The following is a 120,023-nucleotide window of genomic DNA, read 5'->3' as shown; positions in this document are numbered from 1 at the left end:
TGAAGTGTGAAACAGGCCTTACCAGTCATTGGGCAGCAGCTATGACTCTTAGCTATGATCCTTAGCTGTATGACCAAGCATAATGTCCTGTGCACTATTACATTGCTCCAGAGTCTTCTATATTAACTATCTCATTGAAATGCACAGTTGCTTGTGAAAGTATTCACCCCCTTGACATTCATGTTTTGCTACCTCACAACCTGGAATTTCACTGTTTATTTTTAGCAATTTGCATTAGTTCATGTAATGAACAAGCCTACAACTGTGAACATTTGGTTTTCTTTATTTTGTAAAGCAAAAAACATATAGGATAAAAAAACTAAAAACTTCAGTGTGCACTCACCTCACCCATAAAGTCAGTACTTTGTAGAGCCTCCTTTTGCAGCAATTACAGCTGCAAGTCCCTATGAGCTTTCCACATCTTGCCACTGGTATTTTTATCCATTCCTCAAGAAAAACCACTCCAGCACCTTCAAGTTACCGTATTTTTCGGACTATAAGACGCACTTTTTTCCTCCAAAAAAGTGGAGGGAAATGGGGGGTGCGTCTTATAGTCCGGATGCACCTGTTCTGGCCCCCATCCTTATCCTGGTATGATTGGCCCCCCACCCTCATCCCGGTATGTATGGCCTCATTAGAAAAAATAAAAAAAAAAGAAAAACCATTACACTTACCTTCCTGGCACTCCCTCGCAGTGTCCTGCTCCATTGCCAGCAGCAGCTTTATGGTTGTAAGCAGCGCATGGTAGGGACATGTCAGTGGTCGGTCATGGTGCCACTACTTAAGAGAAATGAATATTCACCGCATTCCATGCCCATGGGAGTGTAATGCGGTGAATATTCATTCCCTTTAGTAGCGGTACACGTGACTGCCCGGCAGCTGCAGAAAGGCCCTGGCTGTCACTGCGCGTTACTGAAGAGCAATGAATACTCACTGATCTCCACGCACACAGTCCCGGTGAGCAGAGCAGCGAGTATTCCAGCAGCTGCCCTTTGGCTTGCAAGCAGTGCATGATGTCCCTGTCATGCGCTGCTCACAACCATAAAGCAGCTGCTGGCAACAGAGCAGGACGCTGCGAGGGAGCGCTGGAAAGGTAAGTGTAATGGTTTGCTTTTTTTTAATGCTTTCTGATGGGGCCATGCATACCAGGATGGGGGTTGGGGCCAATCATACAAGGATAAGGATGGGGCCATGCATACCAGAACCAGGATGGGGGCCAATCGTACCAGGTCAAGGATGGGGCCCTGCATACCAGGATAAGGATGAGGAGCCATGTATACCAGGATAGAGATGAGGAGCCATGGATACCAGGATGAGGATGAAAGCCATGCATTCTAGGATAGCGGTAAGTGAGCCATGCACACCAGGATAGGGATGAGGGGGCTATGTGTATCAGGATGGGGATATTAAGTACAGAATTGACCACATTTTTTGCTTCATTTTTTCCTCTAAAACCTATTTCGTCTAAGGGTGTGTGCAGACGCTGCGGAATCCACTGCGGATTAATCCGCACGGATTTTGCAAAAACCGCAGGTCAAAAGACCTGCGGTTTATCTGCGGTTTGGTCCTGCGGTTTCACCATCTCCACAATGGTGGTGATAGGAAACCGCTGCGGATTCCGCAGAAAGAATTGTCATGTCAATTCTTTCTGCGGTTTCAAAACCGCAGGAAAACCGCGCGGATTAATCCGCACCGTCTACACAGCGGTTTTTGGTTACCATTCATTTGAATGGTACTGTACACCGCAGCTAAAACTGCTGCGGGTCCGCAGTGGCCAAAATCGCTGGGGAACCACAGCGGAATCCGCAGCGTGTGCACATACCCTTATGGTCCGATGCGTCCTATAGCCCAAAAAATATGGAAGATAGTTTTCTTTGGTGAACAGCAATCTTCAAGTCAGACCACACATTCTCATTTGGATTAAGGTCTGGGCTTTGACTAGGCCACTCCAAAACATTTACAAGTTTCCTCTTAATCCCTTCACCCTGAAACCTGTTTTCACCTTCCTGAACAGGGCAAATTTTACAATTCTGACCAGTGTCACTGTATAGTAATAACTCGTGGAAACTTCAACTGATCCCACCGATTCTGAGATAGTTTTCTCATGACATATTGTACTACATGAAAGTGGTAAAATTTGTTCAATATGACTTGCATTTATTTGAGAAAATATTGGAAATATGGCAAAAAATTGAAATGTTGCAATTTTCCAACTTTTAATTTTTATGCCCTAAAATCAGTTATGTCACACAAAGTAGTAAATAAATAACATTTCCCACAAGTCTACTTTACATCAGCACAATTTTTGCAACAGTTTTTTTGTTAGGAAGTTATAAAGGTTGAAAATTGACCAGCAATTTCTCAATTTTCCAACAAAAGGTACAAAACCTTTTTTTAGGGACCACATCACATTTGAAGTGACTTTGAGGAGCCTATATGACAGAAAACATCCAAAAGTAACACCATTCTAAAAACTACACCCCTCAAGGTGCTCAAAACCACAAGAAGTTTATTAACCGTTCAGGTGCTTCACAGGAATTAGTGGAATGTGGAAGGAGAAAAAAAAATTAACTTTTTTTCACAAAAATGTTACTTTGGACCCACATATTTTTTTTAACTTTTGCAAGGTTTACAGGAAAAAACAATTTTATTGTACAATTTCTCCTGAGCATGGCAATACCCCATATGTGGGGGAAAACAACTGTTTGGGCACACAGCAGAGCTTAGAAGAGAAGGAGCGTGAGTTGATTTTTTGAATGTAAAATTTGCTGGAACAATTAGTGGACGCCATTTTATGTTTGGAAAGCCTCTAATGTGACTGAACTGTGGAAACCGCTCACAAGTGACACCATGTTGGAAACTAGACCCCTCAGAGAACTTAACTTTTTGTGTGGTGAGCACATTGATCCACCAGGTGCTTCAGAGACGTTTATAACATTGAACAATGAAAATAAAAAAATATTACATTTTTACCACAAAATTATTATTTAGCCCCAACAGAAGAAAATGCAAAATACAATTTGTTGTGCAATTTCTCCTGGGTATTCAGATACCCAATATGTGGGGGAAAACTACTGTTTTGGCGCACAGCAGCATTCGGAAGGGAAGGAACTCTAGTTGACTTTTGGAATGTAAAATTTGCTGGAATCATGTGCCTAAAGAGTGGAAATTCCGCACAAGTGACCCCAGTTAAGAAACTAGACCACTTAAGGAACTTGTCTAGAGGTGTGGTGAGTACCTCCAACCCCCAGGTGCTTCATAGAAGTTCATAACGTTGAGCCATGAAAATTAAAAAAAAAATAATCACTTTCCCAACAAAAATGTTTTTAGTCTCAATTTTTTTTATTTTCACAAGGGTAACAGGAGAAAATGGAACATAAAATTTGTTGTGCAATTTTTCCTGAGTATGCCAATAACCTATATGTGAGGGGGAAACTACTGTTTGGTAGCACGGCAGGCCTCAGAAAGGATAAGTGACAATTTGGAACGCAGGAGTCATGTCGCATTTGGAGAGGCCATGAGCCAAAAAAAAAAATAAATAAATAAAAAAAAAAAAAAATCACATTTTCCCCACAAGAACGTTTTTTTTTTAGCCCCAAATGTTGTATTTTCACAAGGGTAACAAGAGAAAATGGACCCAAATAATTTTGTGCAATTTCTCCTGAGTACACCAATACCCAATATGTGTTTGAAAACAACTTTTGAGACACAGTGCAAAGCTCAGAAGGAAATATGAGCCATATTGGAGTTCATATTTTGCTGGACTGGTTTGAGGGTGCCATATCACATTGGTAGAGCCCGTGACGTGCCAGAACAGCAGAATCTCCCATAAGTGACCATATTTTACAAACTACACCTCTCAATTAATCTAGGGGAGCAGTGATCATATTGATACCACAGGTGTGTCACAGAAATTTATACCATTAGGCAGTGAAGAAAAAATAATTATATTTTTACCACCATAGTTTTGTTTAACCCTACTGTTCAAAAATGACCGAAATTAAAATTTGATATCCTGCAGATTTTTTACTATGCAAATCTGAAACTTATGTAGCATCAATAGTAGAAAGTTGGTCACACTTGTCAATCACTATGGGAAGCTGAACCCCACTCGGAATAGTGAGGTTACTTTTTGCAGTCAAGGGAAGAACTAGATCCAGTAGCAGGCAACATCAATTTGTCATGCTGCCATCTACTGGCCAGAATAATTTGTGACCGCTCTCAAACAGTTTTCTGACAAGGGTCTCATCCTGCTGGACTCCATCACTGCTTGCTGCTGTCCTGATCTGAAGGAGGGAGAAGGTAAAATACTCAGGTAGGCAGAACCTTTGCTTGATGCAGTACTGAGATCGGCACAGTGTGGTCACCTTATGCAGGAGACCAGTAGGCCAATTATGTTAGCAGCCGACTAGGAATCCGCCCGGCAATTTCACACCTCAAAGCTAGAAACTAGTCTGCTAATTATTTGCAGTGTATCATTAGAATTATTACCTGTCTTCTGATTCCTGTATACTGTTGCTGCCTGAAGCATTCACCATCTTGCTTCTTTTCATATAGAAATAAACACCTGAAATAGTAAGAAAGACATATGTGGGATAATACGTACCTGATATAGGTCTATTGGACCAAAAAGCTAAAGAGATGAACTGGAGTATAAGTTGGTATACATGCAATGTGTAGGCGCATGTTCACTCTGGCCACTAAACAGACGTACCCCAAGATAAAAAAAAAATGAGCAAATACCTTGCAATAAATCAACTTTTTTGTTAATTAAGTACTAAGTACCCAATGTTACTTTCATGCACGTGTAGAAATGTGAGCTGACAGCAGGTGGTCCTTATAGCACAAACTCCATGGTTCCCATGCAGTCCCTGGTCCCTTCCCGATGAGCGAAAAAGACCGGAGTCCAGAGCCAGAAGTGCTTCACACAAACGGTTTTATTCTTTTCCAGAACACAGCAACCTTTCGGACTGCTTCCACACACCTGCCTGGGCACCTGTTACATGTTTCCTCCTGCCCTCCTTCGCTTTCCCGGTGTGACGTCGTTTCAGCCTGTTTCACTGCGCCTGCCTAAGTCACCGGCCACAGCGATCACCTACTCGGCCCGTCCACCCACTGCCACACCTACTTCCCTTCAGTGTGCAGATCTCCAACGCTGTGGTACCCCAGGCTCTTCCACTGTAGTCCTTCAATGTGTTAGAGTGCCCGGCTGTCCTGCCGTGGCACCCAGCTTTCCCAGCCGCGTCACTCCCGGTCCAGGGTGGGTCTCTCACCGGCCTCTCCACCCATTTTCCAGCATTCGGTGGATACGGGCACTTGTCAGTTGGCACACACCACTCCTCCCAGGGGCGGACCCCACATAGTTCACAATCTGCTTTAGGTGCCATCCGGACGCTGTCACGCCCCCGAAGTACCCCTTGTTGACATGTGCAGTCCATTTTTGCGCCGATATCCTTAATCCCGCTGGCCGCCATTTTTGTTATTTTGCAAAGTTACTTTCTGGGGTTTCTCGGTCAAATCGGGCAAGTTAAATCACAGTCCATAAATCACACTAGCAGAATCTTCAACCCGCTCCCTGCAGATCCTTTTAGTCTGGCCCACAGCACTTGACTTCTCTTTAGCTTCCGGCGTGGTCTCACTGCCTGTTTTGGGCAGTGATGATCCTGCCGACTACGCCACTTGTAGAATCGTGAGCTGACTGGGGGGTGGTCCTTACAGCACACACTCCATAGTTCCCATGCAGTCCCTGGTCCCTTCCTGATGAGCGAAAAAGACAGGACTCAAAAGCCAGAAGTGTTTCACACAAACGGTTTTATTCTTCTCCAGAACACAGCAACCTTTCGGACAGCTTCCACACACCTGCCTGGGCACCTGTTACATGTTTCCTCCTGCCCTCCTTCGCTTTCCCGGTGCGACGTCGTTTCAGCCTGTTTCACTGCGCCTGCCTAAGTCACCGGCCACAGCGATCACCTACTCGACCCGTCCACCCTCTGCCACACCTACTTCCCTTCAGTGTGCAGCTCTCCAACGCTGTGGTACCCCAGGCTCTTCTGTCCTGTAGGTGTCTTCCAGGGGCCACCTCCTCAGAACTCTCACTCTTCCTCTGTTCTTTCGCTCTCTCACTTCTGGAGCTTTCTCTCCTAGGTCTGGGAACCTCCCCTTTTTATCCCCTATGTCTGGGAAATCCCCTCCTTGCTCTGCCCACCATGACTTGGCTTTTCCTAGACTTTGCTGTTAAGGCCCTTCCCTGTATTTTGTCTCCCCCTAGTTGCCAAAGCCCTAACTACACCTACTAATAAACAATTCCCCTATATTTCTAATAACGAGACACATATATCTAGTTACATATATACCATATTTTTCGCTTTATAAGACACACCTGATTATAAGACGCACCCCAAAATTTGGTGAAGAAAAAGAGAAAAAATGTTTTTTTTTTATGTTAAATGGAGGTGTGTCTTATAATGCCGGTGTCCGTCTTTCAAATCATATACCATATATGTCCCTCATCCTGGTATCTATATAACCCCCATCCTGGCACATCGCCCCCTTGTGCTGGCACGTTGCCGCCCCATCCCATCCTGGATATGCCCCCCCCTACTGGCACTCACATGGACACCCTCGCTCTATATGCCCCCCTGCTGGCACGCACATGGCCCCCCTCTCTATATATGCCTCCCTGCTGGTACACACATGGCCCCCGCGTCCCTATATTCCCTCCCTGCTGGCATTCACACGGTCCCCCGTCCCTATATTCTCCCTGCTGGCACACATTGTCCCCCGTCTATATATTCCCCCCCTGCTGGCACACATTGTCCCCCCGTCCCTATATTTCCCCCCTGCTGTCACACATGGCCCCCCCCGTCCCTATATTCCCCCCTGCTGGCACACATTGTCCCTCCATCTATATATTCCCCCCTGCTGGTACACATTGTCCCCCCCATCCCTATATTCCCCCCTGCTGGCACACATTGTCCCCCCATCCCTATATTTCCCCCCTGCTGGCACACATGGCCCCTCGTTCATATATTCCCCCTGCTGGCACACATGGTCCCCCCCGTCCCTATATTCCCCCCTGCTGGCACATATATTCCCCCCTGCTGGCACACATGGTCCCCCGTCCCTATATTTCCCCCCTGCTGGCAAGCACATGATAAAATAATAAACAGATAACTCACCTTCTGATGATGGCTCCTGCTCCCAGCTCCCCCCGTGGCTTTCCTGTGTCTGCTGAGATCCTCCTCCTGCAGGGCGCGTGCAGCTGCTGCTCATTCAGGCAGCTCATTGTAGCTACAGGACCTTCCATGATGTGACCAATAGGACCTGCTGTCACATGACTTGCAGTTCACACTGGGAGTCACGTGACCGCAGGTCCTATTGGTCACATCATGGAAGGTCCTGAAGCGATGAACTACCTGAATGAGCAGCTGCTGCCGCGCGCCCTGCAGGAGGAGGATGTCATCAGACACAGGAAAGCCACGGGGGGAGCTGGGAGCAGGAGCCATCATCAGAAGGTGACTATAGTAATGGGGCAGGGGGGGGTGAGTGCAGGCACATGTAATATACACCGCTCCCCTGTCTACCACCTCGGCGCTGCTTCAGCACCGAGGTGATGTACAGCGGGTGCAGTAAATATTACATGAGCCTAATGAGCGGGAGCACAGGACCTCCCGCTGTCTCTGCAGCCCGCAGCCAGCCCACCCCTTCCTCCTCACACCAAGCCACCCCCCTACTCTATAGCACAGCAGCACACAGATTCGCATTATAAGACGCACCCCCCACTTTCCCCCAAAATTTGGGGGAACAAAAGTGCGTCTTATAATCCGAAAAATACGGTACATGGCCCATTTTGTACAGTAACAATACATATTAACTATTCACATTTGTCCGAGCCCACGCATTTAGTCCACCCTCCTATACACTATTGCCATTTACTTCAATGTGTCTCCACTGCCGCTTCGGTCTCTGTTGTTTGTCTGCAGCACTGACGTCACTTTGACAGCAATCCAGCCAGTCAGTGAGGCAAGCGGATACGGGCGGAGTAATTGGAGCAGCATAGTGCCCCCGCTATGTTCCTAACCCAAGGGGTCGGTGGTTCACGTCTCTGACCTTGGGGCATCAGGTGTTTGGTAATGCTAGTCAAAGGCAATGAGTATATTTACCTTAGGATATGTTCACACATGGTTTTTGCAAATTTTCTCATGCACGTTTTTTTCCCCCGACTTATGTCAAAAGAGCTGTGTTTTTGCAAAATGAAGCTTGTCACTTCTCTCAGCGTTTTTCATCCATTGAAAGCAATGGTTAATGCCAAAAAAAACCGCAGGTATCAGGTTTGCTGTGTTTTTGGTGCCAAAACCTGATGAAGTTTAAACTTTTTTTTTATGAACTAAGTTTTATTAGCATGTACAAGAGGCAAATGTAGCATGCCAAACCACAGTAAAATAATGCACCTAACACAGCATAAGAAAACCCACAATGTGTGAACACAGCCTTATGCAGGCAGAGCAGCAGCTGGCACCTGTTCACACTTGCTCTCCTCTGTTCATAGGTCCTGCTCATGTTTTCAGCTTTCATTATAAGCTGGGTCGCCCAGGGCTGCAACAGGTGCACATGGCAAAAGAAAACAGCTTCTACGGATATATTTTTCTACAATAGTAATTTGTAGACACGGCTATCTTTACATACTTTCTATAATTAAAGTCACTTTCTGAGGTAAAATATGCGCCGTCCATTACTACTACCACTACTTTCTGCTAGGAGACGCGAAATGTGACCGACTACTACTGAGGTAAACTGAAGACACGTGACTGGCCGGAAAAGACACACCACAGCCACTTCCGCCCTTCTACTACAGCCAACTCACTGCCCTTAATAAGTATGGCCGCCGGACACTTTCTTCACACACCACGTGACGTCGCCAGTCTCCTGTAAAGCAGTGGTCGATGTCTAGCCACTGTCATTCTGAGCCCGCCTCCTCTCACGTGACTCGGCCCCCATCTCTCCTCCCTCTCCTGTTCATCGGTTCGAGTCCGTCCCCTGCCTGGCAGTGTCCGTCTCAGCCATGATGGTGAGTAGCGGGGGAAGGGCGTGAGCCGCATTCCGTTAGCTGAGCCAGAGCGGTCGGTGGTGATGTAATGGCGTCATGGTAACGGTGTATGTCTTGGTTTTTTCTTCTGCAGCAGGAAGGCCTGGATGATGGACCCGACTTCCTGTCAGAGGAGGACAGAGCGGTGAGTGGCCACAGACCCCAGTGACAGGCAGCGGACATTACACAGGGAGCACCTGTCAGCACTCCCACAGGCTGCAGATAGCGGACTTCTGTCCTCTGCCTGGCCGGCATATGGTGACAGTCCCTGCAGAGCGCATGAGACTATTCGCTCCCGTACAGAGCGACATACACCGTCCCATGGTGGATAGATGGCACGACCACGATCGTGCTGTGACTGCCGTTGTCCACCGTCTCCACACCGCCGCTGTCTTCCGTGACTGCCGTTGTCCACGGTCTCCACACCGCGCCGCTGTCTTCCATGACTACTGCTGTCCTCCGTCACCACACCGCCGCTGTCTTCCGTGACTGCCGTTGTCCACCGTCTCCACACCGCCGCTGTCTTCCGTGACTGCCGTTGTCCACCGTCTCCACACCGCCGCTGTCTTCCGTGACTGCCGTTGTCCACCGTCTCCACACCGCCGCTGTCTTCCGTGACTGCCGTTGTCCACCGTCTCCACACCGCCGCTGTCTTCCATGACTGCCGTTGTCCACCGTCTCCACACCGCGCCGCTCTCTTCCATGACTACTACTGTCCACCGTCTCCACACCGCGCCGCTCTCTTCCATGACTACTGCTGTCCTCCGTCTCCACACCGCCGCTGTCTTCCATGACTGCCGTTGTCCACCGTCTCCACACCGCCGCTGTCTTCCGTGACTGCCGTTGTCCACCGTCTCCACACCGCCGCTGTCTTCCATGACTGCCGTTGTCCACCGTCTCCACACCGCGCCGCTGTCTTCCATGACTGCCGTTGTCCACCGTCTCCACACCGCGCCGCTCTCTTCCATGACTACTGCTGTCCTCCGTCTCCACACCGCCGCTGTCTTCCATGACTACTGCTGTCCTCCGTCTCCACACCGCCGCTGTCTTCCATGACTGCCGTTGTCCACCGTCTCCACACCGCCGCTGTCTTCCATGACTGCCGTTGTCCACCGTCTCCACACCGCCGCTGTCTTCCATGACTGCCGTTGTCCACCGTCTCCACACCGCCGCTGTCTTCCATGACTGCCGTTGTCCACCGTCTCCACACCGCCGCTGTCTTCCATGACTACTGCTGTCCTCCGTCGCCACACCGCCGCTGTCATCCATGACTGCCGTTGTCCACCGTCTCCACACCGCGCCGCTGTCTTCCGTGACTGCCGCTATTCTCCGTCACTACCGCCGCCACTGTCTTCCGTGATCGCCGCTGTCCTCCATCATTCCTCCGTTGCCATGCCGCCCCTGTCTTCCGTGACTGCCTCTGTTCTCCATGCCGCCGCTGTCCTCCGTGACTGCCGCTGTCCTCCGTGACTGCCGCTGTCCTCCGTCGCCACGCCGCCACTGTCTTCCGTGACTGCCGCTGTCCTCCGTCGCCATGCCGCCGCTGTCTTCCGTGACTGCTGCTGTCCTTCGTCGCCATGCCGCCGCTGTCTTCCGTGACTGCCGCTGTCCTTCGTCGCCATGCCGCCGCTGTCTTCCGTGACTGCCGCTGTCCTCCGTCGCCATGACGCCGCTGTCTTCCGTGACTGCCGCTGTCCTCTGTCGCCACGCCACCGCTGTTCTCTGTCGCCATGCCGCCGCTGTCTTCCGTGACTGCTGCTGTCCTTCGTCGCCATGCTGCCGCTGTCTTCCGTGACTGCCGCTGTCCTTCGTCGCCATGCCGCCGCTGTCTTCCGTGACTGCCGCTGTCCTCCGTCGCCATGCCGCCGCTGTCTTCCGTGACTGCCGCTGTCCTCTGTCGCCGCGCCGCAGCCGGTTGTCATGTTTCTGTCAGTTCTGGTGTTTTGCATCTTGTGGAGGAAGTGCAGATGTGAGCGGAGTTGTGATGTCAAGCACTGCGGCACCGCTGTCAGTATTATCCGATCACCTGATGTCATCACATTTTATCCTGGCCTGCTCCTGATGCCAAGTTACAGTTAAGGCTACATGTACCCTTACTCACTTGGTATGCTGGCATAAGAAGGAGATGCCCGACGGGCAAACTATAAAGGAATATTCCCAGAATTGAAGGTTATTCATAGGAAATGAGAGAACATAAAGGGTTATTCCCTTCTCCACTGGATAGGTGATCACTTCCTGTCTGCTGGGAATCCTGAGATCTGGGCTTTAAAAAGGTTATAAACCAGAACTTGGGATCACTGGGGGTCCCAGCTGTCAGACTCCCGGTGATCAGCAAGGTATCACCTATCTCTTTATTGATCACTGGAGATCTGACCCCAACAATCTAAAGAACGAGTCCCCTGGATCCTGAAGATGGGGCTCTGCAGAAATGTTCTGACTGGATCAGAGGAACCTATTAGCGACCTCCTCGCCATTCATTGTCTATAGGACCGACGGAGAAAGCCAAGTGCTATAGCTATGACATCCATTAAATGACTAGTACTTCACACAACTACTCTTACAGCCGCACAAGTTTAACCTTTTAAGGATACAGCCTTGAAGGATTGTGTTTGTGGAACAAGTTATATTTTGTAAAGATACCCTTTAAAAGTCAATAAGATGTGTTGAAAAACTTACTTTATTTTGTAAATGGAGTCTCAGCATATTTCACCCACTAAACAATTTAATGTGACTGTTGCTTTTTCAAAGACAACTTCAGCAACACCTTTACTTGGTCATTCCTCCATTTCTGAGAAATCAGCTTTTTAATTCATATGCAAGTAAAACTGAAGAGGTATGGTAAATCTGAAGCCTCTGTCACTCCAACTCTATTCCCTCACTAGTGCTGCTCCTCCTACTTGACTGAAAGCTTCTGTGCTGTGTGACTAAAGTCAAAGGAGCCATCAGTCAAGCAGGACAAGGCAGCGCTGGGTGGGGAATAGAGCTGGAGTGACAGAGGCTTCAGATCTACTATAGCCCTTCAGCTTCATATGCATACCAATTTAAGCACTGATTTCTCAGTATCGGATGAACATGCTGATTTCAAGAAGTACAGCAGTCTGTCTCATTATTACCTGGGAAAAAAAAATGATGGCGGCCACATAATCCATACAAGGAAGAAACTGCTCTCTTCTCTAGAGTGGCGCTTTAAATGTGAGCCCCCTTTCCCTGATCATATACACACCATCTGGCATCTTCACAATTTTTTTGGTGCCACTCCGATCCACCTGTGCCAACGTGTGAGCGCAATGCAAGTCTATGAGAACCAGAACAAGGCTCTCATAGACTTGTATTGTAAAGTGACCTCCGTGCAGCTCCATGAAACACTGGAGCTGTGAGCAGGTCAATTTTCTCCGGAGACCAACAGAAGCAGCGTTGAAAATTGATGAAAACAGTGGATCAGATGGGGGCAAGGAACTTGCATTTAAAGCACCACTCTAGTTGTGCAATAAAAAAAAAAAATAGATGGTGTGGTGCTTTAAAGGGGATCCAGTTTAAACAGGTGATCCCTTTTCACTTGGATAAGTGACAACTGTAAGATCAGCGTGCATTTGACAAGTTGAACAACCACTGATTGCTAGAACAGGGGTCCGCATGCGCACTGCTGCTCAAGTCCCAGTTTTGGCACTGAATGAGTTAGCCGAGTGTAGGACATGTGCAGCCTTGGCACTCCAGTCAGTTCCTCTGGCGTGTCTTATGGTTGGTGGGGTATTGGTGACGTGAAAACTAGTGAGGGTCCGGCTATGGGACCTAGTCGTGGAGAAGGGCTTTCTAACCTGGAATGTTCCTTTTAAGTTTGATGGGCTGACACCTTCTATAGATGTTGAATGGTTGGCGGACTTTGCAGGGGAGCGCAGACTTATTTATATATATATATATATATATATATATATATATATATATATATATATATATATATAAAAATTTTTTTTTCTTCTTCTACAAGCGCATGCATAACCACTAAGCAGAAGACTGCCGTGGTCTAGTCTTGACCTATGTGCCTTTCACATCACTTCTTTGCATGCCTGGAATGCTTACTTCCTAGACGTCTTAGTGTTTGCGGTTAATTAGTTATCCTTTTAGAATTTTATATGTGTAGATTTATTCCTCTTAAACTCAAATTCTTAAGTGATGGAAAATGACAGCTCGGTAATTATCCAAATTGAGTGCTGTAACCAAAATCCAAAATTGCAGCTATAGCCTTTGGTTGATGATGCATCTATTGAATCATGTCTAGAGGGATCCATAAACTGCAAAAACTACTGATAATCACCAGAGGAAATAGTTGGAAAGTATTGAAATAGAGCTTGATGCGTACACATGTGTGTGTGTGTGTGTGCAGAGACTGATTTTATCCTTCATTGGCGGCAGTCTTGTTTATAGGCTCAGGACTTTCAGCCTGTGGCATTATTGCTGAGCCCAGTGATTGACTGCAGCGGTCATACTTTCTTGTAGTGGTAACATAACTGCTTCAGCCAGCCAACAAAAATTGTTGCAGGTCCTGTTGAAGCGCAATGTAAGCGCAAACCGATCGTCGTCTGTACTTGCTCCATGGTTTTATCTGCCTGCTGTTGGTAATTTGATGCCACAATAAAGGATAGTCTTTGCACGGGACGGATTGTGCCTAGCCACTTTCTGTTCTATGGAGTCCATAGCTTCAGTGCCTTCATCTTGCAGGAACTGCTGTCACTCTCCAGCCACATGAGGTCTGACATTGTCCTGCATTAGGAGTAACCCAGGGCCAACCGCACCAGCATATGGTCTCTCAAGGGGTCTGAGGATCTCATCTAGGTACCTAATTGCAGTCAGGCTACCTCAGGCGAGTACATGGAGGAATGTGTGGCCCTCCAAAGAAATGCCACCCCACACCATTACTGACCCACTGCCAAACCGGTCAGGCTAAAGGATGTTGCAGGCAGCAGATCGCTCTCCACGGTGTCTCCAGACTCTGTCACATGTGCTCAGTGTGAACCTGCTTTCATCTGTGAAAAGCTCATGGTGCCAGTGGTGAATTTGCCAATCCTGGTGGTCTGTGGCAAATGCCAAGCATCCTGCACGGTGTTGGGCTGTGAGCACAACCCCCATCTGTTGACGTTGGGCACTCAGGCCATCCTCATGGAGTCGGTCGGTTTCTACTGTAAGGCCAGGGTCACACTGCATTATAGGCAGTTCGTTGACGGACTGCGTTACACAGCGGTGTAACGCAGTCTGTTAACGCCACCATTGAGCCCCATTGTCGGGCGCATCGCGACGCATGCCGTAAAGCGGCACGCGTTCGCGATGTGCCGTCATTCGCTGACGGAGCCTCGGACGCGGCCTGCAGCGTCCGAGGCTCCGTCACCGCTAGCGCAGATGATTCATCTGGGCTAGCGGGTATAGCAAAAGCGATCGTGTTATGCTATACCATTAGCAGCCCATCAACGCTATGCATTTGACGGGCTGCTAAAACGTGATGTGAACCTGGCCTAATCGTTTGTGCAGACACATTCACATTTGTGGCCTGCTGGAGGTCATTTTGCAGGGCTCTGGCAATGCTCCTGTTCCTCCTTGCACAATGGCGGAGGTAGCGGTCCTGCTGCTGGGTTGTTGCCCTCCTACGGCCACCTCCACTTCTCCTGGTAGCGCCTCCAGCCTCTGGACACTATGCTGACAGACACAGTTAAACCTTCTTGCATTGATGTGCCATCCTGGATGAGCTGCACTACCTGAGCCACTTGTGTGGGTTGTAGAGTCCGTCTCATGCTACCACGAGTGTGAAAGCACAACCAACTTTCAAAAGTGACCAAAACATCAGGCAGAAAGCATTGGTACGGAGTTGGGGACCACAGACCACACCTGCAGAACCACTCCTTTATTGAGGATGTCTTGATAATTGCCAATAATTTCCATCTGTTTATTCCATTTGCACAACAGCATGTGAAATTGATTGTCAATCAGTGTTGCTTCCTAAGGCTACTTTCACATTAGCGTTTTTAGCGCTGCGCTTCATGCACAATAGAAACGCATGCAAAAAACGCATCATGCGTCTTGCATGCATTTGCGTTTTTTAGGCGCATGCGGTTTAACCAGTTTCTAGCCATGTTAACTCTTAAAACACATGCGATTTCAAATGCAGGCATGTGCATGCGCACGCCTGCATTCCCATAGACTGCAATGTGTTATTTTTGCTCATTCCGTGCACAAGTGTGCACATGCGGGTTTTTTTTTTTTTTTACGCCATTGGACGGACCCAAAAATGCAACAGGTTGTGTCTGGCGTGCCTAGGCACACACTGCAAGAAAAGTATGCGCACGAAAACGCATACGAACGCGTGCAAACGCTAGACCATGCGCCCACCATGTTAAACATAGGGGCGCATGGACGCGCACGATGCGCTGCGCTAATGTGAAACCAGCCTTAGTGGACAGTTTTATTTCACAGAAGTTTGATTTACTTGGAGTTACATTCTGTTGTTTAAGTGTTCCCTTTATTTTTTTGAGCAGTGTATATAAAAAAACATACATGATTGACTTGTTCAAGCTTCTGATGATCCCCACTGGTCTTTGCTTTTTCTTTTTGAGAGGTGACTTTCTATGCAGACATGTGAGTGCTCCGGTTATCCAGTAGCCTAGGTCATGCATTGTACTTCACCAGTAATTACCTGTTTGAATGAAGAATATCCCTCCAAGTACTGTCCTGGGACCACCGGTGGAGCGCTGGGGGATTTACCAGATGAGTATAAGGTTCTTCCTCATGCCTACCAGTAGCTAGTATAATATCAGACAACCCCCTTTTAAGTAGGTCTATCTTTAGGGAAAAACTAGAGAACATTCATGTGACTATGCAGGCTGCCAATAGAAAATGGGGGAAGATCGGAAGTGCAAAGAAACTAATAAGTGCTTATACAGTGGAGAATAAGAGTGACATTGTCTGCCTGGTTATAAGTGACCTTTTACTAGGTTTTACATATATAATTCTCTTGCATTTTTTTCAATGTCAGTTATCACTGGTTTAGGAATATTCTTTTGATGACTCACATTGTTGCACGCTTTCTAATCCTTTCATTCTTTTCCCTTAAAGCCACGGGCCATTAATGTAGATCTGCAGCCTGACGCCACTCTGCAAGTTGATATATCTGATGCACTAAGCGAGAGAGACAAAGTGAAATTCACTGTGCACACGAAGGTGGGTGCTGTCCATGAGCTGATTTATGAAGCGATTATTACTGTCAGGTAAACATGTGTATGGCCAACTTGTAAGAATCACTCAATACATTGCAGATTTTTTTCTGCAAAACCTCTGCTTATTTTTTTTACTAATAGGTAAAATGCACATGCATTTCTTGTGGATTTGATTTTAGCCTGTGCATTGCAAAGGTTTATATCCACCTCATGCACAAACTAGAATGCGCAGAAATGTTTCCGAGACGTGGATTTGAAGCATCCATTTGTACGATATTGTAAATTACTGCGGCGCAGAATCCGTTGCCTATACTTGCAGTTAAAGGAGTTGACCTACCATTGCTTCCCATCCACTGGGTAAATGAAAAAATAAATATTTGCAATTTACATGACATTACTTTTTATTCACAGTATGTCACCGCCTAATATGCAGATCCATGTAATGAGCGGAGTGCTGCTGATTACTTTCCATACAACCGGATCTTGGCACATTGCTTACAATTCCCTCAGTTTATACAAGAGACCTGTGAGCACTGCAGTCCGTCATTGTCTGTTGATGGGCTGCAGCGTGCACTTGTCATAAATTAACATGAGCATCGGCAGAAAGTGTGCTGATATTGCTGTAACAGCATTGGTCCTGTAGGTGGGTATAGAGTGTTTTTATCTGACATTGGGTTTTATGTAGTGAACATGCTCGGGTGCTGAGTGTCTTCGGCGTGCTCAAAAAATATGTTGTCCTCGCGGCTGCATGTCTCGCTGCTGTTTGACAGCTGCAACACATGCGCGTAATTTTTTTTTTTTTTAGGCAATCCCAGCATGTGTTTCAGCTCTCTAAAAGCCGCGAGACACGCAGCCGCGGGGACTGGTACATATTTTTCGAGCATGCCGAAGACACTCCGTTAGCTTCCAAGCATGCTCAGATAACACCTTATATGATCACGTTTGCTCATCACTAATTTATCGCATGTAAGGAGGGGGTGTCTAAGTAGCAGGCAATCCCTTTAAATAGTTTGAAAAGGTAAAATACATTTTCCTATGCACTTTTTGCCCGTTTTGAAGAGAGTCGTCCTCTAGGAAAAGCAAATCAGCAATATGTAGGACCAGTTCTATCTGTCAATAAAGTCTGAACCTCAGACAACTCCTACTGCCAAAGTCATGCTAGAAAATCTGCAGCAAATGGTTTACTCTGTTAGGATATCGGGCTTGTAGCTGAATGTGGCAAACAAAATGACCCTTTTATTGTATTTTTAATGTTTGTAATTTTCCGTTGACAGAGTTCACTACCAAACTTCAAGCAAAACGAGTTTTCGGTCGTCAGACAACATGAGGAGTTTATATGGCTTCATGATTCCTTTGTGGAGAATGAGGAATATGCTGGATATATTGTAAGTCCAGTTTGTCACTGGTTAATGTTATATTCCAGCGCTGCAGGCGATTAGGTCTCTGTAATTATTGCCATTTCATTTTCAAATTCCTTTGAGCATTAAAAAGAAAAAAAAAAATCGCTGCCAAAACCATCTGTGCTGCGAAAATACCGCTCACAACACGACGGAATCCTAATCAAGCAAGGCGAAAATAACATTTTAATTTGGAAAGGTTGATCTGCCAAGTGGTGAATCTGTGTTGTGTGGTGGGAAGTAAGGTGATGCATAGGAATCTATTCCATGGAGGGTTATTTCTAGCACCAGGCACTTGGCATGTGAGGTTTTCTTTTAATGTGTCTCTCAGATGCTAAAGCTGCTTTCTGCAATATTTTTTTAGCAAAGCATGGCAATCCTTTATGCTTATATGGCCATATTCACACTTTTTAAGGTGTGCCTTGGGGTTAGGCAAGCACTCTTGCAGTTTAAGGCATGGTTATTGTAAATGTAAGGACCTGTTTGTAACTTTTTTTTTTTTAATTGTCTAATATGGCTAGACCTCATTCAGAAGTCCAATTTTCCTGTCCGTGCTCTTTGTTTTTCACGGATACAGTTGAAAGTGTAGACTCCCTTAAAATTGTTCCAGAAAATGAAGCATTTCTCCCAGAAAATTATGGCAATTGCACATGTTTTGTTACACACTTGTTTATTTCCTTTGTGTGTATTGGAACAACACAAAAAAAAAAAAAGAGGGGGGAAAAAAAGAGAAAATTGGACATCATGTCACACACAATCCCAAAAATGGGCTAGACAAAATTGTGGGCATTTTTACAAAGTTGTGGGTAAACTCATTGAAACTCCCCTGTGACAAGTAACAGGCGTGGGCAATATGAATATCACACCTAAAACCAGATAAAAAGAGAAGTTGACTCAATCTTTGCATTTTGTATCCGTGTGTGCCACACTTGGCATGAAGAACAGGAAGAGAAGAGAATTGTCTGAGGACTTGAGATCCAAAATTGTTGAACAATATGAACAATCTCAAGGTTACAAGTCCATTTCCAGAGAGCTCGATTTTCCTTTGTCCACATAATGAGGAAGTTTACATCCCATGGCACTGTAGCTACCGTATTTTTCGGACCATAAGACACACTTTTTTCCTCCAAATTTGGGAGGAAAGTGTGGGTGCGTCTTATGGTCGGAATGTAGCATGTGGGGAGGGGGCAGCGGCGAAGTGGGATCGCACTGGGATTGCAGTAGGCAGGAAAATGTTGCCTGCTCCAGGAATCTGGCGCTGGGGAAACCACTTGGTCCCGATACTTACAGTGAAGTGAATATTTAGCCGCTCCCCCACCCACCTGTCAGCTGAGCGGGGAGCAGCAAATGACAGACCCACGTGGTTTCCCCAGCAGCCGGATTACTGCAGCAGCTGGGGAGATCTGTGTCTGGTAGAGAAGGGGCAGGAGCAGAATGCAGCAGGAGGGATCTCATACCTGACAGGACGGGACTGTGCTGATAATGCTGAATGCTCCTGCGGAGGACCTGTGGTGAGGTCATGAACAGGTCGGGCTGGAGAATCACATGACCGCATAATGCCCTGCCTCTTCATGATGTCACCACAGGTCCTGCAGACACCGCGCTACAGATAGTGCAGCGTCCTCTTACATGACCTGTGGTGAGGTCATAAGAAGGAGGGCACTGTGCGGTCATGTGATGCTGCATTACCTCACCACAGCGTGGCTGGCTGCAGGACCTGCACTGAGCACTGTGAGCAGCAGCCTGTACAACAAAAAATTAATTAAAAGGTTAGGAATTACAGCACATAAAAATCACTCTGACATCCTGGGGTGAACTATAACTCCCAGCATGCCATAAGATCTGCAGGAGATGAGTTATAGTTCTCCCATGGGATTTTAAAGCAGCACTCCAGTACTGAAAAATATCAGCCCTGTGCCCCCATTCTTATACTCACCTTCCAGCGTCTTCATATAGTACTTTACAGACACCACAATAGCACCATCTTCTATCCATAGCTTCCAACATAATAACATATATATAACACCACATATAATAGTATGTTATTAAATATTTTACCACATTTTTTTACTTCAAATATATTTTTCCCTATTTTCCACCTCTAAAACCTGGGTGCATCTTATAGTCTGGTGCTTCTTAGTCCGAAAAATACGGTAATTTCCCTGGATGTGGATGGCAGAGAAAATTGATAAAAAGATGCAACGCAGGATAGTCCAGATGGTGGATAAGCAGCCCCAATCAAGTCCCAAAGAAATTCATGTGTTCCTGCAGGCTCAGGGTTCACCATTGTCGGCGCAAACTATCCGTCAACATTTTAATTAAATGAAATACTATGGCAGGAGATCCTGGAGGACCCCATTGCTGACACAGAGACATAAAAAAGCTAGACTGCAGTTTGCCAAAATGTACATGACTAAGATGAGACCAAGGTAGAGCTTTTTGGTAAAGCAGATGTACTGTTTACCTAAAACAGAATGAGACCTACAAAGATAAGAACACAGTACCTACAGTCAAATATGGTGGAGTTCAAAGATGTTTTCAGGTTGTTTTTGCTACCTCTGAAGCTGAGTGCCTTGGCTGTGTCCAAGGCTTGAAATCTGAAGATTACCAAAGGGATTTTGGGTCACAATGTTGTGCCCAGTGTCAGAATGCTGGGTTTGCATTCTAGATCATGGGTCTTCCTTCAGGACAATGACCCCAAACATGCTTCAAGCAGCCCCTAGGAATACATGGAAACAAAACACTTGAGTATTGAAGTGGCAGCAAGAAGTCTGGATCTAAACCTCATTTAACACCTGTGGACAGATCTTAACCCCTTTCTGACATTGGGTGTACATTTTACACCGATGTCGGACTCCCTCCCTTTGATGTGGGCTCCGGCGGTGAGCCTACATCTTTCCTGGTACATATCAGCTGTTTTGAACAGCTAACATGTGCCCGGAACAGCCGCGAGTGGAATTGCGATCCACCCATGGCTATTAACCCATTAAATGCCGCTGTCAAACTCTTGACAGCGGCATTTAACGTGTACTTCCGGCCATCGGGCCGGAATCCACCCATCGGTGACCACGTCACATGATCGCCGGTCACCAATATTTTGGCATGACAACCAGAGGTCTCCTGGAGACCTCTATGGTTGTCACTGCTGGATTGCTATGAGTGCCACCCGGCACCCAATCGGGTTATGGCATCTTCTTGCCTTCCATAGAGACTATTGAAGCATGCCAAAAGTAAAGAAAAAAAATAGTTTTTAAAAATATAAAAAAAAGTTCAAATCACCCCATTTAAAATAAAACAATTTAAAATAACAAACATGCACATATTTGGTATCGCCACATTCCGAATCGCCCGATCTGTCAATAAAAAGGGATTAACGCAAAAAATTAGCCCTCACCCAACCCCAGATCCCGAAAAATGGCGACGCTACGGGTATCGGAAGATGGCGCAATTTTATTTTTAATAAAGTTTGGAATTTTTTTTCACCACTTAGTTAAAAATGAAACTAGACATGTTTGGAGTCTATGAACATAATGACGTGGAGAATCATAACAGCAGGTCAGTTTTAGCATTTCGTGAACGTGGTGAAAAAAAGAGTGTGGGATTGCACTTTTTTTTGCAATTTATTTCCCATTTTCCAGTACACGATATGTTAAAACCAATGATGTTGTTCAAAACTACAACTCGTCCCCCAAAACACAAGCCCTCACGTGGCCATATTGATGGAAAAATAAAAGAAAGCTATGGTTCTAGGAAGAAGGTGAGCGAAAAACCAAAAAGCGAAAAATGCTCTGGTCAAATATGAGACCTCCAGTAGTTATAAAAGCGTGTTCTTAAATTCCTGTTGAGAGATGTAAGAAACTTGTTCATGGATATAGGAAGCGTTTTACAGCAAACTGCAGCGCTACGGACCCAGCACGTGCTCGCTCCGTCCAAAGCGTTGTCCCCTTTTTTTACGCGCGGTGATTCCTCATGTGTTCATTGAACACAAGCGGAATCAACATTTCCTATACATTCTGTGTTATTTATCTTGCGGAGACTGAGCGCCTCCGCAAGATAGACATGTTGCAGAGTATACAGACGCGCCACATGTCCGGTCATGCAGGGCTGCCACCTACGTCCTTGAACGCATAGTGGAGATGGGATTTCATAAAATCCCCTCCACTATGCTGTAACATCTGGACGCTGCAGCTGTGCGGCAGCATCCAATCTGCAGCAAATACTGAACGTGGAAACATACCCTTTTGGGGGTTTTGTGTGAAATTATTTGCCTTTATTTTGTGTTCCAATACATGCAAAGGAAATTAACGAGTATAACAAAACATGTTGTTGCAATAATTTTCTGGTAGAAATACTTAATTTTCTGGAACAATTTCAAGGGTGCCAAGACTTTTGGCCATGACTGCAGAACATGTGCTGTATATACTCGTGTATAAGCCGAGCTTTTCAGCACTTTTTTTTTTTTTTTGGTGTGTGTGTTCTGAAAGCGCCCCTCGGCTTATACACAAGTCATGGTCCCAGAAAGCCGGAGGGAGTAGCAGCGGGTTACAGGAGGCAGGAGCCGGCGGGGGGAGCGGCAGAGCTGCGGTAATGGCGCTCAGTGCCAGCCGCAGCCGTCAGCTTCCATCACACACTCACCTGTCTGCGCGTCCTCGGTGAGTCGGTGATAATGCATCTCGTTCTGGGCATCGGCACCAGCAGCACTCTTCCAGCCGAGCAGTCATGTGGTACCGCTCATTAAGGTAATGAATATGCATGCATCTCCACTCTCATAGGCGTGGAGCGCATATTCGTTACCTTAATAAGCGGGGCCATTTTTTTTTTTTTTTATATAACAGGAATCATACATGGGTATAAGGCGGAGTTCACACGTGGCGTTTTTTTCGCGTTTCCGTGGCAGTTTTAACCGCGCGATTTTGCCGCGAAAACGCGAAAAATAAGCATCCCATGCATTCCTATGGGATTCCGCAATGCTGTGCTAATGCTGCGGTTTTTACCGCGGTGGAATCGCTTCGCGGTAAAAAACGCAGCATGCTCAATTTGCGGAATCGCGGCGATCCCGCACCCATAGGAATGCATTGTTCCGCTTACTTCCCGCATGTGGCTGTGCACACCATGCGGAAAGTAAGCAGAACAATTGCGGATGGTACCCACGGTCCGGAGGAGAGGAGACTGTCCTCCGGGCATTGGGTACCATATCCCTGTAGAAAATAGAATTTAAAATAAAAAATATTGTTATTCTTACCTTCCGACGTCCCTCGCAGCCTTCCCGCCTCTCTCCACGCATCCGTTCCCAGTAATCCTTTGCGAAAATGCCCGCGATGGCGTCCGTTCTCGCGGGATCGCGAAGTCTCGCGGTCATTCGCGCGACGTCATTGCGAATTACCGCGAGACATCGCGATCCCGCGAGAACTGATGTCATCGCGGGCATTTTCGCAAAGGATTACTGGGAACGGATGCGTGGGACGCCGGAAGGTGAGAATAAGAACATTTTTTATTTTATTTTTTACATTCTTTTACTACTGATGCCGCATAGGTGGCCTCAGTAGTAAAAAGTTGGTCACACTCGTCAAACACTATGTTTGAGTGTGACAACCTGTCAATCAGTTCTCCAAGCGATGCTCCAGATCGCTTGGAGAACGCTAGCATTCTGCAAGCTAATTACGCTTGCAAAATGCTAGTTTTTCCGCGGGAATTTAAAATGCGATTTTCCCGCGGAATGGAATTCCGGAATTCTCGCGGTAATTTCCGCGAGAGTTCCGGTACGTGTGCACTTAGCCTAAGGGGATAAGTAGCCATGCATACCACGAGAGGGAGGACTGGCGAGCCATGCATACCACGAGAGGGAGGACTGGCGAGCCATGCATACCACGAGAGGGAGGACTGGCGAGCCATGCATACCACGAGAGGGAGGACTGGCGAGCCATGCATACCCGGCTCATACGCATGTTAATAAGCTGACAGTTTTTCGTGGCAAATGTATGTGCCTCGGGTTATACTCGGGTCGGTTTATGCTTGAGTATATACGATACCTATTAGTTTATGGAGCTATTCACTTATATTTTCTTTGCACACAGTGTGCCCTGAAAAAACCACAAAGATCTGTCCATTTTTATTTTTTTCCCCTCAGTGTCTGCTGAAAGTTACCCATACAAGTCTATGGGTTTGTGAGAATCACGTACAGAACCCGGATGACACCAGTGTACACTCCACGATTAAAAATGCAATAAATAGAAGAAGCTTTGTAATTTGTTTTTCTCTATTGCTTCATTGGGGGACACAGAAACCATGGGTGTATGCTGCTGCCACTAGGAGGCTGACGCTATGTACAGAAAAAGGTTAGCTCCTCCTCCACAGTATACACCCCACCGACCTGCACTAATTTCCTCAGTTTAGCTTAGTGTCAGTAGGGTCTTTCATTAGACCCATATCTACCTCAGTGTGCGTCGTTTTCTTTTCAGGTACAAAGATCGCAAGAGGGATACAGAGTGATTGGTCACATCTGTAGTCCCACAAAGAGACTATGAGTACGGCATGTACTGCCACCCCGTATCCTCATAGCTCTCCACGGCAGGACCAAGAGCCCGAGCACGGATGCGTGTCAGGCGTTCCAGCTAGTCCTCGCCCCTCAGTCTCCCACCCACTCGCCCACCAGAGCCTGTCGGTCTGGAAGAGACGCGTTCATCCTTCTCTGGACGTTGAGGTACCATCTTCCTCCTCAGGTTTTGCCCTCAGAAGACAGGATCAGGTACAGGGTAAGTATGGTATCCCAGAGTGGCTTTTCCCCCCCCAACGGCTCCTCTCAGCAGCCCCTCCCCTCCCCGGCTGCACTTATCTCATTTCATCACAGTAGCCGGGCTGCAGGCATGGATCCTTGAGGAGCGGTCGCCGCAATTACTCCAGGCCCCGTCTTCAGTTTGGACCTTGCTCGGCGTCGCGGCCACGCCTTCTTCCTTAGGCGGGCTTCTCTCCCGCCCGTTCTCTGTCCGCCCTCCCTCGGCTCTGCGCTCAGCCCCCTAGCCTTCCTATTGGCAGCGGGCGGCGCCATCATTGGCCTTTCTTACTGCGGTTAACCCCGCCCACCCCTCCTCCCTGTCTCCACAAGGAAGCGCGTGCTTTTCTTTCCGGCTCCTCTCAGGCTGCCACCATTTTCCCAGCCTGTCAGCCGGACTCCGTCCCTCCTATCTGTGGCCCTGCAGGTCCAGACGAGCCGTGCAGCATCGCTTGCTGGAAGCATCTACAGGACACCGGACCGTGAGTAGCTCTGCAACTGCAGACTGACACCCTCCTCTGCCTCCTGCCCCCAACCTTCTGGCACTCCTTCAGTGACTGTCCCTCATTATGTCTAACTCTAAGCCTGATCGTGCTCGCCCCCCTGCTTCCTCCACTTGCACTTAGTCAAGTTCTTTGCATGTTCTTCTTGCAATCGCAAACGTCCCTCAGGTCAGGCCACTCCTCTCTGCCTCGACTGCAGCAATCCCATTCAGCCCGCCGCCCAGTAGCCCCCTATTGCTCCACGTGAGAGTGAATCCCCAATTCCTGGGTGGGCTTCTTCTCTATCACAATCAGTGGCAGATCTCACCAGGGTGTCTCAGTCCCTAGTGGCCGTTCTTGATAAGTTGCCCCTGGACACTTCCGCAGGATCCAGCAGGTCACAAGAGGCTCCATCTGAGCCAGCCAGCATGAGCCGTAAAAGACCCAGGCAGGATCTCCGGCCGGAATCCTCCCCTCGCCCCATCTCACCACATAGTCCTTCCCAGCAGCCTCCTTCTCGTGCCTCCTCACCCAAAGTCAGGCGAAGCATTCTCGGATGCGCCATCCAAAGAGATTTTAGAGCTGGATTCGGACCATGCCGCGGACATGAAGGTTACGGTACAGAACCTCATTGCAGCGATTAACCACACTTTTGAGATCAGACTCCCCTGCGAAACCCTCAAATCGGGAGGTTTCGTTTAGGCGGGCAGAAGCACCTTCCAGAGTCTTCGCTTCTCACTCGGAGTTCAACAAGCTCCTTACCAGGGAAAGAGAAAATCCGACCAGGCATTTTCAAAGAGGAAAACGTCTCGGCGTGCTGTATCCGTTTTCTCAACAGCTCATCGACAACTGGTCGACTTCCCCCTCTTTAGACGCTCCTGTGTCCAGGCTATCTAACAACATGGTCCTTCAGATTTCAGGTGTGGCGTCTCTGAAGGATTGTAACGACAGGATCATAGAATCCTTAGCAAAGTCAGCATTCTAAGCTGCTGCTACGGCGCTAAGCCTGGCCTTCGCTTCCACTTGGGTGGCAAAAGCCATAGCTACTTGGGCGGAGGATCTCCGCCAAGGCATTCTTGATGGAGCCCAACCAGAGCGTCTGGCCAACTAGATCTCCCATGCAGGGGAATATTTAGTCTCTGCCTCCTTAGATGCCGCGTCTTGCGCAGCTCAAGCGTCCAGCAACGTAGTTGCAATTCGGCGTACTATTTGGCTCAAGGCTGGGCAGGCGGATTTGTCATCAAAAAAGTCCCTTACCAATCTGCCTTTTCAGGGAGCCCGTCTCTTCGGATCCCAGCTGGACCAGATTATTAAAGATGCCACTGGTGGCACAAGTTCTCTTCTCCCTCAGTCCAAGCCTCGTAGACCTCCTCCAAGGCGTCAGTTTCAGCCCTTTCGGTCCTTCTGCCGCGTTGCGGCGGCAGAACCTTTTTCCAACCAACAAAGGCCACAAGCACGCCAGGATAGGAATAAGGTCTCCTTTAGGCCCACTCCCTCCTGGCGATCTCACTCCTCCCAGGGCAGATGCTCCAGGTCCAGAACTGGACGGTCCACATCGGCATGACTATCAACAAAGTTCCAAGGCGCCTTCCCAACTGGGCGGCCGACTCCTGCTCTTCAGAGACGTCTGGCTTGCCTCGGTGGAAAACGCTTGGGTCAGGGAAGTCGTATCCTCTGGATACAAAATAGAGTTAGTTTCTCGGCCATGGGATCGCTTCTTCGAGTCCCGACCTCCAAAAGACCCCGCCTTAGTTCTGGGTTTCTTTGCATCCATCGCCTCTCTTCTCAGCTCCGGGGTGAATGTGCCCGTTCCTGATACAGAACGATTCACAGGGTTCTACTCAAACCTGTTTGTAGTGCCGAAAAAAGGCGGCGCGGTTCGGCCCATGCTGGACCTCAAACTACTGAACAAAAGGGTCCGCCTGCGGCATTTCAGGATGGAATCCCTTCGTTCAGTAATCGCTTCCATGGAGGCACAGGAATTCATGTGCTCAATGGACATTCAAGATGCCTATCATGCTTATCATGTCATCTTTCCCGGGCATCAAAAATTCCTGCGTTTCGCTATTCATCAGAACCACTACCAGTTTGTCGCTCTGCCGTTCGGTCTCGCCACCGCGCCCAGAGTGTTTACAAAGATCATGGCGGCGTTGATGGCCCTGTTGAGGATCAGAGGTCTCATCCTCTCTCCGTACCTCAACGACATTCTATTCATATCTCCGTCTTTTCACCAGACTCTCAAGTCTTACCATCGTTCTCGACACCCTGTCCAGTTTCGGGTGGCTCGTAAACAAAAGAAAGTCCTGCCTTGTGCCGACTCAACGTCTTGTGTTTCTAGGCTTATTGTTCGACACCTGTCGATCGAGGGTCTTTCTCCCAGAAGACAAGATGATCTCTCTGCGGCGAGATGTACGATTGCTGCAGAGCCTACAGCATCCCTCTTTGCGATCTGCCATGAAAATCTGGGCAAGATGGTGGCGACGGCCGAAGCGATTCCCTTTGCTCAATTTCATTCGAGACCACTTCAACAGGCCATCCTGTCTCGGTGGAACAGGTCTGTCCTTTCCCTGGATCGTCCAATTCATCTTTCATCCTGGGTCAAAGAGTCCCTCAATTGTTGGCTGACATCACCTCTCATTTCCCTAGGCCGGTCATTCCTTCCGATTCACTGGCAGATTGTGACAACGGACGCCAGCCTTCTCGGCTGGGGTGCGGTGTTTCGCAATCAGACTGTTCAGGGTTGGTGGTCGACTCAAGAGACAACTCTGCCGATCAACGCCCTCGAGATACGTGCGATTTTTTTTTTTCTGTCTCTCATTCACTGGGAAAGGCTTCTCGGGTCTGCCGATCCGGTTTCAGACAGACAATGCCACGGCGGTGGCATATGTCAACCACCAAGGGGGGACACGGAGTTCCTCGGCTCTAGCGGAGGTGTCCAAGATTCGCCACTGGGCAGAGGTATCAGTCCCAGCGATATCCGCGGTGCACATTCCCGGAGTGGACAACTGGGCCACTGATTTTCTCAGCCGCGAGGGTGTCACGGCGGGACAATGGTCCTTACATCTGGACATCTTTCATCAACTTTGCCGTAGTTGGGGGACTCTGGACGTAGATCTGTTGGCATCTCGCCTGAACAGGAAAGTCCCACAGTTCGTATCCAGGGCCCGACATCCTGTTCTGACCATCCCCTGGTCTCCGTTCAAGCTCCCCTATCTGTTCCCTCTCCTTCCTCTTCTTCCCAAACTGTTGAAGAAAATCAAGGTGGAAGGGGTACCAGTCATCCTCATTGCTCCGGATTGGCCCAGAAGGTCTTGGTTTGCGGACATCGTCAACCTTCTCGCGGACGCCCCCTGGAAGCTTCCAGACAGAGCAGATCTGCTGTCTCAGGGTCCAATCTGCCACCCCAATTCTCTGCCGCTCAATTTAACGGCGTGGCTGTTGAGACCGCGGTTGTAAAACGGTCAGGTTTTTCGGATCGTGTTATTCTCGCCATGATCCGGGCTAGAAAGCCATCGTCTTCCAGAATTTATTATCGAACGTGGAAGGCCCATTTCACTTGGTTCGAGGCCAATGACATTCCGCCCATGTCCTTTTCACTCCCTTCTATCCTGTCGTTCCTCCAGGCAGGCCTAGATGCGAGCCTTGCCCTCAGCTCTTTAAAGGGTCAAGTCTCGGAGCTTTCCATTCTTTTCCAGAAGACGTTGTCCTCCCGTCCGCAAGTCAAGACTTTTCTTCAGGGAGTGGATCATGCGGCACCTCCGTACCGCACTCCCGTGGATCCATAGGATCTCAATCTGGTCCTGGAGGCTCTACAAGGTTCACCCTTTGAACCTCTCAGGGAAGTTTCTCTTTCCCTTCTTTCCTGGAAAGTAGCTTTTCTGGTGGCCATCACCTTCATCCGGCGCGTGTCTGAATTGGCGGCCCCTTCTTGTCGCCCTCCTTTGTTGGTGCTCCACCAGGATAAAGTGGTCCTGCGGCCCCTGCCTTCCTTCCTTCCTAAGGTGGTGGCCACTTTCCACCTAAATGAGGACATTGTTCTTCCGTCCTTTTGTCCTGGTCCAATCCACCCTCTTGAACAAGCTAGACCTGGTCAAGGCGATGAAGATCTACCTGGCTAGGACGGCTCCCTTGCGGAAGACAGACTCACTTTTTCGTCATTCCATATGGTGCGTGGAAAGGTCAGCCGGCCTCCAACTCTACTATTGCTCACTGGATCAGATTGGCAGTTTTGGAAGCCTACCGGGTCAAGCATCGAGTGCCCCCTCCTGGAATTAGAGCTCACTCTACCCGGGCAGTGGGTGCCTCATGGGCGGTGCGCCACAGAGCCTCCGCACTGCAGCTTTGCAAAGCTGCAACCTGGTCTTCGATCCACACGTTTGCCAAATTTTACAAGGTCCACACCTACGCTTCAGCGGACACCAGCCTAGGTAGAAGGATCTTGCAGGCGGCGGTGGTGAGTTCTCAGACCTAATGGAAGTTTGCTTCTCCCTCCCCAGGGACTGCTTTGGGACGTCCCATGGTTTGTGTCCCCCAATGAAGTGATAGAGAAAACAGGATTTTTGGGTTGCTTATCGTAAAATCTGTTTCTCTGAGCCTTCATTGGGGGACACAGCACCCTCCTATGTTTTGCAACTTCTGTTCTTTGTTGTTTGTTGATTACAGTTGACTTGTCTGTTCTGTTTTCACTCTATTTTGTTACTTCTCCTACTGCTTTCTCACTAACTGAGGAAATTAGTGCGGGTCGGTGGAGTGTATACTGCGGAGGAGGAGCTAACCATTTTCTGTACATAGTGTCAGCCTCCTAGGGGCAGCAGCATACACCCATGGTTTCTGTGTCCCCCAATGAAGGCTCCAAGAAACAGATTTTATGGTAAGCAACCCAAAAATCCTGGTGTTTTTTTTTTTTTTTGTTTTTTTTGTTTTTTTTTTTTCATACTAATGTAACTCCAATAAAAATAACTGATGAAATACAGACAGGTTGTCACTCTATTGTCAGACCAAGGTCAAAAGATTGTCCTGTTAGCCGCTGCCTGACTGGGAGATTACTATATAACACACAGCAAATAAGGTATGAAATTGTGGTGAACTACGCTCTTCTGTACCCTAGACTTCAATAATTCATTAACCCTCCATGATGGCTATGTACAGTACCTACAAGTAGTATTCAACCCCCTGCAGATTTAGCAGGTTTACACATTCGGAATTAACTTGGCATTGTGACATTTGGACTGTAGATCAGCCTGGAAGTGTGAAATGCACTGCAGCAAAAAATGTTATTTCTTTGTTTAATTTTTTTTTAAATTGTGAAAAGTTTATTCTGAGGGTCATTTATTATTCAACCCCTCAAACCACCAGAATTCTGTTTGGTTCCCCTAAAGTATTAAGAAGTATTTCAGGCACAAAGAACAATGAGCTTCACATGTTTGGATTAATTATCTCTTTTTCCAGCATTTTCTGACTATTTAAGACCCTCCCCAAACTTGTGAACAGCACTCATACATGGTCAACATGGGAAAGACAAAGGAGCATTCCAAGGCCATCAGAGACAAGATCGTGGAGGGTCACAAGGCTGGCAAGGGGTACAAAACCCTTTCCAAGGAGTTGGGCCTACCTGTCTCCACTGTTGGGAGCATCATCCGGAAGTGGAAGGCTTATGGAACTACTGTTAGCCTTCCACGGCCTGGACAGCCTTTGAAAGTTTCCTCCCGTGCCGAGGCCAGGCTTGTCCGAAGAGTCAAGGCTAACCCAAGGACAACAAGGAAGGAGCTCCGGGAAGATCTCATGGCAGTGGGGACATTGGTTTCAGTCAATACCATAAGTAACGTACTCCACCGCAATGGTCTCCGTTCCAGACGAGCCCGTAAGGTACCTTTACTTTCAAAGCGTCATGTCAAGGCTCGTCTACAGTTTGCTCATGATCACTTTGAGGACTCTGAGACGGACTGGTTCAAGTTTCTCTGGTCTGATGAGACCAAGATCGAGATCTTTGGTGCCAACCACACACGTGACGTTTGGAGACTGGATGGCACTGCATACGACCCAAAGAATACCATCCCTACAGTCAAGCATGGTGGTGGCAGCATCATGCTGTGGGGCTGTTTCTCAGCCAAGGGGCCTGGCCATCTGGTCCGCATCCATGGGAAGATGGATAGCATGGCCTACCTGGAGATTTTGGCCAAGAACCTCCGCTCCTCCATCAAGGATCTTAAGATGGGTCGTCATTTCATCTTCCAACAAGACAACGACCCAAAGCACACAGCCAAGAAAACCAAGGCCTGGTTCAAGAGGCAAAAAATCAAGGTGTTGGAGTGGCCTAGTCAGTCTCCTGACCTTTAACCCAATTGAAAACTTGTGGAAGGAGCTCAAGATTAAAGTCCACATGAGACACCCAAAGAACCTAGATAACTTGGAGGAGTGGGCCAAGATAACTCCAGAGACCTGTGCCGGCCTGATCAGGTCTTATAAAAGACGATTATTAGCTGTAATTGCAAACAAGGGTTATTCCACAAAATATTAAACCTAGGGGTTGAATAATAATTGACCCACACTTGTATGTTTAAAATTTATTAAAATTTAACTGAGCAACATAACTTTTTGGTTTGTAAGATTTATGCATCTGTTAATAAATCCTGCTCTTGTGTGAAGTTTGAAGGCTCTAACTTATTTGCATCTTATCAAACCTGCTAAATCTGCAGGGGGTTGAATACTACTTGTAGGCACTGTACATCATTGAGTGGGTTTGGGAGCTGAGCCGGCATGGCTAAGGGCATATGCCAGCTTACATAGCTGGCACCTGACGATAACAGCAGTGATTGGCACAAACATTCTTAAAGGGAATCTGTCACCCCTTTTTTGAGATATCATATAATATTATTCAATTGTGTCACATAAAGATTCTCTTAGTACTTTTGCTTCCCCCTGACCCCCACACCTTTCATCATAAATACCTTTACACAAGAAGAAATGCGTAGCGCAAGACAGGGAGGGGGGAGCAGGTGAATAAGCCCCGCCCAGCGGACCAGACATCGGCAGTTTACATACATCTGAACCGATATAAAAAAGGTATTTATGCATGAACGGTGCGGGGTCAGGGGGAAGCAAAAGTACTAAGAGAATCCTTATGTGACACACAATTGAATGATATCATTATATGATATCTCAAAAAAAGGGTGACAGATTTCCCTTTAATCACTGACGGCGGCGGTTTTCCCCTCCAGGGCGTTTTTCAGTTTAGGACTGTTTCACACTTCAGTTGTTTGACGTCAGTCAAAATCCGCCGTTTTGCCAAAAAAACAGATCCGACATTTTTTTTTGGCGGCGGATTTTGACGGATGGTCATCCGTTGGAACTGTTTTGTGACGGATGCGCCAAAATTTTGTCGTCCGCTGACTTCAGTGGACGGACAATGAAACGCTTTTTGTCCGCATCAAAATAGCGGATAGCAACGGATCCGTCGCCAACCGTTTTTTTATGGAATCTGGCAACGAATCCACTTTTTGTCCTGGAGCATGCCCGGAAGAATTTCCTTGTCAGAAATTTAGCCCCAAATTCCGTTCTGGCGGCAGAAAAATTCTTTGTCTCTCTCTCTCTGTGTGTGTCTCTCTCTGTGTGTCTCTTTCTCTCTCTGTGTGTGGCTCTCTCTGTGTGTGTGTGTGTGTGTGTGTGTGTGTGTGTGTGTGTGTGTGTGGCTCTCTGTGTGTGTGTGTGTGTGGCTCTCTGTGTGTGTGTGTGTGTGTGTGTGGCTCTGTGTGTGTGTGTGTGTCTCTCTGTGTGTGTGTGTGTGTGTCTCTCTGTGTGTGTGTGTGTGTGTGTGTGGCTCTCTGTGTGTGTGTGTGTGTGTGTGTGGCTCTCTGTGTGTGTGTGTGTGTGTGTGTGTGGCTCTCTGTGTGTGTGTGTGGCTCTCTGTGTGTGTGTGTGGCTCTCTGTGTGTGTGTGTGGCTCTCTGTGTGTGTGTGTGGCTCTCTGTGTGTGTGTGTGGCTCTCTGTGTGTGTGTGTGGCTCTCTGTGTGTGTGTGTGGCTCTCTGTGTGTGTGTGTGTGTGTGTGTGGCTCTCTGTGTGTGTGTGTGTGTGGCTCTCTGTGTGTGTGTGGCTCTCTGTGTGTGTGTGGCTCTCTGTGTGTGTGTGTGGCTCTCTGTGTGTGTGTGTGGCTCTCTGTGTGTGTGTGTGTGGCTCTCTGTGTGTGTGTGTGTGGCTCTCTGTGTGTGTGTGTGTGTGTGGCTCTCTGTGTGTGTGTGTGTGTGGCTCTCTGTGTGTGTGTGTGTGTGTGTGGCTCTCTGTGTGTGTGTGTGTGGCTCTCTGTGTGTGTGTGTGTGGCTCTCTGTGTGTGTGTGTGTGTGTGGCTCTCTGTGTGTGTGTGTGTGTGGCTCTCTGTGTGTGTGTGTGTGTGGCTCTCTGTGTGTGGCTCTGTGTGTGTGTGGCTCTCTGTGTGTGGCTCTCTGTGTGTGGCTCTCTGTGTGTGTGTGTGTGTGTGTGGCTCTCTGTGTGTGTGTGTGTGGCTCTCTGTGTGTGTGTGTGTGTGTGTGTGTGTGTGTGTGGCTCTGTGTGTGTGTGTGTGTGTGTGTGTGTGTGTGGCTCTGTGTGTGTGTGTGTGTGTGTGTGTGGCTCTCTGTGTGTGTGTGTGTGTGTGTGGCTCTCTGTGTGTGTGTGTGTGTGTGTGTGGCTCTCTGTGTGTGTGTGTGGCGCTCTCTCCTCATTTTCCTTTAAATTTCAGTCACTCACTACTAAAACGGATCCGGTAACATCAGTTTGTGCCATAACGGAAACGGATCCGTTTTTTCACAGCCTGGCGGATTTTGACTAACGTCAAATAACTGAAATGTGAAACACGCCTTAAGAGCCACCTTCAGCAGCACTAAGGCTGCATTCTGTGAAGGTGGCTCTTCTTTTTCTGACTCCTAGTGACGCTGAAACATTGACTTTTATAACTAGCTCCTCATACCTGTAATGTGTCCCATAGGTATGTTGTATCCCCCTGTATCAGCCACCTACCGTCCGTCCATCATGCCTGTCCTGCCTGTATTGCTGCATACAGTAAAAGTGATCAAACGAGATTGCAGGTTCAAGTCCCGTATGGGAACTGGGAAAAAAAAAATTAAAAAGGAAAACACAAATTCGAATTGCCCCTTTCTTTACGCTTATTTAAAAATAATGTGAAAAATGTATTTACATATTTGGTACCACAGTTCAATCTATAAAATTCATTTTAATTTTGATTTTTTTTTTTCTTTACCTCCGTGTTTTGTTTTTTTAAAAAAATTTTATTTTGCATTCACAAAACACTAAAATTGTGGTTATTTGGTCACAGCAACACCACAAAATAATGCAAAAAGGAGCGATCGCAATGTCTTACGGACCCCAAAATTTTAAGAATAGACGTCAGCTTGACATGCACAAAAACAATCTCTCAAACTTCTCCATGGATGAAAAAAAATGAGTTTAGTTTCAGAAAATGGCAACACAATTTTTTTATTTTCTCCTTCACCTCATTGGGGGACACAGGGCCATGGGTGTATGCTGCTGCCACTAGGAGGCTGACTTTCACGGGGTCCTTCTCTGTTATCACACAATCAACAGAGCAAGCGAAGAGTGAACAATTCCAAGACCTTTATTCAGGCAAAAATGCGAAAAGGTCCATATTCAGTCCACCACACAAAGGATAAAATAGTCCAGAATAAGAATGCAGTCCAGTATCAGGATAAAATGTCCAGGGAAACGAGATTCCAAAACGCTAGCACCAGAGGATGAAATGGGTCCTTCTCTCTCTGAAGTGCTGTCTGTACACGAACCTGTCCACACCGGAACTGACTTGTCCAGCTGCTGTTCTCCCCACCCCCTTCCTTGTCCAGGGGTAGTCGAACAAGTTGGGGCGGTTTCCAGGCCTCCCAGAGGAGAACAAAGGGCCTTAGGAATTAATGCACTACAGGGGGTCATCAAGAGACAGATACAGTGAGGCTGTAGACTTACAATGCAATAAGAAAAACACTATGAAAATAACTGAAATAGAAAAATAGGAATATACAAAAAATGATATCCACATAACATATCACACCATCACAACCGACACTAAGTGCACACGTTGCAGAAAATTTCGGCTCAAAAACCTGAATCCCTTCCCAGAAATCGCACCTATTTTTCCGCGGTGGTTTTTGATGCGGTTTTGATGCGTTTCTTTCTGCAGCGGTTTCAAACCGCATTGAAGAAGCCAAAACCGCGGAAAAATCCACAAAATTAATTAGCATGCTGCGGTTTTTACCGCGATGCAGTTTTTTCGCTGTAAAAAACGCATCAATGTGCAAAATGCATAGAAATGACTGGGAAGCTTATTAGTGAAAACCGCGGTAAAAACCGCTAGAAAAAAAAAAGCGCTGTGTGTGAACACAGCCTAAGTGATTACAAAATAAGTTAGCTCCTCTTCTGCAGTATACACCTACTACTGGCTCCAGCCTGAACCAATTCATGCTTAGTGTCCGTAGGAGGCACACGGGTCGGGTCTTCAGACCACAATATTTTATTTGATTTTTTTGTTCCATGATTTTACTATTTTTTTTTTTTATTTTTTTTTTTTACAAGCAATATAGGGGGGACGGATCCTTTCAAGGGTCTGATCTCCCCAAACCAACAGGCAGGAACGTGGAGTGTCACCTCCACGTATCCCCTACTGAACCATGGATAGCTATGCTCCATGCCTGAGGTTGATTTTTGGGGCGACTGTTCCTTCCAGGGCACCGATCTCCTCGCACAAACAGACGGGAACATGGAGTGTCTGAAGCCAGGCTACAGCCGGACAACAGCCCCGTCCCATCCCAGGGGAATGAATTCCTGGGATGTACAGAGGCCCTGATGTCCGGGTGGCCCCACTGCACCACCACTGATAGAACAGTGGTGATGGAAGGAGGTGGACGGTCCCTCTCCATCTCCCTGATAAAGGGAGGATGGATTGAGGATGCCTGCACCATCCATGCTGCAGCCCTCTGACCTGCAGGCGGAGCAGTAGCTCTGTAGTTTTTGGATCCCCTTCACCTGTAACTCGGTGGTGAGTATAGGGTCGGATGGGGGGCTGGGAGGGCTCCTGTAACACGCGTCGCTGCTCTGTTGTTTGTCCCAGGCCGGCGCCAGAAATTTAGTCCCCGGCTTCGTCCTGACTTTAGGCCAGTAGCTCCCCCCCAATGGTGGGCGTTGCATCGGTGGCTCCGCTCACTTGCTTGGCCCTTCTCGTTCAGTGTGAGAAGTGCCCTACTGAATCCTGGCGGCCACCTTTATGGGGTAAGAATGCTATAGCCCTCTTTAACCGTGCCGCTGGCACCGGACTCACATGGCACAGGACCACCGGAGACCTGTGTCTCTATCCGTGCCTTGGGCACCGGGACTGCAATCCCCCTTCTCCTGGAATGAGTCCCTCGACCTACAAGGGGCAACCCCAAGAGGACCACTCACAAGGCAAGGACCTGGTGTAAGAGCTGCAGCCACAAACCCTCAATCCCCCTTCTTTTTTCATGCAGAGCTGTTCTGCCATACACTGGCTTGTGTTGCTCTGCAGAGCTGCGCTGCCTTACACAGCTGCGTTTCTATTTTCAATAGCCCTTCCGTGCAGTATTCATTCTTGTGCCCCATATTAAAAGCACCCAAGAAGGCCAACAAAACACATAACAGTATTGTTCTCCTCATGTACCACCTGTGAGGTTGCATTACCGTGGGCACAGAATACTCCACTGTGTGAAGCCCCGAGCATGCTCAGGAGTCTTCCGCCGCACCCTACCCCAGTGTACCTAGTCCCCCTGAGTGTGGGTTTAGTCACTGTCGCAGTCCATGGCGTCGCTCGCTAAGTGATTGAGTCCCTCTAGGATCCCTCCAGGGGTAGGGACATCAGCCTGCCTGGTCTAGAGAGTTCCTCTTCATCGCAGGAATTGTCGACCTGCAGGGGCCGCTCTCAGTCAAATCAGTTTCCTAGTCCACACTGATGAGGGGCAATACCCCGAAACGGCTGTCTGTGGATGGATACCATGTTTTGGCATAGGTAGTCCTTCATTGGAGACTGCCCTTCCCGTGGTTGTTCCTTCCCGGTGAAAGACCTGGCTAGTCATTGCTTGCGTTGAGAAACATGTGATGGTGTCTCCGCGGCTGTTGATTTACTCAGTCAAAGCAGACACAGGCGTCTAGAAAACTGACTCATAACGTGTCTCCCGGGCCTTCTGCCACCTCGGCATACGCAAGCTCTGTTCCTCGCTCCCCCTCACCAGAGGCCGGTAGCGATCAGAGCTCTGACTACAAGTTTGACGAGCCTCTCGACCTAGATTCACCGGGTTATCAAACCACAGTAGATAGTCTCATAGAGGCCGTCAACCAGACTCTGAAGGTGACTGAGGAATCCACCTCCTCCCTGGATCACGCGGTGTCATTCAAGAGGACCAAACGTCCTCATAGGGTATTTGCCAATCGCCCCGTTCCAGGACATAGTGCAGCGGCATAGAGAGCGACCAGACAAACGCTTCACAGGTCAGAAGCCTCTTGAGGCCAGATACCCCTTCGCATCCGATCTCCGTAAGCAATGGCCGGAATCCTCTTTGGATCAACCCGTATCCCGCTTAGCCTCCAAAACTCTGTTATCCTTACCAGACAGATCCTTCATTAACGACCGCCTGATAGACAGTCTTGCCCATTCGGTTTTTGAAACTTCTGGTTTGGCACTTGAAACTTCTGGTTCGGCACGCTCTCCCTCTTTTGCTGCGACATAGGTAGCTAAAGCCATGGTTTCCTGGGAAGATTCCCTGAACCATACAAGGTAGCGATCTTCCCACAGAGGCAGCGGATCTGGCCAATCGATATCTTTAGCCGGGGATTATCTGATAAACGCTTCCCTGGACGCGGCCGGCTACTCGGCCCTTGCGGCATCAAATGCTGTATCCATCAGACGGGCGCTATGGCTTGGGGAATGGCGAGTGGACTCTGCATCCAAGAAGTCCCTAACCTCTCTGCCTTACCAGAGCATTCGTCTGTTCGGAGATAAGTTGGATCAGGTCCCAGAGATTTTAGGCAAAATGACTTGTAGCATTGCTTGACCGACACCAGCAGAGTAGGCGGCCATCTATACTCCAGTTTCGCCATATCTGGCTCCATCATTCACAACGAATGGGTCAGAGACCTGGTGTCCTCCGGATTCAAAATAGAATTTGCTTCTTGTCCCCCGACGCGGTTCTTCCCCCTCTCACCCCCCCAAAACGAAGGCGCGGGCGCAGTCCTTTTTCTAAGCCATCTGTTCTTTCCATCTAGATGGCGTTATTACTCCGGTTCCAGGGGTTTTATTCATACCTGTTCGTGGTCCCGAAAAAAGAACATTGAGGCCCATCCTGGACCTAAAGCTCCTAAACAAATTCATGAAGGTCTGACACTTAGAATGGAGTCCCTTCGTTCCGTCATCTCCTCAATGGAGAAGGGGGCGTTCTTAGCTTCCATCGACATCTGGGACGATTACCTTCACATCCCAATTTTCCCTCCACCAGTTCACAGCATTGCCCTTCGGACTTGCCACCGCTCCCAGGGTGTCATGTCCATTCTGCACTCTAGGGGCGTGGTTGTTTTGCCATACCTAGACGACCTCATCAAGGGACCGTCCTTCAGGCCTGCACGGTGTGGATACACTTTTTCTCTTGGGCTGGCTAGTAAACTTGAACAAGTCTTCCCCTGTCCCGGCTCAACAGATCTCCTTCTTAGGGATGACCCTGCACACCTCCTGAGGGTTGATGATTCTCCCTTGAGACAAGGTGTTAGCTCTCCAACATGGCAGGATCATATAAATGCTCCCCCTAGCTAGGGGGAGCATTTATGCAGGGGTGGCATTTATGCACATGTAATCTAAGTACATGTATCAAAGTACTTCTGGCAGTTATAACATGGCATTTAGACAGGGCAGGAGACAGGTAAGACATTTATATACTGTACATCTACACTCTATACATTTGGAGTACAACAAATATATACCATATGCATTTGTGTAATTTTTATCCTGGCCGCTGCATTCACACACATCCACCGCCCTGGCATTAACTCTCCACACTCCATCCACATTGGCCCCTCGCTTCTTTCCTCTCCTATGTATAGCACTCATGCTCTTTTCACATTGTTAAATTGCACAGATCCAGCCAGTCCCACCATTCAACACCAGAGATGCTCTCACAAATCACTTAACCATCTGCTCACTCTTTCTATCCTCCTTCTCCTAGTTGCAGGAGACATTGCTCCCAACCCTGGTCCACCATGTTATAGAAAGTCAAACCCCCCCACTGCTACACTCAGAAACCCCTCTAATCTTATTAATATTCCCTGCATGCCATCTGTCTCTCTTAATTGTGCACTTTGGAATTCTCGCTCAGTGTGTAACAAACTCTCCTTCATTCATGACTTCTTCCTTTCTAATTCTCTTAACCTCCTGGCTCTTACTGAAACCTGGATCCAGCAGTCAGATACTACCGCTGCTGCTGCTCTTTCATACGGGGGGCTACACTTCTCTCATACCCCAAGATCAGACAATAGAGCTGGTGGAGGCGTTGGTCTGCTCCTATCACCAAAATGTACCTTTCAGGTTATCCCTCAAGTACCCTCACTTGTCTTCCCTTCTTTTGAGGTCCATGCCGTCAGACTCTACACCCCCTTCTCCATGCGTGTGGCGGTGGTGTATCGTCCTCCCGGCCCCTCCCATCAGTTCCTGGATCATTTTGCCACTTGGCTTCCACATTTTCTCTCCTGTGACATCCCTACCCTCATCATGGGAGATTTCAACATCCCCATTGCTCTTCCCCTCTCCCCATCTGCTACTCACCTTTTATCTCTAACCTCCTCATTTGGCCTTTCGCAGCTTACTAATTCTCCAACGCATGAAGACGGAAACTCCCTCGACTTGGTCTTCTCTCGGCTTTGTGCAGTGGATGATTTTGCAAACTCCCCTCTCCCGCTCTCTGACCACAATCTTCTTTCATTCTCTATAAAGAACTGCCAGGCTGCTCAGGTCACCCCCACTGTCCAGACTTATAGAAACATACAGGCCATTAACACCCAGAAACTTCTGAAGAACTTGCAGTCTTCATTGGCCCCTATCTCCTTCCTCTCATGTCCTGATTCTGCATTGAAGCATTACAATGAAACACTTCAAACTGCCCTGGATGAATTTGCACCCCCTATAAATAGAACACCACAACGCAGACGGCGACAACCCTGGCACACGGTGCAAACACGTTTCCTGCAGCGGTGCTCCAGGTGCGCCGAACGTCTGTGGAGAAAATCCAATCTACACGAAGATTTCATCCATTTTAAGTTTATGCTTAGAACATACAACACTGCCCTTCACCTCTCCAAACAAACCTATTTCAACACCCTCATCATCTCACTGTCCAATAACCCGAAACGTCTCTTTGACACTTTTCATTCTCTACTCAATCCAAGAGTACAGGCCCCAACCATGGAGCTCCGAGCTGACGATCTGGCCAATTACTTCAAAGAAAAAATTGACCAGATCCGACAGGAAATTATCTCCAAATCCCCTCATACCATGCACTGTCCTCCCTCCCCCACTGCATCTAACTCACTCTCTGATTTTGAACCAGTCACAGAAGAAGAAGTAAGCAGGCTCCTTGCATCTTCTCGCCCAACTACTTGCACCAGTGACCCATTTCCGTCACATCTCCTCCAGTCCCTTTCCCCTGCTGTCACCCCTCACCTAACTAAAATATTTAACCTCTCTCTCTCTTCTGGTATTTTTCCCTCCTCATTTAAGCATGCCATCATACATCCACTACTTAAAAAACCATCCCTCGACCAAAACTGTGCCGCTAATTATAGACCTGTCTCTAATCTTCCCTTCATCTCTAAACTCCTGGAACGCCTGGTCCACTCCCGTCTTATCCGCTATCTCTCAGAAAACTCTGTTCTCGACCCTCTCCAATCCGGTTTCCGCTCTTTACACTCCTCTGAAACTGCCCTCACTAAAGTCTCTAATGATCTGCTAACAGCTAAATCAAATGGTCATTACTCCATGCTAATTCTCTTGGATCTCTCTGCAGCATTCGACACTGTGGATCATCAGCTCCTCCTCACTATGCTCCATTCCATTGGCCTCAAGGACACCGTTCTCTCCTGGTTCTCCTCCTATCTCTCCGACCGCTCCTTTACTGTTTCTTTTGCCGGTTCCTCCTCCTCTCACCTTCCCCTTACTGTTGGGGTTCCTCAAGGATCGGTTCTAGGCCCCCTCCTCTTCTCCTTGTACACTGCCCCTATTGGTCAAACAATCAGTAGATTTGGTTTCCAGTACCATCTCTATGCTGATGACACCCAATTATATGCTTCTCCTGACATCACGCCAGCCTTTCTAGAAAACACTGGAGATTGTCTAAACGCTGTGTCTAATATCATGTCCTCACTATATCTGAAACTGAACCTGTCAAAGACTGAACTCCTTGTGTTTCCTCCCGCTACTAATGTACCTACACCCGACATTGCCATTTCCGTCTGTGGTTCCACTATTACTCCCCAGCAACATGCCCGCTGTCTTGGGGTCATACTTGATTCCGAGCTTTCCTTTGCCCCCCACATTCGATCACTGGCTCGCTCTTGTCATCTGCACCTCAAAAACATTTCTAGAATTCGACCTTTTCTTACTTTTGACTCTGCAAAAACTCTTACTGTTTCTCTTATTCATTCTCGACTATTGTAACTCTCTTCTAATCGGTCTCCCTCTTACAAAACTCTCCCCTCTCCAATCTGTCTTGAATGCTGCAGCCAGGATCATATTCCTCACCAATCGTTACACCGATGCCTCTACCTTGTGCCAGTCATTACACTGGCTACCCATCCACTCCAGAATTCAGTATAAACTTATTACCCTCACCCACAAAGCCCTCCATGGCTCAGCACCACCCTACATCTCCTCCCTTGTTTCAGTATACCACCCTACCCGCGCCCTCCGTTCTGCTGATGACCTGAGGTTAGTATCCTCAATAGTCAGAACCTCCCACTCCCGTCTCCAAGACTTTACACGTGCCGCGCCAATTCTTTGGAATGCACTTCCCAGGTCAATACGATTAGTCCCCAATCCCCACAATTTTAAGCGTGTCCTGAAAACGCATTTATTCAGACTGGCCTATCGCCTCAACACATTAACCTAACCTATCCCTGTGTGGCAGAGCCAAACGTTTTACCATAACCAGGTTCCCAGCATCATGTTCCCACATGCTTTATGCATCCATTAGCCCTCTGTGTCTGTACTGTTACACACTTAACATTATGGCTGGTCCATACAATCAGGGCAACTGTTACCACCCACCTTTCGTGTCTACCTCTTTCCTCATAGACTGTAAGCTTGCGAGCAGGGCCCTCACTCCTCTTGGTATTTGTTATAATCTACTGTATGTGATTATTGTTATGCTGTAATGTCTATTGTCTGTACAAATCCCCTCTGAAATGTAAAGTGCTGCGGAATATGTCGGCGCTATAAAAATAAAATTTATTATTATTATTATGGAGTCCGGGCACTTTGTCGCCCTCTTCCTCATTCCATCCGATTTGGCATGAGGGCCCTGGGACAAATGGTGGCGGCGATGGAAGCTGTTCTTTTTGCTCAGCTTCACCTTCGTTCTCTGCAGCATGCGCTCTTGGCAACCTGGGACAAGAGCCCGTTCTCTCATGACCGACAGTGCCGTTTGTCCCCACGGGGCAAACAGGTGCTCCAGTTGGTGGACGCTACGCTCTTCCCTCCTTTAAGGGAAATCCTTCTTCCCGGTTCATTGGCTGGTGGTCACTACTGATGCCAGTCTTCTTGACTGGGGAGCTGTCTTCCGTCACCACACTACTCAGGGGCTTTGATCACCTTGGAAATCATGCCTCCAGATCAATGTCCTAGAGATTCGAGCGATTCGGTTGTCTCTGTTGCGTTTCCATCATCTCCTGGCGGGTCGTCCCATCCAAATTCAATAAGACAATGCCACAGCCGTGGTTTATATCAATCATCAGGGGGGCACCTGCAGCAATGCCCTCCGCTGGGCAGAGAAGAACCACTCGCTCATCTCGGCAGTTAACATCCCGGGCGTGGATAACTGGGCCGCAGACTTCCTTGCATCGGGAGAGTGATCTCTCCATCCGGAGGTCTTCCAGCAGATCTGCCATCTCTGGGGGACCCTGGACGTAGATCTGATGGCTTCAAAGTTAAACACCAAGGTGCCCAAATTTGTCGCTTGGTCCCAGGATCCATAAGCCATCGGGGCGGACGCACTGGTTCTTCTGTGGAGTCAGTTTCGTCTCCTATACGTGTTTCCCCCCCCGTTGCTTCCGAAAGTCATCAGGAAGAAGATCAAAATGGAAGGGGTTCCAGTGATCTTGGTCGCTCCGGACTGGCCTCGCCGGGCATGGTACGCAGAGCTAGTACAACTCGTCACAGACGTCCCCTGGCGACTACTGGATCAACCAGACTTGCTCTCCCAGTGCCCGATTTGCCACCATTTTGGGGGCCTTGTCTTTAACGGCCTGGCAATTGAATCCTGGGTCCTAGCACAAGCTGGTTTCTCTCGAGGTGATTACTACGATGGTTAACGCTCGAAAGCCCATTTTGGTGCGCACCGTACCTGGAAAGTCTTTTTTGCATGGTGAAGAGACCGCAGTCGTCGTCCTCATCTCCTCCATTCCTACCATTTTGGAATTCCTTCAGACCGGTTTGGACTCGGGCCTAGCGCTGAGCTCCCTCTAAGGGCAGATCTCTGCATTGTCCGTCTTATTTCAGCGCAGAATCACTTTGAAACCGCAAGTGAAGACTTTCAGGGAGTCTCTCATGTGGTACCTCCTCTATAGAGCACCTCATGGACGCCTGGGACCTTAACCTGGTCTTAGGTGTTCTACAGGAGTCTCGCTTCAAACCGCTTCAGGATGTCTCGCTAATGCACCTTTCATGGAAGGTCGCCTTCCTCGTTGCCATAACGTTAATCAGGCGGGTTTTGGAGTTGGCTGCTCTGTCCTGTCGGGCTCCTTTTCTGATTTTTCACCGAGACAAGGTGGTCCTCAAGCCGTCCCCATCCTTCTTGCTAAAGGTCGTTTCCTCTTTTCATCTTAACAAGGACATTGTCTTACCCTCGTTTTGCCCGGCACCGGTAATGTTTCACGGACAGCGTCTTTTTGTTAGACGGATGCTCTGTTCATGCTCTCCGAGGGTCACAGGAAGGGACTTGCCACTTCAAAGTCGTCAATAGCTAGGTGGATCTGTTCCATTATTCAGGAATCTTACCACGTTGCTGGCAGGCCTATCCCGGTGGGGATCAAGGCACGCTTCACTTGGCTGGTGGGGACTTCTTGTGCTATTTGGCACCAGGCGTCAGCGGAGCAGGTTTGCAAGGCTGCGACCTGGTCCAGTTTACACACATTCTCGAAGCACTACAATGTTTACACTCAGCCCTCAGCAGATGCGGGCCTGGGTAGACGAATTCTGCAGACAGCGGTAGCACACCTGTAGACAGTTGGTATGTGTGGTTAATCTAATGTCGGTTTCTCACCCAGGGACTGCTTTAGGACGTCCCATGGTCCTGTGTCCCCCAATGAGGCGTAGGAGAAACGGGGATTACTGTGTACTCACCGTAAAATCCTTTTCTCTGAGCCACTCATTGGAGGTCACAGCACCCATCCTGTTGGCCTATTGAATGTTTGTTCCTTGGTTTGACATTTTGTACCTGTATTTCATGGTTATGATCTCCTATTGCTTTGTCACTGAACTGGTTCGGGCTGGAGCCAGTAGTAGGTGTATACTGCAGAGGAGGAGCTAACTTTTTTTTGTATTCACTTAGTGTCAGCAGCATACACCCATGGTCCTGTGTCCCCAAAAGAGTGGCTCGGAGAAATGGATTTTACAGTGACTAAACAAAAATCCCTGTGTTTTTTTTTTTTTGTTTTTTTTTAATACAAACTTTAAAATTTTGTAATTTTTTTTTCAAGGTGTTAAAACACATGTCTGTATATATAAATATATAAAACAACAATGGCAGCAGCTCTTCTTCTGTGTTTGTTCCTTTCCTGCATTATTCCTCCTGATGTTTATGAATAAGGTAAAAATTGTCTACCCTACCCCTAGTCATGGGGTATGTGTGTACAAAGTCTAAAATTGCGCATTCAGTTATAATACTGTCGGATCAAAAGGACAATAGTAATACCCAATTGGCAATTTATTTAAAGGGGTTGTCCACTACTAGGACAACCCCGTCTCAATCTGAATGTTTTCCCCATTTAAAATAAAACCACGTACACTCACCTCCTGTGCTGGTGCTTTTCCAGCAGGGTCTGCACTCGCGTTCCCGGGGCTTTCGTGACGTCATGTTACTTGAGCCCTGGTAGATGAGTATAGGTGGGGTTTGCCTTAATCGAGGTAAACACTCAGATTGAGAAGTGTTTGTCCTGATAGTGAACCACCCCTTCAACATTTTTCCAGGAGGAATAACAGAGGGGTAAAGCGTATTTTCTTATAATCACCATTTGACAGTTTTTTTTTTTCTTATAAGAAATGCTGACTGATCCTTTTTTTTTTTTTTTTTTTATTATTATTTATTTATTTATTTTTTTTTTGAGAACACAGCTATGAAAGCAACTTTACCTTACATGACCTTTTACAGTGCAGTTCATTTGTTATACATCCAGATCCCACCCGCACCCCCCAGACCTGATTTTGATGCCTCCAGAGAAAAACTGCAAAAGCTTGGAGAAGGGGAAGGTTCAATGACCAAGGAAGAGTTTACTAAAATGAAACAGGAGCTTGAGGCGTGAGTATTCACCTGTCCATTGACAATACCGCTGTTTGCAATTTATGCTCTTTCACTTGATGCTTATGATGGTAAAGGTAAGAAGAAAGCTCTGGCTTGTCTCTTGGGCCCGGCACACGCTGCGTCTGTGCTCTTAGACTATAGTATACATCCAGAGATTTTCCCAATGTATGCTGTAACGTTGCCATAGGCCAGTGATGGCGAACCTTTCTGAGACCGAGTGCCCAAACTGCAACCTAAAATCCAGTTACTTATGACGAAGTGCCAACACGTGCCAAATGCCCCTTCATGTAGAAATATGCCCCGTCATGATCCCCTTCATGTAGAAATATGCCCCATCATGATCCCCCTTCATGTAGAAATATGCCCCATCATGATCCCCCTTCATGTAGAAATATGCCCCATCATGATCCCCCTTCATGTAGAAATATGCCCCGTCATGATCGCCCTTCATGTAGAAATATGCCCCATCATGATCCCCCTTCATGTAGAAATATGCCCCATCATGATCCCCTTTCATGCAGAAATATACCCCGTCATGATCCCTTTCATGCAGAAATAGCCCATCACTGTCCCTCTGCTCATCACTGGCCCCCTCCACATCATTGATAAACACACCACAGCGGCCATACTCGCCACACACACACACACACACACCAGCGGCCACACTCGTCTCTCTGCGTGCCGGCAGCTTCCTCGGCTCTCACTTCCTTTCACACATTGAGAGGCGCTGCTGGATGACATCATCATTCAGCTCCGCGGCCGCGCCGCTCAATGTGTGAGAAGCAGGAAGCTACAGCTCCGGATCAGTGAAGCGAGGCCGTGTGCCAGCTGAGAGGGCTCTGCGTGCCATAGGTTCGCCATCACTGCCATAGGCCATCATTCACCAGATGGAGATGACTGAAAATCTTTTCACCTGCCTCCTTGCAGATATATGCCTGCTTATGGTTTAACTGTATAGGAAAGGCCAGAATATGTCCAGTTAGGTCCTTGTTGTGGATGGATGTCTTTGCATCCATACTGACTGTGACCACTGTCGGGCACCTACTTCCTGGACACAAACGCAATGTGTATGTAGTCTCTCAGAGATGGAGCTGGTCACTTTGAAAGAAACCTGTGCCTGCTCCATTTATTGTGATCGCTATTCCTTGAAGACGGCCTCCTAGTTTGTAAGTAATATCTTTGTGCAGAGACCTCTCACTGGGCCGATAAGGTGTCACTCGAATATCTGGCAATGGTATATTGTTTAGAGATTACTGGAGTTAATGATGATGAGAGCATGTCCTAAAAAAGCCTTATTTGACTTGAAATATGGATTTATTTTTATTGGTCATCTATATCATTCTACCTACCATCTTGGGAATGACGCGTTAAAACATTTTCAGAATTGGAAGCTTACTGGGGACCTATTGTTCTCTGCTGCCATTAATTGTATACTACAATAGCTCAGGCGGCTGCTTTCTCCCTTATTAAAGGGAATTTGTCACCAGCTTTTTGCTACCAAATCTGATAGCAGCATAATGTAGATACCGAGACCCTGATTCAAGCGAGGTGTCACTTACTGGGCTGCTTATTGTATGTAGTTTTAGATAATCTCCTGCTGATAAAACTGATTTTATCATTAGAGGTCCTGAGCACTGTACAACCTCGCCCCTACCACTGGCTGCTTGTGCACAGTGTACACAGAAAGCTGCCACTCGGTTGTGGGGGTGGAGTTACAGAGCTCAGCATTCAAATAACTGAACTCTGCAGCAGAAAAAATGGTGATTTTTATCAAAACGGCACCTATTAAATTCATTTTAATGAAATTTAGGATCTGAATAATTACAGATAATTTTAGAAATATTTTGTATGATTGGAAAAAGCACCGACTGTCAGAACCCCAGCGATCATCAAGTTATCAGCTGTCCTGAAGATGAGCGATTAACCCCTTTTAGTGACTATTAGTAGTCCGCTCCATCGGACAGGACTTTTGGATCACTAGTAGTAAAGCTGAGCTTATGTATTCTACTATTCCTTGAGAAAAAGGATATGGGGAAATGCACAGAATATAATTGCATATTGCATCTCTTTTTGTATGACCATTTCTTGATAAGTGCCTTTATGACCATAACATTGGACAATTGTCAGATAATGTTTTAGATCTGTGACTTTTACGAAGGGTTACTTCACTAATTTGTTATGGATTATCGTTTCAGTATGTCATAATATTATGATCATTGTGAGCCCAGCCTGTTGGGCCCTCCATGGATCTGGTGAAGTAAGGGATGATGGTCGCTTGGCATTTCTTCTTCATCTAGTGTTGCTCATGGCCACCTGATTTCGAGGGATCTGTAATATTGCTTCATTCAAGTGAAGGGACTGTAGGGACCTGGCGCTTCTCAAACATTAAGTGAATTGCATACACGGCAATAGATAAAATGCATGTATTTCGATCATCAATGGTCGCTGGAGTTTCAAGTGTACCTTTTAGAATAAGCTGTGATGTGTTAGTACACGAGCCATTTATGTGGCTTTTATCACCATTTTCACTAGTTTCCCCTCTGAATTATCTTTTTCCTAATTTGCAATCCACTTTGAGTTGGAGGGAGGTTACTAGCTGCGATGGTGTCTTCCATACACGGATTGCTCTTTATTCCTTTTTTAGCACAGAGTAGGGGCATGAAGGACATCAAACTGCAATACTGAGCTGTCTCGATGCGAGTCCAGCTCTGTAGTGAGATAAGACTTGTGAGAGAGCTCAGCGCAATGTTTCTGTAACTCCGTTCTCTACCTGTTTCTTCTCCCTGCTCTACACTCTCCATAGAGCATAATGGGCTGTGCCACATGACGCCACAGTGACTGCAGACAGATTTGAGCTATTTTTCAGAGTGAATGACATGTTCAGGTCTCGGGAGAAGTGTCTGATATGTGAGGAAGGCACCTTAACTCTCTGATAAGACATATTACATAGTTTCTTATATTAATCTGTACTATTGATTTATGCAAAGTGTGTTGAATATGCAGATCCACTTTATGCATGTACTGTTTTCTTGTTTGCAGAGAGTACCTGGCTATTTTTAAGAAAACGGTAGCCATGCATGAAGTGTTCCTGTGCCGTGTCGCAGCTCATCCTATTCTTAGAAAAGATCTAAACTTTCATGTTTTTCTGGAGTACAATCAAGATGTAAGTTGTGTACTAGATTAGATCTAAGCTACAGACCAGGTCTGATTCTCAGACATTTATAGAGGTTGCCCACTACGTAAGCATAGATGACCCTTCCTTGGGATAGGTCATCACTGTCTGATTGTTGGAGGTGCCAGGTGTCGGACCCTAACCAATCATCTGTTATCTGTGTCGACAGCGGTGGCCGCCGAATGGAAATACTCACTTGTGGAGATGGCCACTTTCGGTTAGTGGCCGAAGCGGGTACTGCAATTCTGCCTCCTATTGATTTGAGTGTTGTATCCAAATTTTTTTTTTTTTTTTTTTTTTTTAAGTATACAACACGTACCCATCATTGTCTATGATGCTATTCTCATGTCTGTTTTTTTCGGAGGCCATGTGGAGACGTCCATTTTTTTTTTTTTTTTTCCAGTATCACGGATGAAAATGGGCAATACAAGTCTATGGGTCTGTGAAAAACACGTACAAGACATGGATGACATCCCTGTACCATCCGTGTGCTGTATGTGTTAAACATTGCAAAGCATAGGGGAAGCTTTATAATTTATCCATTTTTCAAAAACACCGATAGTAAAAAACGGACACATGGATGAGACACGGTACCATCTGTTTCCTGTACCTGTTTCAACACTGATGTGTGAATGAGGCCTTAGCCTGGGAACAGAGAGACAAGTGTCTGTCAGGTTGTCCTGTTGTGCAGCTTATTTTGTGACTGGATCTTTTCCATATTACATGGGAGGTCAGGGGTGCAGCTGAAAATAACCCTATCGATATGTGTATACAGGGTCTTATAGACGTCGGCATACCCGTTGTTGAGTTTCTGAAGCAGTAGATGATTCAGGAAAATGACAGCAATTTTTTTCTTTAAAACTTATTCTGAAGCGGTTTAAAGAATCTTAAGTCTGAAAAGGTGCACAGCAAGCTGTTTTGACATTGGTGTGAATACGTTCATTCTTTTTAGCATTTTGTAAAGCACTTTTTCGGCAGATTTCAGACGGAATCCACATGAAAAAGATGTCGGGCACAGAACCCAATAGGCCGCTACAATGTGTATGTGTACCTGCTGGATTCTCATTTGTACAATGTTTTTTATTTTAATTGATGAAATGATGGTTTCATTGAAGGCCAAATACAATGATAGGAAAAAAAAAAAAAGCTGTCAAAAAGGAATTTAACATGGCACCTTGCTGCTAACTAGTTAAATGCTTCATTAAGATAAGTCACAACCTTGTGCAAAGCTTTTGCAGCCATGATAAGCTGTGTCCACACTTAAGCAGTAGAAAATCGTAAGGGCATGAGCAAAGTCAACCCAAAGTACACTTTAATAGATCTTGGAATAATTATAAGCTCCACAATTCGATGCGTTGCAAATAAAATATTCCTATGCTCAGATGACCTTTATAAATGTGCCCCTGCTGCGTAGTGGCTGTATCCGACCATGCAGAGCTGCTCCAGTTCATGGTCAGCACATAGCACAGCTTAAACTGGACTGCCCCTTTAGTGTCCCAGACGAAATATTAAAGGAATAATGATTATTATTAGAGAGCGAATATTTCAATGATTATTATTAGAAATTATGCTTTTCTTTTATGATCCATTAATTGGAAGTAATTTTCATGCAGAAAATGCCTTGTGATTCCCCCTTCAAATTTAGAAAGTGATGGGATGGAGAAGAATTTTGAAAATGTAGTTTGCTCATCAACTCTGTGGCACATTCAGACATTGCCTGATCAAAATCTTCCTTCCACATGGCACATGGTAGCCGGTGGTCACCGGAGCCGCTGAACTGCTCCACCTCCTACTGAGATGACTAAAAACAAGTAATGTTTCGAGGCAGGACATAATGACCACCAATAAATACACATTTTTATTTTACAGTTAAGTGTTCGAGGGAAAAACAAGAAGGAAAAACTGGAAGATTTCTTCAAAAGCGTAGTGAAATCTGCTGATGGCGTAATAGTTTCTGGTACAAAGGTAAGTTGGACTGTTTGGTGACCGTAACCGCACATAGTATACAAAACGATCTCTAAATAACAATTGCTTCTCTTTTCCTAATGTCTTTGAAGGATGTTGATGACTTCTTTGATCACGAGCGGACGTTTCTTGTAGAATATCACAACAGAGTGAAGGATGCAAGTGCAAAGTCTGATAAGATGACAAGATCCCACAAATGCAAGTCCCTTTTATTGAAACTGTACATTGTGCTATTACCTAATTCGCCAAGGGATTTGATGTCTGAGAATCCCGTTGGCAAGACTTTAGTCATTTGTAGTGCAGAGAATTCCTACAAATCAGACTTTTGGTGTCTTAAAGGTTTTTTTTCCAGGTCTATTTGCATACAAAGTTTACAGTCAGGTAGTTGCTAACCGATGAATATGCAGCCATGTTTTTAGCCAGTCTACGTCTGCATGTCATAGCCAGGATGGGGAAAAAACCCTTAAGGATTGAGCAAACTTTTTTTTTTTTTATTTTATTTTCTATGTGACGCTCTAACAAATGTAACCCCTTCCCGCTCTGCAACATACTTTTATATCGGTCACAACGAACTGGTGTTCGAAAATGACAGTGATGGTGCAGTGCAGGACCTGTCCCCATGCCATCCCTTGTAGGTGCTGGATTTCTTATACAGCACACTATGTTCTAATAGTTAGGTTTGAAAAAATACTCATTGGCAGCTGGGGGCGCAGCAATCCCCTTCAGAGGTGTCATGTACATACGCCTATGAAGCCTTGCTAATAGTAGTCTAAACAAACATATAGTACAGTAAAATCGCACAGGAGGTTATACGGAAAGAGGTTTATGGGAGATGGCAGGTCCATACACAACCTGGTAGCCAATGACCCCTCCTAGTCGAGGATGTTCAGCATTTGTAGTCTTTCCTTCTTCTTATTGGTGATATTGCAATGGCAGCATGAGTTGAAAAGGTTTGGTCCTGGATGATAATTTCTTCCCATCTTTTGTTGTAGGTGTCGCTGATGATTATAACAGAATAGGCTCCTCCATGTACGCCTTGGGAACCCAAGATAACACTGACATATGCAAGTAAGATGCACACAATAGAAATGGTTTTACATAAAAATTTTAGGCCATATTCTTAGAAGCAGTATGTATCTTTTCTTTCTTTTTTTTTTTTTTTATTATTCCTATTGTGAGGCAGTGACCCCTGTTACTGCTAGGGGACGGGGCGTTGTATGTTCTCCCCAGGATACACACAGAGGGATATTGAGGCTATGGGAATGCATTGCTGTCACAGGCGTAGCTGGAATTGCAATGCTGAAGCAGTGACCCATGTGACAGGTAGGGGTCGCTGTGTAGTCTCCCCAGGATGTGCATGGAGGTGTATGAAGGCCATAGGTGTGCATGGCTGTCATGGGTGTAATTGTGGCTGCAATGTAGGTTAAATCTAATAGTAAATAAGGTTAGTCTTGAACATAGTAGTGTCCAAGGCAGATATAGGGAAATCCTGCTCTGGATGTTGTGTTTGAAACAGACTGCAGTATGATAGTGTTGCAGTCTGTTCCATTCTGGACCCAGGTTTTCCAGGTGGCTGAAAGCCACAGGTTGCTATGTTAAAAGCCCTACAGGAAAGGGTATGGGTGTGTCAGGTCCGGTGTTAGAGCCAGTATCAGTGTGGTGTATGCTAGAGGGCAGAGCAATCGGCTCTGCAGAGCTCCTGTGTGAGGGAGCCAAGCAGCCAGTGAAGCTGAGACGCCTGGCACCCACATCACACACAGCAGTGCAGTCGGCCAAGGTAACTGGTTAGAGGAGAACTGTCTTGGGCCCGGCAGCAATCCGGAGGATTCTGTGTATTATGTAGTGTTGTGAAGTGGACTTTAATGATATGCACGTGTGAACTGGACTGTAATGCTTTGAAGTGAACACATTAAAAAGACTGTGTTTAAACTTTGTGGGTCACTGCACAGCGTGGACACCGCTGCACTACACAATATTACAAGCATTTTCTATGACCCCTTCCCAATACAACAATTGTATAGAATAGGCTCGTGAGCTGATCCTGCTCCACCAAGGACAGTTGCCACAGCTCAGATAGCTGCCTGTTTATTACCCACTTACGTCTTGCTGTCAAATTCTGGCAATGGAATTACTTGGGACCTTAATTTGGTTGTCTATCACATCTATCTCCTCACCTAACACATTTGTGGGGTGCTAATGGGATGCCATGGTAGCCGGTGTTTGCTGAAGACCCACTTAGCTGTCACCTTTCTGCTTCTTATAAAGATTTTAGTCTTCCTACATACTGCGGTATGTTGTGCAAGTGATCAAACTGTTCACATAAAAGAATATTCAATACTGCCATGTCTATAAAAGTTCAGTTTACTAAAATGCAAGATTATTTCACCCATAATACGGTAAGTGCCATAAAGGAACAAAAAAATTCAATCATCAGAATTGTTGTTCGTTTGTTTTTTTTTTTTTTTTTTTTTAGGTCACCGCACCCTAAAACATGTTGTATGTACCATAAATTCATACTAGTAAAAACTACATTCTGGCATGCAAAAAAATTCAGAAGCCGCTAATGGCTGCATCGCTCACCCTTCCACTTACACTGTTTGCGGGACACAGCTGCAATTGATGGAATGGCGCAGATTATGATGAGAAGTACCCTGTGTGGATTTTTTAAATTTTTTTTTTTTTTTTTTTTTTTTTTTTTTTTTTCTCATTTGAATGCCCATTGTAGCTGGTAAAAAATGATGGTATAGTATTAGTCAGCTCCATTGAAATAATTCCCTTTCTTTTCCTCTCGCCTCCAGATTTTTCCTGAGAGTTTCTGAATTGTTTGACAAGACCCGGGTATGTATTTCCATTATCAATACCACTTTGTAAATAATGGCCTCAGTATTACAATCGACTGCAGCTAAGCTTTGTCAGGCTGACCATTAATTTACCTTTGTGACTGTGAAAATTACATCTTAACATTATGATTTGAGATGTGAACACACAGGAATTTTCGCACTTCGAGATTGTTTCCACGTCGCAGATTATGGCGTCTTTATTTTAAAAGGAACCAGTGAGTAGATTTGCACTGCTTGAACCATCGATAGCCATCGGAGCCTGGCTGCGCGAATGTACTTGGCTATGTCATACTCTGAGATGCTGTAGAGCTTCAGAGAAAGCTTAGTTTGAATTGCCATCCGGGAGCTATAGAGAGAGATGTGACTAATCCAGCACGCCTCCACTCCCGGTGATTGATGGGATTTTTTAAATTTTACTGTTTACAGCCTGTTGCTGAGAATACCAGCCACCGATACGGCCTTACCGCAGTCGCCGATCTTCTAAGCAAAGAATGCTTCGCTTAGGAGCTCTTGTTAAGGGCGCAGTCATACGGCCATATAACACGGCCGACGATCGCATCGCAGTGCATGGACTGGCTTGTGTCTCTCCTGACCTGAATGTGACAGCTGCATAGAATTGCATGCTGTCACACTCCAGTCAGGAAAGCCTCTGGCCAGTCCGAGAATTGCGTTGTGATCCTCGTTCGTGTTATATGGCTGTCTGACTGCGCCCTAATAGAGCTTGTAAGCATCGCTCTGAAGCTGGCGAGATTGCTTTACTCCTCCCTTTCTGTAGGTTCCACTGCTTGTAGCCTTGAAGAGCACACGGATAGGGGATTGTATTTCCTAATTTCTTCCACCCATCCATCTGAAAGCAATTGCTTTACTGACCAGAAGAGTAGCTTCCCAGAGAAATACCCTATCATGATGAGACCTACTCCTCCATAATCCTCAAAATGTAGAATTCTGATAGCATTATAAACCACCTCACTCCAGTACCGCCAATTAAGGTGCGAAATGTCTGCAGGGCAATGCCAGATCTGTGATAGGATCCGGGAGACAATTTAACCAAATCGAAATAATCTGGATGGAGATAAATAGGAGTGATGACAAATATACAACTCTAAAAGTTTATTATTTGCAACTGGGGACCCCGAAAGTATGGGCTCCTGCAGCGTCGTTCCGTTGTTCTTCGGTCAATGAAGGTATAAGTCGTCGCTGTTGTTCTTCTGTCAGTGCTGCCATCTTCTGTAGAAATGACAAGCCCTGTGGTGGTTTATACAATCCCTCTAGTATAGCCCAAAAATATTTCTCATCTAAGAGCTGTGCCTCTGCATTTGGTCTAGCCTCCTTGGATGTCCAAGTCCTCAAATACCTCAATTTGCCAGATGGATCCGCTAATGCATATCCCCCTTCATTCTTAAGCCTTTGCAGCGCTTAAGTGCTAAGTTTAAGCCTTGAGGTACCCTATATATTTCTATAAACAATGTGGCATCTTAAAAAAATAAAATAATAAAAAAATGATTTCTCTCTCGCTTCATTGGGGGACACAAGAAACCATGGGTGTATGCTGCTGCCACTAGGAGGTTGACACTATGCAAAAAAAAAAAGGGGTTAGCTCCTCCCCAGCAGTATATACCCACCTACTGGCAGAAAGCTATTCCGTTTTAGCTTAGTGTCAGTATTAGGTGGACATGGGCTGCTCTCAGCCCCGTATCTACCTTTCTAGGTTTTGTTGTTTTTTTTATTAATTATGTCTCTCTTTCTTATTCAGCTTGTGATTTGGGCGAAGGCGTGTAATAGGTCACTCTGCTCTCCCCCCTAGAGACCGGGAGCACAGTGTGGGAATGCGTCACTACTGTACCCTCTCGTGTCTGCCAGGCAGGACCCCATGCCTCCTAACACTTCAAGCATGTTTGGGGCATCTGCAATTTCGAAGATGCGAACTGGTCCTTGCGCTTACCCCCTTACGCCGCCTGCCTTCCATAGCCGGTCGCTCAGGGGAGGAAGATGCCGACTGGTCCTTGCCTCTATCCCCATACGCCGCCCGCTCTCCATAGCCGGTCGCTCGGGAGGAAGACGGAATCACTACCTGACGATTACCGGAGACGTCCAGTGGCCCCGAGTTCTACGTACAGGTCCATCTTCCAGCGCAACTTCTGCAAAGAGGGAAAAGGGAACTTCAGGACAGGTATGCATGCAGCAGCTGGGGGCTCCTTTATCAAAAAAAAATAAATTTCTTTCTAGAGGTCATGACCAGAGGGGGGAGAACATCCATGGGTATCCGTTTCATATTGCCACCTTCCGGTCCCATCCCTGCCTCCTCCGGCGATCCACAGCGCTTACCACGCTTCCCGTATGCCCCCTGCTGCCTACCATCTCTACTTTAGTCCTCGGCTTCTATCTGGACCTACTGCAGCGCTAGGCCATGCCTCCCGCCTGCCAATTGCTATAATCACCACTCCGACTGGCCCCGCCCACTCCCCCTGACCTATAAGCACAGCTCTCTCTCCCCCCTGGCCCTGCAGCGCTGCGCGCCTTTTTTTTTCACGGGCCTGGCATCTATGCGCGCCTCCTCCGGATCCCCCCCCTTCCTGCCTCATTCGAGCGGTAATTCTGCTCGCCCACCAAACAATACCATCTTCTCACCGCTATGCAGCCTCACCGCTCTGCAGCCTCTCGGCAGCAGCTCCCGGTCTGGTACTCTGCAGCTCTACCAACGAATTGCTCCCAGCCAGGATCCAGGTCTGTAAGCTCTGTCACTGAGGGTCGGCTCTCATCCCTGGCAGATCTCCCCTGGCACATAGCCTTTCTCTTTGTCTAACCCTAGGGAGCCTCATTCCCTTCCTCCTCCCATTGTAGTAAACTTTGCATGTTCCTCCTGTAACAAGAAGTTACCCTCTGGTCAGACCTCATCCATTAATTGCAGACCATTTAATATGTCTTCCCAGTAGCCCCCCACTATTCATAACGAGAGTGTGCCCCCTCCTGAGTGGGTGACATCACTGTCTCAGTAGGTAGCTGACCTAACCTAAATATCTCACACTTTGGTGTCCGTTTTGGAACAGCTTCCTAATCCTGCACCTGCTAGCGGGTCTCGGCTACCCCCATCTGCTGCCTCTGATATTAACCCCTTGCATACCCAAAGGGACTCCCCTCGTGGGAAGTCCAGATCTTCAAAAAAGTGTGCCCGCATTGCCTCATCGTCCAGCTCATCTTCTCCATCACCGCCCTCCAGGGCACCAGCGTCTTCTGCCTCCTCCATCGGATGCTCCAGAGGCGCTTGAATCGGATTCAGATCTGGACTCGGCACAGGTCTCAAAACTGTGTGACACGGTGGATAGTCTGAATGTCGCTATTAATGAGACTCTTAACATTAAAGACTCCCCTTCTGAACAGACTGTGTCTTTCAGGAAAACAAAGCACCCCTCCCGTGTCTTTGCCAACCACAACGAGTTCAACAGGACCCTCGCGGTGGAATGGCAGCATCCTGACAAGCGTTTCCAGAGATTAAAGCGCATGAGCTTCCTGTATCCTTTTCAGCCTGACCTGCTTAACAAGTGGGCAGTGTCTCCTTTGGTGGACCCTCCGATCTCCCGGCTGTCCACAAAGACATTACTTCATCTGTTTTGACAGTTCCTCTCTAAAGGAACTCTCTGCAAATAAAGTCCGTCTCAAACACGGGACTAGCCAGATCTTTCTCCAGGGAAGGACCCAGCCAAGGAGTGGCTCCTTTCGGAAACCACCATTACCAACATATTAAGTGGCCCTTTAAGTCAACATCCAGCTCTTTACGAGTTTACAGATACGACAAGTGAAATACCAAGGCCAGGTATCCATCCACAGACAGGGAAATACGTACATGCAAGAGAAAGATCTGGCTAGTCCCGTGTTTTAGACTCTTAAATGAGGCTCTACGGACTTTATTTGCATATTCGTATTTCCCAGGGAGCAATGCACCTAGGATTTCACGGATTGAGCGCCTTTGCTGGCTGCCGCAGTGTTTTCTTTGACTGGTCTCCCTGAGGTCAGTGATTGTTTCGTGATGTTGGTCTACTAGGCATTGCTCCCACCTATCCAGAATCCTACTCCACACTGATGAGGGGCAACACCCCGATACAGCTGTCTGTGGATGGATACATGGCCTTGGTATTTCCCTTGTCGTATCTGTAAACTCGTAAAGAGCTGGATATTGACTTAAAGGGCCACTTAATATGGTGATAATGGTGGTTTCCGAAAGGAGCCATTCCTTGGCTGGGTCCTTCCCTGGAGAAAGATCTGGCTAGTCCCCTGTTTGAGACTCTTAAATGAGGCTCCACAGACTTTATTTGCATATTTGTATTTCCCAGGGAGCAATGCACCTAGGATTTCACTGATTGAGCACCTTTGCCAGCTGCCGCAGTGTTTTCTTTGACTGGTCTCCCTGAGGTCAGTGATTGTTTTGTGATAAAGGAACTCTCTTGACAGACACATCGAGTCTCTGGCTAAATCCACCTGTGAGGCTGCGGGCTCTTCCCTCTGTCCGTCCTTCGCTGCTACCTGGGTGGCCAAGGCAGTCTCTGCCTGTGTGAAGCATCTCCGCCAAGGTATTGTCGCCGGGGCCACGGCCGATGATCTGGCGGACCTTTTTTCCGTGTCTTTTGATGCAGGTGCCTGTTCAACCATAGCAGCCGGCAACATCATTTCTATTCGCAGGGTCCTGTGGCTTAAAGCCAGGAACGCGGACTCCGCATCAAAGAAATCCCTCACAGGTCTTTCCTTCCACTGTTCTCGCCTATTTGGAGAAGAGCTGGTCAAGATAATCTCCAATGCCATGGGAGGGAAAATTAGAATTTTCTACTCTCCCTCAATCTCGTTGTTTCAAGTCCTGTCCACCAAAAAATACCTCTCTCGTTCTGGTTTTTTTCAAGGCTATCGACTCCCTCCTCCAGAGCGGTGTGATCGTCTTTGTCCCCACACGAGAATGCTCATCAGCTTTTTATTCCAATCTGTTCGTTGTTCCAAAGAAGGGCGGCTCAATTCCTCTCTTTCTGGACTTCAAACTCCTGAACAGATATGTACGACTGTGTCACTTCAAAATGGAGTCCCTCTGATCCGTGATAACCTCCACAACCAGAGGAATTCCTCTGCTCGGTGGACATTAAAGATGCCTACCTGCACATTCCCATCTTTCACCCGCACCAGAGATTCCTTCGTTTCGTCATTCAGGGGCTTCACTTCCAGTTCATAGCACTGCCGTTCGGATTAGCCACCTCCCCCAGAGTTTTTACCAAAGTGATGGCGACAGTGATGGCCATTCTACCCAGCAGGGACATCCTAGTCATGCCCTATTTAGACGACATCCTCATCAAGGCCGCAACTACCGCGGAATGTCAGGAAAGTCTGCAGATCACCCAGGAAGCTCTCACGCGCCTGGGTTGGATTGTCAACACCGCAAAGTCCTCTGATCCCGGTCCAACTTCTTGTGTTTTTGGGAATGCTCTTCGACACCGTCCAAGCAAAGGTCTTCCTACCCAAAGAAAAATCCCTAGCTCTGAGGCGCGGAGTACGGTCTCTCGGAGGCTCCTCTCCCTGCCTCCCTCTGCTTCTGCATGAGCATACTAGGCAAGATGGTTGCTTCAATGGAAGCAGTTCCATTTGCTCAGTTTCACACGCGCCCTCTCCAACTCTTCCTTCTGGCGAGATGGGACAAATCGTCCCGTTCTCTGGATCAGATGGTCTCAAGCCCACCGTTGATAAAACAGTCCCTGATATGGTGGGAGCGTTCTCAGTCGATTCATCTCGGGAGGTCCTTTATTCACTGGAAGATAATGAGAACGGATGCCAGCCTTCTCGATTGGAGAGCAGTATTACAAGACTTGACGGTCCAGGGTCGGTGGTCAGCTCAGGAATCTTCCTTCCCCATCAACATTCTAGAACGCCGAGCAATATTTCTTTCCTTGCTACATTGGCAAGAGCTCCTTCACGGATGTCCGGTTAGAGTCCAGTCCGACAACGCCACGGCAGTGGCGTACATCAACCATCAGTTGCTCAATTTAACAGCTTGACCGTTGAAGCCGCAGTTTTGAAATCAGCTGGTTTCTCTGATCAGGTCATCCAAACTATGATCAAAGCGAGGAAGCCTTCATCTTCCCGAATTTACCACCGCTGGTGTGAATCTCACCAAACCGCTCCAATAGGGTTTCATCTCCCATCCATCTTGTCCTTTCTACAGTCAGGTTTGGAGTCTGGACTGCCCCTTAGTAGTATTAAGGGACAGATTTCGGCTCTGTCAGTACTGTTCCAAAGGAATTTGGCCGGTCGCCGATGGCTCAAAACTTTCATCCAGGGAGTGGCTCACTCTGCCCCCCCCCACCAGCCTCCAGTGGATCCCTGGGATCTTAGGCTACTTTCACACATCCGTTTTTTTAAATCCGGCATGATGCGGCGAAATTTGTGAAAACCGGCTCTGGAATTGGATCCGTTTTTTTCACATAGAATGTAATGATCGCCGCATCATGCCGGATGGACATGCGGCGCCTCCGGGTTTTGCCGGATACGGGGTATGTATGTATATGTGTGTGTATGTATATATATATATATATATATATATATATATATATATATATATATATATATATATATATATATATATATATATATATATATATATATTATTTTTTTTTTTTTTTTTTTTTTTTCTCTCTCTCTCTCTCTCTCTCTCTCTCTCTCTCTCTCTCTCTCTCTCTCTCTCTCTCTCTCTCTCTCTCTCTCTCTCTCTCTCTCTCTCTCTCTCTCTCTCTTCCCCCCCCCCCCCCGCTCCATACCTTTCTCTGGCTGCTCTCTCGTCCCCCGATCTCTCTCTGGCTGGCTCTCTCGCCCCCCGGTGCTGCGGCTCCTTTAAATGTCCTCCAAGCCGCATCAGGGGCCGCATGTACATCCGGTGTCACCGCTGCAGGCCGGATCCGGCGGCCCGGCTGTTCGCTGCAGGCCGCTGGACCCCTGACACCGGATGTGTGAAAGAGGCCTTAATTTGGTACTCGATGTGTTACAGCAATCTCAGTTTGGACCACTGCGTGAGATATCTTCCACATTCCTTTCCTGGAAGGTCGCTTTCCTGGTCGCTATCACTTCACTTAGATAGGTCTCAGAGCTAGTAGCGCTCTCTTGTCGTTCACCTTACATGATCTTTCACCAGGACAAGGTGGTCCTACATCCGGTTCCATCCTTTCTTCCCAAGGTGGTTTCCGGTTTTCATCTGAATGAGGACATTCTGCTTCCATCTTTTTGTCTGTCTCCGTCTCATCCCCGAGAGCGGTCGTTGCACACACTGGATCTTGTAAGAGCTCTACAAGTTTCTGTTCAGGACTGAGCCTTTCCGGCTCTCAGATCTCTGTTCATTTATCCCTGAGGGTTCACGAAGGGGTCTTAGTGCGACCTGGTCTACCATTTCTCGATGGATCCGTTCCACCGTTCTGGAAGCTTACCGTCTAAGAGGTAGGGCACGCACTCCACGCGTTCGGTGGGGACCTCCTGGGCAGTTCGCCATCAGGCATCAGCCTTGCAGCTCTGTAAGGCTGCTACATGGGCTTCCATCCATACCTTCACTAAGTTCTACAGGGTTCACAATCATGCTTCATCTGATGCGAACCTTGGTAGAAAGGTCCTGCAAACGGCAGTGGCCTGAGTTCTGATTTGAGGGTATTCTTCTTCCCACCCTTGGGACTGCTTTTGGACGTCCCATGGTTTCCTGTGTCCCCCAATGAAACGAGAGGGAAAACTAGATTTTGGGTACTCACCGTAAAATCTGTTTCTCGGAGCCTTCTTTGGGGGACACATCACCCACCCTTGTTTTGTGTTACATCAGGTTCTGTTGTTAGCTGTTACTTTCTTTCTGTTAATGTTCTCTGCTTCTCCTACTGCTTTCTCACTAACTGAATAGATTTCTGCCAGTTGGTGGTATATACTGCTGGGGAGGAGCTAACCCTTTTTTTGCATAGTGTCAACCTCCTACTGGCAGAAGCATACACCAATGGTTTCCTGTGTCCCCCATTGAAGGCTCAGAGAAACAGATTTTATGGTGAGTATCCAAAATCTAGTTTTTGGGAAAATGGCTCAAATTTTTTTTTTTTTTTTTTTTTTTAAGCAAACTTTCAATTTTTTTTTCACCAATTAGATGAAAAAGAACCTAGATATGTTTGGTGTCTATGAACTCATAATGACCTGGAGAATCATAATTGCAGGTCACTTTTAGCATTTAGTGAACCTAGCAAAAAAGCCAAAAAGAAAACAAGTGTGGGATTGCACTTTTTTGCAATTTCACCGCACTTGGAATTTTCTTCCTGTTTTCGAGTACACGACTTGGCGTTCAAAAGTACAACTCGTCCCGCAAAAAATAAGCCCTCACATGGCCATATTGACAGAAAAATAAAAAAGTTATGGCTTTGGGAAGAAGGGGAGCGAAAAACGAAAATGTAAAAATGAAAATACAGTGCTGTGCAAATTAATTGGGACACAGCATTTTTTTAAAGTAAAATCGTAAGTTGGTTACCAGTCAGTGATTCAAACCAGTTTTAACTGCTTTGAACAGGTGTGAGTGAGTCGGACCGGGATCAATACTCCGTTCACGGGCTGGCTGGCGGTTCTCTTGATCCGAGCGTTACCCACTTGTCCTACAGTTTCTTAAGTAAAGTTTTCCAGCAAATATCGGCACAGAGAGAAATGTGAAGAGCAAAGCAATAAATATCTTTCATAGCCGTGTTGCTGTAAATGAAGAAAAAATGAGCAATGCGGTCATTTCATACATAGGTTCTCCCAAAGTAAGGCTTGCATGCAAATGCTTGGCCATGTATTCCAGGAATCTTCCAGCGGGGGGCGCTGTGTTTGTGCTGACTTTAATACTAGAGGAGGTCTGGACTCTGCACTTATGAGTCGTCAAAGAGTTGCCCTCTGCATCTGAGCACACAATGTACACATTGTTACGTTATGTGGTCTCCACTTTGTAGTTTTTCGTAATATCACTCACGGGTGATGGAAAAAATGTCATGAATGGACTTGCATAGGACTGCATTGGTATCGATGAGATCGGTAACAGATGCTAGGAAGGCAGAGAGCATGGTGAAGGCTGGATGTTATACATCGGTGGGAGTGGGACTGAATAACAAACCTGAATAGATGATTAAAGGGGACCTGCCACTTTGTACTCGCCATCTGATCTGTGGACAGCATGGCGCAGAGAAGAAGTTGAGCAGAATATGTACGTTTGTTGGAACAGATTAGGTAAATTTGCACTTTATTCAATACAATCCCTGGTGCTTTTATACATGAGTCCAATGGGCAGTTTTACTAGTGATTGACAGCTATGTGTGCGCACAGTCCTACAGGAAAGCCTGTCAGTCACTGTATAGGACCGCCCACTGGACTCCTACCTCCACAAAGGAGTTCAGGATATGAAACTTTCCCACAAAAATGTACATCATTCTGAGCAGCTCGTCCTGCCTGCAGATTGGAGACCGTTGTCAATAGGACAGGGTCTCTATAAGGTGTTGGGGACCTACCGGTATTTTTAATCACCCTATCTTTTTTGTGTGTTGTTAATCATCTTAGTATATCTTCATAGCACTTAGAGGAACACAGAGGTCTATATAGAACTATAGTTAAAGGGACTGAATCCCAGTCTTGCTGCATGATAGCAGCCAGGTATACTACTCTCTGAAACGCTCTGACGTTACAGGGAAGGCATACTTTGAAGAACCAGCCGGGGGCGATGGAGAGTTCAGTAATCTGGCTCTTCCCAGTACTGCTGCAGGTGATTGACATGTCTCCATATGAGGCAGAGACCTGTCAATCACCTGCAGCGGCTCTGGGATGATCCACCCGGGAACAGTGCTGGCCTGGACTCCTCTCCAGCTATGGTCTGCATCATGAAACTATATTCTTTCTAAAATGACAGAACGCTTCAGAGAACAATATATACATGGCTGCAGTGGTGCTGCCTGTGGGTAGGGCAGCATCGATTCCCTGACCAGTTCCCTATTGGTCTGGTGCATTCATGACGGATGTGCTTCCCTGCTCCTTATAGTAACTGATAATTAATGCTGTATGTGCAGATGCCCATTAGTCTGTGGTCATTCACTGCAAAAAGAGGGAGATAAGGCAGGGATATTGCTCCCCATGAATACAACGTACACGGAAACTGTGTTCTGTTTCTTCTCTGATCTCATATATAGATAAATAGATATAATTTTTTTTTTTTTGGTACATTTTTCTAGGAGCAAAGTGGACCTGTCTCTGTAGTGTGCTCACCTACATAATCTCATAACAGATATAGTGCAGGGGGTGTACCACAGATACTAAGTGTATATAAACTATGCATTGAGCTCCCCCTAGTGGTGGTTGAAGGCAGCCAGGATTTGATTTACCTCTGTCTATGACGTAGATGTATAAGAAAAACAAAACTTCATCCTCTCGGAAATGTCACATCTGCATCTGTCTACTGTAACCAGTTAAGACAAGTGAGTTGTATCAAGATTTTTTTTTTTTTTTTTTTTTCGTCCTTTCTCTAGAAAATTGAGGCCCGGATATCGGCTGATGAAGACCTGAAGCTTTCTGATCTTCTGAAATATTATTTAAGGGAATCCCAAGCTGCTAAGGTAAACGGTTCACTGCGTAGATTACTACGTAGATTGCTCCACACGTGTTTCAATGGATTTATCGGATTTTCCTAAAGCTTCATAACAAAGTCCTTCACCCTGCAGGGTGGTCCTTGCTGCCCAAACCTGGCAAATCCCATTCAGGTCATTGAGCAGACACAGGTATATCTTGAGTTGCCTGAAATACTGATAAATGGAGACTATGACTCTAGTAAATGCTTCCTGCATTGTAATGTTGTAAAGCTTCTCCCTCAGACTGGCCTGGCTGGCTCTGTGGAGTAATGCAAGAGTGTAAGATGACAAATGATTTTATCTTAGTTAGATGGCCAGATAATCTGTCCGCTCCAAGCACAAACAAGTGAGTGTGTGTGATAATTTAATAGCTCTATTATCGGTAAGTGCTCACTGATCAGGTGAATAATAGTTTTTGTGCATATAAAAATAACAGTGGAACCTAATAACTTGGTATTTATAGCCAACGTGACATAATTTAAGTGTGACTGTCGGATTGCCTGTTTGTTGGGCAATCCCTGCATGTGTTGCAGCTGTCGATCAGCCGCAGGGACTCTAATAATAATAATTATTTTATTTCTATAGTGCCAACATATTCCGCAGCACTTTACATTATATAGCATAGTACTCTATAGTATTTAAGCCCGCTGAAGACACTTGTTTAGCACCGAGCATGTGATGACACCTTATCCCAGCACGTCTCTCATCACGTTAGCAGGAAAAATGCTACATAAAATATCTTCCTTCTTTTATGCTTTTTTTTTTTTTTTTTTTTTTTTTTTCCCTCCCTCATTTAATTGAATGGCTAAAAATCTCATTCAGTTTGCTGATGCTGCAGAACATGTGAACAAGCCCTAATAAGAGAAGTCTGAGATTTTGATAAGTGTGGTCCAGATGTTGAGACCCCTACCAATTACAAAATAAAGAAGTGAAGGGAAAGCGCTACTATCCTCCGAGATTACTCCTTTGGAAGTCTATGAATTAGGCAACAGTGTTGGGGGAGGATAGCACTCAGCTGATTACTTGTAGTCCTCAGTTTGAGCAATCATGTGATTCCAGCCTCTGCATCTTTTTGGGCTATATCAGTGTGTCTCAAACTGCAGTCCTCTTGGCCCCCAACGGATCATGTTTTTAGGATTTCCCTAATATTGCTCAGGTGAGAGAACTGGTGCAGTTTTTGACACTTCTTGAGAATAATTCCATCACCTGGGCAATACCAACGAAATCCTGAAAACATAACCTGTGAGGGAGCATGGGGACTGGAATTTGGAAAACACTGGTCGACATTTTTGACACGTCATAGCTTTTTCTGAAATGACAGACTAAGAGCTCATGCGGACGTCTGAGCACAGACTGGACTGGCCGCTTCTCTCCCGACCCGAGCGTTACAGCTTGGTATGTCTGAGGAAATGATGCTCGGATCTGGAGAGCTGTGACCAGTCCATGCATTGCAGACGTCTGGGTGTGGATCGCATGAGTCTTTTATCTCTACTAGGCCTTGCACACATCTACTCGTGTTTTTGGGCCGTTCTGCTACAGTTATTACAGAGTGATGCTTTGTGCTAGTGATCAGATGCTGCAGGATGCTTCACATCACCCGGCCATTGACCCAATCCACCGTCCGCTAGCCGACGGATGCCGCTGCTTACAGGGAAAATCATCTGCAGTATTCACTCATTGGAAGGACGTTTCTGTGGCATTGCAGCTGGTTAATTTACCGGGGTTCAGTAGGATTATGGGAACATTATATATGGAGAACAGAGCCGTTTTTATTCTTTTCCCAGTGTTCAAACTCCAAGCAGAAGCTAAATCTTCTTAATCTGTTTTCTTTCTCCAATGTATTACTTTGAGTGTCTCATTTCCAGGATTTGTTGTACAGAAGATCTCGCTCTTTGGTAGATTATGAAAATGCCAATAAAGCACTAGATAAAGCGAGAGCTAAAAACAAGGATGTGCTGTCTGCGGAAACCACTCAGCAGTTGAGCTGCCAGAAGTTTGAGAAAATCTCTGAATCTGCAAAACAAGGTAAATGGTGGGGGGTGGAGGTATTTGCTGAAAGATCTATGATCTGCTGGAAATGGCTTAGTAATTATTATACTGGTCAGTGTTGGAGTGGGGGATGCTGGGGGCTCATACTGTGGACGGTAATATCTGTGCACTGCACCAATCCAGACCAGTGCAAAGAGGCTTGTGGTTTTTAAGAACATTAGCTGACAGAATTGCTTAAGTACAGGGTGGGCCATTTATATGGATGCAACCCTCTTCTCCCACTATTGACACACTGATAGCAACACCGCAGAGGAAATGCTAGTCTAAGGCTAGTTTCACATTAGCGTTTACGGCCGCAGCGTCGGGCTGTGCACAGCCGCCGCTAAGCCCCACCCCCTGTCGCGCCTCTGCCGGTAGCTCCGCCTACGGACGCAGGACGCTGCATGCGTCCCCTATCTTTAGCAATGGGGACGCAGGCCGTGCGCAGTATGCGTCTGGCGGCGCATGCGTCCTTTTGACGCTGCACCGACCAGCGCCAAACGCAACAGGTTGCAATTTGGTGCGCTCGGCGCAGCGTCAAAAGGATGCATGCGCCGCCAAACGCATACTGCGCACGGCCTGCGTCCTCAGTGCTAAAGATGTCATGCGTCCGTAGGCGGAGCTACCGGTGGAGGCGGGGCGGGGCTTAGCGCGCCCGTGCGCAGCCCGACGCTGCGGCTGTAAACACTAATGTGAAACTAGCCTTTGGGGGTCAGATTGCTTGTAGGGATGCTCAGACCTGACACCATAATGTGGTGGTGCACCATCTTGCTGGAAAAACTCAGGGAAAGTGCCATCTTCAGTGCATAAAGAGGGCAACACATCATCATGTAGCAATTTCAGATATCCAGTGGCATCGAGGTTTCCATTGATGAAGAATGGCCCCACTATCTTTGTACCCCATATACCACACCATACCATCAATTATGGGTGTCAGGTCTGAGCATTCCTACATTAACAGTTTCCTGGAAAGTGGATTGGTCGTCGTAGGCCAGTCGAATGGCCACCAAGGTCTCACGATATGACCCCCTTTAGACTTTTATCTTTGGGGTTATCTGAAGGCAATTGTCTATGCTGTGAAGATAGGAGATGTGCAGTGTCTGGAACAACGGATACTGGAAACCTGTGCTATCATTTCTTCTGCAGTGTTGCTATCAGTGTGTCAGGAGTGGGAGAAGAGGGTTGCATTGACAATCCAACACAATGGGCAGCACTTTGAACACATTTTATAAGTGGTCATAAACTTAAAAATAACTCATGAAAGAATAAAGTTACGTTAGAACCAAGCACACTATTGTTTTTCTTGTGAAATTCTCAATAAGTTTGATGTGTCACGTGACTCATCCCATTGAGAAAAATAAAGTTGAATCCAAAATGGCCGCCATGGTCACCACCCATCTTGAAAAGTTTCCCCCCTCCCATATACCAATATGCTACAAAAAGGAAGTTGCTATCGCCAACCATTCCCATTTTATTTAGGTGTATCCATATAAATGGCCCACCCTGTACTTTTTTTTACACCCGGTGAGGGACTCATAATGTGGCATACTTTTGCATGCTTCCATTATTGCACAATAATCTGTCTTATTTCACTTCCTTCTTCCCGAAAGCCTTTAGCTTGCTTTTTATTTTACCCCTTACTCATACATTTTGTACATAATCATCAACTTCAAGCAGTTTTTTATGTTGATTCGAAAAAGGGTGAACGGGCATCACTGCAAAGGATTTAAAGGATTCAACATGGAGATCTTCAGTGAGTGCTGCGTAGAGGAACTGTATTTAGTTTCATCCCAGTTTACCTCTCACTATGCACTGAATATATCTATGCGTAGTGGAATAGGACATGGCTGTGCAGACAGATGCATCCGTGTTTCATAGAAATTCTTCTCCGCCTCCCTACAGCTGGCAACAATAAGTACGCCATTATACAATATTTACCAATCCAGAGGACACCAATGAAGCCACATTTACCCTGGCCGACAATGTAAGCTTTTCTAGAAAGGTTTATTTCTTTCTCGCTTCATTGGGGGACACAGGTTACCATAGGTGTATGCTGCACAAGTTATATTTTGGTGAAATGGTTTTTAAGCATAAAATCGTCACTCGACAGCACATCCTCCTTTGCATTCAGAACATATGCTGCCGAGAACAATATTCAATGCGGATTAACAAATGTATGTTAACACGTAGAGATGTGTTCAGGTCCTACCCAGGTTATTAAACGACCACCAACCGATTTGCACGTAGACGATCAGCCAACAAAATGCAGCCTGAGACTACATAGATTGAATCCCTACTTTCTAAAGTCCCCGGTGCCGCTTTCCCTACTCTTGAGATTTTGCGTTGGATCTTCTGCATTATTTTGTCCAGCGTTTTGGATTGAATCTGTGACGGAAGCTCGTAACCCATATGTGAACACAAAGAAAAAAATAAAAAGATGACTTTGCATTGTCAGAGAAAAACCCACAATCCTCCACAGAGAGGCAGGATTTTCTTTTAATGAAGAAAACAGGAAGACTGAATTCCAGCAGTAATCTGATGGAGGCATTCACAGCAACTTTGTGGATGAAATGCAATATCTGTTTATTAAAAAGAGCCGAGTATTTCTATGGGGCTTTCTTGGCAGAACACAAGTCTACATCACTCTGTGATTGCAAACTGCAGATTCATGACTGTCCCGTCCATTTCCCCTGCACTGTCGCCATCTATACGACTGCAAGTATGCAATTTGCATTCACGTTTTCTATTGAGAGACCAGTTGCGTCTACACATGACCTTGAATACCCATATCACATACATGCGCACACGTGACTTACCACTCTTGCTGCGACCACGAGAATCATGACCGTATGCAGATTGCACACTGCTACGATCCGTCAGTCTACCGTCACATAACAGCAACTGCATGCAGTTCAGCCCCGAAAACCTCTTTAATGAGCAAATCCTCCTTTAATATATTACATATTGATATTCTAGACATTTAGTTTAGAAGTTGAAGAGCAGGTTAATTGGTATAGAGAATCCAAACTGTTACATCAAAGTCACTGATGGGAGAGACAATAATCTTTAACCAAGCTTCCCCACTTAAATTGAAGGGGTAATTTTTTTTTTTTTTCTTGTGTTGGCAAAGCACCCCTGAGGTCCTGGAACATCAGGATTGTGGGACAGAGGTTTATTCTTATTCTACAATTCAACCCGAACAGCGAAGGGGTGGCTTTTCTCTTGAAAGAAATCAGACCATCCACCATCCTCTTTACACACCACACAGATCTTGTGCTGACATGGTGGATTTGTCTAGTTTATGGGAAGAAACTGAGGGAACTGCATTTGTTTTTGGTTTTATATAATATGAGCACATGATGCGATTGTTACAGTGTATTTATGTTGACATGAACGCACATATAAGGCTATGTGCACATGTAGTTTTTGGTCCTGCTGATTTTTCCACCTGGATTTTGAAAAATCCGCATGTAAATTCTCAGTTCAAAAGACCTGCGGATTAGCCTGCAGTTTAGCACTTCTACAATGGAGAAGGTGTGAAACCGCAGTGGAATCCGCACAAAGAATTGACATGCTGCGGATATGAACCCGCACCAATTCCGCGCGGAAAAATCTGCAGCATGTGCACAGCGTCTTTCAGTTTATCATTGAAAACAATGGTACTGTACAAAGCACCTAAACCTGCTGCGGACCCGCAGAGCCTCAAACGCTGCGGATCCGCAGCAGAATCCACACCGTGTGCACATAGCCTAAGAACACTTCTGTGCATGATAATGTTAGCAGGCGACGTTGGTCTTTGTATGATGAGCTTTGTGTCAATAGGTGGACGATCTTCTGTGTGTGATGATCTTTGTGTAAACAGGCGGCCATTTGTTCCAGGGTTAGTTGTGGGGATTAATATTTGTTGCACATCTGTGGGCCCATGACACTTCCTGTACTGTGCTGCGTCGAATGTTTTTTGTTTTTCACTTGTTTAGCAAATCTGATTATTAATCCATGTTCATGGTTGGATAGCACCCTTGACCAAGTAGCGCCCCTCACCCTCAGAACCTCCAAACACAGCCCTGGATCACATCACAAACTTTACTTCTCCAGCGATGCTCTAGGAGTGCTGAACACCTATGGAGAAAAACCCGCACACCAGACGACTTCATCAACTTCAAATTTATGTTAAGAACCTATAACTATGCCCTTCACCTCACCAAACACTTACTTCACCACCCTGATCTCACTAGCCAACAACCCCAAGAAACTTTTTGACACCTTTCACTCCCTCCTCAGGCCAAAAGCACAAGACACTATCACAGACATTTGTGCTGATGACCTGGCCCTCCCACTTTATAGAGAAAATAGAATAATAATAATAATCTTTATTATTAAAGATTTATCTATTATTAAAATAGATAATATCTGTCAGGAAATCCGCTCCCAACCACCAAGTGCTGTGACTCCCATCCCTCCCTGCATTTCCCATGGAACTTCAGAAACAATGGGCACAGTTCATGGAAATCAAAAAGCGGCTCCGGGAGAGGAATGTTATGTACTCGATCTATCCGGCCCAGCTCTGGGTGGTCCATGAGGGGTCTTCTATGTTTTTTACCGATCCAGCGGAAGCGGCTGAGTGGCTGTGGTCCCACAAGGAGTCTGCTGCGAAGGAATCCTAATGTATCTACTGTTAGTCAGAATTCTTCTATTAATGGTTTGATTGGAGGTTTTTCCGCAGGCGTCCAGATTACCAACAATACCGGACACTGAACTCAGTGATGGTATCCCCTTGTTTGTTTCATGATGGGAGCACAGGACTTTGCTCTTATATTGTTTATTTTTTTACTCTGACTTTTCTTTATAGTGGTTCTATTTGTTTTTTAGGTAGAAGTCACAGCTAACAGCAATCTCAATCTCTATGTGGTGCCTCTAAATTTTACTCGGATAATGATATACGCCCTATCCAGCGGAGTAAACATGGGGTCTGAGATGATATGTATGACATGGAACGTGAGAGGTATAAAAACCCCTCGGAAAAAGATCAAGGTTTTCTCGCAGATTAGGCACCATCACCCTCACATTGTGGCCTTGGTGGAGACGCACCTGACGAGGGATACAGCTCGGTGCGTGTAGAAGCCTTGGGTACAATGGTCTGTTCATGCATTCCATACTAGCTATTCGAGAGGGGTTTCACTGTTGGTACATAGAGATGTTAGATGGGAAGCCAGGAAGACCCGGAGGGATCCTGAGGGTCGTTTGGTCTTTGTATATGCATTGATAGGATCACATATTTTCTGGTATTTATGTGTTTATAATCCCCCCTGGCTAATATGTCCATTCTTCAGAATGCCCTAAATTATCCAGATGGGGATGTTATCTGGATGGGAGACTTCAATATGGTCATGAACATCTGCCTTGATAAACTGAGATTGGGTGATGGAATATCTGGGAGGGGGGGGTCCCTCCTCTGACTGCAACCCAGCTGTCACTATTTATGGAGAGTAGCGGGTGGTTGGATTTGTGGAGGGTGCGTCACCCTGAGTCGAGAGAGTATACCTGTCACTCATCCACTAAGCGCTCTCTATAGCGCATAGATTATATATTTGGATCCAGTGGTCTGGCGATGTGGGTGGATAACATAGAACATGGCAGTAGGGGGATCTCAGACCATAGCCTGGTCATTCTTAAACTTAAATATGGGCAACTAAATAACAGGATAGTTTGGAAGTTGAACCCTTTCTGGCTGAAATTGATAGTATCTCCCGATAGAACGATCGATCAATTGCATTGTTTCGTCTCGTCCCACCTAGAACCTGTATCAAATTATTTTGGGATGTCCTTAAGACTTATCTGAGGGGTTGCTTATCCTTCGCGATCTCTTATATCAAGCGGGTAACCTCGAGGGAGGATGATGAGATGGAGCGACGATTGAAAGTTTCAGAGGCTGCATACATATCTAATCAAACTAACGGCAATAGGATTGAGTGGTTAGCTGCTCAGAGTTTATATACCCAGCATATAGACACTAAGTCTAAGCGTAAATTATTTTTTGCCCGTCAGTCTTATTTTGAGCTGGGAAATCAGGCAAGCAAATTTTTGGCCTATCTAGTACGCTAGCAGAACACCTCTAACACAATATTACAGATTCGTAAGTTGGATGATTCGTTGGTATCTTCAACTGAGGAGATGCCCGGCTGCTTCTACGATTACTACAGGTCATTATATGAATCTAAAAGTGACTCTGATAATTTGTGGTGTTTGGATTACTTGTCAGATGTGACATTCTCTACATTAGATCATGACCAGCGAGCCTTTATGGACGCTGAGTTCACTGCGGAGGAGATAGAAAATGCTATGACCGACATTGCCTCTGGGAAGGCCCCTGGGCCAGATGGATTTCCTATTGAACTGTACAGGAAATATCGGGATATCTTAACACCACTTCTGATAAAGGTATTTTGGGGAATCAGGGAAGGGGAATCTATGCCTGAATCCTTTTATGAGGCTAATATCATAGTGCTAATGAAGGAGGGGAAGGACCCTTTGGAATGAGGATCCTATCACCCCATATCGTTAGTAAATGTGGACTATAAAATTTTCACTAAGATCCTAGCTACCAGATTGAATTCAATTATATTGAACCTTGTACATCCTGACCAGACGGGCTTTATGCCTAGTAAAAGTACTTCCATTAACATCAGACGAGTCCAGTCGATAGTCCAATATAGTTCCCTAATGCCAGACAACAAATCGGCATTGCTAGATGCCGCCAAGGCTTTTGACTCTCTTGAGTGGCCTTTCCTCTCCGCATGCCTGCAAAGGTATGGCTTTGGTGATAAATTTATAAAATGGGTCAAAATACTATATATGAAACCTAAAGCCCGTATTATTGTAAATAATTCCGCATCTTTTTCATTACATAGAGGGACACGTCAGGGGTGCCCCCTTTCCACGGCCCTCTTTGCCCTTGCGTTTGAGGCACTGGCAATACGTATAAGGTCTTCCCCTGGCATTAGGGGTATAGATATAGCGGGTCGGGTAGATACCATAGGTTTATATGCTGATGATATTTATGGACGAGGCGGAGGAAACTTTGCCGCAAGTGATTGCCACTATAGATAGATTCCGTAAATATTCAGGCTTACATATAAATTGGGAGAAGTCTGCCCTGTTACCCCTCTCCCATGCCCCGACTAGTGGCTCTCTCTTCGCTGTCTATTGTATCTAGCTTTAAATATTTGGGTATCTACATATCTCATAATAGTACACTTGACTCACAACTTTATGTCCACCCACTGCTGGAACTAGTTAGTTAACTTTACAACTTGAAGCAAGCTTCCACTGTCTGTAACCGGACGCATTAACCTGATTAAAATGATATTGCTCCCCAAGCTTAGCTACTCCCTTCAGCACAGTTCTGTAATGGTACCCAGGTCCTTCTTTGTGAATCTCAATTCCCAGATCACATCTTTTATATGGGGGAAAACTAGACCCAAACTTAAATTGTCCACCCTACAAAGGCCTAAAAAGGGAGGTGGGGCGGCATTACCAGATTTTTTTTCCTATACTATTTGGCTGGGCAGGCTAAAGCCCTAAGTAAATGGATGCCGGGGAATTACCTCCCCAATTCTGAAAATCACCTGCTTCATGCTGCATGAACTGATTGCCCACTGGGTTTCCTGGAGTTGGAGAGGACTAATGTCCCTCGTCTACTACCCTTGCTCCGACTGGCTTGATTAGCATGGAGGCAAATTAAGAAAGTCATTGGATTTAAGGATATTATATTAGGATGACCCTATGGAATGATTATTTCCCAGAATTACTAAATCACCCATCCACTGATCTTTGGATTCAGCATAACGTCTCCTCGATGGGGGACTTGTATGATCAGGGGACCTTAACCCCTTCATGACCCAGCCTATTTTGACCTTAATGACCTGGCCATTTTTTGCAATTCTGACCAGTGTCCCTTTATGAGGTAATAACTCTGGAACGCATCCTAGCGATTCTGAGATTGTTTTTTCGTGACACATTGGGCTTCATGTTAGTGGTAAATTTAGGTAGATAATTTTTGCATTTATTTGTGAAAAAATCAGAAATTTGGTGAAAATTTTGAAAATTTCGCAATTTTCAAATTTTGAAGTTTTTTTTCTGTTAAACTTGAGTTATGTGACACAAAATAGTTACTAAATAACATTTCCCACATGTCTACTTTACATCAGCACAATTTTGGAAACAAATTTTTTTTTTTTTTTTGTTAGGAAGTAATAAGGGTTAAAAGTTGACCAGCGATTTTCTCGTTTTTACAACAAACTTTACAAAACCATTTTTTTTATGGACCACCTCACATTTGAAGTCACTTTGAGGGGTATATACGGCAGAAAATACCCAAAAGTGACACCATTCTAAAAACTGCACCCCTCAAGCTACTCAAAACTACATTCTAGAAGATTATTAACCCTTCAGGTGCTTCACAGGAACTAAAGCAACGTGGAAGGAAAAAATGGACATTTTAATTTTTCCAACACAAATTTTCTTTTAGCATCATTTTTTTTCATTTTCACATGGGCAACAGGATAAAATGGATCATAAAATTTGTTGGGAAATTTCTCCTGAGTACACCGATACCTCATATGTGGTCATAAACCACTGTTTCGGCGCACGGCAGGGCTCAAAAGGGAAGGAGCACATTTGACTTTTTGAATGGAAAATATGCTGGAATATTTAGCGCTTGCCATGTCACGTTTGGAGAGTCGCTGTGTTCCTAAACACTGGAGCTTCCCCACAAGTGACCCCAATTTGGAAACTAGACCCCCCAAGGAACTTATCTAGATGCATAGTGATCACTTTGAACCCCCAGGTGCTTCACAAATTGATCCGTAAAAAAAAAAAAGACTTTTTTTCACAAAAATTATCTTTTTAGCCTCAGTTTTTTCATTTTCACATGGGCAACAGGAAAAATGGATCCAAAAATTTGTTTGGCAATTTCTCCTGAGCACACCAATACATCATATGTGGTCATAAACCACTGTTTGGGCGCATGGCAGGGCTCAGAAGGGAAGGAGCGCCATTTGACTTTTTGAATGGAAAATTAGCTCCAATCGTTATTGGACACCATGTCTCGTTTAGAGAGCCCCTGTGTACCTAATCATTGGAGCTCCCCCACAAGTGACACCATTTTGGAAACTAGACCCCTTAAGGAACTTGTCTAGATGTGTAGTGAGCACTTTGAACCCCCCAAGTGCTTCACAAAAGTTTAAAATAAAAAATCATTTTTTTCCTCAAAAATATTTTTTAGCACGCTATTTTTTATTTTCACAAGGGTAACAGGAGAAATTGGACCACAAAAGTTGTTGTCCAGTTTGTCCTGAGTACGCTGGTACCCCATATGTGGGGGGAACCACTGTTTGGGCGCATGGCAGGGCTCAGAAGGGAAAGAGCGCAATTTGACTTTTTGAAATTAAAATTGGCTCCAATCGTTAGCGGACACCATGTCGTGTTTGGAGATCCCCTGTGTGCCTAAACTTTGGAGCTCCCCCACAAATGACCCCATTTTGGAAACTAGACCCCCTAAGGAACTTATCTAGATGCATAGTGAGCACTTTGAACCCCCAGGTGCTTCACAGAAGTTTATAACGCAGAGCCGTGAAAATAAAAAATATTTTTTTTTTTTCCTAAAAAAAATATTTTTTAGTCAGCAATTTTTTATTTTAACAAGGGTAACAGGAGAAATTGGACCCCAAAAGTTGTTGTACAGTTTGTCCTGAGTACGCTGGTACCCCTTATGTGGGGGGGAACCACTGTTTGGGCACACGTCGGGGCTCAGAAGGGTAGTAGTGACATTTTGAAATGCTGACTTTGATGGCATGGTCTGCGGGCGTCATGTTACATTTGCAGAGCCCCTGTGTGCCTAAACAGTAGAAACCCCCCCCACATGTGACCTCATTTTGGAAACTAGACCCTTCAAGGAACTTATCTAGATGTGTGGTAAGCACCTCGAACCCCCAAGTGCTTCACAGAAGTTTATAACGCAGAGCTGTGAAAATAAATCATTTTTTTTTCCTCAAAAAATGATTTTTTTTAGCTCGCAATTTTTTATTTTCACAAGGGTAACAGGAGAAATTGGACCCCAAAGGTTGTTGTCCAGTTTGTCCTGAGTACGCTGGTACCCCATATGTGGGGGGAACCCTTGTTTGGGCACACGTCAGGGCTCGGAATGGAAGTAGTGACGTTTTGAAATGCAGACTTTTATGGAATAGTCTGCGGTCGTCATTACGTTTGCAGAGCCCCTGATGTGCCTAAACAGTGGAAACCCCCCCACAAGTGACCCCATTTTGGAAACTAGACCTTCCAAGGAACTTATGTCGATGTGTTCTGAGCACTTTGAACCCCCAAGTGCTTCACGGAAGTTTATAATGCAGAGACGTGAAAATGAAAAAATCATTTATTTTCCACAAAAATAATTTTTTAGCCCCCAATTTTTTATTTTCCCAAAGGTAACAGGAGAAATTAGTCCCCAAAAGTTGTTGTGCAATTTTTCCTGAGTACGCTGATATCCCATATGTTGGGGTAAACCACTGTTTGGGCACACGTCGGGGCTTGGAAGGGAGGGAGCACCGTTTGACTTTTTGAACGCAAAATTGGCTGGAATCAATGGTTGCACCATGTCGCGTTTGGAACCCCCCTGATGTGCCTAAACAGTGGAAACCCATCAATTCTAACTTCAACCCTAACCCCAACACACCCCTAACCACAGCCCTAACCCCAACACATCCCTAACCCTAATTCCAAGCCTAACCCTAATTCCAAGCCTAACCCTAATTCCAAGCCTAATCCTAACCCTAATGGAAACATAAAAATATTTTCTTTATTTTATTAGTTGTGCCTACCTATGGGGGTGATAATCGGGGGGTTTATTTACTTTTTATTTCATTTTGATCACTGAGAGTGATCAAAATGAAAGAATGGAATCTGCAGCCGGCAGATTCGGTCGGGCGCACTGCGCATGCGCCCGCCATTTTCCAAGATGGCGGCGCCCATGAGTCAGACCCGCGGGACACCGGGAGCGACAGGGGGACTCAGAGGGTACCGGGGGGGTGAGGGGGGGATCGTAAGCTGGCGGGGAGGGGGGGCAGATGATGACAGCAGCGGCAGATCGCCGCTGTCATTCAGTGGTGGGGGGTGATCGCCGGTGGGGGGGGTCGAATCTGTGACTCCAGCCATGTCCGATGCTACTGCAGCATTGGCCATGGCTGGATTGTAATATTTCATCAATTTTCATTGATGAAATATTACTATCGCTCTGATTGGCTGTTTCACTTTTAACAGCCAATCAGGGCGATCCTAACCACGTGGGTGCAAAGCCACCCCCCCGGGCTTAACTGCATGTTGTCCTGTATCTGCGGGTCAGGTGACATTTCAATGACCCCGGTCACCAGACCCGCAGGAACGCTATTTATAGCATGACGCCTACGGGGGCGTCATGAGTCGTTTGGGCACGACTTTTCATGACGCCTACGTAGGCGTCATGGGTCGTGAAGGGGTTAATGTCTTTTGAGCAATTACAGGTTACACATGATATCCCGAGATCCCAATTTTCCCTCTATTTACAGCTGAGATCGGCTCTTCAGTCACACACAAGGTGTAAGGGTGTGGGCCGTGCTATTTCTTCTCTACCTCTGATAGGAATCCTTAATTCGCAGGGTCCCCAGGGCTTTATCTCCTCTTTGTATACGAACATGCTGTCAGTGGGAGCAGAATCTGCCATAAGCTCTATTAAAGGGAAGTGGGAAAGACTCATCCCCGATACGCAGGGAGAGGAGTGGGAAGAGATTCTGGAGTCTCCGATCGGAGTATCACCATCTATTAATAGCAGAATGATAGTTATATATAATAAACCAATCATATTTGACTCCGACACGACTTTTTAGGATGGGTTGATTTCAATCATCAGATTGTTTGCGATGTCACTCACCAGATGCAGATTTTATTCACATGATATGGAAGTGCCCCACTATCCTACATTACGGGAAAGAGGTGACACTGTTCTTGTTGTCCCTGGTGCAAGCCCCTGTCCCTCTTGAACCACTGGTTTGCTTGTTTGGGGTATGGCATGAGGAGATTTGGGGTCACTATGTCGGGATCTTTCTGCGCGAGACGCTGTTTATGGCACGGAAGGTAAAGGCACTACGGTGGCTGGGAAATTCACGTCCCTCCCTTAGAATCTGGATTGACTTGGTAAACTCGATTGTGCCATACGAGCGCATATTCTGTCAGAATAGGGGATGCCTGGGTAAATTTGAAAAGATTTTGGAGAGGTGGAATTCCTCTCCTCTTACTTTCCAAGGTGGAGACCTAGCATGTGAGACAATATGATGTAAGATAATAAGCTGCAAAATAGTAAATAACAGTTGATGTAGTTGTTGTTTAGGAACTTATATCTTAGTAACACGATAAAGGCTTGTGAGATTTGACTGACATACATGCTTCATAATGTACAGCCTGTCTTTCTTTGCGTATGCTTGAGGGGTTATGTATATATCACCCTGTATATAAAGAAGTGTGCAATTTTTGTTTTGTACTTAACAATAGATGGAAATGTGTATGCTCTGTATAATGCTCACTACCATAGGCAAATATGTATGTTACACATTTTTCTTGTTCTGAGGTTCAATAAACAAATTAAAAAAAAAAAAAAAAAAAAAAAGTTACCAATGACCACCTGACAGCAAAATGTAACCGTGAACACTCTCTCTGCTCATTCTTGACCTTTCTGCAGCTTTCGAATCTGTTGAACACCGTCTCCTACTCTCTAGGCTCCAATCACTAGGCATTATGGACACAGCTCTTTCCTGGTTCTCTTACTATCTTTCTGACCGCTCCTTCAGTGTTTTGTTCGCTGGCTCCATGTCATCTCCATCGCAGTCGGGGTACCACAGTGCTCAGTCCTTGGCCCCCTTCTCTCTACACGGCCCCAATTGGACAGACCATCAGTAGATTTGGCTTTCAGTACCATCTTTATGCTGATGACACAACTATACACGTCATCTCCCGATCTTACCCCCGCTGTACTACAGAACGCCAGTGACAGTCTGTCCTCTCTCTATCTGAAACTCAACCTCTCCAAAACTGAACTTTTGCTCCCGCCGTCTACTAACCTCCCTAAATCTGACATTTCCTTCTCCGTGGGTGGCACCATCATAACACCCCTGCAGCAGGTGCGCTGTCTGGGTGTTATGTTTGACACCAATCTCTCCTTCACATCCCATATACAATCTCTTGCCGCTTTCGCCTAAAGAACATCTCTAGAATCCACCCTCACTGTTGCCCTGATCCACTCCCGCCTGGCCTACTGCAGCGCTCTATTAATTGGCCTCCTCGTTACTCGACTTTCCCCTCTCCAGTCAATACTTAATGCAGCAGCCAGGGTCATCCATCTGGCTAATCGGTACTCAGACGCGTCTGCTTTTCGCCAGTCCTTACATTGGCTTCCCATTTATTATAGGATCCAATTCAAAGTACTTGTTCTCACCCACAAAACTCTCCACAGTGCAGCACCCCCCTACATCTCCTTCGTTTCTATCAGCTTAACCGACCGCTGCGCTCTGCAAACGACTTTCGACTAACCTTGGCACTAATCTGTACCTCCCACTCCCGACTCCTACACTTCTCCTGCCCTGCGCCAATCCACTGGAATGCTCTATAGGACTATCCACAACTTGCATAGTTTTAGGAGCTCCCTTTAAACATATTTGTTCAGAGGGGCCTATTACGTTCACTAATCAAAGTCATTTTATGTGTAAGTGTGCGTGTGTAGCCCATTCACTGTCTCCATCTATCCCTCACCTCCTCAAGATGGCTGGACCATCATTGTAAATACACCGTTGTAAATACACACCTGTACTTTGTATCTCCCCCACCTCATTGTAGATTGTAAGCTCTCACGGGCAGGGTTGTCTCATTTTGCTTTAATGATTGTATAGTTAACGTTGTTACTTATGACTTGTGTTTTGAAACTGTTAACCTATAAAGCGCTGCGGAATATGTTGGTGCTATGTAAATAAAGATTATTATTATTATTTTGTTGTCTTCTAGAACTCATGGACTTTAAGACAAGAAGAGTTGCTGCCTTTCGTAAAAATCTAGTAGAGCTTGCAGAACTGGAACTTAAGCACGCCAAGGTATCAATTCTAATTTCTGCTGATTTTTGTCCATTTCCTCTTTTTTTTTTTCCTTTTTTTTTTTTTTTTTTTTTTTTTTTTTTTGTTCCTCTGTGTCCAGGGCTTTCATAACACCCCGATAATTGTTGCTATGGTAAAGCTCTGGGAAACCTGCCAAGCTACGCAGTTATGAGAAGAGTCCTAGTGCAGAAAAACATGTTACCAATTGTTAATCCTGACGTATTCGCTCTTTGAAACAATCAATTTGTTGTTTCCTATTCTTTTTACTCTTCTATTCAGAACACTGCTCCGTTTTTGACGAATACTTGCGATATACGATGCATCGAAGAACTAGATAATACAAGGACTTCTTGTTCTACTCGGGGACTTAAATCTGTTGTGGGGTTGGCTGCAAAATCGGCATGTTTAGTTGCATCTCTGCAAAGGGTGAACCTTTACACAGGAAAAATTGACCATTTTTTTTCTGCTGCATGCATAAGAAATTAATATCTAATGCAGATTTTCTACTGTAAATCTAAACACAAAATCCACAGCATTGTGGAATATATACCTGTAAAGGGGACATATTTGGTTTAATATGCTTATTATTGGCTGATTAAGGAAGTTCTGGGCTTCAGTGTGTCCTTGTACAAAGCAAGCCTAAAGCTGTCCATCCACATTAGACTTATGTCTACTGAACGCGCCAATATCGACAGGTTAGAAGGATAGAGATATGTTACAGATCCTGCCATCTTACTGATGGATTTTACTGAAGATGGCTGTGTTCTTTGATACTTAGTAGCTGTAGAAATTTACATTTTTAATGAAACCCTATTGCAAATATGTTTATTGGCCCAAAAAACCCTCTGCATTTAAAGGGAACCTGTCACCATGAAAAATGACATTTACCTTCATATATAGGATGAATATGCAGGTAATTTGTTGTTACAGTGCTTCCTGGTTGCCTTACTGTAAGTGCGGCTACTGGGAGAAAAAATTTAAGTTATTTCCTCCCTGGAGCTGCCAGCTTTCAGTAATGGGGTATGAATTGCGCAATTACAATCTGTGCAGAGTGAGCTGCCCATGAAAGTGTCGGGGCATCCTCACAGTTGCTGCTCACTGTGTACTGAGCTCCATGATTGTAATTGCTCCATGACTGAAAGTTGGCGGATCCCGGGAGGAAAAAGCGTAATTTTCTCCCAGTAGCCGCGCTTTCATTATGGCAGCCTGGCAGCATTGTAACACTATTTACATGCAGACTAACTTTATATCTGCAGGTAAATGGCATTTTTCAAGGTGGCAAGCTTCCTTTTAAGTATAAGAGAGCTTCAAAATACGCCTGTGTGCCAGCTATTCAAAGTATTTTATGGATTTGCGCCATTAAGGGTGAGACCACCCATTGGAGCGAAACTCTGCCCACCATGGATATGTCTTACAATCGTCCAGCCATTTACCTGGGGCGGTTCATTCGGCCACACACACTAAGATTTCTTAATATGTGGTTTTGATGGTTCCTTTCCTGCTTGTGTTCCATCTCATTTGCAGGGTAATTTACAGCTGCTGCAGAGTTGCTTGGCCGTGTTGAATGGCAAACCATAAAGCACACTCCGTCCTAATATGCGTTAACCAGACCCTCCTGTCGCCCGTCTGAGCTGCCACGTTTTCCATGGATTGGTCAAATGGGAATTCCCAGCTGCGAGGAGGACCCCGTACAGACATTGGGCTACCTCCATGTCAGACACAGCACTGTGCTGTAAAGCCCACACTTTGGTGTATCCACATGTACCTTTATTTAGTCATTGTACGCTTTCTAGTACGTCACAGATACAATCGCCCTTTGTTTTTTATTTTTCGGGGATGCAATTAAATGCTCTGTGTAATGAATCGTCTTACATAATGCCAATTTATTTACCAATGTATGTTACTCTTGGAGGATGATCGACATTCACGGTTCGAATGGATTAACATTGCCATTAGCTGTTCACGTCACATATGCTTGTCCAAGTTCCATGTAATGATTTTTCTTGTCTTTTTTTTTCTTTTTAAGCCTCTGTTTATCTTGATTTACTGAACTATATTTTTTTTATTAAACATTTTCTTAGATATCTCACAGCGTTCCAATTATCTTTTTACATTTTTTTTTTTTTTGTTCATAACGCTAACGCATCAGTATGTATGCCTTAACTTGCAGACTTCTCAAATATTGTAAAATAAACTGTGAATCCAATGATTTTTTTTAATTGACCTCGTCCTGGTGTTCACTGATACAGAGTAGATGCCATTACTGACTGTATTGTGTTCTCACAACTGCAATGTTTTTTTTTTATTTTTTTTTTTTCCAAAATCATATTTATTGAAATTTTACATAGTTAAACATGAAAACACATCAATTCCGCAAACAGTGCAGAGTAGATTAATAATACATCAAGAAAACAGACATACAAACGTAGGAGGCAAGGAATAAGGGGGGAAAAGGGGTTAGGTACACCTAAGTATACGACTGTAAATTACTTAGATCAAAGGGCTTAACAGAAACTGATCTGCTAAAGTGCAGGTTCCTGAATACGACTGCAATGTTAATTTGGTCCCTTAGAACAGACTCCTGAAGCTTCACTGCGCTGCCTGTGTGAGATTCTTCGCTGTTCAAGCAGAAATAATCGAAAAAGTGATATGACTTTATATTTTCCTTTGAATAAGCTTTATTTTTATATATGATGGAAAAGATCTAACTTAAAAAAATGGTCAGGTAGATGAATAAGCGTTTGACGGTAGTAAATTATAATTTGCCCTTCTAGTAAGCCAGCCCTTAGGGGCATAAAGATTGTGAGCTCATAGGGTGCAACCGCAACTGGTCCCGAAGCTCGGAAGAGTCTCCCAGAGGTCATCACAATTTTCAACTGAATGAGAGGTACAGAAAGCCTCTGGCTCCCTGCCTCGCAATATTTATACTGTTCACTGGCCCATGAGAAGCCAGCAGCCAGTGACATCGGGCATCCCATTGCAAGTAAGCGCAGTGATATTACTGCATCGGGCAATAGTGAAGGAAGAAGGAGCTGCTCGCTGTTAAAACAGGGACAACTGAGAAGTATGATGGTTTATTTTGTTTGCTATATGAAGGACCATTGTGGCCACAATGGGGGACATTATTAGTGTATGGGGCCACAATAAAGGACACTATTACTGTATGGGGCACAACTGGTGACATTATTACTATATTGGACATTATTACTGTATAGGGCCAAAATGGGGCATTTTACAACTGTATGGACTATAATGGGGGACATTATTACTATATGTGGCCACAATGCTGGACATAACTGTATGGGGCCACAATGGGGGGGGGGGGGCATTATTACTGTATGGGTACAAAATGAGGTTAAAATAGAAATCTTTGGCCGCAATGATCAAAGGTATGTGTGGAGGAAAAAAGGGCACAGAATTTCAGGAAAAAAACATCTCGCCAACCATTAAGCATGTGGATGGATCAATCATGCTTTGCGGTTGTGTTGCAGCCAATGACACGAGGAACATTTCACATGTAGAGGGAAGAATGGATTCAATTAAATTTCAATAGATTCTTGATACAAACGCAACACCATATGTTAAAAAAAAACAAAAAAAAACCTGATGATGAAAAGAATGGCTTCTACAACTGGATAATGAATGATCCTAAACATATGTCAAAATCCACAATACACTACCTCAATAGGTGTAAGCTGAAGGTTTTACAATAGCCTTTACAGTCCCCTGATTTGAACGCCATTGAAAATCTGTGGCTAGACCTCAAAATAGCAGTGCATGCAAGACAACCCAGGAATCTCACAGAACTGGGAGAATGGAAGAATGGATGAAAATCCCTCAAACAAGAATTTTAAGATTCTTGGCTGACCACAAAAATCGTTTACAAGCTGTGATACTTGCAAAAAGGGGGTGCTACTTGGTACTAACCATAGAAAAATCAAGAGGAAAAAACGAATAAAGGTCAAAAGATATATAGTGAAAAAAATAGGGGTTTTTGTGTACTCACCGTGAAATCCTTTTCTGCGAGCCAATCATTGGGGGACACAGGATCATGGGTGTTATGCTGCTGCCACTAGGAGGAGACTAAGTGAACAAAAAGTTTAGCTCCTCTTCTGCCGTATACACCCTCCTGCTGGCTCTAATCCAACCAGTTCAGTGACAAAGCAGTAGGAGCTCATAACTATTAAGAAGAATAAACTATGTCAAAACTAAGAACCAACACACAAGCCTTCAGGCTAACAGGGTGGGTGCTGTGTCCCCCAATGATTGGCTCGGAGAAAGGGATTTTATGGTGAGAACACAAAAAATCCCTATTCTATGCCTCATGGGGGGACACAGGGCCATGGGACATCCTAAATCAGTCCCTGGGTGGGAATCGACACATCTGGTAAAAACCCCATGTACCAACCAGTTACAGACGTGGTACTGCCAACTGCAGGATCCGCCTGCCGAGGGCCGCATTTGCAGAAGCCTGAGAATGTATACTGTAGTGTCTTGTAAAAGTAAGTAAGCTGGACCAAGTCGCAGCTTTGCAGACCTGCTCTGCTGATGCCTGGTGTCGAATAGCCCAAGAAGCGCCCACTGACAGAGTGGAGTGCGCCTTAATCTCTGCTGGGACAGGTTTGCCCCTCACGCGGTAGGACTCCTGAATAGCCGAGCGAATCCACTTGGCTATTGTGGCCTTTGAAGCGGCTAGGCCCTTCCTGTGCCCCTCCGGAAGGACGAATAGGGCGTCTGCCTTGCGGAAAGATGCCGTCCGCGAGACATACCTCTTAAGAACTCTCACCACATCTTGAGTGTGGAGAGCCTTCTTGATACGATGGACTGGTGCCGGGCAGAATGAGGGCAAAACAATGTCCTCGTTGAGATGGAAAGAGGAGACCACTTTTGGCAGAAAAGACGGGGACATCCTCAAAACCACCTTGTCTTGATGGAAAATCTGGAATGGAGCTCAGCAAGACAGGGCCGCCAACTCCGAGACCCGCCTGATCGACGTGACTGCGACTAAGAAAGCTACTTTCCAAGAAAGGAAGGTTAGCAATACATCCTGCAGCAGTTCGAAAGGAACCTCCTGTTAAACCCCCGAGGACCAAATTAAGGTCCCATGGTTCCAACAGCATTTTATAGGGAGGCACCACGTGAGAAACTCCCTGAATGAAGGTCTTCACCTGTAATCTGGTGGCAATCCTGCGTTGGAACAACAGATAGGGCTGAAATCTGTCCCTTGAGAGAAATAAGCACGAGGCCAGACTCCAATCCGGTCTGCAGAAATTCCAAAATGGAAGAAATGGTAAACACAAGAGGAGGGCGTCCATGGTCTTTGCACCATGAGAAGAAGGCTTTCCAGGTGCGATGATAAATGCATATCGACGTGGGCTTCCTAGCCCTAATCATGGTGGAAATCGCCTTCTGAGAGAGTCCTGCTTGGGTTAGAACCCAGGATTCAACGGCCAAGCCGTTAATCACAGGGCCCCGGAGTTCTAGTGGTAAATCTGGCCCTGGGAAAGCAGATCTGGGCAGTCCGGTAGTCGCCAGGGGATGTCGGAGACAAGATGTACTAGCTCCGCGTACCGCAGCCAGTCCGGCGTGACCAGAATCACTGGCACCCCTTCCGCTTTGATCTTTTTGATGACCCTCAGGAGGAGCGAGGGAAATACATACGGAAGCCGAAATTGATGCCATGGAAGGACATCTGCTTCGGTGGCTACTGGGTCGTGAGACTGAGCTATGAACTCGGGAACTTTGATGTTTAGTCTTGAGGCCATCAGATCCACATGCGGAGTCCCCCCAGCGATGACAGATCTGCTGAAAAACCTCCGGATGCATAGACCACTCTCCCGAGGTGAGGTCCTGGCGACTGAGAAAGTCTGCCACCCAATTCTCTACGCCCGGGATGTGGACCACCGAGATGACCAAGTGGTTCATCTCGGCCCATCGGAGAATGTGACCTGTTTGATAGAATCATAGAATCGTAGAGTTGGAAGGGACCTCCTGGGCCATCGGGTCCAACCCCCTGCTCAAAGCAGGATTCGCTAAATCATCCCAGTCAGATGTCTGTCCAGCCTCTGTTTGATAGAATCATAGAATCGTAGAGTTGGAAGGGACCTCCTGGGTCCCTTCTAGCATGGCCGTCCTACTGCGGGTGCCCCCCTGATGGTTGATGTATGCCACAGCCGTGGCATTGTTGGATTGTATCCTGATGGGGCGACCTGCCAGAAGGTGATGAAACTGCAGAAGGGCTAACCTGATTGCCCGAATTGCCAAGAAGTTGATCGGGAGACGTGATTCTCGAGTGGACCAGTGTCCTTGTGCCGTGTGATGACGGAAAACTGCTCACCAGCCAAGAAGACTGGTGTCTGTGGTAACCACTAGCCAACGTACTGGAAGAAAGGACTTCCTCTGATCCAGTGAAGACTTCAGCATCCACCACCTGAGGGTCTGCCTGACCCGCTGAGACAGCCGGAATCGACGGTCGAGAGAGGATTCCTGTCCCAAGCTGTCAGAAGCGCATGTTGCAAAGGGCGGAGGTGTAGCTGCGCGAATGGAACTGTATAGCTGCCACCATCTTGCTGAGTACCCCCATACTGAATCGTATGGAGTGAGGAAAGGTGCGGAAGAGCATCCTTGCTCCCCCGTAGTAAGGCCAAGACTTTTTCCGGAAGGAGAATCACCAACCCTCGGGAAGTGTCCAGGATAATTCCCAAGAATGAAATTTTTTGAGTTGGTACTGGAGAGGACTTTAAGTTTATCTTCCAACCCAGGCAAGAAAGTATTTCCATCGTGATACTCACGCACTCCACGCAGCTGCCATGACCTTGGTGAAGACTCTGGGGGAGGTGGTGAGGCCAAAGGGCAAGGCTGCGAACTGAAAATGTTCCTCTCGAATCGCGAAGCGTAGAAATCTGGTGAGCGGGAAAAATCGGGATGTGAAGGTAGGCATCCTGAATGTCTATGGATGCTAGGAACGCCCCTTTCTCCATCGAGGCGATGACTGAGCAGAAAGACTCCATTCTGAAACGTCGCACTTTGACAAATTTGTTTAACAGTTTTAGGTCCAGTATGGGCTGCACTGTTCCATCTTTTTTCGGAACCACAAACAGGTTTGAGTAAAAACCCTTGAGCCTTACATCTTCAGAGACCGGATTAATAATGACCCCGTCCCTTAGGAGTGCATCTATGGCTCGGAAAAAGGCTGTTGCCTTTGTCTTGGGAGGAGAAGACAGGAAAAAACATGGCGGTGGGAGAGAAGAAAACTCTATTTTGTATCCGGAGGATACCAGGTCTCTGACCCACTCGTTGTGAATGACCGAGAGCCAGGCTTGACAGAACCAAAGTAGACGGCCACCTACTTTGTGCCTACCGGATACCGCACTGTCATTGTGCAGAGGATCTATGGGATCTCTGGCTCCCTTGGATCCAGACTGTTTTGGCCTTCACTTCCAGGAATGATTGAGTTTATATGAGACTTGGGAACCTATGTCTCTATGCGGGGCCCGCCCTGTTCCAGAAGAGACTGTTGTAGAGGACCAGCTGGTATTGCTACGAAAGGGACGGGTCCGAACTTGGCTCCGAAACAGCCAGCAGGCCTTTGCTGGGGAATGAATTTACTCTTCCCTTGATAGCGTTGGAGATGAGTTGATCTAGTTTTTCTCCAAATAAGCGACCGCTCTGATAAGGCAGAGAGTTTAAGGACTTTTTAGAAGCAGAATTCGCTCGCCAGTCTCTGAGCCATAGTGCCCTTTTGATGGTGGTGGCATTTGCTGCTGCCTGTGCAGTGCAGTTGGCTGCATCCAAAGAAGCTGATACCACGAAATCCCCGGCCTGAGATATCTGGCTAGCGAGGCATGCCATCTCAGGGGGGAGATCACTGTCCTGAATGCCTGCGGCTAAAGTCTCCACCCAAGCGACCATAGCCTTAGCCACCCAGGTTGCAGCAAAGGATGGAAAAAGCGCAGCTCCAGCGGCCTCAAAGACTGACCGAGCAAGATAGTCAATTTGACGGTCAGTGGGGTTTTTGACTGCGGCGCTATCGGACAAGGATAGAAGCGTTTTGGATGCAAGCAGTGATACAGGAGGATCCACCAAAGGGGACTGTAACCAATCCTTCCTTAAATTAGGAGCAAAGGGATATCTGGACTCAAAGGGCTTCTGCCCTGTGAACCGCTTGTTTGGCTGATCCCTATGTTTTTGAACAATGTCAATAAACCTCGGGGTGATTGCCAAACACCCTGTGAGGACGTTTAGCTCTCTTAAAAGACACTGCGTGATCTGGTATAGTTATAGGTTCCTCGTCCACCCTCATAGTCTTGTTGACTGACTCAATGAGGGAATCAACTGTCTCCTGATAATTCTATGAGTCCTGGTCTAAGGACGCATCAGACTCATATTCTGAATCATGTTCGCTGCTATCCCCTGGAGAGGGGGAGCGGGAAGCTGAACTGACAGATGCCGAAGCACGGGAAAGCTCGGGGGACGTGCCATGGGTCCTTTTCCTAGAAGCGTGAGCACTTTTTGATAAAGTACGACCCCTGCTGGACGACGAATCATGTCCATCGGCAGGGTTTTCCGCAACCGACAAACGAACCCCCCTGACTTGAGGAGGGGTCCCGGAGAGAGTCTATTGCCTTGTCCAGAGAAGTCATAGACCGTGACAGGGACGTAGCCCACTCAGGTCCACTAGGGTCAGTAACGGTGGCGGGTGGCTCCTGGGCGGATAGTGGGTCACAGGCCATACAGAGTGGAGTGTTGTGGCCTTGGGGCAAAGAAACAGTGCAAGTGGTACATGAGGCAAAGAACACAGTGTGTGTTTTGTTAGCTTTTTTTAGATGCCTTAGATTGAGACACAGTGTACCCATGAAGCCTCTTGTAAAGCTGATGCACAGAGAGAAAGAGTATGTGCAGAGGAGGGGTCAAGTTCTGTCTTTGCAGCTAACCTAGGTCCTGTGTCTTGTATCCCCAGGGGAGATGTCGCTGTCCGCACCCCTCACAGTGCTTCGGTCAGTGCTGCCATCCTGATGTCCCTGCTGGTGTCCAGGCTCCCAGCCCTACACTACCAGAGGTGCAGGAAGATGGCCGCCGAGAATAGGAGGGTGCTTCTCATTAAGAACGAGAAGCACCAGAAGCGGCGAGGATGGCGCCACCCCTGGTAGGCGGCGCTATGTAAAACACGGCCTAGCCCGGCTAAGGAGCTGGGGCCAAAAATTTTGGAACCAGCTGAGAGTGAGGGATGCAGCCGGTCGCCAAAGCACCTGCCCCCATTGGGCACCGCCGAACCCCCCTCCCCCCTGGTCAGGGTGCAAGCTGCAGTCTTATGGAATGCCCGGTGAATGATGTAGCAGAGCCGGAGCTGCAGGTGTGCTGGTGCTAGCGTTCACCCTCAATTCACCATCCCCATAGACGGTGGTGGAGAGAGCCTTTCTGCCTCCTTCCATCATCTGCTTTCTATCAGTGGTGATGCAGTGGGGGCTACACGGACGCCAGTGGTGGTGGGGGGGCTCTGTACAGCCTGTGGGTTCACTCCCTTAGGATAGGACAGGGCAAGTTGTCCGGCTATAGGCCTGGTTCTAGCAGAGGATACATGGAGGTGACACTCCATGTGCTCGCCTGTTGCTGGTGTGGGGAGATCGGGACTGTGAAGGAACCATTGCCACTAAAGTGAGCTCAGGCATGGCTTCAAGTCGTCGCAGGAAAGGTTACTGGGAGGCGACACTCCGCGTTCTCGCCTGTTGATAATTCGGGGAGATCGGATCCCTGAAGAGACCCGTCGCCCCTTCACTCCTGAAGTAAAAAATAAAGCTAAAAATGAAAAAGTAAAAATAACGTTGGGGTCTGAGGACCAGACCCAAGTGCCTCCTACAGACACTAAGCAAGAACTGGTTCGATTAGAGCCAGCAGGAGGGTGTATAATGTAGAGGAGGAGCTAATCTTTCTATGTTCACTTAGTGTCCTCCTAGTGGCAGCAGCATAACACCCATGGTCCTGTGTCCCCCAATGAGGCGTAGGAGAAACATGATATTTTTGAGACAAAAATTGGTAAAAGATGGCACTAAAAGCAAAGAAAGTGCGTGCACTTATGATGAGACACAATAAGGTACATAATCTACAATGGACATAACATAACACGAGACAAAATATAATACCAAAGAGAACAACCAAGTATAATCCAAGAAATCTATAATTATTCAAAAATATTTTTTTTAAATTATTACATCACATCAAATAACAGAGACCCCTGAACCACAATAATATGACATCACCACTGGTATATATAAACCGTATATCAAATTATTGCACAATTCCCTTATTAATACATATGTGCAAAATCCGCAATAAAGGTAAGTTATATGTGCAAGAAAAAAGTCTACAAGGACCATAAAGAATGGAATTAAAAAATGTAACTTGCAATGCAAATGTTGAATGAGAAAATTCCCTTATAATGGAACAAAAAAATGACAAGTGCATACTGAAAAAATGCATGTATCAATAAAGTATATTGTCTCAATATACGTGAAAAAAACCTACAACATAAATAAGTAAAATAGATGATAATAGGGATGATGGGCCAAAATCAATCTCATTTATGTGAGAATATTTGTAAACGCACGTTTCATGTCTCACTTCATCAGGAGGTGTGTGTCTCCTGATGAAGTGAGACATGAAACATGCTTTGGGGTGAATTTGACAGCCACTGGTTTGATGTAAGTATTGGTTTACAAATGTATACAGTTTACGTTCTCTGTCCAACTTTATTTTGTTTGTGGACAATATTGTAACACGAGACAAAATATAGCAGATTAACAAGTATGCAAACTTATACAAACATGGTACAATCATGCAAAAGTTGCGCATATGTGTATTAAGGTAACCAACCAATAATGCAATATGGACAGATATCAAAATTTAAATATGTGTAAATAGATATATAAATACCAAAATCAGGCAATAAGCCATATGCATATGTGTTTAAAATGTACAACAGAGGTCCAAAGAAAGAAAAAAATAATAGTAGAAAATGAGGTATATGCCTATAAAGTCAAAGTCACTACTGGACCTAGGACTGCATTCGGCGGGGACGCATCCGCATACAACGCATGTGTGATGAAGGAGCAGCCATCTTGGATATGGGGCCTAATGCTCGCCTCATGTCTGAGCTTGGCCTGTCCATTTTGGTCTGAGTTCACAAGAATTACAGGCAGCTAACTGCTCCTACCCCCCCAGGGCCTGTAAGCATATTGAAGAAAACAGGATTTAGTGCTCCAATGTTGAATAGCACATTTCGAGTTATAGACACATAAAAAATAACCGCGTGACCCTGAGGGAATCGTGCATCTGGCAGTGTGACTCCTGAGTCGGTGAGGACTCTGGGACCTGAGATATAGAGATTGGCCCTCCTGTTATGAGCTCATTTTCTGCTCCACCAGTTGAGAGTTCCCCCTCCGTTCTCCCTCTGGTGGTGACGGGAGGTGGTGAGGTTGGTTTGATTGGTACTGATCTGCCACCTGGTGAGGAAGATATTGATTGGATCTCTGGAGTATCAGACTGGATATAAGACAGCCGACGCCCTATCCTGTTGCTGGTGATTCAGTCTGTTTCTCAGGTCTAGGACTCAGCTCTGTTCCAGTCTTCTAAAGATAAGTTTGTTTTTTGCTAATGTTCACACTTGCTCTTGTTGGTCTTTTCAGTTTTTTGTGTGGTCAGCCAGCCCAGCTGGGCTGTGCTGAATTTCCACTCTTATTTGCTAAATTGCCTTTTTTTTTGGTCCCTTATTCGATTGGCCTCTTTTTGCTCTGTCTCAGAATATTTCAGAGTGCTGATATAGTGGGAGATGTCTAGTGACTTCAGGGTTAATTTTGCTATCAGTTGTGTTGGACCTTTTGTAGGTTTTTTTGGCAGACTGCAGACAGTGTCTTTCCTTTCCTGTCCTTTCTGTTTAGTCTGGCCCCATCGTTTGCTCAGCCTATTTTCCTGCCTTTGTGTTTTCATCTTTTTTCACCGTCAATACATGTGGGGGGCTGTCTCTCCTTTGGGGCCTGCTCTGGGGCAGTTAGTTTTCCCCTTTTCCTGGTTTAGGCTTATTTAGCTTCTCCAGTTGCGACAAGGCGTCTAGGACCACCGTAGGAACGCTCCACGACTGCTGCTAGTTGCGTGTTAGGATCAGGAGTCTGCATAGTTACCAACCTCTTTGGTTTTCTGAGACTTAGCTTGTGTTGTTTTTTATTTCCTCCTTGGCTACCCATTCATATCACCCTCCACAGCAACCCAATGGAGACATGTTTGCTCTCCACACGACAGGCAAAACAAACCGCATTCACTGGTACCTCCCGTGTCCTGATCCGATCATGCTGTAGAAAGTTACCCCCTTTCTTAGATATTGGGAATAAGTTCTGCATGGAGCTAAAGGGTGGAGATTATTAGCCCACCCTCTGACACAGGGGGAGGAACCCAGCATGCTTAAGAACTAGCAGCACATGGCAGAGACGCTCACTCTCACAGAAGAACCAGACGATGATGATCTAAGAAGGAACTGGGGACAGATCTGCCAAGGGGAGCAGTGGCCCGCGCTTTGGGGTCTGTCCGGCAACTAAGATTCTTATACCTGTATACTGCAGAGCTCCCAGCACCCACATGCAACCTACAATCTGGTAAATTGACCTCCAGCTTAAAATCTCTAAGTCTTGTACCCTTATTGTTATATTTTACTCTGACTGCAAATCCACTGTAATTCCATTGTATAGCTTACTGTATATTTCTGTAATTATCTAGTGCGCCCTTAAGGCAATTAAACCATAAAATTAATCTTGGGCTGATGCTTTTACTCTGATTACAAATCTTAGAATACCCAGCGGGTAACAGGACATCCTCCCAGGTGGCCATTTGCTCTAGGTGCAGTTCCCTTACTGACCTGAGAGACAAAGGGGGCGCCGGAGAGCTGTTCCTGTGTAGTTACGTCACATTGGTGACGTGGGAGGAACTGGTCTTTCCTCCACATTGGTGGCAGCGGTGGGATCAGAGTAATAGTGTGCGTGGGACCCCTACTCCCAGACACTAAAGACTACCAGTGGTAACTTTCACTGCTGGGATCTTAAGGTCAGCCCAGCACTAGACGGTCAGAGTGCATATATAATAAGTTGTGTGCAAGGTCAGGGTTGCAGCGGTGTCAGTAACCAGAGGTTCCCAGGATGGTGGAAGGCACCAGGAGTAAGGCAAAGGGGGAGGCCAATGCTATGGTCTATGAGGAGGTGGTGGAGGACAATACCAATGAAGGCAAGGGGGAGCTCAGCCAGGGCTCCCCAAAAAGCCAGACACTCGTGCTCATTCTCACAGTGGACTGTCCACCACCTGCTCGCCCCAGCCTGTCCAGATCGGAGGCCCTTTTCCAAGCGGCTATGGCACAGCTCGAAGCTGGTAACGACGACGCCCATGACAGACTCTTGGTGGCGGCAGAGAAAGCAGCGGAGCGTGAGCAAGCGGCGGCAGAGCGTGAGCATCCCGAATGTGTGCTGCAGGCTGCAGAACGCTGTGAAGCTGCGGAGCGCCGGCACCGACTGGAGATGGCTCAGCACGGGCTCCCGCTGGACGCTCCAGTGTTGTGAGTTCATTTTTCCCTTCACCAGTGAGGTCTGATGAACTCCCTCTTCTGGCGAAGGAAGGTAGTGAGGCTGATTTCCAAACAGCTGAGCAGGTAGATGATGACACGGTCACAGGAACTGATGACTGGATATAAGGCAGCCGACGCCCTGCTGCCTTGCTGGTGATTTTCCTGCTGGATTCTTGGAGACCAGTCTGATTTCTGCTTCTCAAAGCTAAGTTTTGCTCTGCCTTTTGTACACTTTAGTTCTGGTTTTGTTTGCCTTGTTTTTTGGAGTTCAGCCATCCCCGGCTAGGGATGAGCTGAATTTCATTTTTGTCTCTGATCTGTTGATCTCTGGCTCTCTCTTCAGAATATACCTGAGTGCTGATATAGTCTTTTTGAAGCCTAGCGACTTCAGGGCCTGTTTTTCCTATCAGTCTGTTGGTTCATTTTTGGATAGGGTTTTTGCGGATTGCAGACAGCAGCTTTTCTATCCTGTCCTATTTAGTTAGCTTGGGCCCCATCATTTGCTCAACCTATCTTTCTATCTGTGTTAGTGTTTTTTCATCTTGCTTCACAGTCATTATATGTTGGGGGCTGCCTATTGCTTTGGGGTCTGCTCTGGGGCAGTTTAGATTTCCCCTTTCTGTCTTTAGGCTAATTTAGTTCTCCGGCTGTGATCGAGGGGTCTAGGGCACCGTAGGAACCCCCCACGGCTACTGCTAGTTGTTGTGGATAGGTTCAGGGGTCTGCAATCCGATAGCTTCCAACTTCTCTGATTTTCTGGACTTAGCTATTATTTTTGTTTTTTCCTCCTTCAGTGACTCATCCATAACAGAATCACCGGCCATACCGCAGATCCTAGGGTACTCAATAGCAGGAAAGAATTGTAAGAAAAAAAAAAAGGTGTCAGAATTTCTTTGTGTATATTTTTTCCTCTATATCTCTGAGGCCGTAGGGGGAATTTTTTTTTCTCTCAATGGAGATGAAGCAATTGTCTGATCGTGTGGAGCAGCTCGCTGGGGAAGTGCGGGGAATTTCCGCCTATCTTACTCATTCACATGCTGCTGAACCAAAGATCCCCACTCCTGATGTGTTCTTTGGGGATCGGTCTAAATTTTTGAATTTCAAGAATAATTGTAAATTATTTTTTGCCTTGAAGCCTAACTTGTTAAAATTGTCATCTCTTTGCTGCGCGGCGATCCCCAGGATTGGGCGTTTTCTTTGAAACCTGATGATCCTATTCTAAATAATGTGGATGCATTTTTTCAAACCTTGGGGTTGTTGTATGATGAACCTAATGCTATTGATCAGGCTGAAAAGGCCCTGTTGGTATTGAGCCAGGGTCGGGATTCTGCAGAGTTGTACTGTCAAAAATTCCGAAAGTGGGCGGTCCTTACTACCTGGAATGATGATGCCTTGGCAGCTCTCTTTCGGAAAGGTTTGTCAGAAACCGTAAAAGATACTATGGTGGGATTTCCTGTTCCCTCTGGTCTTGACGATTCTATGTCATTAGCCATTCAGGTTGATCGGTGTTTGCGTGAACGCAAGACCGCACGAGAGGTGTTTCCACCTGTTGAACCAATGACTGAACCTATGCAATGTGATAGAGTTTTGTTCAGGGCGCAACGTCAGGAGTTCAGAAGGCATAATAAGCTGTGTTTTTTTTGGGGAGATGCCTCGCATATTATTTCTGTCTGCCCTAAACGAGAGAAACGTTTTGCACACACATTTGCTGTGGGTGGTGTTCAACCTAAGTTTCTTCTGGCAATTACTCTGATCTGCTCCCTGTCCACATTTTCCGCCAAGGCTTTTGTGGATTCGGGAGCAGCTCTGAACCTGATGGACTTGGATTTTGCTAAACGTTGTGGATTTCTTATGACGCCTTTGCGGACGCCTATCCCTTTGAGGGGTATTGATGCGACTCCTTTGGCGAAAAATAAACCTCAGTTTTGGACCCAGGTGGTAATGCGGGTCGCCCCAGACCATCAAGAAAATTGCAGATTTTTGGTGTTGCATAATTTGCATGATACCATTGTTCTGGGGTTTCCCTGGTTGCAAATCCATAATCCAGTTTTGGATTGGAAATCTTTGTCTGTGGTGAGTTGGGGTTGTCGGTGTGCCCTTAGTGATGCTCCTGTTTTCTCCACCTCTCCCCAGTCGCATGATGTTCCTGACTATTTGGCTGACTTTTATGATGTATTTAGTGAGAATGAGTCTGCGTCTTTGCCTCCTCATAGGAGTTATGACTGTGCAATTGAGCTGAGCCCGGGGTGTAAATTTCCCAAGGGTCGGCTTTTCAATTTATCTGTACCCGAGCACGAGGCTATGCGATCCTATATTAAGGAGTCGTTGGAGAAGGGTCATATTAGACTATCCTCTTCACCCTTAGGTGCTGGGTTTTTTTTCGTGGCTAAAAAAGATGGTTCATTAAGGCCTTGTATTGACTATCGTGCCCTCAACAAAATTACTATTAAATATCAGTATCCGTTACCCCTGATTTCGGATCTATTCTCCAGAGTTAAAGGTGCTTGCTGGTTTAACAAGCTTGACCTCAGGGGGGCGTATAATTTTATTCGCATTAAGCATGGGGATGAATGGAAGACGGCGTTTAATACTCCGGAGGGACATTTTGAGTACCTGGTGATGCCTTTTGGGCTCACTAATGCCCCTTCTGTCTTCCAATCCTTCATGAACGATATTTTCCGAGACTTTGTGGATACATTTTTGATTATCTATCTGGATGATATTTTGATCTTTTCCAAGGATTGGGACTCTCATGTGGAACATGTTCGGACTGTGTTCCGGATTTTGAGGGAGAATTCCCTGTATGTCAAGGGATCGAAATGCCTTTTTGGGGTACAGAGGATTTCATTTTTGGGATTCATTTTGTCTCCGTCAACTATTGATATGGACCCGGCCAATGTACAGGCCATTTATGATTGGGTTCAGCCCACTTCTTTGAAGGCCCTCCAGAAGTTTTTGGGTTTTGCTAATTTTTATCAGAAATTTATAGCTAATTTTTCTAGTATTGCCAAGCCATTGACTGATTTGACTAAGAAGGGTGCTGATGTGCTGAATTGGTCTCCGGAGGCTGTTTCTTCCTTTCAGGAGCTGAAGCGAAGATTCACTTCTGCTCCGGTTCTGCGGCAACCTGATGTCTCACTCCCGTTTCAGGTAGAGGTGGACGCCTCTGAGATTGGTGCAGGAGCTGTTTTGTCCCAAAAAGATCCTGTGACATCTAAAATTAATCCCTGTGCTTTCTTTTCCCGAAAGTTCTCCCCATCCGAACGTAACTATGATGTGGGGAATCGGGAACTGTTGGCCATGAAATGGGCATTTGAGGAGTGGAGACATTGGTTGGAGGGAGCTAAACACCAGGTCGTGGTCCTTACTGACCACAAGAATTTGATTTACCTGGAGTCGGCCAAACGCTTGAATCCTAGACAGGCTAGGTGGGCCTTGTTTTTCACACGTTTTGATTTTGTGATCTCTTTTCTTCCTGGCACTAAGAATGTCAAGGCAGATGCCCTTTCTAGGAGTTTCTTTGCGGATTCTCCTGTTGTGACCAAGCCTGCTACCATCTTAGGCGAGGGGGTAGTTCTTTCTGCCATCTCGCCCGATTTGAGACGTGCTCTGGAAGAGTTTCAGGAGGACAAACCTGAGCGTTGTCCCAGTGGAAAGTAGTATGTTCCTGACCAGTGGAGGAAGAGAGTGATGTCTGAAGTTCATTGCTCTGCATTGGCTGGTCATCCAGGTATTTTTGGTACTAGAGATCTGGTGAGTCGGTCTTTTTGGTGGCCCGCCTTGTCTCGTGATGTCAGGAATTTTGTGCAGTCCTGTGGGACTTGCTCCCGGTCTAAACCTTGTTCTCGCTCTAGTGGCTTGTTGATGCCTTTGCCAGTGCCCAAGAGGCCATGGACCCATATTTCAATGGATTTTTATCTCTGATATGCCTGTCTCTGAGAGAATGACCGTTATTTGGGTGATTTGTGATAGATTCTCTAAGATGGTCCATCTTGTACCACTCCCTAAGTTGCCATCTTCCTCTGCGTTGGTGCCCTTGTTTTTGCAACAGGTAGTTCGCTTGCACGGGATTCCTGAGAACATTGTGTCTGACAGAGGAGTTCAGTTTGTGTCTAGATTTTGGAGGACTTTCTGTTCCAAGCTGGGAATTCAGTTGTCCTTCTCCTCTGCATTTCACCCTCAGACCAACGGGCAGATGGAGAGAACAAACCAGACTTTGGAGTCGCATTTGAGATGTTTTATTTCGGCTGATCAGGATGATTGAGTTTCATTTTTGCCCTTGGCCAAATTTACTTTAAATAATAGAGCTAGTTCTGCCACTTTGATGTCACCTTTTTTTTGTAACTTTGGGTTTCATCCTCGATTTTCTTCAGGGCAGGTGGAGCCTTCTGCCTGCCCAGGTGTTGACACTGTGGTGGAGAGAATGCACCAGATCTGGGACCAGGTGGTGGATAAGTTGTCTCTCTCCCAGGAAAAGGCCCAGCGGTTTTGCAACCGGCATAGGACCATTGGTCCCCAGTTTAAGGTGGGTGATATGGTTTGGTTGTCATCAAAAAATATTGCTATGAAGGTGGCTTCTCCTAAGTTTAAACCTAGATTTATTGGACCTTACAAGATTATGGAGATTATTAATCCGGTCTCTTTTCGGTTGACTCTTCCTGTCACGTTTAAGATTCATAATGTGTTCCATAAGTCCTTGTTGAAGATGTTTGTTGAACCAGTAGTTCCTGAGGTGGCACCTCCTGACCCTGTATTGTTTGAAGGTAACATGGAGTATGAGGTAGAGAAGATACTGGATTCCCGTCTGGCTAGACGGAGACTCCAGTATTTGGTTAAGTGGAAGGGTTATGGTCAGGAGGATAATTCCTGGGTCTCTGCCTCTGATATTCATGCCGAAAGATTGGTGCGTGCCTTTCATCGGGCTCACCCTGATCGCCCTGGTGGCATGGATGAGGGTTCGGTGACCCCTCCTCAAGGGGGAGGTACTGTTGTGAGTTCATTTTTCCCTTCACCAGTGAGGTCTGATGAACTCCCTCTTCTGGCGAAGGAAGGTAGTGAGGCTGATTACCAAACAGCTGAGCAGGTAGATGATGACTGGGTCACAGGAACTGATGACTGGATATAAGGCAGCCGACGCCCTGCTGCCTTGCCGGTGATTTTCCTGCTGGATTCTTGGAGACCAGTCTGATTTCTGCTTCTCAAAGCTAAGTTTTGCTCTGCCTTTTGTACACTTTAGTTCTGGTTTTGTTTGCCTTGTTTTTTGGAGTTCAGCCATCCCCGGCCGGGGGTGAGCTGAATTCCATTTTTGTCTCTGATCTGTTGATCTCTGGCTCTCTCTTCAGAATATACCTGAGTGCTGATATAGTCATTTTGAAGCCTAGCGACTTCAGGGCCTGTTTTTCCTATCAGTCTGTTGGTTCATTTTTGGATAGGGTTTTTGCGGATTGCAGACAGCAGCTTTTCTATCCTGTCCTATTTAGTTAGCTTGGGCCCCATCATTTGCTCAACCTATCTTTCTATCTGTGTTAGTGTTTTTTCATCTTGCTTCACAGTCATTATATGTTGGGGGCTGCCTATTGCTTTGGGGTCTGCTCTGGGACAGTTTAGATTTCCCCTTTCTGTCTTTAGGCTAATTTAGTTCTCCGGCTGTGATCGAGGGGTCTAGGGCACCGTAGGAACCCCCCACGGCTACTGCTAGTTGTTGTGGATAGGTTCAGGGGTCTGCAGCCCGATAGCTTCCAACTTCTCTGGTTTTCTGGACTTAGCTATTATTTTTGTTTTTTGCTCCTTCAGTGACTCATCCATAACACTCCAGCCCCACCGGGGACCAAGGCTTCCAAGGTCCGGGCAGAGGACTTCCCCCTGCTTGAAAAGGATGGATTCCTTTCTGCTGGCCTTTGAGAGAACCTGCCTCCAACACCATCTGGCCCTGGATCAGTGGGCAAGGTACCTGACCCCCCATTTGAGGGGTAAGTCCCTGGAAGTTTTGGGGGACTTACCTGCCGGGGAGGAGCAGGACTACAACAGCATCAAGCGGGCCCTGATCCAGCACTACAACCTCACCCCGGAGTCGTACCACAGGAAGTTCCGGAGCCTGCAGCGGGGGTCAAAGGACACCTGGACCGACCACATCTGGGCACTGCTGAGAGCTGTGGAGCACTGGACCTCGGGTCTAGAGCTCACCACCCGCCAGGAGGTCCAGGAACTGTTAGTCACGGAGCAGTTCTTGTGGAACTCCCCAGAGGACCTCCAGCAGTTCCTCCGTGACCGAAGACCAAAGGGGGCTTCTGCTACAGCCGCCCTGGCAGACGAGTCTGCCAAAAACAGGGCGTCTGAGTCAAAGAAGCCTGCCAGCAACACCTGGAGAGGGGGTAAGCCCAATCCTGCCCCTGTCCCCCCAGCCCCCACAGTGCAAGGGGTGTACTCCCCTGTTGCCCTCTCCAGACCAGGAGCAGAACCCAGATGTCATCATTGCAACCAGCCGGGACACTTTAAGGCTGCGTGTCCCCAGCGCCATAAGGCCCCATCCCTGTCCCAGAAACCGTCCACTGATTTGTGTGTGGGAGGGGGTGGTGGGAGGTTCCTGGACAATTACCAACCCGTCACCATCGGCCGCTCAGCGGTCATGGGACTGCGGGACACAGGCGCTGAACGAACCCTGGAACGTCCTGAGGTGGTGTCCCCTCAAAACTTGGTACCTTGGAAAACCCTTTCTGTCTCCGGAATTGGAGGCGTTGAACCGGCGCTGCCCGTCGCCAATGTGTTGCTTGGGACCGATTTGGGGCGGCTAGTGTCTCAGTATGTGGCCACTGAACCCCCAAGTCCAGCTCCCCAAGAATGTCATGACTCTACTGTGAATGCTAATGTTAATGTGTTGAATGTGCCTCCAACAGTGGAGGAGGGAGTGAAACCTGATGGTAAGCCATGCATTGACACTACACACACAGGGCTCACAGTGAGGACAGGTGAGAAGACTTCAGGGGAGAGCTCAGAGGAGGAGGGAGGGGCTGCTATGGGCAGTGTAGGTCCCCTAAGTGAATCCAGCCTTCTGAGTCTAGGGCCTCTGCAGAAAGAGGAACAGGCCATGGGGGGAGGGGGCATCCCGGGAGAGGAGCCACCAGGTAAGACCCCAGGGCAGGAGTTCCCCGCATCCAGGATGTTGAGGCCAGGGAAGTCTGCCTGACCTGGCGACTTGGTCAGGGGCCGAGGGGAAGCAGGCGCTGCCTGTGGTCTCAGCGGTCGTAGCCGCTGTTACCAGGAGTAGGAGCGCCGGAGCCCAAGGGGCCTCGCGGAGGTCCGACGGTTCCCCCCTCCGACCAAGTGGCTGCCGAGTCAGACAGCGGCCAGGAGACAGATCCCGGGGAGCTGACAGAGGATGTGGCAGTTTCGCCAATTCTTGCCACATCGAGTCAGGGATTTCAGGCAGCGTTGGAAGCTGACACTAGCCTGAAAGCTCTCAAGGAGCAGGCGGCACAGCCTCCACTGGAGTTCGACCGCGAGTGGTCTGGGACCAGGGACGGTTGTACCGGGTAACGGCCCAGCAGGGTTCACCGGAGGCATGGACCAGGGACCGACAGTTAGTGGTAGCCTATCCGTTCAGGGCAGAATTGTAGCAGATCGCAAACGAGATTCCCATGGCCGGACACCTAGGGATCACTAAAACTAGGGCCAGGCTAGCTCAGCATTTCTACTGGCCAGGAATGAGGACCGAGGTGATTGCCTACTGCCGTTCGTGTGACACCTGACAGAGGGTGGGGAAGGTGGGGCGGTGCCCCAAAGCCCCACTGGTAACTCTGCCCATCATCGAAGAGCCTTTCTCGAGGGTGGCTGTGGATCTCATTGGACCTCTGTCCACTCCCAGCCGCTTCGGGAAATGCTTCATACTAACGGTAGTGGACTATGTCACCCGGTACCCGGAGGCGGTAGCTTTGTCGTCCATTTGGGCCGACAAAGTGGCCACTGCCATATTGGAGATTTTCTCCAGAGTGGGGTTCCCCCAGGAAATGATCACCGACCGAGGGACCCAGTTCATGTCGCAGCTGATGGAGTCTCTCTGTAAGCCAATACAGGAGCAACATCTGGTAGCCAGCCCGTACCACCCACAGATCAATGGCCTGTGTGAGCGGTTCAATGGCACCTTAAAGCAGATGCTGAAGATGTTGGTCGACTCCCACGGGAGAGACTGGGAGCGGTATCTTCCACACCTGCTGTTTGCCTACCGGGAGGTCCCACAGGCCTCAACGGGGTTCTCCCCCTTTGAGCTCTTGTACGGGCGACGTGTACGGGGGCCCCTTGCTCTGGTGAAGGAAGCATGGGAAGGGGATTTGGCCACCCCTGGAGTGTCGGTCATTGAGTATGTCGTGCGCTTCCAGGACAGAATGATGGCCTTGACACGGCTGGTGCATGACAATTTGGCCCAAGCCCAGGCTGACCAGAAGCAGTGGTACGACCAGAATGCTTGTGAGCGGACCTACCAGGTGGGTCAAAAGGTGTGGGTACTGGTCCCCGTACCTCAAAACAAGCTTCAGGCGGCCTGGGAGGGTCCATACCTCGTGCACCAGCGGCTCAATGCTGTTACCTATCTGGTCACCCTGGACCACGCCCATGGAAGGAGGAAGGCCTTCCACGTGAACATGATGAAGGCCCATCATGAGCAGGAGGCTTGTGCCCACCCAGTGTGCAACCTTCACGAGGAATGAGAGGTAGAAACCCTGCTGGATCTGCTCACCCAAGCCAAGGCGGGTGGATCCATCGAGGATGTGGGGGTTGGCCACCAGCTCTCAGAGGACCAACGTTCCCAGCTGGGGGTCACCCTACCCCCCTTTCGGGAGCTGTTCAGCAGCCTGCCTGGAAGGACTGACACAGCCGTCCATGACGTGGACACCGGAATCACCCCCCCCGATCCGGCGTTCAATGTATTGGGTCTCTCTTGAGGTGCAGCAGCACATGCGCCAAGAGATAGACGAGATGCTGAAGCTGGGGGTGATCCAAGTGTCCAACAGCGCGTGGGCTTTGCCTGTAGTCCTCGTCCCTAAAAAGGACCGAACTACGTGGTTCTGCATGGACTACCGGGGGCTCAACGCTGTGACGGTCACCGATGCGTACCCAATGCCGCGCATCGATGACCTGCTCGATGAGCTGGCCGGGGCCGAGTACCTGACCATCATGGATCTGAGCAGGGGTATTGGCAGATTCCCCTGACCCTTGGGGCATGGGAACGCTCAGCCTTTATCACCCCATTCGGACTGTACGAGTCCATGGTGATGCCATTCGGCATGAAGAATGCCCCTGCCACTTTTCAGAGGATGGTCAACACGCTGCTCGAGGGACTGGAAGGGTATGTGACTGCATACCTAGATGACATTGCCATCTTCAGTCCCACCTGGGAGGATCACCTAGAGCACCTGGCGCAGGTGCTCGGGCGGATCCAGCGAGCAGGCTTGACCAGCTGGGTATGAGTGAGGTCCACTACCTGGGACACCGGGTAGCTGGGGGCGCTGTGAAGCCAGAGCCCGGGAAGGTGGATGCCATCGCATCCTGGCCCACTCCCAGGGCCAAGAAGCAGGTGATGTCCTTCTTGGGGACTGCTGGGTACTATAGGAGGTTTGTTCCATACTATAGTGCCCTGGCCAAGCCTCTGACGGACCTCACCAAGAAGAAGCTGCCCATCGCAGTCGACTGGACAGTCGCCTGCGAGACAGCTTTCCAGGCGCTCAAGACCGCTCTTTCTAGCTCTCCTGTACTACAGGCAGCTGACTTCAGGCGGCCGTTCGTAGTGCAGACCGACGCCACCGACTTCGGCCTCGCTGCTGTGCTCAGCCAGGTCGACACTACGGGCCATGAACACCCAGTTCTGTACCTGAGCCGGAAGCTCCTGCCGAGGGAAGTGGCCTATTCCACGATGGAGAAGGAATGTCTGGCAATTGTGTGGGCCCTGCAGCGTCTGCAGCCATACTTGTACGGATGCCAATTCACCGTGGAAACAGACCACAACCCTCTCAGCTGGTTACACACGGTCTCTGGGACGAATGGGAGATTGCTACACTGGAGCCTCGCTCTCCAGCAGTATCACTTCACCATTCACCACAAAAGAGGCAGGGACAATGGTAACACTGACGGATTGTCCTGGCAAGGAGAGGGTGCGAAAGAGGCGCATGGGGGAACACAGGAATGTGATACCCCCTAGTGCCCTCTAAAGCAGGGAGTTGTGATGAAGGAGCAGCCGCCATCTTGGAAATGGGGCCTAATGCTCGCCTCATGTCTGAGCTTGGCTTGTCCATTTTGGTCTGAGTTCACAAGATTTACAGGCAGCTAACTGCTCCTACCCCCCCAGGGCCTGTACGCATATTGAAGAAAACAGGATTTGGGGCTCCAATGTTGAATAGCAAGGTCTTTTAGTATGATAATGAGATAAAGCCAAAGCAGAACTTCAAAGCTTGAGTAGGAGCCACGCCAGCATGGGGCAGGAAGGTGCCTGGGGGCTTCAATTAGAATATACCTGTCAGCTGGACACAGAAATACACATCCATTGTCTCTCCCAGCCTCTTCGACTCCATCCTAGGATCATGGATTATGAGCACACCTTTCGAGTTATAGACTCATAAAAAATATCCACGTGACCATGAGGAAATCGTGCATCTGGCAGTGCGACTCCTGAGTCGGTGAGGGCTCTGGGACCTGAGATATAGAGATTGGCCCTCCACAGCAACCCAATGGGGCCATGTTTGCTCTTCACACGACAGGCAAAACAAACCGCATTCACTGGTACCTCTCGTGTCCTGATCCAATCATGCTGTAGAAAGTTACCCCCTTTCTTAGATATTGGGAATAAGTTCTGCAAGGAGCTAAAGGGTGGAGATTATTAGCCCACCCTCTGACACAGGGGGAGGAACCCAGCATGCTTAAGAACTAGCATCACATGGCAGAGACACTCACTCTCACAGAAGAACCAGACGATGATGATCTAAGAAGGAACTGGGGACAGATCTGCCAAGGGGAGCAGCGGCCCGCACTTTGGGGTCTGTCCGGCAACTAAGATTCTTATACCTGTGGACTGCAGAGCTCCCGGCACACACATGCAACCTACAATCTGGTAAATTGACCTCCAGCTTAAAATCTCTAAGTCTTGTACCCTTATTGTTATATTTTACTCTGACTGCAAATCCACTATAATTCCATTGTATAGCTTACTGTATATTTCTGTAATTATCTAGTGCACCCTTAAGGCAATTAAACCATAAAATTAATCTTGGGCTGATGCTTTTACTCTGATTACAAATCTTAGAATACCCAGCGGGTAACAGGACATCCTCCCAGGCGGCCATTTGCTCTAGGTGCAGTTCCCTTACTGACCTGAGAGACAAAGGGGGCGCCGGAGAGCTGTGCCTGTGTAGTTACGTCACATTGGTGACATGAGAGGAACTGGTCTCAGGCAATAATCAATATGCATATGTGTTTAAAATGTACAACAGAGGTCCAAAGAAAGAAAAAAATAATAGTAGAAAATGAAGTATACGCCTATAAAGTCAAAGTCACTACTGGACATAGGACTGCATTCGGCGGGGACGCATCCGCATACAACGCATGTCCCTGCTTACACAATGTTAATTATAGGTACGCAAGACGCATGTGGATCTATGCAGATCTTAAGAAAAGAAGTACGCAGGCCTACGCTGCACACAGAAACGCTAATGTGAAACCAGCCTTAGGCGGATCCGTTTTTTTCCCCATAGACTTGCATTACCGGCGGATCTTGACGGATGGCCATCTGTTGGATCCGTTTTTTTTGCGGATCCGTCAATTTTTTTGCGACCGCCGAGATGCCTAGACGGACCACGTAACGTTTTTTGTACTGCAGGATCCGCATTTTTCTACAGCGCATGCCAGGAGGAATGAAGTCAGGAGGAAATTTAACCCTGAAATCATTTCTGGCGGCCAGAGGAAAAAATTCTCTCTCTCTCTTTCTCTCTCTTTCTAGCTTTCTCTCTTTTTCTCTCTTTCTTCCCGGGCAGCGGTTCCTTTAAAATTCTTCATTCGGCGGATCCGTCAAAAAAACCGATCCGGTGGCATCCGTTCACATCAGTTAGGAACGGATCCGCTTTTCCGCCTTTTTGGCGGATTTTAACTGACACAAAAAACTGAAGTGTGAAACAGGCCTTACTCTTTTGGATCCCAAATGGATCCCTGTTAAATGTGATCATCTGTAGGTGTACTTTAGATCAAATCGCTGTAGGATGTGAATGAAACCTCACCCAGCTGTAACTAGTCGATGACGTAACATTAACAAAATAGGTGGGCAGCGTTTTGGTCGCATCAGCAGCCGCATACCTTCAATTTACCCCCTAAAGAGTCATTTAATAAAACGCCAATTGGCTTTCACTGGGAGCCAGCTCTTTATATGGGATAATTTGGGAACAACGCATTCACTATCTTTGGCTCAAGCTATTTTTTTCTATAGTTAAACTCGTAAAATGCTTAACCCAATATTAGGATTCTGACATTGATTTCCAAAGTATATACACCAGACTCATCAGGTTTCATAGATCTATTTAATAATGTATGCAGTTTATGTGAATTATGGTGACATCCACTTTTAAAAGTTTGTCTCGTCACAACTACCAACCGTGCAGAAATCTCTGAAGGAGTGGCAGTAGGAACTGTAGTGATACACAGTGGTCATTCACATGAAAGTTTAGATGGCTCAATTCTGCTAGAAAGGGGGAAGCAGCTTTGGTTCTTGATTATACAGGGTGGTCCTAAGTGGAGTCCTTTACTAGAATGATCGCAAGTCCTATACACAGGGATGCGTGTCCTGTACACAGTGTTGATCCCAGGTAGAGGAACCCTCTAGGATGTCTGTGTGTCCTACACACTGGGGTGGTCAAAAGCAGAAGACCCCTCTAGGATATCTGCGTGTCCTGTACACAGCGTTGATCCCAGGTAGAGGAACCCTCTAAGGATCTCTGTGTGTCCTACACACTGGGGTGGTCAAGAACGGAAGACCCCTCTAAGACAGGGTTTCCCAACTCCAGTCCTCAAGGCTCACCAACAGATCATGTTTTCAGGATTTCTTTTGTGAAGCAATTATCACCTGAGCAATACTAAGGAAATCCTGAAACATGATCTGTTGATGGGCCTTGATGACTGGAGTTGGGGAACCCTGCTCTAAGATATCTATGTGTCCTCCACACAGGGTGATCACGAGCGGAGGACTCCTCTAGGATGTCTGTATTTTCCATACACAGTGTTGGTCCTGCCTGAGGACCCCTCTAGGATGTCTGCGTGTCCTGTACACAGTGGAGCTCCGAGGCAGAGGACCCCTCTAGGATGTCTGTGTGTCCTACATACTGGGGTGGTCGCTATCAGAAGACCCCTTTAGGATGTCTGCGTGTTCTGCACACAGAAGTGGTCCTTTCGGAGGACCCCTCTAGGATGTCTGTGTATCCTGTGTACAGGGTGATGGTCATTAGGAGGAGGACCCCTCTAGGAAGTCTATGTGTCCTGTACACAGGGGTGGTCCCGGGCGGAGGATAACTCTAACATGTCTGTGTCCTATACACAGGGGTGGTCCCAGGTGGAGAACCCCTCTAGAATATCTGTGTCCTGTATACAGGGTGGTCCCAGGCAGAGGATCCATCTAGAATGTCTGTGTGTCCTGTATACAGGGGGTGGTCGTCAGGAGGAGGACCCCTCTGGAATGTCTGTGTCCTGTATACAGGGGGTGGTCGTCAGTAGGATGACCCCCCCCAGGATGTCTGTGTGTCCTGTACACAGGGATAGTAAGGGGCAGAGGTCCCCTTTAGAATATCTGCGTGTCTTGTGCACAGATGTGGATATGAGCGCAGGACCTCTTTAGGATATGTGTGTCCTGTATACAGGGGGGTGGTCGTCAGGAGTAGGACCCCTCTAGGATGTCTATGTGTCCTGTATATGGGGGGGCGGTCATCAGGAGGAGGACCCACCCATCTGATTTGTCTGTTGGTCCTGTATAGGGGGTCTTCAGGAGGAGGACCCCGCTGGTATGTCTGTGTATCCTGTATACAGGGTGGGCTCGACAGGAGGAGGACCCCTCTAGGATGTCTGTGTGTCCTGTATACGGGGGGGGGTGGGTGTCAGGAGGAAGGCATCTCTAGGATGTCTGTGTGTCCTGTATACAGGGGGGGTCGTCAGGAGGAGGGCCAACTATGATATATCTGTGACATGTATACAGGGGGTGGTCATCAGGAGGAGGGCCTCTCTGGTATGTCTGTGTGTCCTGTATACAGGGGGGCGGTCGTCAGGAGCAGGACCGCTCTAGGATATCAATTCAATTCAATGAAGCTTTATAGGCAGGACCAAATAAACATTAGTTTTGTAAACAAAAATAATCACCGCTCTATGCAGAGAAAGAAAATATATATATATTAAGATACTGGATACTCACTTGCTGAATAAGTAGATGTGGAGCATGTTCAAGAAACAGATTGTCGGATTGTGCCTCACGATCACCTGTCCTTGCTTCCCGAGTGACATCACAGCGCCACTTCTGGCCGGAGTGCGCGAGGTGCTGGCGTTCTCCTGCTTCCATCTCCACGTGTCGGCTCTCCTACCACAAAGCAGGTCCCCCCCCCACCCAACCTAACGGGCAACAAGCTGCACAAGTGAGTGCTCATCATCGGTCACATTGCCTTGTAAGAGAGGACAACTTCTATAACACAATCAGTGTCCCATTAGAACTCCTCCATTTGAGCCACAAAGGTGGACTGTCTCTAAATACAAGCAGAACTCCACCAGAGGGCCTCCTGCGATCCATTGATCCTTAATCGCTTCATCTTGTTCATGTCATAAATACCCAGTAAGTGCCACTCTAAAATAGCTCAGCACCCTCTCTTTGCCATACTGAGGTACTTTAATGGTCATTTTGCCATCTCCACTAGCAAATCAATCTAATTAACCCCTTTACCCCCAAGGGTGGTTTGCACGTTCATGACCGGGCCAATTTTTACAATTCTGACCACTGTCCCTTTATGAGGTAATAACTCTGGAACGCTTCCATGGATCCCAGTGATTCTGAAACTGTTTTCTCATGACATATTGTACTTCATGATAGTGATAAAATTTCATTCACATAACTTGCGTTTATTTGTGAAAAAACACGGAAATTTGGCGAAAATTTAGAAAATGTTGCAATTTTCCAACTTTGAATTTTTATGCCCTTAAATCACAGAGATATGGCACACAAAAACTTAATAAATTACATTTCCCACATGTTTACTTTACATCAGCACAATTTGGGAACCAAAATTTTTTTTTGTTCGAAAGTTATAAGGGTTAAAAGTTGACCAGCAATTTCTCATTTTTACAACACCATTTTATTTTTACGGACCACATCACATTTGAAGTCACTTTGAGGGGTCTATATGATAGAAAATACCCAAAATTGACAGGTCTAATTATTTTTATTTTACCAAGGGTAACAGGAGAAATTGGACTGCAAAAGTTATTGTGCAATTTGTCCTGAGTACGCTGATACCTGATATGTGGGGGGAACCACTGTTTCGGCGCATGGGAGAGTTCGAAAGGGAAGGAGCGCCGTTTGACTTTTTCACTGCAAAATTGGCAGGAATTCAGATCGGACGCCATGTCAGATTTGGAGAGCCCCTGATGTGCCTAAACAGTGGAAACCCCCCACAAGTGACCCCATTTTGGAAACTAGACCCCCCAAGGAACTTACCTAGATATGTGGTGAGAACTTTGAATCCCCAAGGGCTTCACAGAAGTTTATAACATACAGCTGTACAATTAAAAAATCATATTTTTTCCACAAAAAATGATCTTTTCACCCCCAATTTTTATTTTCCCAAGGGAAAGAGGACCTTAAAAGTTATTGTGTAATTTGTCCTGAGTACGCTGATACCCCATATGTGGGGGTAAATGACTATTGGGCGCATGGCAGAGCTCGGAAGGGAAGCAGCGCCATTTGACTTTTTTGGCTGGAATTGAGATCGGACGCCATGTCGCATTTGGAAAGCCCCTGATGTGCCAAAATAGTGAAGTCATTTTCTGGTTTAACTCTGGCTTCTGGTGAGGGTGGTGGAGCTGGCTGTGTTGACAGAGGAGTCATGAGTTCTCCATCCGGGCTCCCTCTAGTGGTGATAGTAGGTAATGAAGCTGATCTAAATGGCAGAGACCTGCCACCTGAGGAGGACTGTGAGTGGACATCAGGAGTCTCTGACTGGATTTAAGACAGCTGACTCCCTAACTTTGTGCTGGTGATTTTTTCCTGGCCTGAGGTTCTGGTTTCCAGCTCTGTTCCTGCCTTCTCAAGCTAAGTGTGCTGTTATGATTGAGTCACCGTAGGAGGCAAAAACAGAAAAGCTAGCTAAGTCCAGAAAACCAGAGAGGTTGGCAGCTATCGGATTGCAGACCCCTGATCCTATCACAACAACAAACAGTAGCCATTGGGGGTTCCTACGATGCCCTAGACCTCTCGATCACAGCCGGAGAATTAAATAGGCCTAAAGAAAGAAAGGGGAAAACTAAACTGCCCCAGAGCAGACCCCAAAGCAATAGGCAGCCCCCAACATATAATGACGGTGAAGCAAGATGAAAACACTAACACAGACAGAAAGATAGACTGAGCAAAGATGGGGCCCAAGCTAACTAGATAGGAAAGGACAGGAAGGCTGCTGTCTGCAATCCGTGAAAAACCCTATGAAAATAAGAGCCAACAGACTGACAGTGAAAAAAGGCCCTGAAGACGCTAGGCTTCAAAAAAGCTATGTCAGTACTCAGGAATATTCTGAAGACAGAGCAACCAGCAAAAGGAGATTCAGCTCACCCCAGCAGGGAATGGCAGAATCCAGAAAAGCAAGGAAAACAAAAACAAAACACAAATGCTAACAGGCAAAGCAGAAAACTTAGCTTTAGAGAAGCAGGAATCAGACTGGTGTCCTAGAAGTCCACAGAGAAATCACCCGCAGGGCAGAAGGGCGTCGGCAGCCTTATATCCAGTCAGTGACTCCACTCAGCCAGTCATCCTCATTAGGCTCAGGTGCCTGATAATCAGGCTCATTACCTTCCTTTACCAGAATAGGGAGTTCACCAGACCTCAGTGATGAAGGGGAAAATGAACTCACAACAGTACCTCCCCCTTGAGGAGGGGTCACCGAACCCTCAACCACGCCACCAGGGCGATCAGGGTGAGCCCGATGAAAGGCACGCACCAATCTTTTGGCATGAATATCAGAGGCAGAGACCCAGGAATTATCCTCCTGACCATAACCCTTCCACTTAACCAAATACTGGAGTCTCCGTCTAGCCAGACGGGAATCCAGTATTTTCTCTACCTCATATTCCATGTTACCTTCAACCAATACCGGGTCTGGAGGTGCCACCCCAGGAACAACTGGTTCAACAAACCTCTTCAACAAGGACTTATGGAACACATTATGGATTTTAAATGTGACAGGAAGAGCCAAACGAAAAGAGACCGGATTAATAATCTCCAAAATCTTGTAAGGTCCAATAAATCTAGGCTTAAACTTAGGAGAAGCCACCTTCATAGCAATATTTTTTGATGATAACCACACCATATCACCAATCTTAAACTGGGGACCAATGGTCCTATGTCGATTGGAAAACCGCTGGGCCTTTTCCTGGGAGAGAGATAACTTATCCACCACTTGGTCCCAGATCTGGTGCATTCTCTCCACCACAGTGTCAACACCTGGGCAGGCAGAAGGCTCCACCTGCCCTGAAGAAAATCGAGGATGAAACCCAAAGTTACAAAAAAAAGGTGACATCAAAGTGGCAGAACTAGCTCTATTATTTAAAGAAAATTCGGCCAAGGGCAAAAATGAAACCCAATCATCCTGATCAGCGGAAATAAAACATCTCAAATACGACTCCAAGGTCTGGTTTGTTCTCTCTGTCTGCCCATTGGTCTGAGGGTGAAAAGCAGAGGAGAAGGACAACTGAATTCCCAGCTTGGAACAGAAAGTCCTCCAAAATCTAGACACAAACTGAACTCCTCTGTCAGATACAATGTTCTCAGGAATCCCGTGTAAGCGAACCACCTGTTGCAAAAACAGGGGCACCAACTCAGAGGAAGATGGCAACTTAGGAAGTGGTACAAGATGAACCATCTTAGAGAACCTATCACAAATCACCCAAATAACAGTCATTCTTTGAGAGACCGGCATATCAGAGATGAAATCCATTGAAATATGGGTCCATGGCCTCCTGGGGACCGGCAAAGGCATCAACAACCCACTAGAGCGAGAACAAGATTTAGACCGGGAGCAAGTCCCACAGGACTGCACAAAATTCCTGACATCATGAGACAAGGTGGGCCACCAAAAAGAGCGACTCACCAGATCTCTAGTACCAAAAACACCTGGATGACCAGCCAATGCAGAGCAATGAACTTCAGACATCACTCTCTTCTTCCACTGGTCAGGAACATACAACTTTCCACTGGGACAACGCTCAGGTTTGTCCTCCTGGAACTCTTGCAGAGCAAGTCTCAAATCGGGCGAGATGGCAGAAAGAACTACCCCTTCGCCTAAGATGGTAGCAGGCTTGGTCACCACAGGAGAATCAGCAAAGAAACTCCTAGAGAGGGCGTCTGCCTTGACATTCTTAGTTCCAGGAAGAAAAGAGACCACAAAATCAAAACGTGTAAAAAACAAGGCCCACCTAGCCTGTCTAGGGTTCAAGCGTTTAGCCGACTCTAGGTAAATCAAATTCTTGTGGTCAGTGAGGACCACAACTTGATGTTTTGCTCCCTCCAACCAATGTCTCCACTCCTCAAATGCCCATTTCATGGCCAACAGTTCCCGATTCCCCACACCATAGTTACGTTCAGATGGAGAGAACTTTCGGGAAAAGAAAGCACAGGGATTCATTTTAGATGTTACAGGATCCTTTTGGGACAAAACAGCTCCTGCACCAATCTCCGAAGCATCCACCTCTACCTGGAACGGGAGTGAGACATCAGGTTGCCGTAAAACCGGGGCGGAGGTAAATCATCGCTTCAGCTCCTGAAAGGAAGCAACAGTCTCTGGAGACCAATTCAACACATCTGCACCCTTCTTAGTCAGATCAGTCAATAGCTTGGCAATACTAGAAAATTTTGCTATAAATTTCCGATAAAAATTAGCAAAACCCAAAAACTTCTGGAGGGCCTTCAAAGAAGTGGGCTGAACCCAATCATAAATGGCCTGTACATTGGCCGGGTCCATTTCAATAGTTGACGGAGACAAAATAAATCCCAAAAATGAAATCCTCTGTACTCCAAAAAGGCATTTCGATCCTTTGACATACAGGGAATTTTCCCTCAAGATCCGGAACACAGTCCGAATATGTTCCACATGAGAATCCCAATCCTTGGAGAAGATCAAAATATCATCCAGATAGATAATCAAAAATTTATCGACAAAGTCTCGGAAAATATCGTTCATGAAGCACTGGAAGACAGAAGGGGCATTAGTGAGCCCAAAAGGCATCTCCATGTACTCAAAATGTCCCTCCGGAGTATTAAACGCCGTCTTCCATTCATCCCCCTGCTTAATGTGGATAAGATTATACTCCCCCCTGAGGTCAAGCTTGGTAAACCAGCAAGCACCTCTAACTCTAGAGAATAGATCCGAAATCAGAGGTAACGGATACTGATATTTAATAGTAATTTTATTGAGGGCACGATAATCAATACAAGGCCTTAAAGAACCATCCTTTTTGGCCACAAAAAAAAAACGGCACCTAAGGGTGAAGAGGATGGTCTAATATGACCCTTCTCCAACGCCTCCTTAATATAGGACCGCATAGCCTCGTGCTCGGGTACAGATAAATTGAAGAGCCGACCCTTGGGAAATTTACACCCCGGGCTTAGTTCAATTGCACAGTCATAACTCCTATGAGCAAGCAAGGACGCAGACTCATTCTCACTAAATACATCATAAAAGTCCGCCAAATAGTCAGGAACATCATGCGACTGAGGAGAGGTGGAAAAAAACGGAGCCTCACTAAAGGCACACCGACAACCCCAACTCACCACAGACACAGATTTCCAATCCAAAACTGGATTATGAATTTGCAACCAGGGAAACCCCAGAACAACGGCATCATGCAGACCATGCAACACCAAAAATCTGCAATTTTCTTGATGGTCTGGGGCGACCCGCATGACCACCTGGGTCCAAAACTGAGGTTTATTTTTAGCCAAAGGAGTAGCATCAATCCCCCTCAAAGGGATAGGCGTCTGCAGAGGTGTCATCGGAAATCCACAACGTTTAGCAAAATCCAAGTCCATTAGGTTTAGCGCTGCTCCCGAATCCACAAAAGCCTTGGCGGAAAATGTGGACAGGGAGCAGATCAGAGTAATTGCCAGAAGAAACTTAGGTTGAACACCACCAACAGAAAACGTGTGTGCAAAGCGTTTCTCTCGTTTAGGACAAACAGAAATAATATGCGAGGCATCTCCACAGAAAAAACACAGCTTATTACGCCTTCTGAACTCCTGACGTTGCGCCTTAGACAAAACTCTAATTAAACAAAACCGTTGGCACAACCCTGTAGTATTAGTGGTGCTCAAGTAGGATCCCAATCCGTGACTCGTGATATACAAAAACTTGGCACACACTTGTGGATTCTGATGCAGAAAAGTGATTGATTTTAATAAAGTACAGTACATACAAATAGACGTTTCGGTCTATGACCTTCATCAGTGTACTGTAGGCATGAAACAAAAATAAAAACAACAATAAACATAGATACAAAGAGAGTATATACAAAAAACTGGGTCGCTCGAACAGAATCGATCATAAGCATATGCAGAGACATCAAATTCATTAATGCACATATGTGTAAGGTGTATATGAAAAGGGAATAGTGGTGGAAACCAAGGTCTACTGAGTAAGAGAGACACATACCGTGAGACTGTACTGTGAGCTCAAAAATAACTGGGCATAAATCTAGAAATCCTATGAGAAAAAGGGTATTGTTATAGGACTTAAGGTACACTGAGTGGTGGGAGTATAACATACCCGGATTACATACCAATAAATGAGGAGGCACAAAAGGCCGTTTCTCTGCAAAAGAGAACATATGGAGCTAATGAAAAAAGTCCCATGTCAAAATATAGATAAATTAAGTATCCATAAGGGCTTACCGTTGCTTGTAAATGGTAAATGGACGCGGTATCCGCCGCAAGTCAATAGCGCTATGCTATTGGGGAGCGTCAGGGTTTATATCCCTGAGAAATGTGGAGGCGGATTAATATATTAAAAAGAAGAGAGGCCTACTGGATTCATGAGCTCAATACCCTGGCGCCCAAGGGGTTAAATAAGGACTATGATATACAATCCTTCCTTCCATCGTAACCATATTTGCAATCTATGGGATAATTTATGGGCTATCATATGATATTATTATTGGGATACGAGGCGGTATGATCTATATGATAACATACTATGTATTTAAAATTTGCATACCGCATACTAATCTGTTTTCATCTCTATTTCAGAACCAACAATTGTGAATTGTCTTGAAATCACCGTCACCAGAGCACTGAACTTTCTCTGCCTTATTCCCTGGCACTTCCTGTAACTACGTTCTAGCGGTTACTATGGTAACCTAGTCATCACCTTGCACCTCCTCCCAATCCATCCCACTCATTAGTATTCATACACACACACTGGTGTTTCTTATCTACGCCCCCTCCCTGTCATTTTCTAGTGCCTGGAGCGCACGATGATGTTAGTGGAGCGCACGCCAGGCTCACTTCCGGTTGCGCACTTCCGGTCTGCGCTCCTTCACTCAGCCTCCACATTTCTCAGGGATATAAACCCTGACGCTCCCCAATAGCATAGCGCTATTGACTTGCGGCAGATACCGCGTCCATTTACTATTTACAAGCAACGGTAAGCCCTTATGGATACTTAATTTATCTATATTTTGACATGGGACTTTTTTCATTAGCTCCATATGTTCTCTTTTGCAGAGAAACGGCCTTTTGTGCCTCCTCATTTATTGGTATGTAATCCGGGTATGTTATACTCCCACCACTCAGTGTACCTTAAGTCCTATAACAATACCCTTTTTCTCATAGGATTTCTAGATTTATGCCCAGTTATTTTTGAGCTCACAGTACAGTCTCACGGTATGTGTCTCTCTTACTCAGTAGACCTTGGTTTCCACCACTATTCCCTTTTCATATACACCTTACACATATGTGCATTAATGAATTTGATGTCTCTGCATATGCTTATGATCGATTCTGTTCGAGCGACCCAGTTTTTTGTATATACTCTCTTTGTATCTATGTTTATTGTTGTTTTTATTTTTGTTTCATGCCTACAGTACACTGATGAAGGTCATAGACCGAAACGTCTATTTGTATGTACTGTACTTTATTAAAATCAATCACTTTTCTGCATCAGAATCCACAAGTGTGTGCCAAGTTTTTGTATATCATTAGACAAAACTCTATCACATTGCATAGGTTCAGACGTCTGTTCAACCGGTGGCAACACCTCTCGTGCAATCCTGCGTTCACGTAAACGCCGATCAACCTGAATGGCTAATGACATAGAATCGTCCAGACCAGAGGGAACAGGAAATCCCACCGTATCTTTTACGGCTTCTGACAAACCCTTCCGAAAGAGAGCAGCCAAGGCATTATCATTCCAGGTAGTAAGGACCGCCCACTTTCGGAACTTTTGACAGTACAACTCTGCAGAATCTCGACCCTGGTTCAATGCCAACAGGGTCTTTTCAGCCTGATCAATAGCATTAGGTTCGTCATACAACAACCCCAAAGCTTGAAAGAATGCGTTCACATTAGTCAGAATAGGATCATCTGGTTTCAAAGAAAACGCCCAATCCTGGGGATCGCCACGCAGCAAAGAGATGACAATTTTAACTTGCTGCGCGGAGCTCCCTGACGAGTTAGGCTTCAAGGCAAAAAATAATTTACAATTATTTTTGAAACTCAAAAATTTAGATTGATCCCCAAAAAATACATCAGGTGTAGGGATCTTTGGTTCAACAGCATGCGAACGAGCAAGGTAGGCGGAAATTCCCCGCACTTCCGCAGCGAGCTGCTCCACACGATCAGACAATTGCTTTATCTCCATTGAGAGAAAAAAAAATTCCCCCTACGGCCTCAGAGATATAGAGGAAAGAATATACACACACTTTTTTTTTTTTTTTTAAACACAATTCTTTCCTGCTATTGAGTACCCTAGTTCTGCGGTATGGCGGGTGATTCTGTTATGATTGAGTCACCGTAGGAGGCAAAAACAGAAAAGCTAGCTAAGTCCAGAAAACCAGAGAGGTTGGCAGCTATCGGATTGCAGACCCCTGATCATATCACAACAACTAACAGTAGCCGTGGGGGGTTCCTACGATGCCCTAGACCCCTCGATCACAGCCGGAGAATTAAATAGGCCTAAAGAAAGAAAGGGGAAAACTAAACTGCCCCAGAGCAGACCCCAAAGCAATAGGCAGCCCCCAACATATAATGACGGTGAAGCAAGATGAAAACACTAACACAGACAGAAAGATAGACTGAGCAAAGACGGGGCCCAAGCTAACTAGATAGGAAAGGACAGGAAGGCTGCTGTCTGCAATCCGTGAAAAACCCTATGAAAATAAGAGCCAACAGACTGACAGTGAAAAAAGGCCCTGAAGACGCTAGGCTTCAAAAAAGCTATGTCAGTACTCAGGAATATTCTGAAGACAGAGCAACCGGCAAAAGGAGATTCAGCTCACCCCAGCAGGGAATGGCAGAATCCAGAAAAGCAAGGAAAACAAAAACAAAACACAAATGCTAACAGGCAAAGCAGAAAACTTAGCTTTAGAGAAGCAGGAATCAGACTGGTGTCCTAGAAGTCCACAGAGAAATCACCCGCAGGGCAGAAGGGCGTCGGCAGCCTTATATCCAGTCAGTGACTCCACTCAGCCAGTCATCCTCATTAGGCTCAGGTGCCTGATAATCAGGCTCATTACCTTCCTTTACCAGAATAGGGAGTTCACCAGACCTCAGTGACGAAGGGGAAAATGAACTCACAACAGTGTGCTCTGCTATTTTTTCACATGAGATTTGGTCTGGTTTACTCAGTTTTTGTGGTCCGCCAGCCCCTGCTGGGGCTGTGCTGAATTTCCTTTCTTATGTTTCTGTTTATGCCAGTTTTCTTTTTGTCCCTGATCAGATTGGTTTCTTTTTGCTCTGTCTTCAGAATATACCAGAGTGCTGATATAGGGAATTGAAGACTAGCGACTTCAGGGTTTTTGTTATCACAAAGTGTTGGACATTTTTTAGCAGTGTTTTGTGCATGATTGCAGACAGCATCTTTCCTTTCCTGTCCTTTCTAGTTAGTGTGGGCCCCATCGTTTGCTCACCCTATTTTTCTATCTGTGTTTGTGTTTTTATCTTGTCTCACCAACAATACATGTTTGGGGGCTGTCTATTGCTTTGGGGTCTGCTCTGGGGCAGTTTAGATTTCCCCTTTTCTTGCTTTAGGCTTATTTAGTTCTCTGGCTGTGACGAGGCGTCTAGGATCATCGTAGGTACGCTCCACGGCTACTGCTAGTTGTGTTGTGTGGATAGAATCAGGGGTCTGCAATCCGTTTAGTTACCAACCTCTCTGGTTTTCTGTGGCTTAGCTTGTTTTTCCTCCTCGGTGACTCATTCATAACAGGAAACCCCCCACAAATGACACCATTTTGGAACCTAGACCCCCCATGGAACTTATCTAGATGTGTGGTGAGCACTTTGAACCCCCAAGTGCTTCACAGAAGTTTATAACGCCCGGGCGTGAAAATAAAAAAATCATATTTTTTCCACAGACATGATCTTTTAGTCCCCAATTTTTTTATTTTCCCAAGGGGTAGAGAAGAAATTGCACCCCAAAAGTTGTTGTCCAATTTGCCCTGAGTACGCTGATATCCCATATGTTGGAGAAAACAACTGTATGGGCACACGTCGGGGCTTGGAAGGGAAGTAGTGATGTTTTGGAATGCAGACTTTGATGGAATGGTCTGCGGGTGTCATGTTGCCTTTGGAGAGCCCCTGATGTGCCTAAACTGTGGAACCCCCCCACAAGTGACCCCATTTTGGAAACTAGACCCCCCAAGGAACTTATCTAGATGTGTGGTGAGCACTTTGAATCCCCAAGTGCTTCACAGCACGCCCGGGTGTGAAAATAAAAAAATCATATTTTTTCCACAAGCATGATCTTTTAGCCCCCAATTTTTATTATTTTTCCAAGGGTAACAGGAGAAATTGGCCCCCAAAATTTGTTGTCCAATTTGTCCTGAGTATGCTGATACCCCATATGTTGGAGAAAACTACTGTATGGGCACACGTTGGGGCTTGGAAGGGAAGTAGTGACGTTTTGGAATGCAGACTATGATGGAATGGTCTGTGGGTGTCATGTTGACTTTGGAGAGCCCCTGATGTGCCTAAACTGTGGAAACCCCCCACAAGTGACCCCATTTTGGAAACTAGACCCCCCACAGAACTTATCTAGATGTGTGGTGAGCACTTTGAACCCCCAAGTGCTTCACAGAAGTTTATAACGCCCGGGTGTGAAAATAAAAAAATCATATTTTTGACACAAACATGATCTTTTAGTCCCCAATTTTTTTATTTTCCCAAGGGTAACAGGATAAATTGGACCCCAAAAGTTGTTGTCCACTTTGTCCTGAGTAGGCTGATACCCGATATGTGGGGGTAAACCACTGTTTGGGCGCAAGGCAGAGCTTGGAAGGGAAGGAACACTGTTTGACTTTTTCAACACAGAATTGGCTGGATTTGAGATCAGACACTATGTTGCGTTTGGAGAGCACCTGATGTGCCTAAACAGTGGAAACCCCCCAATTCTAACTCCAACCCTAACCCCAACACACCAGTAACCCTAATCTCAGCCCTAACTCTAATCCT

At 46.6% G+C, this 120,023-nt stretch overlaps 1 protein-coding gene and 1 long non-coding RNA gene across 2 annotated transcripts; one reads left to right on the top strand and one right to left on the bottom strand.

The window, feature by feature from the left end:
• Positions 1 to 8,880: 8,880 nt before the first annotated feature.
• On the top strand, positions 8,881 to 82,591 carry SNX6 (sorting nexin 6). The gene is made up of 14 exons (XM_073554225.1): positions 8,881 to 9,067; positions 9,180 to 9,230; positions 16,184 to 16,288; positions 17,559 to 17,669; positions 45,586 to 45,707; positions 48,750 to 48,873; positions 50,752 to 50,847; positions 50,940 to 51,045; positions 51,840 to 51,915; positions 53,646 to 53,685; positions 64,211 to 64,297; positions 66,175 to 66,334; positions 80,417 to 80,502; positions 82,027 to 82,591. The coding sequence occupies exons 1-14, from the start codon at positions 9,062 to 9,064 to the stop codon at positions 82,078 to 82,080; spliced, it is 1,224 nt and encodes a 407-aa protein (XP_073410326.1). The 5' UTR covers positions 8,881 to 9,061; the 3' UTR covers positions 82,081 to 82,591.
• LOC141058063 (uncharacterized) lies at positions 54,787 to 56,379 on the bottom strand. The gene is made up of 2 exons (XR_012222085.1): positions 56,316 to 56,379; positions 54,787 to 55,825 (listed from the first exon to the last, which is right to left on the bottom strand). It is a non-coding gene; the product is annotated as an uncharacterized lncRNA (long non-coding RNA).
• Positions 82,592 to 120,023: the final 37,432 nt, after the last annotated feature.

Source organism: Dendrobates tinctorius, unplaced genomic scaffold (assembly GCF_039654945.1).
Source record: "Dendrobates tinctorius isolate UK_male_01 unplaced genomic scaffold, ASM3965494v1 ptg000208l, whole genome shotgun sequence".
In the NCBI taxonomy this organism is placed as follows: Eukaryota; Metazoa; Chordata; class Amphibia; order Anura; family Dendrobatidae; genus Dendrobates; species Dendrobates tinctorius.
The sequence above is the reverse complement of the archived record's forward strand: the minus strand, read 5'-3'. Positions and strand labels throughout refer to the sequence as shown.

Excerpts from the sequence above, each read along its gene's own strand:
- SNX6 (XM_073554225.1), top strand. Across the intron at positions 48,874-50,751 it reads TTCTGGAGTACAATCAAGAT|TTAAGTGTTCGAGGGAAAAA; the intron begins GTAAGTTGTGTA and ends TTTATTTTACAG. Across the intron at positions 64,298-66,174 it reads GGGAATCCCAAGCTGCTAAG|GATTTGTTGTACAGAAGATC; the intron begins GTAAACGGTTCA and ends TCTCATTTCCAG.